The sequence below is a fragment of the Eutrigla gurnardus genome, assembly GCF_963514095.1.
Source record: "Eutrigla gurnardus genome assembly, chromosome: 9".
Classification (NCBI taxonomy): domain Eukaryota; kingdom Metazoa; phylum Chordata; class Actinopteri; order Perciformes; family Triglidae; genus Eutrigla; species Eutrigla gurnardus.
In genome coordinates, this window is record NC_139923.1 from 8,259,844 (window position 1) to 8,385,132 (window position 125,289).

The 125,289-nt window shown below is 41.2% G+C and overlaps 6 protein-coding genes across 13 annotated transcripts; 4 read left to right on the top strand and 2 right to left on the bottom strand.

Annotated features, from left to right (window-relative positions):
* Positions 1–8,825: 8,825 nt before the first annotated feature.
* On the top strand, positions 8,826–33,769 carry eif4g2b (eukaryotic translation initiation factor 4, gamma 2b; the record flags this gene model as incomplete). Its single annotated transcript, XM_084017886.1, has 21 exons — positions 8,826–8,878; positions 17,277–17,387; positions 18,543–18,608; positions 19,975–20,100; positions 21,407–21,509; positions 21,649–21,780; positions 21,909–21,975; positions 22,064–22,215; positions 22,406–22,516; positions 23,554–23,736; positions 24,096–24,237; positions 24,826–24,989; positions 25,087–25,200; positions 25,652–25,780; positions 27,259–27,363; positions 27,576–27,791; positions 28,891–29,149; positions 29,256–29,460; positions 31,750–31,958; positions 32,708–32,829; positions 32,965–33,769. 21 exons carry the CDS (start codon positions 8,826–8,828, stop codon positions 33,028–33,030), a joined length of 2,835 nt encoding a protein of 944 aa, XP_083874012.1. The 3' UTR covers positions 33,031–33,769.
* A 1,138-nt stretch (positions 33,770–34,907) lies between these two features.
* LOC311018819 (uncharacterized protein) lies at positions 34,908–42,936 on the bottom strand (the record flags this gene model as incomplete). Its single annotated transcript, XM_084017887.1, has 8 exons — positions 34,908–35,103; positions 35,256–35,323; positions 35,434–35,532; positions 35,765–35,978; positions 38,554–38,741; positions 40,363–40,563; positions 40,870–41,010; positions 42,670–42,936. 8 exons carry the CDS (start codon positions 42,934–42,936, stop codon positions 34,944–34,946), a joined length of 1,338 nt encoding a protein of 445 aa, XP_083874013.1. The 3' UTR covers positions 34,908–34,943.
* A 2,691-nt stretch (positions 42,937–45,627) lies between these two features.
* Positions 45,628–50,027, top strand: lyve1b (lymphatic vessel endothelial hyaluronic receptor 1b). Of its 2 annotated transcripts, XM_084018055.1 has the most exons (7): positions 45,628–45,742; positions 46,079–46,241; positions 47,642–47,781; positions 48,259–48,343; positions 48,380–48,678; positions 49,317–49,395; positions 49,822–50,027. In XM_084018055.1, the coding sequence occupies exons 1-7, from the start codon at positions 45,658–45,660 to the stop codon at positions 50,009–50,011; spliced, it is 1,041 nt and encodes a 346-aa protein (XP_083874181.1). In that variant the 5' UTR covers positions 45,628–45,657; the 3' UTR covers positions 50,012–50,027. The 2 variants fall into 2 exon arrangements, with proteins under 2 accessions (XP_083874181.1, XP_083874180.1); XM_084018054.1 differs by having other exon boundaries at positions 48,259–48,678.
* Positions 50,028–51,298: 1,271 nt separating this feature from the next.
* rlig1 (RNA 5'-phosphate and 3'-OH ligase 1) lies at positions 51,299–56,898 on the top strand. Of its 2 annotated transcripts, none has more exons than XM_084017806.1 (7): positions 51,299–51,498; positions 52,226–52,343; positions 52,552–52,647; positions 54,283–54,399; positions 54,945–55,142; positions 55,802–55,971; positions 56,058–56,898. In XM_084017806.1, exons 1-7 carry the CDS (start codon positions 51,409–51,411, stop codon positions 56,238–56,240), a joined length of 972 nt encoding a protein of 323 aa, XP_083873932.1. In that variant the 5' UTR covers positions 51,299–51,408; the 3' UTR covers positions 56,241–56,898. The 2 variants fall into 2 exon arrangements, with proteins under 2 accessions (XP_083873932.1, XP_083873933.1); XM_084017807.1 differs by having other exon boundaries at positions 52,229–52,343.
* A 140-nt stretch (positions 56,899–57,038) lies between these two features.
* Positions 57,039–93,323, bottom strand: cep290 (centrosomal protein 290). Of its 5 annotated transcripts, XM_084017799.1 has the most exons (50): positions 93,305–93,323; positions 91,998–92,067; positions 91,854–91,900; positions 91,194–91,328; positions 90,651–90,704; positions 89,086–89,232; positions 88,666–88,848; positions 88,330–88,419; positions 87,874–87,996; positions 87,706–87,726; positions 87,425–87,548; positions 86,173–86,345; positions 85,663–85,825; positions 85,459–85,559; positions 85,297–85,363; positions 84,520–84,629; positions 82,547–82,711; positions 81,394–81,543; positions 81,187–81,302; positions 80,996–81,098; positions 79,915–80,145; positions 78,644–78,817; positions 78,445–78,556; positions 77,798–78,003; positions 77,325–77,476; positions 76,359–76,470; positions 74,618–75,073; positions 74,315–74,479; positions 74,020–74,127; positions 73,816–73,950; positions 73,461–73,730; positions 73,023–73,130; positions 71,994–72,193; positions 69,218–69,431; positions 68,734–68,871; positions 67,166–67,381; positions 65,348–65,470; positions 65,130–65,272; positions 64,123–64,278; positions 63,140–63,263; positions 61,956–62,726; positions 61,509–61,643; positions 61,059–61,145; positions 60,726–60,890; positions 60,511–60,633; positions 59,883–60,052; positions 59,200–59,341; positions 58,938–59,011; positions 57,713–57,810; positions 57,039–57,447 (listed from the first exon to the last, which is right to left on the bottom strand). In XM_084017799.1, the coding sequence occupies exons 2-50, from the start codon at positions 92,020–92,022 to the stop codon at positions 57,206–57,208; spliced, it is 7,647 nt and encodes a 2,548-aa protein (XP_083873925.1). In that variant the 5' UTR covers positions 92,023–92,067; positions 93,305–93,323; the 3' UTR covers positions 57,039–57,205. The 5 variants fall into 5 exon arrangements, with proteins under 5 accessions (XP_083873925.1, XP_083873927.1, XP_083873924.1 ...); XM_084017801.1 differs by lacking the exon at positions 61,956–62,726 and having other exon boundaries at positions 67,166–67,387; XM_084017798.1 differs by lacking the exon at positions 93,305–93,323 and having other exon boundaries at positions 67,166–67,387; positions 91,998–92,281.
* A 17-nt stretch (positions 93,324–93,340) lies between these two features.
* On the top strand, positions 93,341–120,102 carry tmtc3 (transmembrane O-mannosyltransferase targeting cadherins 3). 2 transcript variants are annotated; one of them, XM_084017805.1, is made up of 15 exons: positions 93,341–93,482; positions 94,195–94,408; positions 97,338–97,556; positions 101,180–101,279; positions 102,263–102,378; positions 103,698–103,870; positions 106,885–107,137; positions 109,035–109,183; positions 109,933–110,053; positions 110,215–110,326; positions 114,210–114,313; positions 115,087–115,256; positions 115,676–115,902; positions 117,305–117,907; positions 118,673–120,102. In XM_084017805.1, the coding sequence occupies exons 2-15, from the start codon at positions 94,220–94,222 to the stop codon at positions 118,690–118,692; spliced, it is 2,556 nt and encodes an 851-aa protein (XP_083873931.1). In that variant the 5' UTR covers positions 93,341–93,482; positions 94,195–94,219; the 3' UTR covers positions 118,693–120,102. The 2 variants fall into 2 exon arrangements, with proteins under 2 accessions (XP_083873931.1, XP_083873930.1); XM_084017804.1 differs by having other exon boundaries at positions 117,305–120,102.
* The last annotated feature ends 5,187 nt before the right edge of the window (positions 120,103–125,289 follow it).

The following is a 125,289-nucleotide window of genomic DNA, read 5'->3' on the forward strand; positions in this document are numbered from 1 at the left end:
CCCATGGCACTGAATGATGATTCTACCATGGGTCCGTGGAAAATGGAGAGAGCCCCTCGAACCACATGGTTTAGGCCTGGGTACCTGCCAGTGTCCATCACTTTTGCCCACCAGTTCACCATGTTGTCACCATCGCTGTACAGGGGAAGGGTAGAATCCACATTGAATTTCACCACTTCCAGTGGCACGTCACACTGGGGTGGCACCAAGTGGCTGGCCCAGACAGCCGCTTCAGCAGTATTCCAGTCTCTGAGTGGCCTCTTACCAATGGGTCCAGAGCAGACAGTGCCTGTAGGGTCCTGCTGTTCAGTGGCAGCTTTTTCTGCATGTAGGCTGCTGTTGACATGTATGCAGTCTTCACTGTGTCGAGAAACTGCAGCACAATCGGATGACTTGGATTTTCTGCCTTGAGTTTCTCAGCCACCGGTCCGACATAAAACTCCCTGAGAGGCAGCATTTTGTCCCTGAACTCCATCTCCATGAGCTTCTTCGGTGTGGTGTGAAGATGCTCAGCCTTGACAAAGCATGCCATGAAGTTGGTGACCACTCCAAGCTGCTTGTCATGCAGTTTGTGGACAAGGGTTTGGCTACCCTGGAACACCATCACATACTCCTTGAGGATTGGAAGGACACCAAGGTAAGCGCTCAGCTGGAGGTTAGTGTTGAGACTCTCGAACCAGAGTTTCTTCACCACCCTCTCTTTTCTGTCCTTACCAACCTGTGTCATTCCTTTTTTGGAGAGATCCTGGTGGAAATAGTTGATCCTGGCCTTTGCCCGCTCACCAACACTATGGTCCTTGTAGATCTCCTGTAGGACTTCTTCGTAGAGGGTCTGGTCTGCCTTGCTAAGGAATCCATAGTAGAGCACCTTGTATGCCGGCAACATTCGGCGAGTGCTGATCCCCACATCATAAGCCGACAGCCACCGATGTGCCACAAACCGTTGTGGGTTCGTTCCCTGAATGCCCATAAACTCACAGATCTCAATCAGGTATTTCGACTGGTCTGAAGCCCACTGGTGGTCTGTGTGTAGGTCAGAAAAGAGCTGCTCTAGGTGGTGGCCGAAGGGGGCAGCAAACTGTTTGGCGGCATTATGGATGTGGTGGCAAGAATCTCCATCAACATCCAAGAGGTTTTGGCAGTGCGTCCCTCTGATTCTGGTCTCCAGCCCAGACTTGCTCCCACGCATGACATTACAGGAGTCCATCATCATACTGATGAGGTTGGCAAAGGGAATGTTATGGTCATTGAAAAAGGTCACCAAGGCCGTTTCCAAATATTGAGCCGTTCCCTTTAGGACTTCAATGGAGCCAAGGTGTTCAACAACCACATGCTTAAGCTCCTGATTAAAGTAGCACACAAGAATGGACAACACCTTCTTATTTGAGTTTGATGTGCTCTCATCTAAATTAATTGAGAATGGTGTTGATCTGATGCGCTCATACGTCCTCTCGGAGAAGGTGTGCCCCAGGCCCTGGACCATCTTGTATGAGGCAGCAGTCCGGGACAGCTTCATGCCCGTCAAAGCTGGTTTATCCCGAGCCAGTGTCTGGGCAAGCTCAACAATGACAGGAGCTACAGATAGGGGGAGGGAATGTTCTGCAATGGTTCCAAGAACCAGTGCCTGAAAAAAAAAAATTGTTAGTATTTTATATGATACCACTTGCAAAGCACATTCTTTATTAAAAAAATGATTTCCTTGTCTCCTTATCTAGGCTTAATGTAATGATCTATGACAACAACTAGCACATACTGGCTAACCAACACTCACTTCTGCATTTGCTACCCTTTCAAAGAGTGGTACTGACACCTTCACTCTTTCCCTCATCTGCTCAGGGCCTGGCATTGAGGAGCTCTGCTGTGATGGGCCAGGCATTGATGGTCCCTGCTGTGACTGGCCCTGAGTTGTTGACACTAATATGCTACGTGTGGTCATAATACCCACCACCTTTTGGGTATGTTTTTCTGTTTTACAGTGTGCCAAAAGGGCATGGGAGCCCTTGGTAGAATAATTTATCTCTTTGCAGCAGAGGCTGCATCGGGCATGGCCTGGTTTGTCAATTTTTTGGAAAAATTGAGAAAGTGGAAACACATATTCTACTCCCTTCACATTGCTCTTAGAGTCTAGCTTCAGCCAGGACCAGGACCATTTGCACCTTACTCCTGCCTCTAGTTGAGCCACAGTAATGGCATCCTCCTCCTCAGAATCTCTCATTCTGAAAACAAACTGAAGTGGGAGAGTGGTGAATTTGCTAGCTAGGCTTTCATACTTAGAACAACTAAAACGTGCTTTACATTGCAATAAACAGGCATATTATAAAACAGTTAAGGTATAAAAAGGCATTTTAAATATTGGCTAGCTAACTACGTTGGCAAGCCAAAAGAAAAAAAAATAACTTGACAAGGTAACCTGCATAATTACTTATTGTATTGTATATAATATACAGATTGCTTACCGTAAAACGAGAGCAGCTTCCTTAAGTGTTGTAACGTTGTCTCGCTGGACAGCCGGCATGAAGGACCGTTGTGAACAATTTTTTCTATATTTTTGCTAACGGGACGTAACGGTGCGTTTCAACGCGTAATTCCGCCTCGTCATCATTAAACAAAAGTCATTATGAAACGCAAAAAACAAATAATGATCAAATAAAATACATATTAATATGTATCTACTGATCTGTGCTTTAAATGTCATTTTTATATGATTACAATGATCCCAAACATTTTAATAATCAAAATCGCTGAATTTGACCATGTCTTGTTCATACAGAGAGGAGACTCGCGAGATGAGGCAGCGACAATCCCTCACACACTGGGTTGAGCGCATGCCTTTTGCTTTCTCATTGTTTGTCATCCCTGAAATATTCGTATTTTATTTTACAATTTATATTTGTATTTTATTATGTCGTTTGTATCCATAGAATAGGTAGTGTATTTCACGTATGTGTAGAAGCTATTTAGACATAAAACCACAGTGAAAAAGCATGGAAGGCATACCTAACCTCTGCCTCACTGAAGGGGGCTGGCGAGAGCCTGGAAAATGGACTTCCCTTCCAGTGAAGGTATAAATAATGGGAGACCAATGCCAGGGCTAAAAGGTTTGCTTCAAACGACGGAACATAAAATAACTCGATCGACTCCTCACATTGAAAGACAAACTGCTTTGAAAATATTTGGAACCTCAAGAATAGATTTGACTCTGGACGAACGGAATAAATATTAGCAAGGGGAGGTAGGGGGCTTCTCACCCCTCATTCGCTAACATTACATCGATATCAGAGTAAGCCTTTGCTCCGTTGATTTTCCATTATTTATTTTAGGTTTTTTTTTTTAATGTGAAGGTATGGTAGGTACATTTAACGTTGTTTTCTCGCTTAGATTTTTCAAAGGTTCCTGAGAAATAGACACTGTACTATCCAATAACACCGTTATTGTAACCAGCAAAAATGGTTGTGATTTGCGATGCGTATGTCAGCGAACTGTCTGACATTAGCACGTTAGCCTACGTTAGAAAGCCTGACGTTTTTGAAGCGTACCAACGTCACTCCTGTCTAGTACGGCATCTAGGCAGCTACAGACCCGAAGATGACATGATTACACGGGTTGGCCAAACGAACAAGCTTGGAATAAATATTTATGACAGCTTGCGTTCGCCGATTACTTGGACCCCCCCCCCCCCCCCGAAATATTTTTATTGCAGATCTCCATGAATCACACAAATGACCTTTTTCGGAACAAAAACGGCGAATTTCGCCGAAAGGTGACAAGTTTGCATCCCTGCTTTAGCAGGTGGGAGCGAAAGCACAACACGTCGGCTCGTCAACAAGACAGGTGCGAAGAGTCGCGTGTGGAAATATTTTGCATTCGAGGCGGATGAATCCGGAGCAATTCTTGATTCAAACAAGCCGACATGCAAAAAGTGCCTCAGAAGTTTTCAGACCAAAGGAGGAAGCACGTCAAACCTGGCTATAGGCCACTGCTGTTCTTTTTTTAATGTAAAATAGTTCACTATTGTTATTTATGACCATATTTATAAGCACAGTATTGTTTGTTTTTATACTGGATGGCTATAGGTCTGTTGGCAGCTGGTACTGCAATTTAAACCTTGTGCAAAAAGATCTTAAAGCACAGTGGTGTTAAATACTTGACAGTTTGAAGCAGTTTTCAATAAATTAGTGAATTTAAAAGTACATGGGTCCTGTTGTTTTTTTTTTTTAATTGTGGTATCGAATTAGTATTGAGAATCGTGGAAATTCACAGGTATTGGTATCGACTACTGAAATTCTGGTATCGTGACAACCCTAATATGGGGAGTTATTCTCTGAGAGGAAGGTGGCGATTTCTGTTTTAAGTTCATAAAAACGTGACAACACCTTACCCCGCAATAGCCAGCGGACTTCTGAGTGATACAACACTTGCATGTGCTCGGAGCCCAAATCTTTACACAGCATTGAGAAGCAGCGGCTGTTTTTTGCACTCCGTTTTATGTGGTTCACCACTTTGATGACATCTTTCATGGCCTCGTCGAGCACCGGCACCATATCCTTGGCCGCCAGCGCTTCACGGTGCAAAAAGCAGTGGTTCCACGTCACATTAGGTGCTCTCTCCAGAATTTGTTTCACCACACCGGAATGTTTCCCGGTCATGGCAGCAGCGCTCAAAAATACAAGTCCACAGTGTTGAAAATGTCCTCTGCCTTTGTAGTGGTAGGGAGATCTCTACTGCAGAGAAACTGTTCCTGCACATCACTGTCCCATACGTGCCTCACATAAACCAACAAAATAGCATGGTTAGCTATATCGGTGGATTCGTCCATCTGCAGGGCATAGTAGGGGCTTGCTTGGACGCGGGCTGTGGTCTGTTCTTTAATATTACCAGACATGTCCTGAATACGTCGCGCTACAGTATCATTGGACAGCGGTATGGTTTTCAGCCTGTCTGCCGCTGATTGACCCAGCACCTCTCTCACCATATCCATGGCTGCAGGTAAAATAAGCTCTTCGGCTATTGTGTGGGGTTTCTTCGCCTTCGCAATACGGTGAGCTACGTGGTAAGAGGCACGGAGAGCTTCCTCTTGTTTGGAGCAAGACGCTGTCAGACACTTCTGTGAAGTCCTCAGCTTCTGGAGTTGTCTTTGAAAAAACTCCACCGGCTTGTCTTTACATGCAGGATGTTTAGTATCCAAATGGCGCTTCAGTTTTGATGGTTTCATGCTCTCATTTGCAAGCACTTCACTACATATAACACACTGGGGTTTCTGTCCCTTATTATCCTCAATGAACGAAAATCCGCATTTTAAATACACCGGGTCATATTTACGCTTCGCCATCGCAACGCTTAACGATTCAAATGACAGTTACCTAGGCGGCTGCACGTGTCTGATGCGTGCCTTTCAAAATAAATATTTTTTCAAAATAAAAGACATGTCAAACATCAGATGCGCATTAAATATTATTTACTTTTTTTGACCAGCTGTCTGCGACCCATCCAGAACGGGTCTGCGACCCACTTTTGGGTCGGGACCCACCAGTTGAGAACGGATGGTTTAAAACACATGATGGTTTTTCTAAAGAATCACATTGAAACAAACTAAAACGAAACAAAACGACTTATTGTACCTTCTTCACATGGACACAAAGTCTCCTGTGTGAACGTTTTTTGACTCATCCACCAAGCCGTCTCTACCTGGCCTTCTATGGATGCATTTCATTTTCGATATGTCGCAAAGCAAACGTAATACACTGCAAAATATGTTTCTCAAGAAATGTAACTCTCAATCTTATTTCGCTGCATGGAAAGCCATTTTTAGGAGACAGGCCTGCCCAGCCAGAACAGACGCCATCAAAAGTGGTGGTTTGTTAACAAAAATGTGAATTAAAATGATTATAGTGTGTTTTGAATTTGCCATTTTAAGAGTTTTAAGTATATTTCGATGACTATAAGGAAAAATATTGTGAATCACAGGATTTGCCAGGATAATCATGAAATGAAATTTTCAAAACGACCCCTGCCGAGTGTTCAAACATAGACGTTTCCCTGATGTTGAATTATTAATCTTAAACTGCTGACCATATTATCTGCCGAGAGAATTCACCAGTTTGTTGCTGCTGTTAACATTCCTCCGGGGGCATGAATGTCTGAACAACATTTCATAGCAATCCATTTCATAGTTGTCAAGACAGTTCACAAAAAACGAGTCAAACTCAGGTGCACTAGAGTGAGGGGATCACCAAAACCCTGCTTCATTCTCTGTCCTTACAGTTTCACAGCAACCTGTTGGTAGTTGAGATATAAGTGGCAGACCATCGACCGTCTGCCCAACATTGCTTTCCCCAGAGCCACACAGCTAGCACGGCTAAAACAGTCCACCTTCAGATCTTCTAATGTAGCATATCATCAATCTGTGATCTTAGTGTTTCCCAGGAGTTATTTTTGGATGAATTGCTTGATCCTTTTATCCACTTTTATCCACTCAACCTGCCAAGCATACTTCCAGGTAGCCATTTCCCACGTCTCCCAGAATAACCTTCAGCAGACCTTAAATAATAATGCGGTGTTACGTTGTGTATGGAGTGGATAATAGCAGAGACACGTTTCCCCAGTAAACAACTAGGGGAACAAAATGTTACATGCTTTATGGTCTCGTGGCAACTCCTCCACGATGGTGGTTTTGTCTTTGAATGAAGATTGAATGAAGGCAACGTAATGTTTACCTTCCAATTTTCTGCTATTATCCTGCATTTACCGGCTGGAAATAACTTTTTTGAATGTGATCAGTCGGGGATCAGAGAACCACGCCACAAAACAACTAAATGAAGTGTACATTTCCCGTACCCGAATGTTTTAGTGTGGATTTTATTTTTTGCTGCTGGTCCCGGAGCCCATCGGCTGCACTGGGCATCTGTCAGGTGTGACTTTTATATAAACGCAGAGCTTGTGGAGCTGAAACCCTGCTGAGAGAACCCTTCCCTGGATAAATAGAGGCTCTAAAATGCGTGAGAAAGATCACACACACCTCAGAGGAGAGCCAAGGAGTGTTTGGTATTTCATATTTTCGATGTACTTTGAAGGTCGTGTATGAATGCGCGTAGCACTGGGTTAAAGGTGAACCTGATGGTGTAAATAGCGGGTGTGGGAAGGTGCAAAGCCTCCCCTTGTTGTCAAGATGTTTATGCCACTACAGATCATTAAAATACTCTGACCCAGCTTCAGTTCAGTGCCTGTCAGTAAATATTTGAGACAATTTGGCATACAGCAACAAGAAGTGATAAAGGGATTACAATACAATTCATAAGTTGCTCTTCTGTGCACAGAAAACACAATGTGTGATCAGTCGCGTTTGCACAGACAGACCTGTGTACTCAAGCTGGTTTCTAACAAAAAACTAGCAGACAAAAACTCCCCCATGTGGCTGTCTCTGAGCGCTAAATACGTCTTTGGAAAAGGTCACACTGGTTGTTTTTAAGCATCAGCCCATCTCACGGGTCTTTGAGAGTACCTGCTTCTTTCAAACAAAGTGTGTGACAGCTTTATTTGGCATTTAGACCAAAGAGATTACCCCACACGTCTCCTTTTACTATTCATGCATTAATTGCAGCAGGAATATTTCTTAAAAAAGAGTAGAAAAGAATGAAAGAACGATTGCTGCCATGCCTCAAAGTCATCGACATCGTCCTGCACAACATTATGTTTTCATTGTTTTTAATAGGACAGAATCTCCATAAAGAGAATTTATGTGACCTCAAGCAGTGCTGAGGTTTAGCATTATTTTCTGTTTCCCTTTGTTCTTGTGTCCATGATATTTGCAGCTCAAAACGTATGATCTGCCTGCATGCAGAAACCCGACGAACAGACCTGTGTTTACGTCCGCTGTCTGTACATCCGGCCTTTCAGTCAGCGTTTTCAACACCCAAAAGCTGAGCTTTTGGTTTCTAGAGTGGAAAAAAATCTGTCCTCATGTTTCAGCATGGACGAGGAAAACGGAGCTGTCGGGCTGACAAACTTGAGAGGAGTGCAACTTTCTCTGTAATAACTCATTTTAAATACACACAGTACAGGTGTCGGGTCATATTTTGATTTTAGCAGGAAATAAAAATTACAAAATGATTGGTTTTGGTTTTACGACATTTACTGAAATATTCAATATAATCTGATGACTAAAAAAATGACATTTACACCAGGACTTAAAATAAAAAGTGAAATATTGAGAGAAAACATTTTGAGTAAAATTTGTCAAATATATAATGAGGAAAAATCGTTTGGAGTTTTCATCGGCTACTATGTTGGATATGGACCTTTGTTCATTTATGACCCCCCGATTGTATAACCGATTTCTTTTCGTTCATTTTTCTGACAACTGACAGAAAAGCGCTAAATCAATACGTTTAGCTAAATTGTTTAACGTTTAACTTAAATGCAGCATGGAGAGCTGGAGGGGACTGAGAGGACGAACAGATTTAGGGATCTTCTAACTGACGGGTGTTCCAGTGTCAACGGTGATTTTTCTGACCTGAAAGTGTGGACGTATACTCTCAGATAACTTGAGCACAACCTTTTTGTTTCATTTCCCCCTGCAATGTATCATCACACAGCCAAGGTTTCTATCTCCAAACACCAGTTTGGATATGGAGGCAAAGTCCTGCAGCTAATTCAATCTGTAATCACTTTGCACTTTAAAAACACGAGCTGAGTGGTGAAGGCTGGTGCGAGGCCTGGCTGGTGGTTTGAAAGAAGGCCGGTGGACTGTTATTTAATAAAGGCGGCTAATTAGGTCAGAGATCTTTATCTTCATGAAGCAATAAGACGGATCAGTGCAGACTTGCAGCATGAATGTTAATCTGAGGGGAGGAGAACGACGAAAAGAGACAGATAACAAGAGGTAAGAGAGAACAACATGATAGTGTTGTCAAGGGTATGGCACACATGTATTTTATTTTATCTGCAGTGTTTGAAGCCACTGGTTATGATAGGGGAAGGTAATAGGAGTCAGAACCGAGACTGCATCCTAATGGAGGACCCGATGTCTTTTATTTCAACTGGAGGGATCATCCTGCCCTCTAGTGGGGGATGTAATGAAATGTTTGCACTCTCTTCTGTCTCACACAACATCCCAGTCCTACTAGTGCAGTTTGAATAGTCTTCTGTTTCCTTCGTCGGCCATGATGGAACCTCCCACTTCACCACATCACAAAGGTGCTCTGTTGGACTGAGATCTGGTGACTGTGGAGGCCATTTGAGTACAGTGAAGTCATTGTCATGTTCAAGGGACCAGTTTGATGATCTGAGCTTTGTGACGGAGCGTGAGAAGACGGGTATGCTACGGTTGTAAAGACGTGGACGTGGTCAGCAACAATACTCCGGTGGGCTGTAGTGTTCAAACAACGCTTAATTGGTACTACAGGGCCAAAGGTGTACCAAGAAAATACCCCCCACACCATTACACCACTACCAGGGACCAGTAAAGTTAGTTATGAGTTCATGCTATTGTGAACTACACACACACACACACACCAAAAGGCGTTTATATTTTACCATAGGCTATTGTATTGGGAAAATAGAATGGTCAAAGAGAAAGCTATCAGAATTAGCTACCATATCATACATCAATGTAAGTATTTATTGCTTTTTCAGAGAACCGTATTCTCGTTCAGATTAGAAAAGCCGCTGAAGCAGCAATTTACATGAAGTAGGCTACTTGTAATTCTGCCAATGGTTTCCCCTTTTGCTACATAAATTGTCCAATTAGCTCTCAGAAATCAAAGAGGCAGATCAGCAAGCCTCCTGGCCAAACCGCCTTTGGATGTGGTATGGCAGACCATGGATATTTTTTTGTAAGAAGGCAAATTGCAGATGATTCAGACCTCTGGCTTGGAGGAAATAAACAGTTTGGACAACCACTCCCATGATGTGATCCATTCTCAATGACTTGAAACACAATGCTTCCTGTTGCAAAATACTGTGAAATGTCCAGAGTTGTCCATTTGCTGCACTTTCTCTTTAATTTTTTGTCACCACAACACCTGCCTTTTTCCCGATCACTGATGGTGTTATGTAGCTCCGCTGACAGCAGAGCAAAGTCCACCCGGCCCTGTCCATCACCCCAAAGAGAGAGTTAAGAGATGGATTTCTTGTCAGGCTGATGTTGGCAAAATTGTCAGTGTGCTATTTCTGCCGCCTTCAACATGCATGCCATCACAATTGAATTTAATTGAATGACTTATCTGCAACTGCACGGTGATGTAGTGGGTAGCACTGTCGCCCTACAGCGAGAGGGTCTCGGGTTCGATTCCCGGGATGGGCTCGATGCAGTATGGGGATAGGTGCATCGATGACCGTTGGCCTGTAGGTGTGAGGTTGATTGTCTCTACTTTGACACCACACACCGACGGGCCTACGATGGTTGTCTGTCTCTACAGGATGAGTGGTAGACAATAGATGGATGGACTTATCTGCAAGTCTCACACTCACAAAGTCATCCAGTGGGCCAGATTGGACCCTTTGGTGAGCTGGTTCTGGCCCGCATGCCATATGTTTGATACTGTATGGCCATGTTAATGTATACAGTTAATTTTGATCTGAAAAATCAATTAACTGTACTAATTATACCATCCACAATAGTGACACCTTTGTCCTCATTTTGTGTGTGTGGTTAGGCTTAAGTACCTTAAACCTGCATTCTTTCTACTGGCCAGAAGGGGGCGACTCCTCTGGTTGTGCTAAAGAAGTCATATTGTACTACAGAAGTCTATGGGAAAATGACCCAACTTCTCACATGATTTATTATCTCAGTAAACATGGTAAACATGAGTTTATGGTTTCAATATCTAGTTTCGGGTCTTCTTCAATCCAGCATGATGTAAGTGCTTTTCAATTACAGTTTTTTTCAATCACTAACAAGCGCTTACCCATACTTCAGATACGTTTTCTAAACTCTTAACACAGACTCACACCTACAAAACACAATTGGCCAAATGGATAATTTTCTTCTCAAAAACACATTTTGTTAAATATATACTAACTCTTCATTTCAAAATAGAACACATCTTTCTCTGCACACACTTACTTTACCAAAACACTGGAAATCTGACTCAAAATGAAATTATTCTGTCAAAGAATAACACTTGTTTTTACTTCACAAGGTACATGCAGTCAATCAAAGTACACCAGGTTTCAAAATACTGGCTATTGTTGACATTACAAAAACTGCATAGACTTTTATGTTTCGGTTTTACAGGTATTTGCATGCAAAACATGCAATCCACCGTTTTTACACTACATTTCTTGGTTGGGAACTGTATGTCTACATGTAATGTTCACATTCAAAAGCATTCCAGTAAAAAGCAAATCAGTTTTTTTCCTTTACTTTTTTACTACAGGAGATACAGTAGAAATACTGTTTACAGTATGATAGAACAGAAAAAGTTTTACAGTATTGCTTACATTGAACAAAATATCCATGAAACACACAAGAGCATTCTGAACAAAAAAACAACAGCAAAAAGCCCAGATAAAACGTTTGTCTTTTTCTGTTTCCGAAAACATCACTCCTCAAAGTCCTCCTTTCACTGTATAGGTGTCAGTGTAATAGAAAAAATAGCCCCTGCCACTGAGTCTAAACCAGCCCAATTTAGCCAACATAAATCAGCTGTGTGTCAATTATTCAATTGTTTGTTTATTACAGTTTTTCTCAATTGCTAAAACACTAAACCCTATTGTCTGAACCAAATGCTCCGTTGCCTGAACCCGCTGATTGAATCAGTCACTCTTTTGGCAAAACCATAAGCACTTTTCTCCTGTTTAGACACAACTTGCCAACACATTTTCATTGTGATGCACCTGTGTTGCATAATGGTGAGCACAGGTGGCAAAAGTCAAACACAAGTAAAGCACAGGTGTCACTGGTTGAACACAACAACTCAAAATGTATCACACTTGTGGCTAACGATGTGAGGGAACATATATCCAGAGAGCACTGGTTTGTGAGGCACTACAATGGATAGAAATCTGAGAGGAGGAGTTTGTGTGAGAGGTGGTCGAGGTGGTCAGCGAAGACAAAGAACAGTAATATCTGATGAAATCAGAGCTACTGTGATTGACCATGTTCTTGTCCATGGTATGAGCATGAGGGAGGCCGGACAAAGGGTACAACCAAACATCAGTAGATTCACTGTGTCCACCATAATCCCAAGATTTAGAGAAGAAATTTAGAGATTTAGAGAAGAAATAACCTTTTTTGATGTTATAGTATGTAAATGTTGACAGCAATTACTGTATGACTATACTATATACTGTACCACAGTATACTGTAAGTAAATATGTGTTTCAGTACATCACTGTGCCAATGTAACTTTACTTGTATTATTACAATGTAATGGAGGGTTAGTCTAACTGTTTGTAGGCCTAGTATTCCATGTATATTTTTGTACTTTATGTTTACGTAGGCTTACTGTATACAAGTGCTAAATGCACAGGACTTCTGTTTGTTTTTGTACTGTAGCCTACAAGTGCTACGTGTAAATGCACAGGATTTCTGTTTTTGGTACTTGTATTTTTTATTATGTACAAGTGCTAAATAAACCGTTTTTTTGTTTTGCACAATGCATTTAGGCTACAGTGAACAATGAACATTTATTTCTACCGCTTCATGTCCTGAGCATTGTGTTTTCTATTTTTCTATGTAGTGTTTAGTGTCTGCTCTGTAGTGTTTTTAATTTTGATTGACTCGGGGCACGATTTGACAACATAGTTCAGTTTTGAGCACCGATTGAACAGTTTTGAGATGAGAGTTCAGTTTTGGGTACAGATTAAACTGTTTTGAGTTGAAAGTTTGGTTTTGCAAGAAGAGTCTGAGGTTTTGTGAATGTAGCTTGAAAATTGGGTTTTGTGTTCACAGTTTAGAGAAAAGGAGAGCAGCTTTCGAGAAATGTGTCTTAGCAATCGAGAAAAACTGTATCAGCTGAGATATATTGTTTTTGAACTGATATCATTGCAGAATCAGAGGTTTTAATACTGTATAAGGTTTGGAATATTGTTTTTGCTATTGTGGGATGTTGTGTGTTAACACTCGTAAATAATACAAAAACAATCCATAATTTTGTCGGGAGGTATAGCTTGTCTGTTAAGAAAATGTAAGCATTGTGGAAGTGTGTTCACTGACTGCATATTGTGTGAAAACGACATGAAATGTGTGAATGGTATGGCCACAGAAGACCGATGCTGTGCTTATTGTGTTTAGAGTTTTGAAAATGTGACAACTGGTTGGACAAACGCTTGTTAGCGACTGAAAAAAACTGTAACGTAATATTTCAGGGCTACATACTACAACACCTCCTGCTAATTTCACTGATTAGTGAACATGGCTGATGTAGATTTTGGTTTCTGTGAAACACAGCTGCCTGTTAGAATTTGCACCTCACTACAGTACTACACTTTGTCTTTAAGACTACAGCTGAAAGTAATTTCAAAGATCTACACCAAAAGACAGACGATTCAATTTTAAGTGGTAAATGTTAAGTATTGTGCTCTGGTGACTTCTTGTCCGTTTGTATTTTCTTGGCAACGGTGCTGCAGTAAAGATGAGGAGGTGGAGGGTTGATTAGCTGGAAGTGCCAGGGGGGAGTTTTGCCGTGTCTCGGGTGATGAAGGTGCCCAATTATTTTCCTAGCTGCATGGAGGAGAGGAGGCCATGACCCCACGCCCTACTCAGCAGGATCAGTGATGTGCTGCAGTTTGCCCCGGGCTTGGACTGATGCAGCTCCAAACCTGGCAGTTGTGGAGGAGGTAAAACTGAAGTCTGTTATTAGTATACAAGACTGCCAGTCTCAAGACTACTCGAGGCTGGACTGTGATTGGCATTGGACAACAGCAGAGGTAACAGCGTGGATGATATATGAGGTTCAAGCCTCCTGATTGCTGCATCCATCAGATGTTATAAGCCCACTATCATCAGGGAGTTGATTTTGTGCACTTTGACACACTCTTTGCATAATTTATGCCGAATATGGATTCTTCTGAATTACACATGAACTATTTTAGGGAAACGTAGGCTGGGTTTAATATTGTACAACATTGTTATGGCTTAGATTGAATACAATAATCGCTGAATATATGCTTAGTGTATACAGTATGTATTTGTGTTGTTTGGACAATGTTTTCATATCTACTTACTCAGAGATTAAGTGAAATGTATCTGTGCATATCACAAAATTAAAGTATATACTGTGAAAAAATTGGAATTGAAACTTCTGGTCCTTCACAGCATTCAGCCTCCACATGACGACGATATACAGTTTCCCATAAATTAAAACTAAGACAATCCGATAATATGATGCAAACAAGATCCAAAGGCAACATAAATGTTGAGATATTTAAAAGATGTATAATGCTCATTTATTATTTGTATTTGAAATTCCTGACCTTGTACAAATTAGCAATTTAATTGCCCGTATCTCCTTTACAGTTTTTCTCAATTGTTTACACACAAATAGTGGTACTTGAGACACAATGACCAGTGTTTCCCGCAGGATTTTTTTCAGCAGCGGTGGTGTGGTCCCCGAACCCTCTAGGGGGGTCCGGGGGCATGCCCCCCCCGGCCGAAATTTTTTTGTACCCTTTGCATTGGAATGCATGAATCTGGTGCACTTTGAGAGGAGAATATGCACTTAAATCCTATTCAAACAGTCCTGTGTATTACTGTAGATGGGATTATTGGTGTTGCAACTTTGCCTTTTGTGTCTTCATTTACAGATTTTTATATTTTTGTATAGTAATATTTAACAAAAAATGCCACAACGCAAATATAATTTGCACAATTTATTTACAGATTTTTGCCTAATGCTTAAACACTAAACATGGTTGCTATGCCCAAAGCATAACTGTTTTTTACATAAGACACTTTGTTCAAAAATGAAATCTCCTGCAACAATGGGCAAAACACATCTTTTTAAATTATAAACCTAACTAAAATTTGAAAAGAACACAGACTCACACACATAGGCCTACACACACACACACACACACACACACACACACACACACACACACAATACTAGAGGAAAAACGGCACGGAGGTTGCGGTTTATAGATACAATAAAATGATTGGGCTCAGAGGGTTTTTAACACTGGTGGTCATTGGCAACAGAGGCAGAGCCAGAGGAGTGAGAGTACGAGGAGGAGCCTAGCATGAATTTGCCATGCTAGGCGATATTTCCCCCGCTGCTTGGCCATCGCTTGCATTGCCTGTGATGTGGATGAGGTGCTGTGGCCAGACCGAAACAGAAGAGAGGATGCAGGATAGTTGTTTTTTTTTTTTTTGTAACTGTATACAGTAAATTCTTCTGGTTTTGTATGTAGACCACTGTATATGCAACTTTGTGTTGGTTGGGATGAACACTGTGTACATTACAGTATTCTTGTGGGAAAAATAATATATATAAAAACAATATTCTAAAATATTTTACAACACATTTATGTATGTACTGTCTGTAGTGAGTGTAACACTGAACAAAAAAAGGCCTAAGTCATTATGGTAAATGGAGAAGAAGTGTTCATCGTGTTTTACATTGAGCACATCAGTGTTCAACTGGTTCTTATAAATGTCTATTCATATGATAGTTTGTGTGTGTCATTTGAAAACAAAATACCATTTTGAGAAGAAATAACATTGTTTTGAATGTAAAGTTTCATTTTGCAGGAGAATTGAGGGGTTTTGTCCATTGTGTGTGTGTTTGTTGATTTGTGTGTAGAGTATGAGGCATGCGTTCAGAAAATGTGTGTAAACAATCGAGAAAAACTGTAATTTGAGCAAATAACACGTTTTTTTCTGCACTGCAGATGTTAAATGGTGTGTCAATCAAATGAAGGAGACGGTCTCTTTTGCTTGAAGACGCATCTGATTGGATGATACGTGTTACCAGACATGCCTTAATAACACATCTTTGTTGTGATTGGTCGCGACGGACACGGCAAAAAAAATAAATGACCAATGCGAATCGATGACTGTCCTGTTCCCATAAGGCAGCAGCAAGCTCTTCAGCTCTCTACCAGCTAAGCTAACGCAAACAAGCCAGGCAGCAAGTAGCGGATTGATGTTTGTGTTTGTGCGGACAAACTTTATGCCTTTAGCTCTCCCGATATCCGTCGCATACCCCGTTTTTCCTTTACAACTATCTTATTTCTTCTTTGGTTACCACACAACAATATAAAACTGAAGCTGCTTTGTTAAAGGTAAGGAAGGTTTTTTCTCCCTTGCAAAAAAAAAACAAAACCCGTACCGGTTCATCCAAAATGGCTTCTGCTAGCTAGCGAGCGGAAAACACTAACGTCTGACATAAGCTCGCTAAAGCTAACTGTGGAATATTAACGTTGGCTTTCAGAGCCGTTAGATAGCATAGCTTAACGATGGCTCAGCTGATTCAAGTAGAAAATGGCGTCTCCTAACGTAAGCCACTCTTAAATAGTCTTTGCAGTGGGAAATAAACGTAGCAGTGCATTTCTCAGATGTAACGGTGCGTGACGGGTGTCACATTACCACGCACGGGATTCGGACCAGGATCAATAAAACAAATACAAATAAATCCGTATAGTCTCAGCCATGATTGAATGCCTGCAAGCATAGTCGCCTGGACACATTAGCGGCTAACCAAGCAGCCCTGCCCCAATTCACTGCATTAATGGTGCAACGGTAACGTTAGCTCTGCTAAACGTACTCTGGACATCTCGGATTAGAAAGTCATTAAATAACGATGCAATGCAACCTAACTGCAACCTTCACTTATCTTCACACGTACACGACCAACAAAACCCTTTTTGTAAATCCTTTAAAAACAGCTGAACGCAAACGTGGTAAACATTCGACCGATGTCACGTATGGATTCAGCAAACCTAACTCGCGAATTAGAAATCGTTGGCAGGGGGGCGTTAGCCTGTTAGCTAACGCACCTTTTTTTTTTTTTTGCTTTAGCGGAGATTTCTACGTTTTGGCATTTATTGTCATTATGTCAGGCATGCTCATCTAATACTGATCTGTAGCATGTAATATATCGTCTATAATTCTCTTTATTATATTTGTCATCAGTGGCAAGGCTTTATAACAAAGATCTGGCTACTGCATAGTTTATCAAGCTAAGTTGGCTAACTGACATCCTTACATAATATTGGATAACTCCTTGTGCCTTCTTGAATCACGTTGTGGCTAATTATGTATCTCGTGAATATGCATTGTTTCCTCCCCCCCTCCCATGCAGTAACTGATTGCCCTCTCCTTTTCTCTTCCTCAGCACCGTTTCCCCCCCATCCCCTCCTATTATTCTTATTCTTTTGAGTATTCATCATTGTCAAGCCGCCAAAGTGGAGAGTGTGATTGCAGAAGGGGGTGCTTCTCGTTTCAGGTAAATAAAACTATTTTCTCTGCTGGTGTTTTTGGGGCAGGAACTTCTGGGCTTTTTAGAACAAAGCAGGATGTATGAAGGCTCAAAATGGCTGTCTTTGTGAAACCTTTTTTAAACAGGGACTTGGTAGACCTAATGAGCCAATGGAGCATTTATATCCGGTAGCTCAATATTGGTAGTGGGACTTGTACGGTTTACACTATAGAGAGTCACTGTCTACAGGATGTGTCGCACAGTAGATTAAATGTTAAACTGTCTAGATTGAGGCTACAAATCCTCCTTGGTAAAATCCCCCCCAAGTTCATTTTACAATTTGGGGGGGATTTGAGATTGCTGCTTTATGGTGTACCTTCTCAGTGGATACCAGAAACATCTACATCACAATGATATGTGGCAGTTTGGCAAATTGGCTGATGGTTAATGTTTCAAAAATGTCTTGAATACAACTTCACAAGACTTAGAGATGCCCTGATTATCCAAATAACCAGTCCCAGTCAAAAGCAGATATGCTCCATTGACATGCAGCTCAGTGCAATTTTGAAATTCTGAAAATTTGAGTATTAATAGACCACGATCAAAGCGCAGGAGCAGAGCAGTCATGTACTTTTCCACTGCACCTGCAACAGTGCATGTTGCCCTAGCGTTTGTGTCACGTAGTGTTTTGGACATTTAAATGACAATCTTTGTGGTTACTTCCTCTTTTTTGTTGTTGTATCTGTCACCGTTTCTGTCTCTCTTTCAAACTACAGTTGGACGATCGTTGGTTTCAATGAAGTGTATTTTACGATGATCACTGAGGTGAAATCACCGCTGTGTGACCGGAGTCTCGTGGCTTTTAGGAGAGCATATTAATTAAAAAAAATGTTTAAACTTTTTAATACATTTTATTGTCGCATAGCATTTTGCTGGAAACATGGCAACAATTAGCATGTCCATACATAGGTGTCATGTGTCTATTGAGCTAAAACGTAAGGAGATCTGTGAGGAAAAAGGGATAGAAACAGACATGATTTGTCAATCAATCGACTATATGTGAGGCTTGATCATAGGCAGTACAATTAATCTTGTTTGTCTTGAGGTGAACAAAGTGGCTCATTCCGTCCTTCAGTGTTGCATGTACCTAATGTGTTCCCTTCCTTGTGTTTGCTTCGCCAGTGCTTCTTCGGGGGGAGGAGGTGATAGGGGCGCACCTCAGCACTATCCCAAGACTGTCGGCAACAGGTTTGGAATTTTTTTAAAGTACACTTAATGTTTAGTGGTGCAACTGTTAGCACTATGCTGCTAACAGTTTTCCCCACTGCAGAAGAAGTGGACGAGACTACTTTGTTGATAAAAGGGCCTCAATTCCAGGAAACTAAGTTTTGAATACCCAGAAGTCCTGTAACATGATGTCAGTCAACTGCAGATGGCAGATGTCTGATTACAAACCGGGCAGTGTGGGATTGTTTTTACACTGAAGCAGAAAAGTGTTTAAAAGTCTATCTTTGGCAACACAGTTCCACGCTTGAAACTTTAAAGGTCCCATATTATGAAAAACAGGTTTTCTCTGGTCTCTACACCTATAAACTGGTCCTCCCTGAGCCTGTCAACTCCCAGAATGAGGAAAACAAGTGACTCCTGCATGGTCTCTGCAGCCCACCCACTGGTACAACGGCGCTCCTACAGGCTGTTCAGATTCAGCTCCCTTCGTAACATAATGACAGGAGTCATTTGCATAGACCGAACTCCTCTGCGCGATGATAGGATATATCTGAGGGGGGGCGTTTATCACTGAGGCGTTCATCAATTCGGTGTGTCCTGCGGTGAGACAGCAGTGAGATAGCGGTGTTTCACAATGTCGTCGCTCAGAGCTAGACACGCAGATTGCTCTGTTGTTGGTTGTACAAATCAACATAAGTGCTTAAACTGTCCCAGCTACAGAAGAACAGAAGAGACGGTGGTTGCGTTTCATATTAAATGACAATATGCTGGTTACGGTTTGTGCTGGCTTGTATGTGTGTGCTAACCACTTCACATCGGACTGCTTCAGAAACGAGGGAGATGGAGCTCATTAGCATTTAAAGGTGCAGACACAGAAACAGCCTGTTCTCAGCAGAGCTCATTTGAGCAACTTTTAGACAGCTGAAATTCAGGACCACGGACGGGTTTGGGGCAATGCATATCGAATACAGTAAAATATGCAACCTTTTAAGGTCAGATATTTTTGTGTTGTTGCTTGGTTATTTTCTACATCCATAGCTGGAATTTTGTTTTGAAGTTATTTTGAGATACCTTAACTGGTTATGAAACTCACCTTTTTAAATGCTACATGGCTTGTCAGCAACCACCTTTTAAAAGTTATATATTTAAATGAAATTCAAGGTGTCTGTATTGAAATTCTCAAACGATACCCAGCTCTAATTTTGATAGAGCTGCAGCATTGGTTGTATGATTGTGCAGTCACTTGTAAAATAAGGGAGGGATTAGGTCTTATTTTAGAACTATATTCCAAGGGCAGTGTATTTTTCTGTACCATCCATAATGTCACCAGATCCTGTGGTACTCACTTTCTCTTTCTCTCGCTCTCTCTGTGTGTGTACTTGTACAGCGAGTTCCTGGGGAAAACCCCAGGGCAAAGCGTTCAGAGATGGGTTCCTTCACGAAGCACTAGACGAGATGTCAACTCCAGCAACGAAAAAGAGCGACACGATGCAATCTTCAGGAAAGTGAGAGGGTAAGATTAAAGCCTGTACTACACGACTTAATCATCCAACCCAAGTCCAATTGATTTAACAGTTAGTGGTGGTTTGGCTTTTCAAATTCCATTCAGGATTGCCAGAAGAGCTCCCCTCATGTTACAGGACAGGTTTACTTAAAGGCAACATATCATAAAACAACTCACTTTTCCAGTCCTTTATCTTTGGGTATCTGTTCTGCCTACATACCCACAAAGGTACACTTGAGAAACTACCTTCGCATTGGTGAACCATATTTTTCTCGCAAGTCGGGAGGGGGCTTAAAGATATGGGGGCTTAAATAGAGTTCGGAAATTGAGCATATGTCCCCTTTAAATTAAACATCAATTTACTGTCAGAAAAACGAATGTCAGCTTCTCCTAAATGCTCACCTGAATGTGAGAATATGTCCCTTTTTAAATAAAACATCTATTTACTGTCAGAAAAAAATGTCAGCTTCTCCTAAATTCTCATTATTTTTGATGCATTCCTTCATGTAGTCCAACAGGGACAGTGTGTTTAACTGCATAGTTCTGCAGTCACTTAGATGGCGCTTTGCTAAAGGCACTGTTCCCATTGGTGTCAGGTGATGTTTACAAGTAGAAAACATGAAGCGATGACAGTGTCTCCTTCAGGAATGTAGACTAGCCTAGTGGCCACCAAAGGCAGCAGATGTTTGACTCTAAATTTTGGCACTATCATTAACTTTTCTAGCAGCTAGACAGCTTTTTATTTCACTTCAGACAAAATTATCCCAACAATGGAAAATTCACCACGATCAACTTATTGTGGGTGGTTATCATGATCGGCGATAAAATCCTATACATAACTGCTTGTCACTTCAAGAAGAATAGTGCTGTTCCACCTAAAATAACAGCCCACCTTAAGTGCTAAAGCTCTCCTTTTACTGCACTTTCATGATTTAAAATAAACGGAACAAAGCTTTAATTTCCATATTGTGTAAAAATCCCCCTTAATGTACAAAGACTTAAAATAAGATCTTCATCTGAATCCAGTGCATCCTCATTAAATGAGCAACAAGCAGAAAATGACTTTTCTACTCTGGACTGCAGCTGCAACAATCAGAAATGAGCTCGCCAAAAGTGAAACCAAGACGGGTTGATCTCCCCCTTATGGTTGGGGGTTTGTTAGAAAGTACTTGATTTGATATGCAGCACTTTTCTGTGAGCGGTGCATGCCTTCATGTACCAGGTCAGCTAGGCATGTTGTTTTGCTGAGTTACTCAACATATGGAAAACTATGAAAATGTCATGCCAACATCTGATTTTCATCATCTTCTACTAGCATACTCAACAAACTCACGCCTGAGAAGTTTGACAAGCTATGCCTTGAGCTCCTGAACGTGGGCGTAGACTCAAAACTCGTCCTTAAAGGAATCATCTTGCTGGTAAGAGTACATTTTTATACTTTCGGTCTCTGGAAATGGGAATGTATTTATCGATTCTTGGCAGGCTGCTGTGAAAAACCATACACGTTTTAATGTGCTCTCTGGTTTCTCCTTTCTCGCCTCCCTCGCTGTGGTTTAGATTGTGGACAAAGCCCTAGAAGAGCCGAAGTATAGCCCCATCTATGCTCAGCTATGTCTGCGCTTGGCAGAGGACGCACCAAACTTTGATGGCCCTTCATCTGAGATCCAAACATCCCAAAAGCAGAGCACAGTACGTGTGGCGATGCACATTTATCTCCCCAATCAAATATATTTTCATGCCTTGAGTGCATTTTTTCTCCTTTTTATATCACTACTGCCATACAAAATCAAACTCTATTCATCTATATACTATTTTAGACCTTCCGAAGACTGCTGATTTCCAAACTTCAAGATGAATTTGAAAACCGCGCCAGAAATGTTGAAAGTAAGTTCTCGAAAAAGAACCTGCACCGTCTGCTTACATTTAATCCGAGCATGTCCACGACCAACTTCTGTTTCTCCTCTCATTTCAGTCTATGACAAACATGACAACCCTCTTACTTCTGAGGAGGAGGAGCAGCGTTCCATTGCCAAGATCAAGATGCTTGGCAACATTAAATTCATCGGCGAACTTGGCAAACTCGACCTCATCCATGAATCTATCCTTCATAAGTGCATCAAAACAGTACGTGAACTCAGCCTCTCCTTCTTTGTGTGTATTTGAAATTCCTTTGGAAAAAGCACTTTTTTTACCCTTATTTAACACAGCACATAAAGTGTTGGAATCAAAATAAATACTGCATACCTTCATGAAACTGAAGTTGAGTATGTTGTGTGTCCCACCACTCCTGAATTCCTTCTCTCATTTTCTGAAGCTTCTGGAAAAGAAGAAGAGAGTTCAGCTCAAGGATATGGGGGAGGATCTGGAGTGCCTCTGTCAGATAATGAGAACAGTGGGGCCGAGACTCGACCATGAGAAAGCAAAGGTAACTACTCCAGCCTTTCATGGCACTGCGTGTGTGCATGTGGGACAATTATTGAAAAAATGTCTCCATAACATTGAAGTGAAGTGAAAGGCAAACCTGGAAGTGTCAAGTCATATGAATACAATTTCCAAGCCTGGAGAAGTATTGGGGAAAATAAATAACTCAAGATAATTTTAGAAACGTTATGGAAATGTACTTCACAATTCCCCATAATATAAATGTGATTCAGTTAAGGTCCATTGAGAAATCTCCTTTTTGGTCAAAATCTATTTTATCGTTCAGGCAGATCAGTTATGTCCCAGAAGGTTGCGTTGGGGAAGTGAGCTCCAACCTGAGTTGCAGCTTCTTCTAATTTTTTTATTTTATTTTTTTTATTATTATTAAAATAGTTGTGAATATAGTTAAAGTAAATTGTTGCACCCCAGTCATATACAACGAAATAAAATGGAAAATCAAATTCACATAATTTCCCAACGACAATTGTGGCTAGTAACTATGGAAACTGAATAGCTGATGAGCAAAAGAAAGTTAATATCAATCCCTGCCTACAGGACACACATGGACACAAGCCAGTGTTTCTGGTTCATTTTTCCAGACAGTCAGTTTGTCACTCATTTTAGTTGAGATCTACAGTGGAGAAATTTTGACATAGATTTTTATCATTTTTTATTTATGTATACACGGGTGTTTCAGAGAATGTATGGTCATGTAAATTTGCCACAAAAGTCATTGAATTGTATTTGTACAAATGCGTTTGAGCCAGTTACTCACGCATGCCAGTTACATTACTCACAGATGTAAAACCATGAAGCTTTAGTGAAAACGTAAACAAACAGATCAGGATGGTAAACACAAACCAGCCATTTTCCGTTCGGGATTTGGCTGTCTAGTTAGACTTTTGTGGTCCTGACTGGGTAGAGTGTGTCATGTTGGATCCTAAACTCACCGAAAGCCTCACTTGTAAATGTGAATCCTGCTGTCATACTGTACTTATAAGCTCTACCTGTCCTCACTCCCTGTCTCCATCCTTTCTGCAGTCTTTAATGGATCAGTATTTTGGCCGTATGCGATCCTTAATGAACAACAAGGAGTTGCCCGCCAGGATCCGCTTCCTGCTGCAAGACACAGTGGAACTGCGAGAAAACAACTGGGTCCCCCGCAAGGCTTTCATCGACAACGGACCAAAGATGATCCACCAGATCCGTCAGGATGCTGTGAAAGTGAGTCCATTGAAATAATGGTCCTCATTTCTTGGACGATTAATAGTTAATGTCCAACTATTGCCTGCTCAAAAGCAGAGGTTTAGGCAAGTTTGGGTTAAAGGGCTGCATAGGTATAGTTATGTTACATAGGTTGTAACATTATAACTATCTCCCTTTACGAACCGCTTGCACTTCAGCAGGCAACATATTGTCAGCAGGACATTGTCCTTATGATAAGATCTGCACAGGATCTAAGTTCCTGGTTTGCAGCTTAGTTATATCGAGTTAATGTTAGAAATTCAAATGCACTTCTGGGTTGGACTTGTTGTTGCTATGGGACAGTTAAATGACTTCAGCTCTGTGCTGTGTTCCTGTAGGATTTGGGTGTTTTCATCCCAGCACCTATGTCTCAGGGGATGAGGATGGATTTCTTCCTGGAAAGCCCCTTCATGCCCAACAGAATGAAACTTGACAGAGAGACTCTTGGGGGATTGGCCGATATGTTTGGGCAAATGCCAGGTATGGGCTCTATTAATTGATAGCCACATCTCATGTTATCATTTTTCTTTTTGCCATCTTACAGACATCATTGAGGCGTTAAACCCTCTGAACCCCAAGTTTATTTAAAAAATAAATAAATAAATCTCTCGTCACATTTTACTCACTGTGACCTCGTTTTTCACGGCAGTATATAAATCCTGCACCACTATGGAAAATGCACAGTCATGGTTAGAAGTAGAGAGAACTCAAAAATGCCTTTTGTGCAGTATAAGACTGTTATAATGCCATAAATCATAAAAAAAAGAATAATCCAATAAGTTGAATTTCTGTATCTTTCTCGTCAATATCAAAAGAAAAAATGAATATAGTAAATACTTAATAATCTTGAAATTTTCAAACCTGCCAGCTGGTTTTGGGGTTTGGATGGTTAAAATGTTTAATAACCCATTTTGATGTTGTTGTTGTGCACTACAAGTGATACAAAATGGCTTCACCTGTGTATTTGTTTATTTATATTTCATATAATAAGCCAGTGTATCTCATGCTTGAGCTCACTCCTCTGTGTAAAATATCTACAAACGTCATGTTTTTACTTTGTTTCCCCAGGCAGTGGGATTGGAACTGGCCCGGGGGTTATTCAGGATAGGTACTCGCCCACTATGGGACGCCATCGCACCAACCCGCTCTTCAATGGACACAGTGGCCACATCGCCCCTCAACCACAGTCACAGTTCGACGGGGGGCAAAAGTCTTTCGTTAAGTCCAACCAGGTAACCTGAACAGATTCAGAGTGATTGGTGTTTCTCTACAAATCCTGACTTTGAAGCTTAAGAAACTCATCCACTATGCCCTTGTGACTTTTTCAAGGTCCAGAACCAGCATTTCCTCAATCAGAACCAGAACCACATGGCCCAGCAGCAGGTCCAGTCCAAGGACATGCCTCCACGATTTGGCAAGAAAGGACAGCTCAATGCCGATGAGGTAACTAGTTAGTTGGTTGCGAAGTGTACTGAACTCAAAGCATTAAACATTTTAATAAAAACATAATCACCATGACGCTGCCAGCCAGAACGTTTGGTGAGATACTCCACAAGGATTAAACGATATAGATGTAGTCGGTGGCTGTACGGTGAAGTGCTGCCTGCCGGTTTTAAGTCTTCATGCCCAGTGATTATAAAACAGACGCGTTATTCTGAGGAACACAACCTGCTACTGGTCTTTTTCTACCCTGTACTCTGTCTTTGATCTCCATCTTTCTCATCTTTCCTCCTCTTCTTCTCCTCTTTTCTTCAAACTGGTAGCCGGTCCGCTGACTGCGATTATGAGATATGAGGGCATGGATGTAGCTCATGTGCAGATTTTTTTTTCTCCTAAGAACAAGACCAATTGTAATGTGTCCACTCTGTGTTCTTGACACTTCCTGGCCTCACAGATCAGCCTCAGGCCCGCTCAGTCATTCCTCCTCAACAAGAACCAGGTACCCAAGCTTCAGCCTCAGATCCCCACCATGATGCCTCCCAGTGCCCAGCCCCCCCGCACTCAAACCCCCCCTCTGGGACAGGTGAGAGACGACCCCTCTCAACATCACTACACTACATGAATGGTGTGCTACTCAGTATAACAGGTTACTTTTAAAAATCCATCTCAAATAATTGTTCAAATATAATAAAAAAAAAAAAGAATTAAAATGTTTTAAATTAATCTGTCAAAAGCCTGACATGCTAAGACAGAGGCAGGACTTAATGTGACTTTTTTCTCTCTCAAAAATAATTATAAAAAATATATATATTTACCAAAGGCCTCCTGCGTTCTTGTTAACATTTCAATATTGAAACATTTCTTTAACATGGCACTTAGCACAAGCTGATGAGACCAACAACTGCGTAGTGCAATGTACTGTTATGAATCTCAAATAAAACGGGTACATATTAAAGAGGGAGACATCACAACAGTTTGTTCTTCTGGTACTTCTTATATTTGTTATTGGCCTATTATTTATATTAATCAAAGGTATGGCATACGACTGAAGGATTCGGTCTAATGTGAATAAACACATTCATTTCCTATAGTATTCGCAATAAAAGTAATAATTTGTTAAGCGGTAACTTAACACGAGTCCTATTCGGCTGAAAAAACACAATCTGAAAGTACTAACAGAGAAACTAAACTTCCGACCAGAGTTTCAGTGAGAAGCTACAAAAGTCCTGAGAGCGGAACACAGAGCCTTTGAGATAGATAGATAGATAGATAGATAGATACTTTATTGATCCCGAAGGACATTCAAGCATCCAGTAGCAATAACATACATAGAACATACATTATACATTAAACATACATTAGAAACTATACAAAAGCTATATAAAATAGAAAGTGACTAGAAATAAAATGTTTTATTTTACACAACTATAAACTACATTACAACTATAAAGTGACCAAGTGTCCATTGTCTATTGTGCCTCCTGCCATCATTGAGAGCTGTTGTATAGTTTGATGGCCAGGGCGACGAAAGAGTTCTTAAGTCTGTTGGTGGAGCAGGATTGGGACAGCAGTCCACCACTGAACAAACGTCTTTGCTGCTCAGACATGATGAGTCTCTCACAGAGGGGGGGAGGGGGGGGGCTGTCCCGCTGTCACTCAGGAGCTGCTGCTGACGGAAGGGCATTAAGGACCGGAGTCGTGTCATCATTTAATGATGGCTTGTTAGCGCCGCTCACGTCTTGCATCTGCGATTGCCTGTTATATTACTTAAGAAAAAGAAAAACGTAAAGCCACCACTGGACTGGAGTATGGAACAAGAGTTTGTCTAGTTGTTTGGGACGAGGCGTCGCCGCAAATTATTCGTTTCAACGTATTAATGTAGTCTATTACGCCGACGAGTTGTCCCAGCCCTACTGTTTAGTTAATGGTAGCATGTTAAACTAACATTGGCCTGCATGCCGACACACTAAATCAAGCCTTTAAGCTGTAGGAACCCTGATGAAATGTTGTGGTTTCTTGGAGGCTCTGTATGTTTGCTGATCACATGACTTTTTGCCTCAGCCTCCACAGCTTGGCCTGAAGAACAACCCTCCACCCATCCAAGAGAAACCTCAGAAGATAAACAAGAAACCGCCTCCTGCCAAGGAGGAACTGCTTAAAATGACCGTAGGCAATTTAAAAAGTTGTAGATCTCTCTCTATAACTGCTGCAATTTATATAATTTTCTTATATTATATAATACAAATGTATTGGCTGCTTATATTTTAAAAGTAGCACGTCTGTGTTGTGATTGGTTGAAGGCAAAGCAGTTGAGAGCACAAATCCTTTTCACATTTAGTGATGAAACCTATTTCTATGTCCTTGAATCTCCACTTCAGGAAGCAATCATGACTGAGTACTTGAACAGTAAGAACCTGACGGAGGCTGTGAGCGGCGTGAGAGAGATGAAGGCTCCCAAGCACTTCCTGCCGGAGATGCTGAGCAAGATCGTCGTGTGTTCCCTGGACCGGCCTGATGAGGACAAAGAGCACGCCAGTACCCTGATCCACACGCTTCGCACTGAGGGCCTCATCACTGGAGAGAACTTCATGCAGGTAGACTCATCCAGCACTCCTTTTGATAGTCTAAGTAAACTGATGAAATGACAACGACACATTGTACTGCCATACGGTCCTGGTTACTGGTCTGCACTCGTAAGCATTGCCTTCATTAAATACCAACAGGAAATCTCAAAGGGGGGAAGAAACAAAACCGTCTCACCACCATACCAGACAGAATTGTCGGCTCGCTGCATTGGCCCCACTCTAATTGATTTCCATTTGATTATTTTGCGAACCAATCATTAGAGACCAAAGTATCCACCCGGATCTAATGTCTTTTGAAGTTGAGAGGTGATGTGTTGCCCTGACAACATACTTTCTGCCAGTGGAGTGGAGCGAGATGAGAAAGTAAAAATGATGTTTGGCATTATTGAGAAGACATGCCATGTATATCAAAGAGTCTCTTCTGGGAGGATGTGTGTAAAATGTTTTAGGTTACTTGTAAGGGTTGAATATTGAGTGTTTTGTGTAGATGTGGCAGTCAGACGTTCATGTGCGATACGCCAACAAATACACATGGAAAAAGAAGCTATGCCAAAGCCTCGCCATCTAAAAGTAAATAATAACATTTCTCACAGACATCAAAGCAGAGTGCTGCTCAGATGTCACACATCGAGAAAGGTGATCTCTCCTGCTGCGGAGCTGCACTGACTACGTTTGCATGTACCAAGATGCACTTGCTACCTCTGATTAATGAACATAATAAACACCCCAAGAGAAGGAGTTCAAGTACCTCAGTTCTTTTTTTTCTTTTCTTTTTTTCCCCCCTCTAACTTTCTCTTTTACACCAAACTAAGTAAACTTATTTTCCTTGTTAACTCACACATGTTGGTTAGATTTTCCACTCTTTCTACAAGCTACAAATCTGGAAATAAATCCTTAATTCACAGAGTAAGATGTAAAATGTTTCCCCGATACATGGATTTGATCCGTGTGGGTAGATTCAAATGTCTGGTCCCAGACAGAAATGTGTTTTTTTTGCATTATTATGAACTGGAAGTAGCTGTAATTAATGGGAACATTAGATACCGATTTAGGCCAGAAGGGGAACCCATCATTAGTCACGCTGTGGCATTTCCTCCCCTATGTGCAGGCTTTCCTCAACGTCCTGGACCAGTGCCCTAAGATCGAGCTGGACGTGCCCCTGGTGAAGTCCTACCTGGCCCAATTTGCGGCGCGGGCCATCATCGCGGAGCTGGTGAGCGTGGCGGAGTTGGCTCACCCCCTGGAGAATGGCACCCACTTCCCTCTCTTCCTGCTTTGCCTGCAACAGACAGCCAAGCTGCAGGACCGAGAGTGGCTCACCGACCTATTCCAGCAGAGCAAGGTCAACATGCAGAAGATGCTCCCAGGTACTTCAGTGACTTCTACGTACACAGCATCAAGTCCCACTCCTCTACCTAATCCCATTGTGATGCATTGCATTAAATCGAATCAAATAACTTGTTTTCTTGGCAGAAATCGATCAGAACAAGGACCGCATGCTGGAGATCCTGGAGGGAAAGGGCCTGAGCTTCCTGTTCCCGCTACTGAAGCTGGAGAAGGAGCTGCTGAAACAGATAAAGGCAGACCCCTCTCCACAGTCCATCTACAAGTGGATTAAAGACAACATCTCGCCCAAGCTTCACACTGATAAAGGCTTTGTCAACATCCTCATGACCAGGTACATGTGGTTTTGTCTGTCTAGTCTCAGGAGCTTAATTTAGGGTAACTATTATTTCTGTCTATTATTGATTCAGCCAATTCAATTAAATTTTATTTATAGTGTCAAATCACAACAGAAGTCATCTCAGGACACATTGAGCAGGACTAGAATACGCTCAAAATTTCAAGAGTCAACACAATTTCAAAGTCCCAACATCACCCAGGGGCGTTACAGCGACAGTGGCGAGAAAAAACTGCCTTAATAGGCTTTTAGGCAGAAATCTGGTGCAGCCCAGGCCCTTGGGTTCCAACTGCATTTGGTGTTGGTAGTATGGTAGTAGCATTAACAGTAGTGGTGGCATTAACAGAAGCCACCCACTATATTCTAAATTAGGTACGGGACAATATGAAAATGTCACTGCTATCCTGACCAAAATAATTGCGATTTTCATTATTATCCCAATAATCATGACTATATACAGGACTGTCTCAGAAAATTAGAATATTGTGATAAAGTTCTTTACTTTCTGTAATGCAATTAAAAAAACAAAAATGTCATACATTCTGGATTCATTACACATCAACTGAACTATTTCAAGCCTTTTATTATTTGAATATTGCTGATTTTGGCTTACAGCTTAAGAAAACTCAAAAATCCTATCTCAAAAAATTAGAATACTTCCTCAGACCAAGTAAAAAAATAATTTTATAACAGCAAAACTAAATCAAATATTTGAAAATGTCCATTGATGCACTCAGTACTTGGTTGGGAATCCTTTTGCACGGATTACTGCATCAATCCGGCGTGGCATGGAGGCAATCAGCCTGTGGCATTGCTGAGGTGTTATTGATGCCCAGGATGCTTCGATAGCGGCCTTCAGCTCATTTGCATTTGTAGGTCTGGTGTCTTTCATCTTCTTCTTAACTATACCCCACAAATTCTCGATGGGGTTCAGGTCAGGGGAATTAGCAGGCCAATCAAGGACAGTGATGCCATGGTCAGTGCACCAGTTACTGGTGGTTTTGGCACTGTGGGCAGGTGCCAGATCATGCTGGAAAATGAAATCCTCATCTCCATAGAGCTTTTCAGCAGATGGAAGCATGTAGTGCTCTAAAATCTCTTGGTACACAGTTGCATTTACTCTGGACTTGATGAAACACAGTGGACCAACACCAGCAGCTGACATGGCTCCCCAAACCATTGCTGACTGTGGGAACTTCACACTGGATTTCAAGCAACTTGGATTTTGCTCCTCTCCAGCCTTTCTCCAGACTCTGGCGCCTTGACTTCCAAATGAAATGCAAAACTTGCTTTCGTCTGAAAAGAGGACTTTGGACCACTCTGCAACTGTCCAGTGCTTCTTTTCCATAGCCCAAGTCAGACGCTTCTTCCGTTGTCTTGAGTTCAGAAGTGGCTTGACCATGGGAATACGGCTATTGTAGCCCATTTCCCGGACACGTCTGTGAACTGTGGCTTTTGATACCTGGACTCCAGCTTCAGCCCACTGTCTTTGAAGCTCCCCCAAATTCTGGAAGCGGCTCTTCTTCACAATTTTGTTAAGGCTGCGGTCATCTCTCTTGGTTGTGCAGCGTTTCCGGCCACATTTTTCCCTTCCAACAGACTTTTTGTGGATATGCTTTGAAACTGCACTCTGTGAACAGCCTGCTCTTTGAGAAATTTCTTTTTGTGTCTTACCCTCCTGATGGAGGGTATCAATGATGGTCCTCTGGACAGCAGTCAGATCAGCAGTCTTCCCCATACTTGTGATTTAGTTTACTGAACCAAGCTGAGTGTTTTTAAGGCTCAGGAAACCCTCGCAGGTGTTTCGAGTTAATTAGATGATTCAGGTGATTAGTTGAATAGCCTACTTGTATACTTTTTCATGATATTCTAATATTTTGAGATAGGATTTTTGAGTTTTCTTAAGCTGTAAGCCAAAATCAGCAATATTCAAATAATAAAAGGCTTGAAATAGTTCAGTTGATGTGTAATGAATCCAGAATGTATGACATTTTTGTTTTTTTAATTGCATTACAGAAAGTAAAGAACTTTATCACAATATTCTAATTTTCTGAGACAGTCCTGTATACTTTAAACACTTAAAATGGCACTAAAACATAATCACTGTAATCACTTTACCTCAACAGTTCAGGTTTTTTGTTTGTTAAACTCTAGAGGCTGAAGTCATGGTGGTGGTCTTTTATTCCTGCGAGGGTTTATACATTGAAAGAAATGCAAAACCATGTTCTTGTTGGATGAGAAAGTGTCCTTCATGTGATCGACCATCGTCTGCTGATCTTCCCCAAGTTTCCTCCAGTACATCTCCCAGGAGCTGTGCATGGCGGAGGGCGATGAGCAGCTGGCGGCCCCCTCCAAAGAGCAGCTGGAGCAGGAGAAGCAGCTGCTGCTGGCCTTCAAGCCCGTCATGCAGAAGTTCCTGCACGACCATACCGAGCTGCAGGTCAGCGCCCTCTACGCCTTGCAGGTGCACTGCAACACCAGCGCATTCCCTAAAGGTACGCCCAGATCCATATCAGTTAAGTTATTAAAAAATATATCGGTACATATGTCCATGTCAGTGCAGAAGTTTGTCCACCAGAGGGCGCTGACAACCAGCAGTGTACAACAATGGTTTTCTTTCAAACAACAAAAAAAATAATTAATTGGTGTAAACGATCCAAAATCCAAAGGTTGTGCTTTTACTTATTTTAGTGGCATTTAAAAAAAAAAAGATCAAATGATTAGGAAATAAAATATTGAATTGTATTTAAATACTTTGATTAAATGAATAATCTTGGCATTCATAGTTTTATGTATTATAAGCTGTTTCGAGCTAATGTTAGGAAGTTAAACGGCTCATAAGTGAGAGAGCAGATGAGCTGAGCTGCACAAATGGGAATAAATGATGTTGTAATAAGTCTCTGATTAAGTTAGATGTTCCAAATGTTTTTAATTTTGCTCCTCCACCATTTATTTTGGACTAACAAACAACAAATTGCAACCGAGGACGTTGTGTGCTTTTGGCTGTGACGTTACTGTAAAGAAAAAGATATCGACTGGTTTATCAGCATTGAATTTTTAATGCACACGTCGAAGCTGGCTCAAACTATGATTTACATGCACTCTATGAACTGTAGATTACCTTTTTGAAAGTGTTTTTTTTGGGGGGGGTCCAAAAGCAACAAATCATACTTTTATCATATGTCGCCCGTAGAACAATAATGAATCATTCTGTAATGCATTTTTTAAAATTCTTTCCCCACAGGCATGCTGCTGCGCTACTTTGTCAACTTTTACGACATGGAGATCATTGAAGAAGAAGCCTTCCTTGCATGGAAAGAAGACATCACCCAAGAATTCCCTGGAAAAGGAAAATCTTTATTCCAGGTACAGAAATGTCATCACAGTGGGTTTTTAGTTTCTGCAGTTATGGGATTGCTGTAAAAGAAATTGCCTTTTGATTTGTATGACTTAATACTCTCAGCTATTCATAAACACACATAATTTGTTTGTGTCCGTCAGGTCAACCAGTGGCTCACTTGGCTGGAGACTGCGGAGGAGGAGGAGTCGGAGGACGAAGCCGACTGAGAAACCAGGGAGCAGCGTTGGGTTGTCAAGCCTCCACCTGAAATTATTACACTCGCCTTTCCTTTTTATTTAACTCCATTCTTAATTTAACCACTACCATGTGGCACTTAGCTGTTTTTTGTCGTGTGAATATAACCTGCAAGCTTGTACCTGTTGGGTCTGTTGTGTTACCACCTGTACCGCCATGACGCGCCAGGAAGCCTCATGTGATCTGTTGCCTCATGGATGTTTGATTTAGTGTCCTGACCAGCTACATGAAGCCGGGAGTGGCTCAACCATGTTTGTTTTTTTGCTCTGACTGAATCTAGTCATTGTTTGGTTTTCACTGTATCGCATGCTTTTCTCCGTTTTTAGTGATTGGAACCTTCCACAGGGGCGACCTGCTTTCATAATGCGTAGGAATCCCCCCTCAGTAAATGGATTAGTGATCTAGCTAATGCTAGTTGAAAGCATAAGGTTATTAACTAAAGGTCGCGTCACTGACCTGCTCTGTAATCTACTGTAAAGGTCCAGCCTGGATTCTTTTCCATCACTCATGTCGTACTTAAAAACAGGCTGCAGAGTGAATATCAAAGTAAATATATATTCAGCTCTTTGTTTCGTAACGTTTAATGGGATGCCCACTAAAGTGAGAGCTAAGATAAGCTGGAAAATATGAATTAACGTGTGTTTAGTCAACATATGCTAACTAAAAATGTTTTTTGTTTTAAATAAAAGTGCTCTTCGTAGTCACTGATGAGCTACTCCCCTTTTTTTGTGATTCCCCTTCATCATCTTCCTTGTCTTTTATGACATGAGGTTGTAAAACTCCTGATCCTCCTGATGTTACAATAAGGTTGTAGTCGTTGGTGTGCCACCGTAACGTTTCAAAGATGCCTGTGTTTCTACCTCTTAGTTAGATGGGCTTTTGGTTTTGGTTTTGTTTTTCTGCTAGGATAATGAAATTTAAGGATAACCTATAGCCGATGCTGAAGTATTTGATTAAGTCCTGGCCTAATTGCACAATAAATATATTGAAGCAGACTTTTCATATGAGGCTTCACATGGTTTACAAGTATTAATATTCAAGCACGAAAGAACGCTTGTTTTTATTAATTAGATGGCTCATCTTTCTCTTTGAGACATGTACATGTTAAAAGGTGGGACTTTAAGTCCCGCCCACAATATCTTAAATTGAAAAAGTTAAAGCAAACTTTAAGAACTAAACAAGTAAGCAAAGTTATGAATTATAACCCCAGAATTATGCCGATAATACATGTTTGTGTACAGCAATGGATTCAGATCATATTGTAAGGTATTCAAAATGATTTTGCACCTATTGCTTTAAAGTCAATAAAGTCCAGTACATGAGCACCGAAACTAGGTTTCACTCTTATTTATTCTGCTTTTCTTCACATATTCAAACTCCCCATGAAATGCTTCACACTCACGAACACACTTGGCGGCACCGAGTCTGCTGGTTTCCTTTCAGCTGGTAGATTACAGCACCAAATCCTGACCACATCACTGTTGCTTTATTTGCTCCAAATGCGTTGATGGAAATGTCAACATTTGTTTTTTGGGAAATTTCAAAAGTCAATTAAACTTACGTTGACAATATTGAACAGAAACATGGCGACTATTTGCTCTTTCTGCACCGTTTTAGTACTGATCATGCTGTTCGCGCCGTTAGCTGCAAGCCGCCCGCTCAGCCATCGCCATGAGTTTATCACGGATACAAATACATACTGTACATGTCCATCTTAAGCTTTAAATTAGAGTCAGAATAGGAACTATTGAAAATAGAAATATAGATGCGTTCCCACTTCATGTCATCTCAGCATTCAACAATCATTTCCCTACTCTGGTTACTGATACAGCGATGTGGAACGTGCTGTCACCCTGCTTTGCGATGACGAAATGTTAATGGTGAACTATTCCTGGTCTGTAGGGATCCAGAAGTAGTCCACCACCTTCCGGCTTCTGCGTTGAGGGGCAGAGTCGGGTCTCTCTCCTCCGAAGGCGGGCAGCTCGTCGAAGTGACTCGGGCCCAGGTCCCTTCCTGCCAGGGGGGCAGAGACCCTCAACATGGTCCTGGGAAAGGATTAGGTAAAAATGACTTTAGAATTAAAATGCAGCAGCAAATCTGATTCTCCATTAACTTTTTTCTTACAGATTAGACCCATTATAATACTAAAAATGTTTTCTTGGATGACATTTTGGAGACACATGTGCCACAGCGTTACCTGGATGAACTCCTTTCAGGCTCTTCAGGACTCGAGTCAGCCGTGGAAATGTACACAGGGTCTCCCTCCTAAGCAAAATCATAAGATATAAGACCCGGTGGCTTTAACTTTTATTATTATTGTCACCATTTTTTTGCATCATAAGATAACTTCATGAACACGTCCGTCGTCAACTCACCGTAAAGTTTCTTGGGGCGCCGTCTTGATTTTTGAGAATTTTAACCCTCTGATCGCTTTCTGTCATGCAGAGGAAATAACTCTTGATGTTGGCCTGACACTGTTGGGGAAAACAGAAAATCGACCTTTTAACTTTTCATTAACCACAGAATAAGAGTCGCTTTGCACAGGCCACACTTGTAATTGTCCGTTCTTGTGTCGAGGAGAAGTCGTTGCAAGCAAATCACCACTCAACGCTTCACATTACATCACAGAGCCCTTCGGTCATGTTTGATCATTGGTCGAGAGGTGGGACGGACAGGAAGGACACGCTCTCCGGGATGCTTTCTTACTGCTTTGTTCTGCCTCAGAGCCTTCTGGTCCTCCTGACCTCTGACCCTGTCCGCCATCTCCTGGTGCTTCTCCCTCCAGCTGAGACATTCGGCCGTCCTCTCCCGCCTCTCCTTCTCAGCCAGACGCCTCTCGGCCTCGGCCTCCTGCTGGGCCTGGCTGGCCTTCTCGCCCTCCTCCTCCGCCACCGTCGCTCTGCGCCTCCAAGTTGCCTCGCTGTGAACACGAGACTGAAGTTACATCCCAATCCATCTTTCTTCCTTTTCAGCTCCCACTGGACTGCAGATAAACACCTCTGATCCCGTTTACTGTAACTATACGTTTTAATGTCCTCTTGTTCTGTTCCAGTCTTGTGATGTATATTTTGTGTAAACTCATCTCATGTTTTTGAAGCGGCATGTAAGACACTTACACTCGCTTCTTTGAAGTGAACATCAGTCATTTCACTTTCACCCGGATATGATAACAAGCGAAATATCAGTCAGTCTATGAAAGCAATACGATCTTAAAGATGGGAATGTTAACCTCTGGTGTATCTGTGCACCCAGCCAGGAGTTTGGATTAATGGGTCTGCGGTAGCTGAGCACATCTGGATTTAGGAATTATGCATCATTTTTTGACGAATCGCCTGAGTTCACTTCACCTTTGAGAGACCACCTACACTCATGCTGAAGGTGACGGTGAATGAAAGGGATATGATGGTGTGTTTGAAAGCCAGTTATTTGTGAAAATTGTCTGAAAATTGTCAAAGTCCCCTTTTCTTCCCTGACTTTTATTATGAATCGTTATTATTACTATTTCTTCTTCACTTCCATCTTCTCCTCTGCTTTTTTAATTGCCTCCATCAGTCAAGCTGGCATGGTCCTTCTGCTTTCTCATATACTATATACAGGGTCGCACATGAAGTTGGATCCCAGACATTCCTGATTATGCTCAACGATCTGTTGTGAAAGCTGATCATTGTTCCAGACTGTACCATGACAGCCATCATTCAAATAGAATGATGATGACTGACTTTTAATTATGTTTCCAGTGAAGCTACAAACTGAATTAATTCTGGTACATTCTGAAAGTTTAATTAACTCAGAACATAAAACAAAAATGCTCCAGAAACGCGACAGTACCCTCTGTAGCGCAGGCTGAGATGGAAACTAAACTTTGGTGTTTTGTGTCTGATGGTGAGGAATGTTTGGATATGCAGCAGTTCTTCTTCTGATGTTGCAATTTATGCTCCTGGTTTATCCTGTCTGTCTTTTGTGCTCATTGAAATAGTGGAGGTTAAACGGAGCCCAGGTACTTGTACTGTTGATGTATAATGCAGCGCTGGGTGGTTTCAAAGACTCGTGACGCTGTTAATGCCATTTCTTCTGGTGGTGATTTACCATCCAGGGACGTATGTTTGCTTTTATGTGCAGATTTATTGCTTCCTATAGGCGGAGTATGTTCCCACTTTTTTCTTTGCTGATAAAGGGGCTACAATCAGGTTTGACCTTCAACCTTCTGTTCCTGTTGTTATATGGTGACTGAACCTGAAACATCTGCCTTGACATAGTTACAGCTTCCCTTCTTAAAGAGGCACTCACGCTGTCGGCCAGATAGTCTCCCATCAGGTCTCAGCAGTTTAGACGCATTGACTGATTAGAATTGAAATGCAAATTATTTCATTACCTCCTCTTATGTAGAACAGTTACAGACTGAAACTGGCGTATTCTGATGATCTCGCGGGAAGGCGTTTTCATGACGTGCGTTCTCATTCCCATCTGGTCACAGACGGATGAGAGTCGCCATTTTAAACGTGACGTTGTGAATTCAAACTTGATTATATTTTTGTTATATTTTGCGTTACTAGTTGAGTAGTCGACGTAAATAAGTCCAACGGTGGATTTCTGGTTTCACACAGGTCATGAACTCTGGCCTCCTGGATGAAGGTCATGCCTTTGTGTTGACCCCGTCCACCTTGACCCCACCCGTACGCAGACTTTCTGGATCCACGTCACCTGACTTTCGGAGCACTTGCTCGAAGCGTGAAAAGCAACAGATGCGAAACAATAATGCACAAAATTGTGAATTATTCATACGCTATTTGGTGGGACAATTTTTTTTTAAGTTTCATTATTATCTACACCAGAAGAATCATATGATTGTATGTGTGAGTGAGTGAGCGAGGACCTCTGTCTGTCCACGGCTAATCTCGCATTCTATACTACATCATATTTAGGGTTCCCAGCTATGTGGCACGCTCAAGTACTCACACATTCGCAAAACTTTTGTTTGCCCATTTTGACGGCTAGCTGACTCCTCACAATACCTCTGCTTAGCCGCTGCTAAGCATATATCGTTTGTAAAATAAAAATACAATTCTAAATAAACGCTTCAAGTTGCGGGTTACAGCCGTATGGAGCCTAAGCTCAAGAATTAGAGAGGTGCTGTTAAATAAACTTAGGAAAATCAAAAAGCGTCAGAGCTGTATGTGGGGTTTTTATCATCTTATCTGGGATCAAGGGACTAACTAGAATTTCTTTGTCCCACAAAATGTCCAATTTAAAATGTTGTTTCCTTGCTTTGGACAAACAATTTGTGGACAGTGAAAATGTGATTTTTCTTCACTTTTTTTCCTTCAATTCTCTGTGACCCAAGAGAAGAGTGAAGAAAGAAAAAAGGACTAACACGTTAAGAACAAATTGTGCATGAGTATAAATAACAGGAATGTTCAAAATTCTTGCCCAGTGCAGCTTTAATGACCCAAAACAACCTTTGAGCACAGAGCCAGGTTCCCATGAAACATACCCACCTCTCTTTGATTTGGGCGTTTTCCTCCGTGACCTGCCTCAGCTTGTGTCGGAGGTCGTCCCGGTCTCCCTCCAGGCTCCTGGTCTCCCGTAGCAGGGCCTGGTTCTCCCCGGAGACCCGGTCCAGCTTCAGCTTGGACTCAAAGTAGCTCTTTTCTGTTTGTGCCAGTGAAAGCTGCAGATCAGTGTGCTGCAGAGAGACGGGGCAGAAATGACTGTCATAGGTCATAATTGAATGGATTTCCAGTCCACCGGTAATGTTATCTCCTGTTTATGTCCCGGCTGGTTGGCGGATATTAATTCTGGTGACACAGAGAGGAAAATCCATCGGAAAGAAAATATATTACATTATTAGATTTGTTCCCAACCCAAGAAGCGTGTCTTAAAAAGAAGAGGATCACAAAGATACTATTTCATTTTAGAATAGGTAAAGTGATTTCCTGAGAGAGCTGGGCAAGGCTCCTCAAACAGCAGGAAGTAGTGTATTTATTGGGGAATATTCAGCAGTGGATTAACACGTTTGGTGCTCCAGTCCTTCCTTTTAATTTGGGTCACCATGAGTTCTTCCATAGTCTTTTATATAACATATCTGTGATACACATTTAAGCCACACGGGGAGCCATAATGTTCGTATTGTTCTAATATGTGTAGCCCATTATAATATTGAATCTAATATGAAAGACTAGCATACTTTCTATTTGTTAAATGGATGCGAGGCAGCAAACGAGACACTCTTAACACCCCCTAAATGCATTTATTGGGTCATTTATAAATTATAGATTTCCAATAACACATACATGACACGGAGTTGCGATTTCATCAAACACATATCTCTTTGAAATGCCAGGTTAACCTGTTCCAGATAATATAAGGTGATACAGAAATGGCAGTTAAGATGATCAAGAAGATTTAGTTTGAATACAAATTTGCTCTTTACACAATCCATGTGTCTGTTGGGAACAATCCATGTGTTTGTTGGGAACTGGGTCAAAACGTGGGTCCCTGGTGGCAACGTTTGGGAAACGATTTGCTCTAGCTAGTATTTATATCAGCAAGACAACTATGCGGAACTGAAGACTTTGCCCAATATCAACATCAAGTAACATTATACTGACAGGCTGTTCTCATACACTCATACACTGTTCATACCTATGAAAAGTAACAAACTTGTATAGAAGCCATGTAATCTGTTTGTATGTATTAAACATATAGTGAGCCTCGAGCCAACAGGCCTGCGTACGGAGGACTTTCACCCAGGAGGCCACCGTTTGTGTTTGAAACCCAGAGTCACATTGACATAAGTACCGCCATAGTTATCTGCTATCTTTCTGTCTATCCTAAACCTAGCCAAGAAGTTTTGTTGCATAAACATAAAAAAATATAAGAAAATAACTTCTCCGTTAGATATACAAAATTGTGTAAGAGGACGCGATGCTTTGTGGCTCAGTGATGTGTTTTTTAGTGTTTGAACAAAGATGAGCTCAATGACACAATAAGATGCATCAGGCTTCAGACAGTGGCTTGATTATTATAAATACATATTATGGTTAAAGTTAACTAGAATTAAATGTTTTATCATACAAACAAAAAAGTTTTAAAAAAATATGTAAATGACATTATCCCTAATGACTTTGATGGTTATTTTCACATAATCACAGGCACACATGCTTTACTTGCTAATGCTAACTGCTATAATTTGGGATCTTGTTACTCTGATGTATCCATTACATTCTGTACTTTAGTTACACTAATTGCAGACTCTCATCATCTCTGTTTGAGTGTGCAGCTCAGCTGACGATGGCCGAGTCTACCTCTTTTTTGAGCCGCTGCAGTTCCTCGCCCAGGCAGCTCCGGTCGGCCTCCGCCGCCCCCTTGTCCCGCTGACACCCGAGGGCCCGGGCCTCGGCTAGGGCCCGGCTCTTCTCTGCCTCCCTCCTGGACTCGTCCGCCTCATCGGCAGCTCGTGAGCACAACGTCGCCCTCTGCTGACTCTGATACAGCTTTTGCTTTAGCTGACGGAGAGAGGTGGATGTAGTGACTTGGTCAGGAAACAGCAGAGTGAATGTTTCTGGATGTAATTGGACTCTCATGAGTGGATGTAGGTGAATGGTACTCCTGTATACCTTCATGTAGGATCACATCATACCAGACTAAATATGACTTCCCAAGCCGAGATTATCCTCCGCTAAGACACTGGCATTTACCAGGCAGGGAAGAGAGGTCAGGATATTTCAGCTTCTAATGTTGGTGTGTGGGTGTTTTCTAAAGACCGATACCTTCTTCTTTTTTCTCTGTGATCACCGTTTAAAAGTATGTACCTCTTTGACTTGAGCCTGCAGCTCCTGGTTCAGGTTCCTGAGGTTCCTCATGGTCAGCTCATTCTCTGTGCGCATCATGATCCGCTCCATGTGGATCTCATTGGACAAGTACTTGTTCTCTTTTCTCAGATCTTCACATTCCTGCAGAAAGTTCACACATGGTGCTACGACGGCAAGAAACTCCTCATTCATGACCATCAATGAACATTTCTTATGTTCGTTCTTAACATCCACTCTTGAAAAAAAAAATTCAGTTTAATGTTAGTGTTTCATGAACATCTAAACTGGTAAGCTATATTCAATAAGATGAGCTTCAATGTTCATTCTTGACCTTAAATAGCAGTTTATGTAATTAAGGCAGCTGAGAAATGTCAGCTCAGGTCAATTTAGAGCTTTTGATTATATTGTATGGCCTTCACCAGCAAACATAATGCTCACACACACACACACACACACACACACACACACACACACACACACACACACACACACACACACACACACAAACACACACACACTAATGGATACTGGCCAAACAAAATTTGTTGATGAAGATCATGTGATAGGATTGAAAGCCCCAGATTAGATGGACTTTATGCTGAGATTGTTTTCTCACCTTCCTAAGTGACATCAGTAGATATAAATTAATGACTTGTAACTCAAAAACTTTTTTGGCTTTTGCTCAAATTTGGCTGCATTTTCCAAAATATGTTCTTCATGATAAGCTTTCAGCACCGAGGCAACCACATACATCACAGAACAAATAAAAAGTGAGTGTGATGCTTTATGTCACCGACACCATGGGCCACGTTAACGGAGAAAGCGATACAATGTCGCAATCGACCAACTGGTCCTGTTGATATACGCTGTATGTGTTTGAGGTTGAAAGTCACAGCTGCGTTCTTTATCAGTTCTTTGACGATCGTTGGTTCACAGGGTTTATCAGACTGTTTCTAGCAACATGTGGGTCGAGGGAAGAGTGTGCAGCGATGCGTGCACAGAACGATACCAAATGCCATTAGTGTCTAACCAGAAGTGCATAAAGCAGAAAGTGCAATGTAAAACACAACAACAACAGCAGTGTAGACAGGATTAGAGCCTGTTTATACTGTTGATCAACATGATGTAATCTGTGTGAAAGCACTTGTAAATTTAGCAGTAAAAATCCATTGTTTTGATCTTGGTTGAGTGTGTGTAAAAGAAGTTCAAGCATTTTAAATGTGTGTTAATTGTATGCATTTCTAAAGCTTACACAGACGGCTGTGGCGCTAACTGTGTTTAGGAAACTTGTTTAATGTACTGAAAAAATTGTCAAAGCGATCATAAAAAAAAACTGTAAGTAGGATGGGGGGGGATCAAAAATTGAAATCAGTTTTCACATGGCCCTCATTTTTTGTTATTAAAACAAGACGCGTCATAAAAAAGTACATTCTTAGAAATGTTGTAAGAGTTTCATGCATGGTGAAATCAGGCCACAATTGCTTCACACAGGTTCCAGGCCAAAGATGACATGTCATAGCAAAGCATAGTGCAACTATCCCAATTCAATGCTTTTGATCACATTCTTTTCCATTTACTAAGATGTGAAGACTGTAATTGACTGAAACAAAGGTCTCTATGTCATTTCTAACAGTATTCCTTTAGCTCTAGTTGTACTCACTTGTTTCCTTTCACCCGTCTATACTAAATCTCTTTGGGTCTGTGGTATTTAATATCCCTGTTCTCACTTTGTTATTCCTGTAACATTAAAAGGAGTTTGGTTGTAATAATTCCACAGTTCTCCACTAAAACACTCCTTACCTTCCTCTTTCTAACCAGCTCTCCCTGCAGATGGTTGATCTGGAGGAAGGAGCCACCGGAGCTGATGGCGCTGAGCGGCCTGACCGCCCGTACAGGCCTTCTGGTGGGCCTGGAGAGACCCGGGACCATCTCTGCTGTACTGGTCCCGAGCCGACCGGCCCTGTTCACGTTACTGCTGCTCACAGAGCAAGACTTGTACAGGCTGTCGTCCAACGAGGACATCCCAGCCGCCTGCAGGTCGCTGTGGGATTTGGCTCTGAGTGACATTTCAAAAGTGCAGCTTTGTTGCAAAAGTCCCTGGACTGTAGTTGTGATGACACCCCCGAGGCTGTCGGGCTCACGGTTTGTGTTCAGAATGGGATGTGAAGGAAGTTCTCCGTTTCACGTCAAGCTCACTGGGGTTGAACCCATCACTTCATTATTCATAAGGTAACACGATAGGACAAACCTGCATGTTGACACACAGTCGCTCTGTGTTTCACTAGCATAGTTAAATTACAGTTTTTTAAATCTTCACATTGTGGTAACACATTTAAAGTCAGATACAAGATTCAGGATCAAATGTGTGAGAGATGTTTCTTAGCTGCTTCGCTATTTGAGTATAGAAAGCCAAAGGTGCCATTACATAGTCGTTTGACTTGGACACGGAGGAGGACCTCCTGTCAATGTTAGTTATTATAGTCTGAGCATTGGTAAACATAGCTTTCTATAAGTACATCTTTGAAGATATTATCTTGATTACAAACAAATAAAATACACATGAGAAAGATTCATGGCCTTTACGGCCTTCCATAGAAACAGCACTTTTGCACCTAATAGAAAAGAACCGCCTCCCCAGTCTGGTACCAGGTCCTCCCAGACCAGGTTCGGTTTCTCATGTGAAAACATCTATAAGTCAACAATGACTTATGTGTCACGGAACCGTACTCAAGTAATGCCACTTCTCTTTCTAAACCTATCCCAGTAGTTTTGTTGCCTAAACAACGCAAGTGCACTCATAGCTTGTGTAGCTGGATATTCTTAGAAAAACATATTCAAAGTACTATATAACATATATTGTATATCCATTCATCATGAAGATAAGGGACAGGTTGACACATGCCACTGTAGCGCACTGAAAAGAGTGGAGTCCACCAAGAATAGTCACCAAGTGGTCTTTGTCAATCAGTTAAAATAATAAAATAAGAATTATACATGAAGTAGGAATCATTTGCAAATGTCTTGCCTTTTAAAGTGCCAAACACATGTTGTGAATTAATTTCACCTGAGTAAATGTGACACATAATGTAATCAAAAGTGATTACTGATGCATTTAAATAGGAATAAACAATGTATGAAAACAAAATATTCCAACTTTATTGGCAACATAACATATATATTTTGTTTATTATAATAAAATATGAAATAAAATATGTGTGTGTGTTAATTAATTAAACATTTAATATGTATGTATATTTACAAAAGAACCATTTAGGAGTTTGAAAGTTATGTCTGAGAACAGTTCAGTGTGTGTAAATAGTTTTCAGTGACCTGGGAATATATTTTCAGTTACAATCTGCTTTTGTCTCTTGTGAGGACGACTGACTGTAATGATGCTGCATGAAGGCAGTTGTCACACTGAATGATGCGTTTCTGGATAAATGGAGACGTGGGCTCCTCCTGATCGGGAAGTGTGACCATTCAGCTGCTCCTCAGCAGCCTGAGGCAGAGAGGGAAGCTGCGTTATTCACACGGCATCCACTGAGTCATGGAAGTAGGACATGCTGAACCGCTTTAGACATCCTCGCTGTAAGCATGTGACTGTAAATACACCGGGCCTACAGAGAAGATCCCTCCTCATGCTGACAGGCCTCTTGCTCTCCCACGGTCTGGTTTCCAGATGACCCACCGATGACAGACGCACGCAAGCTTTTCGTCCAGAGGATGCTTCTTTGAGTCCCTGCAATATAACGTCACATATTACGCATTATTATCTGATAACAATGAGATTTGATTTCAGTATCTAGTATTAAAGTTTTGACACCCATGTAGATGTACATTGCTTCTCTGCCCACACAATATATTTTATACAAAGTTCTTAAAACCCTGCAGATATGTTATGAAGCAGCTATTAAGATAACACACATGAGTTTATGAGCTTTGGGGGTGCTGGTAGGATTTGTTTCCCCTTGTTAGCAGTCTGTATGCTTGGCTACACTAACTGGTGGCTGGGTGTAGCTTCAGATTCAACCAGCAGAGAATGAGACTGTCCATCTTCTCATCTAACACATGTTTTCTAAAAATGTCAGACTGTTCCTTTAAAAGGAGAACAGAGTAGCAGAGGAAGATGCTTGAACATTAGAGATCTAGAGGCCGATGTTGCAAAGAGAGAGAAGAGATAGAAACAATGGTGGAGAAGAAAAGAAACGAGGAAAGAAAACACAGAAACAATGTGGAGGAAGTTCCCTTTCCGACCAGCCTGTCAGGGAAAACATCACTCTGGAAGATAGATGCTGGCAAAGCAGAAACCGCTGAAAACATAAAAAAACAAGAAAAAAAACAAGTGTATCTCTTCATCTAGTATTTGGCTGAGAAGGCCGGTTGGTTAATGTAGTATGAAGCAGCCAACAGTCGGCTCTATAATCTCCTTATTTTCTGTCATTTATTAATCTCAGAACAGCAGTTAGATCTAATGTGTCCTGTCACGCTGCTTTAATATTTCCTGGAAATCCTCGATCTGTTTACACTTCTAACTCGTTTTGCATTGAATGTGTTGTATATGGCACATATCCGTCTTTTGATACCCACAACAATGTTTTGGATCAAAATCACGAGGGTCAAGGACTGTGGATGTGTGTTATCTCATAAAGGGGCATCAAACAGATTTGACCTCCGCTTCCTGTTTCCTCGTCTCATCCACATCACGTTTGTCCTGAGTTCTTTTTCCCTTTGCATTCGCTTTATTCTGGGCTTCACCTTCAGCTGCTTCACTTATGTTTAATAGGAAACATGGCAGGATTTCATTCTTTTACTGGGTTCCTACTTTTGTCTTTTGCAGCCTTTTTGCTGCCGTCCCACTCCAATCTGATTAAAGGTAAGTTGTTTTGTTGCTGATGCAGAGCGACCACATTTATATGCTGCAAATTTTTGTATTTATTTTAATTGTACTTGTTTTGAAGATTTTTCATGCATGACCTTTTATGGTGAAAGGAATATTTTCAGGACACTTTGGTTCTGGCTTCTGCACTTTTCTTGGTTACTTTTCCTGTAAACGAAGCTCTTCATAAGATGTGATGTTTTAAATTTACACTTTTTCTTGATTAAACCTCAGTCCAGAACTGTTGTTTGTAACAGAACTCCTGATAAGCTCTCATGTGCTTTTTAAACATTTACCTATTGACTTTTTTTTCCCACAAAAACGTCCCTATAGTTCCTCGAAGTCCCAGAGCTGCTGGAGTCTTCATGCTTCTTGAAGGAGGAAAATACACCTTCAATTTCACTGCTGCCAGAGCTGCCTGTCTATTTTGGAACGTCTCCATGGCAACCAGAGCCCAGGTGGAGCGAGCACAGCAACGCGGACTGGAGACATGCAAGTAGGCTGAAAGCATGCGGTGACTGTTCTGGTAGAATACCTGCTCACCCATATTCAGTGTTAAAAGATTTCCCCAACACTTTAATATTAATAATATTTATGCTATAAATGTTATTAAACCAAGAGAATCGTATCATACAGTCCCACCAATACCGGCTGATATCTGATATGAAAAAAGAAAGTCACTGACTCTGTTTACATGCAGAAATTATTTCAGTTTTTCCCTAATTCTGAAAATGTTCCTGCAAAGCGATTTACTTGGCTGGCTAATAAGAAATATATTCCATTCATTTTCCTGTTTGCATGCAGCCATGCAAACTACAATTAACACACACTTCCCCCATGACGTGTCCTACGGCTACGCCCTTTAAATATCTTAAATTTCCTTCCTTTTCCAGCGGGACTAGATGCCGCTGCCCTCGTTTTCACTTTACAAGCTGCTTTTTACGGCTTTGCACGAGAACATGTGGCTGTGTTCCAAATATTCCAAAAATGTCATATAGATTTCCAAAGAAAGCTCCTAAAACCAAATAAAATTGGCATATCCTACATGTCTTGAGGCCTCAACACACGCGTGACCAATAAACAATGCGGAAATGCAAAATACTTGGCTGCAAATATAACGGCAGCGATTGAGTTCTGCAGTACTTTTTCAATAAAATATTTAAATTGATTTATGCAGAGTCTGAAAACCCAGAGATGAGTCAGCATTTTTGCTCCAGATGCCTGAAATAAAGTCTGCGTTTGGTGCAACGTTTTGTTCTACGACATAAAATACATCAGTTAAAACCCCCAAATTTTGAAGCTTTTATGGCAACATGAGGCTATAAAACCACTAGATCCCCTTTACAGCCTCGTCAAGTTTATTTTCTACAATAATCCAAAGTCCAATGGGAAAACCCCATTAGCTTTTTGTCAAATGGAAACAGTGTGATGCTAACTGCAGCATCAAGTCTCTTTATCACTATCCATATAAATCAGCCTAATTATTCTGAATACCAGCACTGCCTACGTCACCCACAATGCAACTCGACAACTGTTCAGTCCGAGATTTGGGTGTGGTATGCTAGTAGCAGTTACCTTAGCCTAGTTACTATATGCTAATCTCACTTACTTGGAACTCCACCCGCCAGATTTTTGTTTTGTTGTTTTTTTATTCTCTAACTTGTAGTCTTGTAGATTTCTTGCAGCTCCCTCCAAAGCACAACTCAGTTCCACACATGCAGTCATACTGCCCAAGACCTGCAAACATACGTTGACAGTGTAAAACGTGTAAAGTGATGATCCACAGAGATGCTTTTCACAAACCAAGCTTAACACTAAAAGACAAAAAAAAAACAATGTAATGCAATCCATTCATTTATTTATAGGTTATTTGCATTTTATTTACAAATTGAACAGATTTGGCTGGATAGCTGAACAGATCGCAGTTGTCCCACGACTTACACCGGACGAAAAATGTGGAAAGGCCAAGACCGGCGTGGTGAAGTGGTATGCAAGGGCAGCTCAACCGTTTGGAGTCTTCTGCTTCAATGCATCAGGTAGCCTACTCTTTATATCCTGTACTGCATTCTGGGTATACTGCAGAACCCACGCAGCATCCATGCATGCTATTGCTTTATTGGTCAGGAAGATGATGGGGGTGCAGCAGTCTGATCTGTCTGAGGGGTGAGGGCAAACTAATACAAATAAAAAGGGCACCAGCTGCATGAGGTTTTCTAGGGTGCCACATATGGTGCATTTTCTCCACTAAAGGGCACACATTATTGCGCTGCATCTTGTTTTCTCCACTGGACGGGCAACGTAGAGAGCCCTTTATTATCACTGGAGGCTCCCCGAATAATGTATCACAACATTTATCTCTGTTCTGTGTTTTTATTGTGTCTATTTCAATATTTATTGTTTCCTGTGGTGTACCACAAAGCACCGTTCTGGGGACCTTAACATTTTCTAAATCTAATTCTGTGACTGAATGCCTGCAATGTAAATGTAGACAGTTTGTTGCTCACCACTTGCAGATTTAGAGGAAACACCAAACAGAACAACAGCCAGCCCACAAAGCCCCACGCTGCCGACCACACTGCCGACCACGCTGATGACCACGCTGCCCACCAAACTGCCGACCATGCTGATGACCATGCTGACGAGGCCAGCCCGGACCTCCATGCCCGCCAATCCCCCGCTCGGATCCACAACGAAGTCTTCACCTTCAAGAAAGTCAATAACAACAAAAGTTCCTGAGCAGACATCTTTCACAACACGTTCAGCTACGATTCCCACCTCCACCACCCCTCAGCTGTCCTCCACCCATATTCCGACTTCTCTTTCTCACCGTGTCAATTTGACTTTTTCTACTTCTGCTCTCGCCTCCAGTCTCTCTGTTTCCTCTGAGTCAGTGACATCACGGCCAACGAGCTCTGAAAAACCTTCTCTGGGAGGTCAGTGCTCATCTTTGACTTTTAGATCGATGTTTGTTTGTGGTTGTGACAAGAGGAAAATGATCTGATTATTTTGCCTTTCTATCGGGACATTAAATTATATATCACCAAGATAATTTTTTTTGTTTGGCTTAAAAAGCCATTTTATTGTCTTGGTAATTTTTTTCTTTTTTCAACAGATGTTTTCCCTATTTTACCATAAATAAAATCTATCCTCTATCCAAATGAAAAAATAATGCAATAATGACATTTTGACCACTAGGGAGCAGACAAAACCCCAACAAGCCGATAGATGCACAAATGCAAGCGTTAACCTTTAGGATCTAGAATTGAAATACTTTCATATAAAATCAGATACAGGCCATTAACGATTAATAAACACACATTTTGAGTCACTGTAAAAACAGAAATGAATAAATTAATTTAAAAAAGTGAAGAAAAATGAAACAAAACATAAAATATTGATAGAGTGTATTAAAACAGTGTTTTAGATTATACTGATGGATTGATTGAGATTGATTTGAGGTAGGTGGAACTACTGTTGTCAACTAGCATGATTAGTTGTGTAGTGTGTATTGTTTGTCTATATTTCATGCTCAAACCAATCATTTCTCAAACCGTTTATGTATTTTTTCCAGATGTACCAACAGCACTCATCGTCCTCGGCGTCGTCTTTCTGCTCCTCACAGCAGCGGGCATCGTCTGGTATTGCAAACTGTGAGTCTGTCTGTTGTCCGATGTTAAAACACTGTGTGAAGCAGCTTCCCCCCTCGACGAAACATGCACCATAATGACAACGGGCTATTTGAAGAATAAAGTCAACAAAAATGATTTGATTTAATCTCAGTGGAGATGTATTCTCGTTGATACAGACGGACTAAAGGCAACTCAAGCGCTGCTATCTTTATTCTTTGACTCTGAGACGGCCATTTTCTTGGAACCTCATTAAAGGCAGAGTAGGTCATTTGGAAAAAACACAGTAACTTTAACATTGAACACAACTCCGAACCGAAAAGGTCCCGCCTGACTTTTCTGATTGCAATGGGTTTTTACACTCCTGCCGTGGCCACAGATGACATTTTTTAAAATGAGCATTGCTATCTATATTTTATGAGGATTTTCTTCTCTCCTTTCTGGAAAAAGGAACGCTTTCACCTTCAGGTCTCAGGTGCAGCAGAAGGACGACATAGAGACCGAGATGTGGAAGCAAAGTGACAGTGAGGTGGACCTGCGCAGTCAACATGAAGGAGAAGAAGAAGAATCAGACAGGAAGTACTCCAGTGAAATCACACTGTGCGTGAATCCAGACATCAAAACAAACTCTTCAGAGTAGCTGATAGATTTCTCTGGGGGATTCTAAAGTTTGCTGAATGAAGTGTTCCCTGTTACATTTTGGTAAATAGATGCTTTTATTGGTTAATTGTACTTTTCAACATGATTGTAACTATGCACATTATATTTTGTGGCATTTTTCTCCAAACTTACTGTTTCTGAGGTTGAAAAGCATCAATTATTCAGTTGTTGTGTGTGTTTGTGTGCATGAGCATGAGATGTGCCCCAAAAGATCTTTGTAATTTTTGAATAAATAGTTAGTTTTTCATCAAAATTGTTGCAGCAGCATAATTCTCTATTTCCAGTGTCTTATTATCAGTGTTGGAATGATAGAGGAACGAGTCGTAAAAAAACACGAAAATGAGTCCGTCCTCTCAAAGTCGATTTTTGGCCAAATGTCTTAAAAAAAGTCTGTGGTTAAACTCTTTAACCTAACATTGTCTTTAAACACAGGCTATACATTAATTCAACAGGGAAACACAACCTCCATGGTCAATCTACTAAATGAATACAGTGTATGTAACAGGCTTAACTTAACTTTAAGCTCACAGGACTCTGATAAAAAAAAATGTAATTGCTATTTCATTGAAATCAATTTATTGGGACAGAAATTATAACATTGTAGGGATGACAAATACAAACAAAAACAATACAAGCAGTGATGGGATAAGGAAAATAAATGGGCAAAAAAACCACCTCTCTCACAGGAGAAATGTACATAAAGGGAAAGGAATTTATATTAAGTAGGGACCACAGAAGAAGAATGAAGGAGGAGGTTCAATGTCCTCCCAGTCATAAATAATGAATGGAAAACAGATACTTTTGTGTCATGAAATCAATCAGAGAACAAGAGACAACGGTACTTATGACAGCATATACGTATATTTCTCATCTGACACTTGCTACACTGAATAAGTGAGCTTCCCAAAATGTATCAAATAAATTACTACATTGAACAAATCTGACATTCCTGGATACAACTCAAGAATGTATGTGAAACAAAACAAATTGTGTATATTTTCCATAGTTCCACTTAATTTACTGGATTATTAGAGAAGGATTTTATGTGCAATAACTGTATGAACCTGGTTGACATCCAGATATTTAAATTAGAATACAACGTTGCTGTATTAAAACAACAACAACCAAACACAAAAAAGCTGTTTATAAAGAGATATATCGCCATCCACACAGCATGTTAGCGCTAATGAGTCATTGAACTGTTTGCGGAGCTATTTTTAAAAAACACAGCAAAGATGAAGCGCGTCACGTGACCAGAAATCTCCCCCACATCCATGCTAACACGATGCTAGCGAAGCACCGCGGGACTCTGTGCTCTGCGCGGCGCTAAACGCCCCCGGAGCCGGGAGCTGCGTCGACATCAGCGGACACACGACCATGAAACGTCCGGGCTCCGTTCAGCAGAAGTTACCGTGTGTGTTTGTGACGGAGGTGAAGCAGGAACCGTCCAGGAAACGAGACTGTCAGGTGAGAGCAGCCCGCTGACACGGCAGCCATTGATGTGTAAACAGTACGGCAGTGCTGCTGATGCTGATGATGCTAGCTGATGCTAACTGCTAGCATGGAGCTACAACCAGGCTGGGCTTTGACGCTGAGCAGCAAAGACGCGTTTTACTGCGCTGCTAGTGGTATCCAGGTTGAGGCGTTAGCCTCTGTCATCAGTAATGAAGAAGCATGTGGTGACCCCCATCCACCCCCTCACCTACCCACCCACCAACTCACCCACCTTTGGGTACCTCAAGGTGTCAGGCAGTGGAGGAATCGGGATACTCCTTCAATCCCTCAGAAAAGTTTACATCTGCAGTTACTCCATTAGGGTTAAAAAGGAAAGGAAAGTAGTCAAATAAGTATAAAAATAATCACCACTATTCTTAAATGTATGTACAATGTGTGTATATAAAACCACTGGCCCATTTGTGTATCTGCTCTTGTCGTAGTAGTATGTGGTATTGAGGTAGTAGTAATATACACTATAGTGCACATAAGTATTATTGCACATAAATTAAGTTTGACTTATACCGTACTGTATATTGCACTTAACCTACATTAAGTGCACTTAATGATTATTATTTTATGTCCCACAAGTTTGATGAAAATGAGGTTTTTCAGATGAATGCATATTGTATTAACGTGACATGAATGTGTACAAGGATAACGCACAGATACAAATGGTCAAATATCTTCCTCTCCTCAGCAGTTCCAGGTTGTTGCCACAGAACAGGTGAACCCCGTTGCTTTGGAGGCCAACGTCGATTGTGCTCTCGCCACAGAAAAACTAGACGGCACCTGCTGTTATGTTACGCTTTACAAAGGTGAGTATCTCTACCACCAAATATGTTATTTTAACCTCGACAGATGTGAGGATGCGTTGCCCTTTCTGCTTCATAGAGACCATGTTGCAAGTTGAATATATATTGATCAAAAAATAAATGAATGCCTTACTAGCGTTTGTGATAGTCCTATTTCTATAAAAAGGAGGAGGTTCATTTTGCTGAATGATGGTTTAACTCTTTCCTGTAGGGCGACCTCAACTCTGGGCTCGACTAGACAGGAAACCCAACAAACAGGCAGAGAAGAGGTTCAAAAAGCACCAGCACACTCGCCAGAGCTGTAAAGGTAATTAAGCTTCACTGACCCAAGTATATCTTTACTTTACTTTCCAGGGTTCCCACGGCTCAGTGGATTTCTGGAATTTCAGGAAAGTCGGGGGATTTGATAATGTTTTGGGCCAAGTCATGAATATCAGGAGATTTTGGAAATGGCATGTTTAAATTTGAATTGCCATTTATCAAAATGTAACATTTCCCATGCTGTATTTTTCTTTACCGGGTTATTTCGTTGGGTTTCTCCTATTTCATGGAGTGTTGTTATGGTTACTTGGTCTTTCAACGCCAAGTTACCACTCAATAAGAAATAACACAAAAAATATGCTCCGTTCAAGCAGTGACTTACAGTTTTGTACTTAAAGCTCACAAAAAACTGGGTTTAAAAGACTGCAGCTGTTTTTTGTTGCTTAACACAAATGCTGTTTTTACCTTCATTATACAGTAGGCAGTGTTTCCCCTAGAATTTTTTTCAGGCCCGGTGGTACCCACCGAAAAAACCCTAAACAGACGAGACGCGTGGGATGGTGTATTGGTGCAGTTGGATTAAGTCAGGTGGCACAGCAAGCAGTCTGCAATTCTGCAATTATTATATTTGCATTCAACATTTTTGTTCAACCAGAGTGTATTCAAGGTTTTCAAGGATTCAAGGAGAGAGTGACTTATTAAGGTGCCGGTTGATGGAAATGATCAGGGTCCAGAAGAATATGGCTGGAAAATGATGAGCATCACATTAATAGCTACAGATACTGTAAAACACTACAACGACATATGAGTGCATATATTGTCTTATTTTATCAAGTAAAATATAAGTTATAGGTTTACTCAACAGCAGTTAACTCAAAGTTCCACATCTTATCAAAAACAATCCTCCCCCCCGGGGAGGGGGGGCAAACGGGCTATGGCCGGTTGTACATACGTCATCACGTCCTAATACTACACACACATGGCGTGATGTTATTTTTAAGGAGCGCCGTCTCTGCTTATATTTCTCGACAACACTCGACCTGCATCGGCGCATGTGCGCACGAGCGGATCTGTGCGAGCAGACAGCGCGAGCGCAGCGGGTTTTGGACGGAGACACACAGCGGCATTTTTATTATGTAAAAATAAATAATAATGTAATGTAATAAAATAAATATTATGGACCCTATGGACCGGTTCCGCTCACACCACGAGTCTGAAGAGTGCAACAGCTTATCAAAATACAGTGTCAACGTTCCGTGTTTTCAAAGTAGAAAGCGACATCGTGGTGGTTTAACGAGGCGGAACGGCATCAGAACAACATCAAGCGCGTAAAGTACACGAAGAAAAAAGTAGCGGGAGCGCGCGGCGAGGATTGTTGCGGCCGCGCGTCTTGCGGAGCAAGTCTGCTGTGCTGCGCGGAGGCGCTCCTAGTGTAAATGATTATTGATTTATGAATGAATTGATAGGTGGCTTATTTTTGGTATATTGATTTTTTTTTTTGGCCTGGCGGCAGGTCTCCTTGGCCTGGCAAGCCGCCAGGCCTGTACAATGGTAGGGGAAACACTGGTAGGTCCTGGAAATTCAGTTTGTTAGTCAGGGAAAGGTCAGGTCGACCACGTTTTCGGTGCAGTACTTTCCCACATCACATGTTGGACAATAAGTTTTGTTGTTGTCTTCTCAGGTTTCACCTGGAATGTAGAGGAAGATTTCAAGACGGTGCCAGAGACGTGGATCCCAGCGCACAGAGTCAAATACCACAATGGCCATGTGGTGCCCGATGAGCACGGACACATTCCAGGTCCTGAAGTTTAACCATCACCACACATCAATAAAAATAAAGCTCACCTTTGATAGTAATAATCAGTGTCACTGCAGATGTGCCAGTGTTTATTTTTCATCAAACAAATTAACCCCACCTTGCAGCCCAGAACAGAACAAGTTGGTACAGTAAACGGATGAACTAATAGTAATTGCAATCTGCATAAAACACCAGTTAATAACTGGGTTTTTATTAAGTACCTACAGTAAAATGACAAAATCCTATCATAGGCTTGTTGTGAAATAGGTTCAAAATGATCAAATTTAATTAGACATTTATTTTTAAGTACAGTTTAGTTGTTCATATTTTTTGGGGGATTTTGCATTATAGCATTTCCCAAATGTTTTGGTAAGTTTTATGCACGTTTCTATTACTAAGGGTTTGAAAAAAACAAAACTGAAAAAGGAACACCTACTCAAACCAACGGATAAAGGACTAGTGAAATTCTCCGGTCCTGCCCTTGTGGAGAGGTTTTCTTTTCCCATGCCTGCAGAAGTAGTGATTTGTTCCTTGTGAATGTTCAGGCTGGGTTCCAGTGGAGAAAGACAACAAACAGTACTGCTGGCACTCCTCCGTGGTGGACTCTGACGTCAGGGCGGCTCTTCTTCTCAGGCCCTGTGCTGACGACAAAGACATGCTAGAAATTGCAGCAGTCCCTTTGGCCGAACTCCTGGAACAAACACTGGAACTTATTGGAACCAACGTCAACGGAAACCCTTATGGTAATGTGATACAGCATAATCCTTTTAATGTTCATTTAAAACAACACAAATTGTTAAAAATGATTGTGCTTGGGCAGTTCGTTCATAGTACAATATTTTGTCACAAAAACAGTCATAGTACAGTATAGTATAGTTTGTAAAAAAGAAAAAAAATCCATAGTGTAGGTCATAGTATAGTGTGTAAAAAAAGTCAAAGTATAGTGTGTAAAAAAAGTCAAAGTATAATATGTAAAAAAAAAAAGTAATAGTAGTGTGTAAAAAAAAAAAAAAAAAAAAGTCATAGTAGTGTAAAAAAAAAAAAAAAAAAAAGTCATAGTATAGTGTAAAAAAAGTCATAGTAGTGTGTAATTAAAAAAAAAAAAAAAAAAATCATAGTATAGTATGTTTATAAAAAAAAAAAAAAAGTCATAAAAATGACTTTCAAAGAAAATGAGGACCCACTTGTAACATCGCTTCACAGCTCTACTAGCAGTCAACTCTACAGGGCAGAAGACTCTTTATTATTGCCTTGCAACAATGTCGGTGGTGTTTGTTTCCGTACAGCATGATGGAGTTCCATGGCACAGAAAGAAGAAAACCAGCGAATACAAACACACTGCTTGATTATTTAACGGAGACATTTAGTGGAATCTGACACAGCAGACGTTTTGTCCCCACAGCTCTGGGAAATAAGAAGCAGCCTGTCCACTGCCTGGTGTCACACGGGAGTGTTCTCATCAGAAACCCTCCACCGGTGGACTTCCAGCAGCTGTGCACCTGGTTCCAGGAGAGACCCGAGGGCCGCGTTGAGGGCATCGTCTGGCACTGCAACGACGGCACACTCGTCAAGGTAGGAAAACGTCACATATAAGAGTTGAAGACGACATGCATTTAGTAAATCTATGACACGCCTTTAATTGGCTGTTTTGTTTGCAGGTTCATCGTCATCACCTGGGATTGAGGTGGCCGGACGGGGAAACCTGCCTGGGTGACAGGCCGGTGGTCATCCGTGTGGACCGGACGGTCGATGAATACACCAGCAAGGACTTGTTCACATTCTTCTCCAGTCTAAATGGACACCGTTTCAGTCGGCTGCTGGACGTCCAGTTTGACTTGTAAACACAGTTGGACACAATGAAACTTTCCTTTTTGTTTGAAGCCCCTGCTGTGAAGGTGTGTTCACACCAAACGTGCGGCACAATTGCATATAAAGTCAATGCAAAGATGTGAAAACACACAAATTCGTGCTGGGCGGTGATAGTGAGGCGTTTTTTTGTTTTATTCGCCCAAAAAGAAATATTTAAAACATATTGTAGCGTCTGTGGTCCCCCAGAGGTCGACGATGGAACCTCACATTAGTCCAGAAACCAGGCCTGGCTATGTGGAGAAACCAGAGACCGTTTGTGGTACAAACAAGGTCGCTGCCATATTTATGTCGAGGATGGAGCAGCTACAGTGTTAGCATAGCTTAGCACCCATCAATAAAGCCTGCATCCATTCATAAAACCAGCATTTTAAAAGTTATTTGCTTATATTTTAATTTGCTTAGTTTGGTGTGAATGCACCTCAAGGAATAGCTGCCAACTAGTTTTGCCACTAATTCCATGTGACCTTTGCTTTGCAGAAACGTGTACAGCTTGAGTGTAAAAGTGAATGACCAACCGGACATTTGGACTTGAGTTGGTCATCGTGTTCCATTAACGTACTGTATGTTACAGCGCGTTATTGAGCTCTTTATCATTGCTAAATGAAGAATAAAGGAGGTTGTAAATATTTATATTCTGCCTTTTATTTAACAGTCTGACAAAAGCTGCTTTTTTGACAAATATACAAACGTAGTGAGTTATATGATCAAACCAAGAACCAAGTATGAACACTCTATTGATGGCCCATATAAAAGAGATATGGCCTGGTATTATTCAGTATACACATGGAAAAAAAAAAGTTCTAAGAGATAATTGTTGGATTGTTATGGTCCCTGAAATGTCTCCATTTCTACGGATTCCTAGAAATCTAAATGGAAGAGAAGCTGTAAAGTTCCGGTGTGGTTTAAACAGTGCCATTAAAAGGCAAAGTAACCTGCGTTAACTGGACACACTGGACAGTTCAACTTTTACACCAAACTGATCACACACCACCTTCAGCTGTTCTTCCAGCTGAAGGTTCTTCTTGACCTCTAAATTGTAGTTATATTTTAAGTCTTCAATCTCTTCAAAAAAGGTCGGGTCAAAGTTCTCCAGTTCTTTCTTCAGCTTTTTAACCTCAGTTTGAAGTTTGGTTTTCTCCGTTTCAGCTGCCTGCAGAAGGTGTTTGAGCTTCGTGTTGTCTGAGAATACATGAGAGAGACAAATAAACGCATTATTTTTTATCATAACAATTTAAATCACATGCATAGGATGTTCTTCAGGCTAGGAGCCAGGAAACATATAGCTCATCTATATAGTTTGTCTCTTCTATAACAAGAGACATTCTCAAACTAAAGCATGGTTTATAGGAAGTAAACAGTGATAAAATATTAAAGCAGAATTACCATAAAATTAAAATCTCACAGCTTCATTTGCAAGAAATAATAGTGTGTTAAGAAGTCTCACCTAGTTGAGAAGAAGATGCTTCTCCATATTGCTCACTGTTTTTCTTCAGCCTGTGTTTCAGTTCTGTGTTCTCCTTCTCCAACTCAGTGTTAACTAATCTTAAAACAAGATAAATAAAAAAAAGATTGTGAAAAACAACATTCCAGTGTCACAGGATGGGAAATTATTATTATCCGTCAACCAAGTGCATGTGAAAATATTATAGTATAATATGTCAAAGTCGTAAAAAAAAACCCCCAAACACTTCATATTATAGTATGTTGAAAAAAAGTGGTATAGTATCTTGACAAAAGTCATAAAAAAGTTATAGAATGTAAAAAAAAGATACATATTTTAAGGACATACTATTCTATGACATTTTAAGGACATGCTATGCTATGACATTTTAAGGACATACTATACTATGACATTTTAAGGACATACTATACTATGACATTTTAAGGACATGCTATGCTATGACATTTTAAGGACATGCTATGCTATGACATTTTAAGGACATGCTATGCTATGACATTTTAAGGACATGCTATGCTATGACATTTTAAGGACATACTATACTATGACATTTTAAGGACATGCTATGACTACTTCAATCCTTCAAAGACACATGAAACTGAGTGAATGATAAATAATGCCATGAGAACCTCTTGCTCTGGTTCACATCACCTGAGTTGAATATATTCGCTCAAATGTCTGCCATTGCTCAAAACACATGGAGGAACTCACGAATATTGCATGTGTTTTATATATTCCCAAAATGGGAAAATGGCTCAATCTGTTGGAAAAAGAGTACAAACTACAATTTTGAAGTCTTGACTTCAGAATGAAAATCTAAAACGTGAGATTGCATGATTTTATGCTGTAATGGCAGTGGGATCAACAAGTGTAGTTTTTCCTGGTTTCAGTGGGATATTTTTCTCCTAAATTGCTGAGTCAGATTTATGTTTACAAATCTAAAACTTCATAAAAAATATAAATTTCTCCAAATACTCCTATACACCACTCTCTTACATCCATATCTACACACCCACATCATGTTGTTGCATACATGTACTCCACTGGCCTGCTATGATCTGTAATACGACAGAGGAGGAATTTCCTCTGTGTTCCTTTCTTTAATTTTTTATGATGCTTCTATTTGCCACTTCATGACGATTACAGTAATATATATGTTTAACCATGCTATCCAGCCCCAACCTTACTACATTATGACTCATAAACAAACCTTGTTGCCTGGACCTCCTTGGCGAGTCCTGCTCCGGTCTTTGCAGCCGTAGGAAAGCGTTTTAACATTTCAACCTAAGAAATTAGAAACGCAATATTAAGATACATTCATACAGCAGTTTTTCAAAATATTGATTCCTTTTTTTTGTCACAATCACAAGTTATAGAATAAGAGCTAAAGCTGGGGTTTTGGGTTAGCAAAAAGTGGGAAATGAGATGTACCTGACTGCTGTTATTCAAATAAAAGGTGATATCGCCTGTACCTGGTCTTCAAGTTGCCGAGAGCTCATCTGAGCCTTCTCCTCACACTCTTTGGCCTCCTTCAGCTGTTGTTTGAGTTCAGACAGGCTGGAGGTCTTCTGGGAGAGCTCCTTCTCCAGCTCCTTCATCTTGTTCTCAAACATTCTGTGGACAGGCGACACAAACACTGGATCACAACCTGGAGATTGTTCTTCATGAGTGCCTGTCATACTTCTTGATTCTATTTCTGATTGCTGCTTTATGACAACAATTGAAGCAACGGCCCACCTACTTCACTTAAACGGAAGCTGACTAGAATTGGCCCTCTGCTGTCGCTGCTACAGCGCTTGGGATTGCCTGCATGAAATCGGCTCTGAACACGGAGATGTCTGAGCCGGCGGCGAGCAGCTAACAGTGCTAATTAGGCTCACAACAGCAACAGTGCTGATGGGCTAATAGTTTTTACCTGTGGGGGGAACGTAGTCCCGCCGCTGTGGGTCAGGGGATGCCGATATCGGCGATATCACACATAGCTTCCATCACATGATGGGTTTCGAATGAAGTACTCTGAGATTTAATGTATTTCCCCACATAATAAGTGGGAGATTTGTCTTGGGCACTTCACCCATGCTGCAGCCATTAAAAACAACATATACAACATGATACGAATACAGGAGAATAAATGGTAAAAAGACAGTTTGCTGACCTTGTTACCACAGACGTCTTCCAGGTCTTACTGTTTGCTCCCTCTGTGATCGGCTTGGACAGAGCCGCCTGCAGCCGCTGCTTGGTTTCTTCCAGCTCTGCCTCGAGCTTCTCGTTGGTCACTTCTAGACTCACTCTGGTCACTCGCAGCCTCTCAGCAGCTTCTACTTCCTGTCACAATAACAGCGTGCATATGCAGGTTATTAGACATTAAAAATCCTTTATTATAAGACAACAAGTGCTGGCATTAAAGTAAAACTCGATATTAAATATTAGTGGAGTAAATGACTCTCTTCAACATGCCCATATAAAGGACTTCCAGGGCAAACATCTCAATAAATCCTTCTTACTACCATTAACATTGAAAACAGGATGTGAAAGACACCGCACACAATTTGCCCAATAACTTCTATTTTTTAAACTAATGTTAGACACGTCAAAGACGAATTTCTATCGCTTTGGGACTCATAGTTTAGGATATTAAATGAAAATTTTGAATGTATTTTCTGAATATAACGAAATACTATCAGTTTTTACATACCGGTATGAAAAACAAATGACAATGTTTTCCTTTAGACACTTTGAATATTTTTATACTATTGTGGAAGTACGTAAACACGAGTACTCACCCTTTTGATCTCCTTGCGTAGACGTTCATTTTCCATGACTATTTTCTCCAGTCCTTTGGTTTTAGACTCAAGTTTGGCACTAAACTCAGCTTCACTTTGACTCTTCAGTTTCTCAAAGTCAACCTTGGAAAAAAAAACAATATTTAATGTCAACTTTAGTAACAAATACACATTAACAGACTTGTCTGACAGCATGAACTGTATATGGCAACAACCTTTAGTTTCTGGTTTCCGTGCTCCAAGGCAGCGACCTTCTCTTGATTTGCAGGTGCATTTGATTTCTTCAGCGTCTCATTTTCCCTCTGCAGACGCTCCACCACCTTCTTCATCAACCCGATGACCTTCTCCAGTTCAGGGACTGTTTTACCACTGTGACCGGCCTGATGTGGAACACAATAGAAATCACTTTTCTGAACGACACAACATCTTAGTTACTGCTTTCCAATTCTCTGTCTTTGCTAATTATTTTCTTTTTAGATTTTAATATTCACCTAATATACATATACATGTTTCATTTAATTTCTTGTCATTTCTGAGGAAAAACATACTCCACGTATATGTGCCAGCTTCTTGTCCACCTCGGCCTTTTCTTTTTTCAGCACGCTGCACATCTCCTTAAGGTCTGCAACTTGGTCCTGCGAAAAAACAATGAGAAAATAAACTACTCTAAAATACTCTTTGCCAAAATCTATATTTTTACCCCGCGACCCTGAACAGGGTAAGTGGATACAGATAATGTATGGAGTTAAATGTCTAAATATGAAGCTTCAGCCTGCTGCTGAGGGCAAAGACGAAAACCAGTGGGAGACTGACTGACTCGGTCCAGAAGTGATCCAATCTGCCAAACCAACACAAATTAAAACTTCATATCTTTTTTTTATTAAGAGAAGCCACTTTATGCCAAGCCAATCATCTCATGCTCCACCCTCATCTTTACTGTACAGACATGAGAGTGATATCCATCTTCTCATCCATCTCTTAGCAAGACCACGTCTCACCTTGAGTCTCGGTAAGTCTGTGCTGGTCTGCTCCAGCTTCAGGCGCAGCTCCAGGTTCTCGGAGTCCAGTTGGAGGTTTTCTTTTTGGAGGTCCCTGTCTCTCTGTGAGGGGGTGCCCGTGCCGCGTCCTGACGTCTACAGGAAGTAAAAGACACAAAATCAGTCAGGTGAAATGAGTGGTATAATATATATATATATGTATATACTGTATATATATATATATATATATGTGGAGGAAAAAGGGAATCTTCCAAAATAAAAGCTCAAAGGGGGTGTATCAGAACAGCTTTATCAAATTAAGTCTCGTCTTGGTGCTTGACAGACATGGCAGAGAACAACACACTAACACCACTTGCTACTAACGCTTAAGAAAGTTGTGCTCACATCTAACGCAACGCTATAACAACGCTACCACTTCATCTGGGGGTCTACAGAGGCCTGGAGTACCTTCAGATGTCTATGAGGTCTGCTTTCTCGTTTTTGGACACCGTGATCCCATTTCCTACGGATAAACCTCTCTGGCTGTTTGATCAGTACGGAGCTAGAGTCCACATGTGGTTCTGCGGAGCAGGACTGTTCAGAATTATGTTCTTCTTCTATGACCTTCTTTGTAGTCTCAACTGCTTCATATCTCAGCTTTGCTTGTTCCTCAGCCTCCTCTGGCTTTTCCTCTCCCGTTCTCAAATCATCATCATCAGTGTGATTGTGTTCTTCAACATCCTTTACAGTTTCAGCACCGGTTGATGTCGTGGCTGCCTCAGATGTCATAACTGATCCAAGTCTTAGTGGTGGATCCTCAGGCTCGGACTCAATCCCTTTGGTGGTCTGTGTTTCTTGCTTTTCATCAACCACATCGACTTCAGAATCAAATGGGATGTCTGCTTCCGTTTCTGTTCCATCCTCTTTAACGCACTTGGCGTCAACAGCCTCGTCTCTGCTTTGGTCTGCTGATGTGTTTTCTGCAGCATCGGGACTCATCTGCTCTTGTTCATTACAAACATGTTCTGCTCCATCAAAGCTGGTTTGGGTTTTTCTAGCGGTCTGGCTTTGCTTTGCCCTCCTCTGTTGGCCAGCACATTCTTCAACAGCCTCGGGGCTTAAGGAGCAGCTGGACAATTCTGCGGGAGGACGTGTTGCATTCCCTTCGCATGACCAGTCGGCAACATCAAAAGTCACAGTACAAATCCCTACCGCAGCACAGGAGGAGGAGCTTTTTGCCTTCATAGGTAATTCATCCGATTACATCCAGCGAAGGTGATAGAGAAAACAAGAAAGTAAAGTGTGATGAAGAGAGAGATAAAAGAATCTCTGACACCAAAAAATCGAACAAAGACACATCACACAGGGAGTTGAAAATGTGTTGTTGTTGTTGTTGTGACAAAAATGTGCAAAAGGGGATGTCTTCAATGAATACATAAAAATTTAATTTAAAATGATATAAAACATATGTTTTAAAGCTGAAATCAAAGTTTCAAATGTTTGAATGGATAAACATCTTAGATGATGATCAAATCCATCAAACTAAATTAAACTCCAGCATTATATGTATTAGCATGTATTCATGTTACCATGTGAATTATGAGGATATTTCAGACATCCGTTACCATCATCACATTTTGAGGAGCACTCACAGAAGGTCTTGACGGAGGCTCTTTGGATATCTGGCTCTCTACGGAGTGGAGTCTCTCTTCCAGGTAGCGGTTCCTCAGGGTCAGATTCTCTATGGTGTCGTCTCGAGGTAAAGCCTGGTGCTGTCTGCAAGTTCAGGGTTGGTATTTACATCAAGAGCTTTGGGATGAGTACAGACTAGATAGTGACACAGCAGGAGGTTGATACTAGTGGTCAATGTTGGCAGTTTACCCCTCTTAACAAAACGGTAGCACATTAAGTTTACTATTATTTTAATAGTAACGGAGTATGTTGAAGCCAAGAATGGTCGTGCATGTCACAATCTTTTTAATGCCGTAATCACAACTTAATTATTTAGTTATTTTGTCAAGATAACAAAGCTTGTCAAAATGGGTTAATTCTGGAGATTCTCGGGAAGAACGAGGGCACATATCTTGAATTTCAAAAAATTAATTTATCACGGGATATTTATTAACTCAAACATTAGTGTCACTTGATTTCAGCCTTCAAGATCATGACCGCCGGAGAGGATTCCCATTAAGGTTCTCATGTGGAACCATGTGGGCAGGACTCATCTAGTGTCACTGGCAGTGGGCCAGGTTCCATTCTGACCCGCGGCCCTTTGCTGTCATCCTCCAGCTGCTTTAAAACATGCAATGAAAGCCCTAAAATAATCATGTTTAAAATGAAACAACTGACAAGGACTGTTCTGAATGTAATCTCTAACAGAGAGACACACTTTCTGCCTGTTAGACTTTGACTGAAGTGCAGTCTGACTTCATTTAAATGAAGTATGCATCTTGAGTACTAAGAGGAAACCATGATAAAGCTTATATACTGTATATTAAAATGGAAATTATATTCCAAATAGGCAACAATATACAAGAATACCAAGTGTACTTCTAATATTTAAAAAACAAAATCGTTGTTCAAATGGCCTTATTTTAGTGTCTAATTTTGTCTTATTCTTAACAGCGCTGCTTACTTTATGGTGAGGATCTCTGTCTCCAGGTCGGAGTTCTTCTTCTTCAGCTCCTCCATCTCCTTCTCCATTTCAGCGCATTGCACTCCCACCACCTGGTCCACCGTCACACCGCGTCCCTTCACCTTTTTCTGCAGAGCGCTCCTCTCTTTTTCCAGTCTGCATGCACAATTAAACACAGAATGGAAACAGGAGCGCAGAGATATTAAAAAAAGGCACAATCTGGAACAAAACATGTTTCCTCTCTGTTCATGAACTTTTTAGAATTAGAGAGTGGTCGTAACTTTCCATCGTCAGTTGGAATTCTGTGACCACATTTATCATTTATACAGCAAACAGTAATGTCCAATAACTTCCAAATGGTGCAATGTCATCATGATTAGATAGTCTGTTCTATATAATACTGCAACCAGGCTGTTCATATCTTATGATCAGTTCCATCCATCCATTGTCTACCACTTATCCTGTATATTCAGGGTCGTGGGGGGGCTGGAGCCGATCCCAGCTGTCAGTGGGTGAAGGCAGGGTACACCCTGGACAGGTCACCAGTCTATCACAGGGTCGACATGTAGAGACAAACAACCATTCACACTCACATTCACACCTACGGGACATTTAGAGTCATCAATGAACCTATCCCCATCCTGCATGTCTTTGGACTGTGGGAGGAAGCCGGAGAACCCGGAGCGAACCCACGCTTACACGGGGAGAACCTGCAAACTCCACACAGAAGGAACCCGGGCCGACCCGGGAATCGAACCCGGGACCCTCTCGCTGTGAGGAAACAGTGCTGCCCACTACACCACCGTGCAGCCCATCTTATGATCAATCAATAATGAAAACAATAAATACTGGCAGCCGTGATTACAATGATCATCATTATTTAATGGTTACAGACATCCTGCTAATTGGAGATTTAAGTTGCAGTCATTCTATCACTCATCCAAACAGCAAGATAAAAGTGGAACTTCCCAGTATACAGTTATACTACTACTAAGCTACATACTGACCTGCCATAGAGGTGTTTAAGAGTGATGAGCTGTTTTGACAGGGCTTCATTCTCTCCTTCCTTCTCCTTCAGTGCGTTATTCACCTTCTCCATCTTGGCCTGCCATCTCTTACCCTCCTCCCAACGCACAACGTCCCCTTTGGTCTGGCAGAACAAAGCAAGACCATCAAGTGAACGTGCAATCGAATGGTAATGTTAACCACAGAATAGACGCCCAACCTTTTCATGATCATCCTGAACATTTTTAATGTCCGCTCTTTTCTCCAAGTCGGACTCGAGTCTCCCGATCTTCTTCTGCAGATGCTCTATGGTCGACCCGCTCCCATCTGGCTTTGATTGGCTCTAATCGGCAAAGAGAAAGACATTTACATAGCACCTCACTTTTCCTGCAACAATCTACAATGGTGGAATGATAATGGCCCTAAAAGGATTTCCATTCCTTTAGAATGGGAACCCATAGCAAAAGTTAAGAGAAATGCTGATTCCTACAGAAATTTAGGAGATCAGATTTTTTTTATATCTTCCTATAACAGAATACATTCCTGATCTGAAGGCTGTTTTCTTTCCTTGGTCAGACCGTCTATCTCACCTAAACTTGAGACATCTGAAGTCAGTACATCAGAGAACCACGTCTGCTGTGTTAACAAACACATCGTATATCATGCCTCACAACTCACTATCTGCATATATTTCATGTGGAAATGATTAATATGTTTCAAACACAGACGGTCTTTCTCCGGTCAAAGTAAAGAGGTGACCACACCTTTATTTAATGAATAGGTAATTAATGATTAATGATTCTGATTATCTCGTAAGTAGAGACATTTTCTGCATAAGAGTCTGATTTGAAACATGATTTTTTCTTATTGTCTGTGTGTGTTTGGATGGACCTGAATGTGATCTGTGTCCCACAGTGATGGGAACTGGAACGATCAAAGTTTGACACTCTTTACATTTACTTTTTGACCTAACAGACACATTATGCACAAGCACAATCATTTCAGAAAATCTTCTACTAATTGGCAAACTTAATAGAGTAAATTGATGTTGTATTATGATTATGATTTCATCACCAGAAATACAGGTGTGTGTTCACTTCTTTAACTTTACCTGAGGAAGATCATCTATAATTGAATTATTATAAGTGCTGGCGTTTTTTATTTTTCAAATTTCTTAATAACTCGCCACTCAAATAATCTTTTGATGAAATATTTTTGCACGCTTTACCAAGTAGTGATTCTGACTACTTCTACTTGTGTACTTGTTTTTCCAAAGTAACAGTAATTCTACTTGATTATAGTTTTTGGCTGCTCTACCCATCTCTGATCATAGACAAACAAAAAGGCCGTTCTTTCCACTTCAGTCATGACGATTGGAAGGCTCTGACCGTGTCGTTACCCCTGGCAACCTGTCCCGTCCTTAATTTCTAGTTCCTCTTCTCCTTGTGGGAAACTTATCTATAGTGGCGCCACAGGGCAGAAAGCTTGGGTGACCACTGTGAGTATGCGTGAGACGCAAGGCTGAGATGTGATTTACAATCTGTAAAACCACCGGCAGAGCCGCGTGCCTCCTCGTAGGTCTCATGAGCTGAACAAAGCAGGTCATGCAGTTGATAAATGTCTATTAATACACGGTCTGGGAGAATAAAGGCCTCATCATGCGGTTTGAGGACTCCTTCAGTCATTCTGTCTTGGTGTTTCTGGAATGAGTCCCAGGACTCCAACTCTAAAAACACATGTTTGCTGGCCCCGGGCCACAAGAATAGCTGAATAATTAAATTCTGATATCCACTGAAGAAGTTTATCTTAAATCTCAGAAGATTCTATTTCTGATGCATTCCTCAATTTATTATAATTGGATTTTCTGATTTGTCTTACCTTTTGTCCACATGATGTTCTACTGACAGAGGCTGCATCATGTGGCTGTTGTTGCATGTATTACGTCAGCAACAGCAACAACAGTAAGGTCCAGTTCAAGTCAAACCGAGCTGCATGCTTCCTAATCAGTAGCTTTGTGTGTTATTCCACCGACGCTAACCTGAAGGGTGCTGCTGAGCCTCTTGACCTGCTGCTTGAGCTCCTGGATTTCCTGCTCTCTCCCCTCTGTTTCTGCCTGCAGACGTCTCTGGGTTTTCAAACTCCTCTGGAGGTCCTGGTTCAGGCGGTCCACTTCCTCTTTCAGGGTGTTCTCCCGGCCTCTGGCTGCTTTGGCAAACTCCTTTGCAGCCTGAAGTTTTTCATTAAGTTCTTGCACCTGCACCTTTGTCAGAGGAGGGATTTTCTGATGTAAGCGATAGTTTTGAACTGACAATAAATCCCATAAAAAGCTCAAAATCAATGCCTCGAACAATTATTGTCTGTGTTTCATCGAGGCCTCTTGTTGTCTAAAAACCAACGTCGTCAACCAATCAATGATCAATCAATTCCTGACACCAAACACAGCCAATATAGTCTATTTTGACACCTGCTTCCATTAATCCTCACTAGTGCACCAGATGTATATTAGCCTGCGGGTGAAAATAGTCCCCTACAAATGCAGTGATGCTAGTGACTGTTACTTTACCTGTTTTGGTAACACATAGACAGAGTGCCACAGGGAAGTATAAATGTACATTTATGGAATTTGTTGGCAATAACGATTAAAATCTTTTAATGTTACCATGACTTCTTGCTTATTCATGTCCTCAGTTACACCTGAAGAATATCAGAATCAGAATGTCCGATAATGCGATGTATCATTTCAAATGTTTTTGCTGTAACCTTGTAATGTATTCATGTCCACCGAGTTATGCTACTCAGATTGATTAGCATTCATTTTCCACTTGATGAGAATGAATCATGATAACTTTTTAAACCTATTGATTTTACATCTATGACTGAGCCTCCAATTAGGTATATGGTTTAATAATGAAAGGAATAAGGGCCAGTTGGAGTCAATGAGATGTCAAATACGCTGTCTGTATAGGGAAGCTAGCACATGTCATGTGTTTAAGGGGGCCCCAACTAAGATTTTACATGCCCATTATCGAGTGATAATCGAATCATTTAACTAATTGATCTCCCTTCATTCAAGCTGTATGTACCCACAGAAAAAAATGGGATATGAAAGAGAAAGGTGACGATCTCAAATGTGTCGAGTGGGATGTTCAGTGGCGCTATGCAATGCAATGAAATTAGCCTGCTTGCTTTTCCTGATGCAGCGATCCTCAGACAGAAGGTGAAAGACAAGGAGGCAAAGGGTCAGTCAACGAGAGAGAGAGAGAGAGAGAGAGAGAGAGAGAGAGAGAGAGAGAGAGAGAGAGAGAGAGAGATGCTATAAACACCTGCACCACAAACAGCCGTTATATTTATAGTTCTGATCGTGCTATGTTCTTATGCAAGAGCCCTGATTAATAAATGATTGTGTTGTTGTTATCCAGTCTTTGGCTTAATGGTGATTTATTCATATCATGGTTAATTCTAATTTTATGGAAGTGTAACCAAACTATTTTCCTCATGAAGCTTTTTTGGTGTACGTTCATTAACTCAAAAGCTGCGCAAAAATGTCTGTGATGAAATATAAAATGCATTTAAAACAAGTGTGTTACTATGAGAAAAGGGACCCACCTTTAGCTCTTTGGTGTGTCTGTCAACCAATGTCTGCACATTGAGACTCTCCTCTTTTTGTGCAACGCTGGTAATGACCTGCTGCTCTGCCAGAGACGTCATCTCTCCTCGCAGCTGCAGCAGAGCCCTGCTGAGAGCCTGAACACCCCGGGAGACAAGAGATGCCAGCTCTGATAAATACGAGCGTGTCCGAGTCAGACATTTAATGCACCATCATCCATTTCTTCATGGACTACTTCCTCTCTCCTCTTGTATTGCTCTCAACTTGACAAACAACATTGTTTTTCTGCATGTGATGAAAAATTGCAGAATCCTTTTATTCATGCTGAAACTGATTTCCAGAGTAATTGTTTTTCTTGTGATGCAGCTTAAAGTCTGACAAGCAGTATTCATTCAAGTGTCCGTACCATTGTGGATTTATTTTAGCAAGTCCACCAGACTAACCAAAAACAGTACAAGTGAACGTATGTGATGAAATACCAACCTTGAGCTGTTTCTCTTTCTGGGTGAGCTGTGCCTTCAGTTGTTCCACCAGGGTTTTCACGGTGTTGCTGGGGGAGCGGACGTTGGCCTCCTTCTGGGCTGCCAGCTCTGTTTGGAGGTAATGCATCTCCTTCTCCATCAGGGCCATCTGGCTCGTCTGATCCTCGATCTCACCAGTCAGATTTTTCACCTGAGTAGCATGACACTCCTCCAGCCTGCAAGAAATCCCCTCTGTCATATTTTCCTTATACTAATTAATAATTAAAGTCAGGGCTGCACGTGGTGTAGTGGGTAGCATTGTCGCCTCACAGCCAGAGGGTTTGATTCCCGGGTCAGGTTTGGGTTCCTTCTGTGTGGAGTTTGCATGTTCTCCCTGTGTAAGCATGGGTTCTCTCCGACTGGTTACCTGTCTGTCTCTACATGTAAGCCCTGTGATAGACTGGTTACCTGTCTGTCTCTACATGTCGGCCTTGTGATAGACTGGTTACCTGTCTGTCTCTACATGTCGGCCCTGTGATAGACTGGTTACCTGTCTGTCTCTACATGTCAGCCCTGTGATAGACTGGTTACCTGTCTGTCTCTACATGTCTCCCTGTGATAGACTGGTTACCTGCCTGTCTCTACATGTAATCCCTGTGATAGACTGGTTACCTGTCTGTCTCTACATGTCAGCCCTGGGATAGACTGGTTACCTGTCTGTCTCTACATGTCTCCCTGTGATAGACTGGTTACCTGTCTGTCTCTACATGTCGGCCCTGTGATAGACTGGTTACCTGTCTGTCTCTACATGTCAGCCCTGTGATAGACTGGTTACCTGTCTGTCTCTACATGTCGGCCCTGTGATAGACTGGTTACCTGTCTGTCTCTACATGTCGGCCCTGTGATAGACTGGTTACCTGTCTGTCTCTACATGTCAGCCCTGTGATAGACTGGTTACCTGTCTGTCTCTACATGTCAGCCCTGTGATAGACTGGTTACCTGTCTGTCTCTACATGTCGGCCCTGTGATAGACTGGTTACCTGTCTGTCTCTACATGTCAGCCCTGTGATAGACTGGTTACCTGTCTGTCTCCACATGTCTCCCTGTGATAGACTGGTTACCTGTCTGTCTCTACATGTCTCCCTGTGATAGACTGGTTACCTGTCTGTCTCTACATGTCGGCCCTGTGATAGACTGGTTACCTGTCTGTCTCTACATGTCTCCCTGTGATAGACTGGTTACCTGTCTGTCTCTACATGTCAGCCCTGTGATAGACTGGTTACCTGTCTGTCTCTACATGTCGGCCCTGTGATAGACTGGTTACCTGTCTGTCTCTACATGTCTCCCTGTGATAGACTGGTTACCTGTCTGTCTCTACATGTCAGCCCTGTGATAGACTGGTTACCTGTCTGTCTCTACATGTCGGCCCTGTGATAGACTGGTTACCTGTCTGCCTCTACATGTCAGCCCTGTGATAGACTGGTTACCTGTCTGTCTCTACATGTCAGCCCTGTGATAGACTGGTTACCTGTCAACTGGGATCGGATCCAGCCCCCCCGCCACCCTGAATACAGGATAAGCGGTTGATGATGGATGGATGTCTTTCTTCTGTGATATACCCCCCTTGTCATATCTGTCTTAATGTTCAACCGTAGGTTAATTGATGACTCTAAATTGTCAGCTGGGAATGGTTGTCTGTCTCTACACGTCAGCCCTGCATGGACTGTGTGAACCATAACTTTGCTTGTCATGATTAGATGATAAGAGTAATACAAATCACAAAAACTCCCTCATGCATGCTTTGGATAGATTGACATCAGGACAGCTGCAACATGTAAGCAGATCGCTATAAAAGGTTCATCACGTTCTTACAGGGGAGACAACATTCCTGCTTATGTGCAATACTGTTACCTTCATACACACAGATGTTTCAGCAGGTCGCTTTTTATACTAGATTTCTTTGGATTAGTTCTTGTGACCCAATGCAATACTGAACTCATGAACTTCTTCAAACTTTCAACCTGTTTCCCCTTAAATCACTTTACGGTTGTTAAAATCCTCTTATGTTGCAGCCTGTTCCATCTCTTCACTACAGGGGGCTGAAACCTAATCTACAGGATGCTATTGTACATGATTTAAGACTGTAACGCTGTGACCTGGCACTGAACCTCAATAATTGTCCCAGTACTTCATGTGCTGCACATTACTATTGGGCTTTCACACATAAGTTGTAATCCTGGATGAGCTCCAAATTAGTCAAGTGCTTAAAATGACATTAGTGCGAGTGCATTTTCACACTTGAGTCAACGTGAATGTGAGATTATCCTCACTTAATCTGGGGTTCAAACTAATCTGACTAAAATCAAAGGAGTCTCCGTCATGACACGTGTTATGTTTTAGACCCAAGGAGATACAGAGTGTGAAGTATGGATGAACGCCTCTGGGGAAAGCTGTGAGCAGCTTTACAAGATGCCAAGCAATCAGTTACTGAAGGGGAACGGGGCCTGCACCGGTTCATCAAAACACGCAGTCAATCATGGCAAAGTTGAAAAAACTATGCAATGATGTCTAATCAAGTCTCAACATGTGTTCCAAGGATGTTAGTATTTAATAAGTACAGTTAACACTGTAGATGTGGTTTGGCCTGAAATGAAATGTTGAAAGCCTTCATGTTCGCTGCTGCTGATATCTACATCAACCGTTGATATCACTCTCTCACACACTAAGCTAAGGAAAACACGGAGGATTCTGATTCAGTTAATCTACACTGGATCTTACATAATAAAAGGGATAATTACTTTGACATCTCATCGGCATGTTTCTTCGCCAGCGTTTCCATGGCGATCGTCTGTCGCTCCAGCTCAGCAGTGACAAGCTTCTGCTTCTCTGTGACAGAGGAGTGCAAGAGGTCCTGTTCAGCCACGGTCTGCTCCAACTCAGCCAGGCGCTCCAGATGTTTGGAGGTTGGCACCTTGATAGTCGGCTTCTTCATCAACTCCTGGACAAAGGACGGAGGGGAGCATTCAGAGCATTTCTATGATTGAGGGATTGCTTCCACGTGGTTGCCGGGCTCATGTTGCCAAGATCACACTGAATGCCGTTACTGTGAAAACACAGTGGGTCGTGACGGCATTATCAGCTGCATGACAACAGTTCAGAGTGGCAGCAACTAGCAAGCCAGCGGGGCCAGACTACGTAAACTTCATTCTCTGCTCCGAAAAACATTAATCCTCTATATCCTTACACAGCGAATCGTTTGTAATAATATTTATTTAACCTTTAATGAAAACAATTAACACTACTTCAAACAAAGTAGAACTCCAAATTTAAAATAGTCCTCAAAGACTTTAAAAAAAAATTTAAATCTAAATTTCACTCAAATATCTAATGTTGTCCCATGGAGCAACCATGTAACAAGCTACGGCTTGCTGAATCAGTTACTTCTTTTAAATCACTTCTTAAAACACACTTTTATAGACTTGCTTTCATGTGATGTTGTCTTTTTAATTTAGATTTTATTTTTTAGTTTGTATTTGTGTCTTATTGTCTTTCTACTGTCTTTTAAACCCATTGTTTCCATTGTTCTTTCGATGTGTATGGATTTTTATGTGCTCTGATTTGCTCCGTCAAAAGCACATTGTACATTTCTGTTTTTAAAGGTGCTATATAAAAAAACATATGTTATATGCTTAAAAAAAATAATATGGGATTCAGTGTAGGAGACATTTCTGGATATTAATGTGAATCTGATGTCGTGGACTCGATCAAAAGCTATTTAGTCAGGGAAAGAAAACAGCTAACGAAGGGGGAAGTGGATACATCCGTACCATGGCGGTCTGTTTGAAGCGGTCCAGGGATTTGTCCGCGGACAAATCCAACTTCTGATGCAACACTCTCAGCTCCTCCTGGTGTCTCTTTATCATCTCCTCCTGATCCTGGGATCAACAAGGTGTAGTTTAATAAACAAACCTGCTCGCTTACAAAAAGTTTACCTTCTAAAAACATGAAAACCAGGTTTCTGAATAGAACAGACAAAAGTACCATTTTTACTACGTAGCAGTAGATAATGGGCAGAATGTTTGTGTGGAGACTGCTCATAATTATTTATTCTAAGTGCTGTGTTTTGGGGGTTTTCCACCCATTCATGACATCAGTCTACAACTAATCATTGAAAATAAAAAAAGTTGCACACAAATTAGCTAATATTTTCAAAAAGCACATTTGGAATAATACAAGAGACTTGTTGCATCCTTGTATCATCGTACCTGTCTGGCTTCAGCCAACTGGTTGATGCGTTTCTTTATCATGTCCTCTTTTTTGTCAAGTCGGCCCTGAAGGTCTTTGATGGTCCGGTGAGCTAGCTTGAGGGCCGGCTGAATGTCCAAAGGGCCCTCTTCTTGCGTGGCAAGGTCAGCGATGAGGCGTTCTCTGTTGGCCGAAGCTGGGAGCCGGAGACGCAGCTCATTGATCACTTTGTCCCTGGTCACGATGTTCTGTTCTGCCCTCCACAGAGCAGCTTCTTTCTCTTTCAGCTTCTGCAAATGGAGGATTTAGAATCCAAACGAAATGCTATGCATCTGATCTTTTAGAAATACTGAGTGTGTAAACAATGACTATTACCTCATCCAGACTTTTGCAGGTGGCCTGTGTATCCAGGATGATGCGGACATGCTCTCTGATTTTACCCAAAGCAAACTCTAACTGATGCGCCAGAGGTAGACTCGGGTCTGGTAGGGATCCTGTACTGACGTCATGCTGCAAATGACCAAAAATAGTTTTATTTCCTGTTCCTTTGAAATGTTTCCTCTGTAAAAGGTAGTTTACCTTTTCTGAACCGCTGACAATTTCGTTCTGGTCCTTCTCGTACTGGTCCAGTTGGCGCTCCAGCTCCACCTCTCGCTGATCATATGCAAGCTGCCGTTCTTCTTGAAGCTGGACATGGCAAAGACAAGAGTTTTCTGCATTACCTTGAACGCTGTAATACTACTACACACTTCTGTACTGAACAGCTTCTTAACATGGCGACTTGTGAGCTTTCCCAGCTGCTCTTATTTTTGTGTCTGCATATTAGAAAATCTTTTAGCGTTTGTACACAAAGTTCCAAAAGTGTTTCTCTCACCATGTTTAGCTGTACAACGTCCTCCTCCATGGAGTGTATGGTTTGCTCCTGCTCTTCCACCAGGTTCTTCAGGTACCGGATCTCCTCCTTCTGGACCACCAGCTCCCTGCCTTTCCGCAGCTCCTGCAGACGGGCTTCCTCCATCTTCTTGTGCCACTCAGTTACCTGTTGCAAGTGTTACAGTGGAGTGGTTTTCAGCAATTGCAGACTGGTTGAGTGCTCTAACAAATATGATCACATGACTAAGAATGTGTTTTTCTACACATGTGATAAAATTTAGATCATTCAATCAACCAGAATGACCTTCTGGGCCCCTTTCACATCCTTCAGCGTCGAGATGAGCTCCTCCAGACCTCGAAGTCTCAGCTCCAGTTCTTCTGCCCTTCCCTCTGCTTTCCTGCTCTCCTCCGTAGCCTTCCTCTTCTCCTCCTGGGCTTTTGCTCTGTCCTCCTGGAGGCTCACCATGGCCACAGAGAACTTCTCCTGCTGGGGAAGAGGCAGCGCTCCGGCAAACTGCCTGCGTAGCGACTGGATCGTCTGCCGCAGGTGCTTGGAGCGGTTTCTGCCCTCCTGGCGGGCGAGGAACAGCGAGTGCTCCCTGGCATCCAGCTGCTGCTCAGCACGCAGCTTGTAGGCCTCCAGCTGTCGGATGCTAGAGGAGGCCATCTCCAGCTTGGCCAAAGAGTCTGACTCACTGAGCTGCAGAGCCACGATGTGCTGGTGGAGCTTCGCGATCAGGGCCTTCTCATCTGACTGTGACTGAGGGAAAGAGATAACTCCATTTCACTCAACTTATAATCAGTTTCTGTTTAGATTCATACATTTCAATATGCTTTACATTTCCGATATTGAAAGGCGAAGCTGTGATACGATTGTTTTTAACCAGGATTTAACTTAAAATTGTCGACACAATTTTAAGTTAAATCCTGGTTAAAACAACAAAACAACTATGGTGGACGACAGAAGAATTATTTCTCTGGTGAAGAACCCAATTTCCCAAACAACACCTAAAAAGGCCTTTACAGTTCTGGAAGAACATCCCATGGACAGATGAGACCAAGATCAACGTGTACCATAGTGATGGGAAGAGAAAAGTGTGGAGAAGGAAAGGAACTGCTCATGATCCAAAACGCGTGTCATGGCGTGGGTATGTATGGCTGCCAATGGAACTAATTCCCTTGAATTTATTGATGATGTAACTGCCTGACAAAAGCATCAGAATGAATTCTGAAGTGTTTGGAGCAATAATATCTGCTCATATTCAGCCAAATGCTTCAGAACTCATTGGACGGTGCTTCACAGTCCAGATGGACAATGACCCAAAGCATACTGCAAAAGCAACCAAAGAGTTATTTTAAGGCAAATAAGTGGAATGTTAGGCAATGGCCAAGTCAATCACCTGACCTGAATCCGATTGAGCATGCATTTCACTTACTGAAGACCAAACTGAAGGGAACATTCCCCAAAAACAAGCAGGAAATGAAGACTGTTGCAGTAAAGGCCTGGCAGAGCATCACCAGGGATGAAACCCAGCGTCTGATGATGTCTATGCTCCAGACTTCAGGCTGTAATTGACTGCAAAGGATTTGCAACCAAATATTAAACATAGAAAGTTTGATTTATGATTGTTTAGTTTGTCCCATTACTTTTGGTCCCTAAAAAAGTGGGAATCACATATAGAAACTGTTGTAATTCCCACAACGTTCACCTGGTTTGGATGTAAATACCCTCAAATTAAAGCTGAAAGTCTGCAGTTAAAGCAGTTGTTTCATTTCAAATCCAGTGTAGTAGTGTATAGAGCCAAAAAAGAAGAGAATTGTGTCTGTTCTAATATATATGGACCTGACTGTACCACAAACAATGAATATTAAGTCACCTATGATTGATAACTGGTTGTAAACTGATGATAACAAGTTGAAATCAGACAGTCAGCCTTATCAAAGTGTCTCTTTGATAAGGCTCTTTTAATGTCGTGAACAGTAAAAGATACTGATTAACCCTACCTCAGTTCAAATTCAGTTTCATGAAATGTAAACACAATTACCTGGTAGTCCAGTATTTGTCTCTTCAAAGCTTCTACTTCCTTCTCTTTGGACTGTTGTCTGGCCTGAAGAGCAGACGCCTGCATCATGGCCACATCTGACACCTCTTTAAGTCTGTAACCAAAAAAATAATAAACACATTACATTCTTTAATTTTATATTTTAATGTCTTAAAATCGCCTTCAGTTCAGCTACATTCTGATAAAACTGGTGTGACCAAATTCCCTTTACCTCTCATCTCAAGATAATGGAAATGTGTTCTATAGCAACCCTGAGTGCTAATCCCATAAAAGGCCAAAAAAGGGTGCATTTGAATATTTCTTAACTAACAATCTTGAAGTTGCATAAAATGTATCCCCAGTAGTCTCAGCATTCCAGTCATACCCAGTGAGCCCAATTGTTTTCCTGTGTGAGGATGTTTCCATAGCAGCCAATTCATATCGTGAGACCATTTTTTGAAACTTGACGTCATTGCATGAAAGGACCAGTTGTGACCTCTTGATCACAGCCCCACAACGTTGTAAAACCAAAGACTAGAGGGCATCAGAGGATGCATGACTTCCCGAACAATATTGGAAATCAGGGTTTTTTTGAGCAGTTTACACAACAGTGCTTAACAGAATGGTCTTGGTGCCTTACTGTGCTATTTTGAAGGGATTTATCATTTCAACTGTACGACAAATGGTATCATTCCAAACATGGTTGCAACCATCATATAACATAATCATAATGTTCAAAGCTCTTATACACTGTGAACTATCAACATGTGAATAGGTGCCTAACCAAAACACAATGTTCATTAGATTTATGACTAGAAACTTGACACAGTGCTGATCTGTATAACAAATTAATCCTCAGGTTCCACAGGAATATACTGCCAAAAAAAACCCCATATATATATATATATATATATATATATATATCATGATAGGAGCATAAATTATCAATCTGGGGTCTGTCAAACATACTTGGAAACCTCGATGCGAAGCTCTGCCTCTGCCTTCTCCAACTCTGCGATCGTGGCTCTGTCAGCATCGCTCACCGCCTTGCTGACGCTGTCTGCCAGCTCGTCTCTCAGCTCTCGCTCCACCCTCTGGGCCTCCACGTTCATCTTGGTCAACTGAAGAAGACCAGAGGCAACACAGCTTTATAAGTCGTTAAATGTTTCAAATAAAGATGATTTAAAATCTTTAAATACAATCTATGTGGAAAATGCTCTAAACTGGTGATAATCTGGCGCAGAGGGAGTTGTATTGCTGTTAGGGGTCATGAACCTAAATATTGAGAAATAGAGATATAACCACAGGCTCTGGGTCTGCTAAGTGAGCCGTTTACACTCATCAAAGTTAATATAGTATCAGTCACATCGACCCCCTGAGCAACTGCGAGTTGGAAAAGCGTGACAGATGATGCCGACCTGTTGTTTTCATTGGCCTCGTACCTCTGTAAACTTGGACTCCAGTTCCACGTTGCGTTCTTCCACCTGCCTGAGGGAATTCCTTACGTGTTCATACATTTTGTGGGAATGCTCAGCTCTCTGCCTCTCGTTCAGCTCCTTCATCTCCAGAGTGGTGATGCGTCTGGCAACAGATACTGTCTCTTTGTTAGCCAGCGCCTTGTCCGCTTTATCCATGTTATTTTCACTTCCTGATATGAAGGAAAAAGGACAATTTGATATTAAGGATGGGAACTCTCAAGTTTAATTATGGTTTATCAATACACATCATGCACAAGGTTTTATAGTATTTACTTTGTAGGTTAAGCCCAAGTTAAATAAACTATAATTATACTACTGATTATTTGCAGATTATTTTTACACGTTTTTTTGGTTGCAGTTCTTCAGGCCAAAATGTTTATTGGTGATGATGACACTTCCTCACCATCCTTATTGTTAAGACAGGCATGTGATTACACTGCACAAATAGAGCTTAGGTCAAATGAATTGACCAAAATTAGGGTAAATGTGTCTCTCTGTAGCCTAAAGTTTATGGCATTACAACACATTTAAGAATCATAGGTGAGTCTACTGGCTGTCAGTTTAGAGAATTTTGTGAATTATGAAAATGATCAGCCTCATCCTTAGTTTACCAATTGCACCGATGTTGTCCCATGCTTGCTCTAAAGTATTCAGTTTCTCCTTTGTGATTTCCAGTTCTTTATTCATGGCTGAGATTTGCTCCCGAAACGTCTCATTCTCACTCTGAAAGACAGGAACAAAGATGAAAAACACGTTCAATCGGCGGTTAAGAGCCAAAATATAATCAAAGGTCTGTTAACGTTTTAATACCTCCAAATGTTGGAGGTTGGTGGTTCTCTGTATCAGGCGGCTGTCCCTCTGAAGCAGGTCTCTGTATTTGACTGTTAGCTCTGTGTACTGTTTGTTAGCCCTCTCCAGGTCAGATGATGGCACACTGTCATCCAACGCCTTCTGCAGTGCTGCTATCTTATATGCTGCTATTTCCTAAGGGGAAAAAAACAGTCCTATCAAAAGGCTAATTACACACCAAACTCTTTCTTGTGATTTTGAAAAAGGAAATGATTAACACCGATTTACTTTTATAAAAGGGAATTGGTGATCCATTTCTCAGTCTAATCACAATTGTCTGCTGTGTTTATGATTTAATAACATGATGATGTATAATGTAAGGAGGAAAAGTAGTCTAAATGGTCACAAATCAATTTGTGCGTTTCATCTACATTCAACAAAAAATACGATTTACAAATGTGTACAATGATTTGTGTGTAATTCTGGGTATTCACAATATGTACACAAATACCATGCAATTTAAACATGTTTAAAACTGTTATACAAATGTTCCAATCTGAATAAATATCCAATATGTTGATCGTTTTAACTCTATGATCATTTTTGCCTTGAAAAAGCCCCTGGTAGATACAAATGTTTAATCTGTGAGGTTAAAAATCTCTACCTAAAATATTAATATTGTAGACTGTAATGCGCGCATCTGTGAAGAATTTCACACATGTTCAAATTGCTTGGTCTTTGTGTGCGGATTGGAACACGTATTTGTGAGTATCCAAAATTGTGCACAGTTTTCTGATCACATTCATGAATCTTATTGTTCATTTGCATATCATATAAATACATACAGTGAGCATTTTGAGACAAATTTCAATCTGTAATAATCTTTATAAATTCCTTAAATAAAAATGTATTTAATCTGTGAAACAATGGGAGGAAATAAGTTAATGTTGAAAAAGAAAAAGTTGCTCCAATACTCACAGTGGCCACAAGAGGTTATGTGCAACACATCCCCAGATTCTGAACAGGACTCAAAACATTCATGCTTTCTAACACACAATATATTGTGTTTAGAGTGCAAGGGTACAATTTTAAAAAGACCAACAATTAACCTGCCAAGTTTTGTTTACCACCGTTTCACAGATAAAAAAAAAGGCAAAATCTTAAGTCATACAAACAGCAGAAAAAACACCACACCATTCTAAAATGGATCATTTTCCTCTAAGGGCTCCTGTGCCTTTTATTTTCCTAATGTAACAACCAGATATTAGAATTTGAAGGTTTTGATTCTCGACCTTGTATCTCTGCAGGCAGCCTATCCTCTGGGTGGCATTGGTGTGCATGTGGCTGCTCTCATCCCTCAGCTTGCCGTTCTCCTTGCGGAGGTGTTGTTCTTGCTCCAGCAGGGTGATGTAGCGCCGCGTCAGCTTCTTCTCATTAACCTTCAGCACCGTCAACATGCGCGACGCTTCACTCAGCTGTCTCCTGATTTCCTCTGGGTCCTTCTGAAGGGTGTCCAGCAGCTCCTGGTGAGTCAATGGATAAGTTGCTCTCATAAAATCAATCTAAGGGACCACCCAAAGGTGCATTAAGCAAAGTAGCAAAGTAAAGCAAACAATATAATCCATTCCATTTTGACCTTAGTATTCTTTCTCCCATATTGTTGACTCATCCATTTGCATTTCCCACTCCCATTTCTTTCATAAAAAACTCCCAAAACAAAACACTGACATATGTTGGATCGTATGCCAACATGTGCAGACACTAAAGTTTACAGGTTAACAACCTGGTCCTTGGGGCAACCAGACCCTTCCAAGTCTCTCAAGGGTCTCGCTCATATTTTAAACTAGAGGACAGAGGGAGTGGCCTTCCTCCTTCACGTTTATTAGATCAGAAGAAGGGACACAGCAACAGGGAGTTTTGGCAAAATTTGTTTTGGTACAACTAATTTCATATTGTAGGTTAACAAGATTACAGCATCTTAACACATTAGTGAGTGTGTGAGTGAGTGTGTGTGTGTGTGTGTGTGTGTGTGTGTGTGTGTGTGTGTGTGTGTGTGTGTGTGTGTGTGAGTGAGTGAGTGAGTGTGAGTGAGTGAGTGAGTGAGTGAGTGTGTGTGTGTGTGAGTGAGTGAGTGAGTGAGTGAGTGAGTGAGTGAGTGAGTGAGTGAGTGAGTGTGTGTGTGAGTGAGTGAGTGAGTGTGAGTGAGTGAGTGAGTGAGTGAGTGAGTGTGTGTGTGTGTGTGAGTGAGTGAGTGAGTGAGTGAGTGTGTGTGTGTGTGTGAGTGAGTGAGTGAGTGAGTGAGTGAGTGAGTGAGTGAGTGAGTGAGAGAGAAGTAAATTGCTTATAACCTAATAAAACATTAGTCTCACTTACGTTGAATTCTTGGATTTTAACAGCGTCCACCTGCTTTTGCTCCTCTAGCTTGCTCTTCATCTCTGTAAATGTCTCTTTCTCCTTTTGCCACTCTGCCTTCTCACTGAGCAAAAACACAAGAAAAAACCTTTTTTTGCAGTCAAGATTAGAAAACAGCTGTAACCCGCGAGAAACATTCTTATTAAACCAACCTTAGGTATTCTTTATAGAGGAGTCCCTGTTGGTGGCTAATTACAGAAAACCTCTCTTTGTATTCCTCCAGTGTTCCTGTGAGTTTCTGGCCTTTTTCCTCCTTGTTTTTGAGCTCCTAATCAATATAAAATGTATAGTTGAGACATGTTTTTGTTACAGCTTTCACAGCTTTTCCATGCGTGTCTTAAGAAGACAAGGAAACTGACCTGAAGAAGCCGGACAGCATACTCATTCAGTGAACTGATGACCTCGGTGCTGGTGGGCCCCAGGCCCTCGGGGAGTGGCAGGGGTCGCAAGACCGCTCCCTGGTTTCCTGACTTTCTTAAGAGCTCCAATTCACCTTCCAGCTGGCTCACCTGGCAAGCACAGATAAAGAAAAGCAGTGCACTCAAACCTTTGTTCATCTGTCCATCAAAACACTTCCTAACATCACATATAATGTCTGAGTCTTACTCTATTATTATAAAATATTATTATTTTCGAACGATAGGAAAGCATCAATCCCGTCGTTTGCCAGGAACAACAGGCATTTTAAGGAGATTACGATCAGATGACTCACTTCAATGCCAGTCATTTGTCAATAACTATGATGTGAAACATGGTCCAACAAAATAGACAAATGAATAAGCAGAGAAGTTAAACAAGAGCACAAGGAACCAGGCAATGGAATAAAAACTTAAACAATCCCAGACAGGATACATAAAAGAACAAAAGGGATGAAACAGAATAAGACTGGATAACTTGAGTTATGACAAAGGAAATACTTTGACATGAAAGAAATCAAACATTTCCTGGCTGTGCCCCGGGACATGCTGTTTCTTTTTAACATGATTAATCAGACGTCACATTCGGTTAAATGTTGAAACTGAGCACAAAAACAAAAGTTGAGACACATTTTTTTTTTATCCTATCTTGTGATATGAAACAGAAGCAACACAACAAATAGAGGACACTGATTGATTGTAAAAAAAAAAATCCAGTCATTGCAATTTCTCTGAGGTGAGCATGCCGGCCATCACCACAGTCTCTGAAAATCTTCATCATGTACATAAATATGTTTACTTTCACAAAGGACATTTATTCTATTGATCTAGAAAAGAAAGTTGCGACACGCAGCTGTATACATTTGGAGTTGGTCTTGAAATAACAGAATTGAATAACTGCTCAACTTTTGATTACTTTGATAAATTATATTTGAATCTTCAGCCAGATAAATCTGACAAGCTGAATAATACTACATTGTGTTCTTGCCAAAAGGAAGGGATGTCGCCAAAAGGAGACTAGATAGAAATGTTAATGTGTCAGAAATCAGTCAACAGTATTGCCTCGTAATCTTGGCATAAAACAACATGAGTGTACCTTTTCTTTGGCTCTGGCAAGCTGACTGTAGCTGCTAGTCGCTTCCTCCCGAGCCAATCTCAACTCCTGCCTCAGTTCTTCGTTTCTCCCCACCAGTTGATGGATTTGGGACTCGAGGTGCAGGTCTGACTCGGACGGCCCACTCCTGTCGCTGACATCTGTAGCCTGTGGTATGGAGGATGAGCAGAGATATTATTTATCATCCTATCTATGAAGTAGAAAAGATAATTTGTGTTAGTTAGAGATAGTCAGTCTATGAATCAGTGCAGTGAGTCCAACAACATCACATTCATTTGACTTTAACGAACAATTGCTGTACATAAAATACATGCGCTCCCCCCAAAAAGCTCACTGCTGACAGTAACTTTAACACATAAAGAAACGCTGCAGACACTAAACCGGCTGCCATGTCATTGCTCGGGGCATCTCTGCACTGATAATGGACGTCCAACAAAACGGCTTGTTTATGGCACTGACAAGCTCAGACTGTTATAAGTGTCTGAAAACAAGGAAAGGAAAGGAAAATAATGTTTCCCTTTACCTTTTGCTCAGTTTTAATATTGTGTCACGTGACTTGTTGCCAGAGGACAATGGTTTCACTGCATTTGTTTATGAGCCCTCTGCTTTATCAACGGTCAAAAAAAAAACCTAGAAGGGAGTAAAGTATGACGTGAACTGCTGGACCCGAGGGAGTACTTAGCAAGTCCGACATTCCCCATAAATTACCGTATATGGCTACAGACCATTGATTTGCAGGCGATGCTGCTGTGGTTGGACTCATAACTGGAGGAGTCAAGTCATGAGTGATGAGGCGCTGATGCTGGCAGAGCAGCGCTCTCCGAAAACAAGATGGGGGCTTAGCACCAAAAAAACTTAATTAGTCACCGACTTCAGGAGGCACAAAGCTGACTACATCACCGTAGACTGTAAATAAGAAATGGACGTCATGGTGACTTCACCCTGACTGAATCTGGATCCATCTGACTTCTGGTGAGAAGTTAGATAAATGTGAGTTTTAAAGTAATTTCAGTAGCTAATTGCATTGGTAGCATGGTAGGGAGGCCGAAGTAGCAACACCACCGTGGTTGCAACGCCATAGTAGCACCCTGTCAATCCCAAGGTAGCCCCCTAAAACCCTGCTTTCTGGTCTGTTTGACTCTAAATGGGCCATAATTGACTAAATGAACATCATGCTGGATTGAAGAAGACTTGAAACTAGATATTGAGACCATAATCTCATGTTTACAATGTTGACTGAGATAATTAATCAAGAGAGAAGTAGGGTCATTTTCTCATAGACTTCTATACAATCAGACTTCTTTTGCAACCAGAGCAGGAGCCACCTGATGGCCACCAGAGAGAATACAAGATTAAGGCACTCATTTTCAGAACATCCCATAGTCTGTAAACACAACAGTGGAGGTAAAGAAGCCCCAGCAGCAACTTCAGAGGTTGCTGATGTCCTTCCACCATTGAGAGTGTGCTGGCTTTCTGCATTACTGTGTGGTACGCCGACTGCTCAGCAGTAGACAGAGAGCTCTGCACAGGGTCATGAAGACAGCGGAGAAATCATCCAGCTCTCTGTGGCTCTCCAGAGCCAGGAACAAAATTAAGGACCATGTTACATTACATTTAGGTTATACTACTTTAACCCAAATGTCAATCCAGAAGCGTTTTAACTGCTATACGAACAATTCTGTTCCACTGTATGTATAGTGTCATATCATAACAAAAGGACACTTTTCACATAGAGCAGGAATAAAGCATGCTCATGATCTTTTTTAAAAGTAACGTATTTCAAAGTCCCAACATCACCTCGGAGCAAAGCATTACAGTCTGTTTTCAAGCACAGAGAATAATGGCTCTTCCTGGTATAGGATTTTACACTTTGGGAGACGATATAGTCGATAGATGGTATATTGTGCAATAAATTCATGATATGATGAGGTGTCATGCAAGATTCATGAGCTTACTTTGCATTGGGTCTCCCCATCAGTGATAGCGCTGCTTTGTTGAACCGGTAGCTGTACAGTTCCGCTGGGCCTGACGTCCTCCTCCAGCAGCAAGCTTGGCGGTGGGATCCCTACTGACACAGCCGATTGTAACTCAGACTTTAGGAACAGCACAGCACATTCATTTTCGTATGACAATAAAAAAATTAAAAAAAACGCTAAACATCCTACTCTTGCTATCTCTCTAGAGTTGTTGCATTGGCTGGATTCAATTACTGCTTCCTCCCCAATACGACGATATGAGTGTAAGGTTGTTTGCTGACTTCACTCACTGTCAACAGCTTTCATAGTAACATTTGATGTAAATTATGGTCCATTAAGAGTCAAATGGACCATAGAGCAGGGTATGGTTTGGTGTGTTTGACAGTTAATAAGATGACTTTAACACTTAGCTGTAAAGTCGACCTTGACTTATGAAGCTAACTTTGTAAACAGTTTCGCACCAGAATCCAGATGGATCCAGATCCTTTGACTGTGGAGGGAAAATGTCATCTAACCTGTCAACTTCACAAACAGATGTGCACATTGATTCCACTGACATTGTCCCTGAATAAGAGGACAATAGATGGATGGATGGGAGGGAGGGAGGTAGCACATACAGAACCACAGGGCAACCTTTTTTTTCACCAAAAGGTGATGTCTGTTCGGCAGCCTGGCAACCAATTTAAGAAGTTAGTGCTGAGTTGCCTTGACATGACAGAAGATGTTAACACACTAATTGGAGTCGTTCTGCATTACCTCTTTCCTTCAGCATGCGTCTGATTTGTTGCTTTAGCTCCAATCTCTCTTCTTCAAGTCGTTCAATCTGGAGGGAATATTAAGCAGTGAGGTGAGAGGTGCTCAGAAGACACACTGGTTATAAAAGCATGGGTCATAACTTTTGTAATCCCACTTGTTTACCTCTTTGGCGAGGACTTGGTTTTCTGCTTTGTACTGGCGTTGTCTGCGATCTTTGGCTCGCCTGAACTCTGTTAGATCCACTTCCTGCTTTGGTTCCAGACCTTGAGAGTCACAAAAAAGACTAAATTAATTTCACCTCTCCGGGTCAGTGAGTGTCAAAATAGAAAGAGAGAGGGAAATAGACAAGATTTCAAATGAACTGACCTAGTTTCTCTCGGAAATGCTCGTTCTCGTCCGTAAGCTCATTGATCCTCAGGTCAAGCTGGTTGATTTCTTTGGTCATGGCCTCTGCCTCAATATCTCTCATTCTAATTTGATTTTCACACCCTTTGATCTCTGCAATGGCTGCTTTCAGACCATAAGTGCCCTGTTATACAGAAGGAGAGCCGTGATTACTCGTCCATCAAAAAGCAATTCTTCTTCCTGGTTCCTTTTTTAACTCGTACGCTTTTTGAGAAAATCAGGATGTGATTGGACATGGTGGAAGACAAACACTTAGCTTGTAAACCCAAAAAGCATGTTGATCACACCATAGTCACATAGTCATTTCAATGTCTATTAAAAAGTGACAATGGACAAGGAATAAAAAAAACTAAAAAAAACCAGAAGCTTTGCTTCTGGGGTTTTAGCACTAAATTAATTTGATTTGGATTCTTTGAAGTAAGCCAACAGTCAGAAAATAGGAAGGATTGAGAGGGGTGTTTGTAGACTTACAGACTCATACTGACTCAAGCGGTTTGAAGCCTCAATGAGTGCTTTGTCTTTTTCTTCAGCATCGGCTTCTGCAAGCTTTACCATCCGCACTGCGTCCGCTGCTCTCTTCTCTGCAGATTCCAGCTTGTACTTCAGCTCCTCCACATTTCTCTGCTGCGTGGTCGATGGTCGACCTTGAAAAAGAGAGGCTAATTATTTCTGCAACTGCAGACAAAAGTGACCATCCGGCGAACGCACGATATAGTGATTAACTTTCCTGTGTGTGTGTGTGTGTTTGTGTGTGTTTGTGTGTGTGTGTATTGAGAGCGACAAAAATCCGGAAGCAAATATCCTGTATGTGTTCACACTTACTTGGCCAATAAAACTGATTCTGATTCTGACTCATGTGAACTTCAACAGGCACCGAGCAACAACATTCATCTGGAGCTCCGTTTTGGCCTCTACCAACTAAACACCTAAAACTTAACATAAACTTTATGTCATCACATACAAGTGTTAAAGTAACTTGTGGTTTAGTGTCTCACTCAAGGACACATTGACATGAAAACTGCTGCCTGTTAATTTCCAAGTCATTTGTTCAATGAATTAAGTCTAAAAAATGTTTACCATTCAAAAATACCAGTAGGACAAGTTGACATCTTAAAATTGCTTGTTCAATCTAACCAACTGGCAAAACCCAAACTATATTCACTTTATAGTGAGAATCTGAAACAAAGTATTTGCATTAGTTTTCTGAGGCACAGTTTAAGTATGTGAAAGTGATTCAAACTAATCCAATGTATATTGTTGCCAATATTTCTGCATTGCATTAATAAATTACTCTATTTGCTTGTGGTGCTTTCTCTTGGACATGCAGTGGCGTGATCAGCCGTGAAACTGCATGCATCATAAATGAAAGCAAAATACAAGAGACTCTCACACTGAGCCGGAATGAAACCAGAGTAGATTAGGTTAATAAGATAAATAATCCGTCTCATACTGCGTTTCGAGGCAGAGAGAGGATTGTTGGGGGCGGCTGATCTTGTTGTGTTGCTATGCAAGAAAGCTTAAACACCAGCGTGACCGTTTATGTAAATTGAGTCGGTTAAACAATGCCCTGATTGGTCCGATACTGAACTTTGAGAACTCTGATTGGGACATGTGTTGTAGCAGTCAAAACTCACATGAGTGTTAAGATCATTTTGGACAGAACATGGCATGAACGTGTTTTGTCTGAAGGTGAGTTCGGTATGTTAAGCAGTGATCCACCCACCTCTGTCTTTCTTCGTGGTTGTCTTTAGCTCCTGGATGAGCAGGGTGTGCTTCTCCATCTCCCCCGTATACTGCTCCACTTGCTCACTCATTATCCTGAGTTGATTATCTCTCTCTTGGACGGCCTTTAAGACATTCACCAGCAGTTTAAAATTAGAAAAATCTACTTATCTCTAGACCGAGCGGAGCTGTTCCACACTAAATTATCTGTCTGATGACGGTCATTAAGGACATTTATGAAGTGGGGCTGAGGTTGAGAGGAACAGAATGGATGGAACTTACACTGCATAGCTCATATATGACCTTGACAAGAGCAGCATTAGGGAGATGGAAGGACACACAGGTTGATAAGACGGAAAGCAGAAAGTAGGAAACGCATGGCAGATAGATGGAAGAAGATGAATCCCCCAAAATCAAAGTGAAAAAGGAATAATGTCCACCGTGACAGACCTGCTGCAAGGCAATGATGTTGCCTTTGTCCAAGTCCAACTGGGCTGAACGCAGCTTTTCCCTCAGGTCGCGTATCATCTGCTGGTAAACCAAAATGTCATCGTTCTTCGCAGAGAGCACTGTCTGTGTGTTAGAAACAGATCATGTCAGTCCAACACGGGGCTCATAATGGCCCTGTATAATAGTTTCACAAAGAGCCAAACTCAACAACGATGATGATAAAGAAGCACCATGATATGCATATATTCTTTTAGCCAGAGGAACTAACGAGCACGAGGAAGTAGTCCAATGACGTCGAGGTAAAGGCAGCTTTGTTTGAAACAACGTAGGCACAGTCCTAGTCTTAGTAGTTTACTGTGTGACTGTGATCTTTGAATGGATATTGCATAGACGAGTACTTGATAATTTCACTACATAGCTTGTTTTTTAATGTCATTGACCCTGATTAACCCTCACCTTCCACTCCTCCACTTTGGCATTGACCGATGCCATAATTGGGTCATCTTCATCAGTCATCCTTTGAATCTTATCCGTTAGCTCTCTGACCTGTACAATAAACACACAACCCATAGTGAAAACATACCTGTGAATGTACTGTATGATTATAGCTTCAACACTCTTCAACATGCAAGTTAACATTGCAGTGAAATGATAAATGGTGTCAGATAACCCATTTCAGCATTAAAAATATATATAGCTGTCTGTGGTTTGAGATATATACTGGGAGTGTGTATATATATCGAACCACAGACAGTTTAAAGGTGGGAACAGAACTCAGAAAAAAAAAAAAACCTGCAGCTTTGCATGATTCCTCTCATTCCTGAGCTGGTCCATAATGGAGTCCGTCTGCTGCACAACAATCTTCATCTTGTTGTACTCGTCCGTCATCTTCTCCATCTCCCTCACCGAGTCCTCCAGACTCTTCTGCATCTGCTCATTCTGGGTCTTCAGGTGGGAGTTTTCATCCTCCGCCCGCTAACGGAGACAACATTATAAAATTATTTTTTTTTGTGGACATGCTACACATCAGCTGTGCAGGTAATAAAACCCATGAAAAACATCAAAATAAGTGGTAAAAAGTGTAATTAATTATTGAAAACAAAATGTTTCCGGCAGTACAGAGACGCTGTCCTTGGCCATGGTTCTACATTTCTCAAGCACTAAACAATGGTATAATTCCCATGCTTTCCAAGAACATAGATTTCTAAGTACCTGAAGGTCTTCCAAACACTGGTAAAGCTGCCTGTTGGTCAATTTGAGCTTCCTCTGGGTCTCAGCGTTCTGGTCTCTGGATAAGGCCGTATCCTTCTTGTCCAACTCTCCACAATAGAAGTCCACTTCCTGCTGGAGTTGCTCATTCTGTTGTGGTGCAGGAAGGACAGCATTAGTTGCAGAATAATTACTAGATCCAAATCCTCTGTGGTCATAAATTAATCTAAAGATACTAAATGTGATAATAGACAACTGATATGTCTTGTGCTTGTATCTGAAACCGTTAGTTGGGCAGTGGATAACTCGATCACCAGAAAATGAATATGTAGCAATATTGATAATCTCATACTTTCAAAATGTTCTCAGGCAGAAAACATCTGGCTCCAACTTCTGAAATGTTTTGTTTTTGATAATAAACAGAATATGTGGGGGTTTTGGACTATTCATTTAATGAAACAACATTTTTAAGATATCGCCCTGGGCCCTGGGAACTTGTGAGGCTGGTTTAATGGTTTATTAGTGGTTCAGAAGTCTGGAATCTGAAATATTGATGCCTTCCGTCTTTACTGTTAACAGCGAGAAAAAAATATTATAATTCAGAGACCAAATATATTAATTATATTTGCAATCCCCAAAGAAGAACTAATTCATTGAAACTTACATTTAGTCAATGTCCCCCACTGTAACGTGCCAGGGAGAATACTGTTGGAAGCATTTCTCCCCTCAAATGCCCTTCGATGTTGAATTTGTTTTCCAGTCCAGAAAAGTACAGTCCATCATTATTGTACCACATGTTTTATGTGCTCGTTTTTCTTTTCTGATGCCAAGCTTCCAGTTTCATTGATCAATAACTGGTGATTTCTTCGATTCTTATTCAGCTGTTGCTCAGAGGGATCTTTGTCTCTTTCCGCATGTTCAACTGCCACTCTGGTTACAGTGTTTTGTTCTCCATGTACAAAACATTACTTTTTCATGAAAATTACTATTTGTCTAATAACTAATGTCTAAATATCTATTTGTAGAGACAGTCTTAATCAAAAAGCTTTAAATTCAATTCAGCGATCTGTCACAAATCTTCAATTCCAAATCTTTGAATTGCAGTGTATAAACTTTGTGTGTGTGTGTGTGTGTGTATGTGTATGTATATATATATATATATATATATATATATATATATATATATATATATATATATATAGTGACCATCTTAAGAGATCTCCATATACAGTATACACTTGTACCTTTATACCTAACACCACAAAACTGATACTTCCCACTTTATATATGTAATATTTTTAACAACTGAAACCTAATATTACTTCACTACCTATATTTCTTACCTTCTCTTTAGTCTTTTTGATCTTTGCCAATGGAAAAGAGCAAGATCAAAAGAATGAAAGAGTGAAAAGAGAAATTATGAATTTTGAAAAGGCAAATGATGGCAGAGCACGTGAGACTACATACGTTTTCATTTATGTAAGAATGTCTGATGGACCGACTGAAGAAGTGATGAATGAAACAGCCTCTATGATCTTTGTGGTGATGAAACACCAACTGCCACATACCTCTCTTTTTAGCTTCTTGGCTTCGTCCTCAGCCTCCTCTGCTCGCTGAAGCAACTAGAAAAAACAAAGCTTGGAATGTTCAAAATGAAGAAACATAGTTCAAATTCGCCCACACCAGATGTCCAACAGACATAAGTTACATGCTCTAGAGTAGGAACCTGTGTATTTGGCTGTATGTGACTAGAAGCAGGACATTACCAATATGATTAGTGCAGTCAAATTGTTTCTCTTGAAATTAACCTATACATTTAACAATCTTTTTTATTGAAATTGATTTATTACTTGATCATACTTAAATATAAATATGTGCAGTTCAATAACACCCATGGGCACCATCTGTTTCCATGAATAATATCAAGGGACAAAACTAATCCAATAACACATACATAAAAAGGCCATCCACCTAATGTTAGACATTGTGTCAAACTGATTAGTTAGACCAATTTTGAACTAATGAGCTAATATGTGTAGATCCTCCGAGAACTGAATATTGAATCCATAGTCCCATGCTATGCATGGGCATTGTGGGTAACGTGCTCATACCTCCTCACTGGTTTTCTTCTGCTTGCCCATGTCTTTCTTGAACTGGATCAGCTCGTTCTCTCTCTGCTCCAGGGTGGTTTCAAGCTCCTGAATCTCATGTCTCAGAAAGCGGGTGTCCGGCCCTTTGCTGCAGTGCTAAGCCGTATGAAACAAGACAAACAAACACCCAAACAACCCCCACCAAGAAAACTCTTAGTCTCCCATCACATCCATCTGTTCCCAAAACTACTATATAAATACACTCTCATTACATGGATTACATTTCTCGTTGCATACCTGTGTACATTTGAATTACATACAAACCTTAAAAGATGAACATAATCAAGTCGAAACTAGAAGTAATGGCTGTGAGCATGCAAGGAATTAGCTGTAATCTTCTTAGGTGCTGTCATTCTGTGGTCACCACAACCAATCTCTTTGTAGCCGGGATTATGATGGCTAAAAGACGTGGCACTGTTGCCAGAAGTAAAACCCTATGATCATGAATGGGGTTAATTTCCAAATGTATATACAGAAACAGTGACATTCATCCTAGTGATAAAAAAGAACACTGCACTGAACACAGTTAAATAAGTAGCGTACAAAATGTGACATACAGTGTGAGAGTATGCACAGATACGGTGTATAGAAATGCAGAGCAGATGCTGAAGAGTAAATTACCTTGGGCTCTTGTTCCATCCTGGACAACTTGGGGAGGCGTTCTTTTTCTACAGTGCAGATGATAAGAAACAACAATGTCAACAACGCTCTTTGCAAGCAAAAACTTGAAACATTTTGACCACCAAACTTTATCTTTGTACTAACCCATTTTATCATGCTTTTCATCCATTTCATCGACAAAGGTATTGGAAATAGAAACTTTGAGATTTTTAATCTATCAGGCAGCAGAAGAGAAGACAATTACGTCACAAGACCTTGATCATTTTAATTGCCAACAAAATAGCATGAACAAATAATAAAACAATAACATGAACTAAAGTTAATGGGTCTAAAATAAATATACATGTTTACGGAGATCAGAATATATGGTCTTTAATAGGGAAACACTCTGAGGACATGAATAATATTATCTGGAGCTTTATCCTTCACCTCCTAATTTGAACTCACAATAACAGAGGTGGAACAAAATTAAATAATGAAAACAAAAATAATAATATACACGTTTTCCTTGGATTCATCGAAGTCCAGGTGTTAGCACTCACTTCACATTTGCATTAATTTCAGTGTATAATTTATGCAGATGTGAGTCCACTTTGCAACATAGAGATAGCCATATTAACAGGGGCAACAGCAGGGGGGACAGTCAAAGCAAACTATCTGCTCTACATTTTGCTGACAAAGCCACTGAGTAAGGAGCTATACCGTTAATACCCCGAACAATAATCTCAGCAGGACAGTAATCTTTCTTTATGCAAGTAGCCATGGTTCTCAACTTCCACCCAAGACACACACACACACACACACGCACACACACACCTCGCTAACATTAGCTAGCTAAATGATAACTAGCTACACAATGTTATATGGCTAGCTAGTTGTAGTCAACAAGCTATGGCTAAACATTGCTGCCCTCCTCGAAATTAGCATTATTTCAAACACTAATGCTTCACTTAAATGAGTTAAGATAAGCACATTGACGATGACGTTGCATTTGGTGATGCTTGTTGACATTAAATCAACGTTACTCCACACATTGCTACAAGAAACCAGGGAAATCAAGCAACTACACCCGTGTTCACGAATCAGCAATACATAAGTTAACTGTTTAAACCAATTGTGTCTAATGATTTAACGTCGCTTACTAAGTTGAATTAAATATGATATAAATGGGTGAGTTAAAACGACAGTAAACAGCCATCCTGAGGTTTCCATTATACGATGCTGTGGCTGCTAGGTTACCGCTGACAACACCAGCAGTAGCAACCAAGCTAATTAAGCTAGTCGACAAGTGGATAAAACCAGTTAAAACCAAGATGATGGATCGTTGCCAAGCGGTAAGGGTTATGACGGATACGTAGTTACAACAAAGCACTAATAAGTCCAACACCAACTTGTTATTGGTCGCGCACAATTGGATTTGTTAAAAAAAGGCACTGTTGGCTAACGTTTACCTTGCGCGGTCACCTCTGCACCGGAAGTGATTGCGCTGACGCTCTGAGGCTAACGTTAGCCTTCACGGGTGGAATGCCGCTTCCTGAATCTTTCGATCCGTATGTGTGTGACTATTAAACCATTCCACGTTTTTTTCACAACACCTCTGCAGTCACCAACTCCCCGTTTATAGACACGGTATGTAGGCCATTCCAAAGGAGACCTGAAAATACGTCCGCGACCACCTTATCCGTCTGCTATCAGCCGCTTTAGCATTAGCTAGCTGTTTTATTGCAAGCTAACGTTATGCTGCAGCAGCCAGTCTGAAATTGTTAGAGCATGCTATTTGATGTTTTTTTTTGTGCTTTAATATATCTGCGATGCAGCGATACCAATGTTTATTATATTTCTTTGATTAACGCGTGTCCGTAGCTATTTGCAGAGTGTAATATTAGCTAGCGAATGTTTTAATTGCTTTTAAGGTTCATGTTTTATTGCTTTTGCTTTCCATGCCGACAGCTAATACTGTACCGGTTTCTAGATTATTTGATTTTTCAGCATGTGGCTTAATATTCACACCTGTACTTTTACTTGCATGGTCATCTGCCAGATTATAGACTGGGATAGAGATCCCATAAAACAGGGTGGGACACTATAAGGGTGGTAAGTGGGACCACGATAGATGTTAAGCCACCATATCTGTGATTGTGTAACAGTAAAATAACAATAAAACATGGTACTTGCTGTAGAGGTTTTATAAACTTGCCTACCAAGTCATTTGGAGAGCTGCACTCTTAGTGTGATTGAGTCGTTTCCTTACTGCACTTACATTTTCAAAGCAATCAATCTGCACAGGTGTTTTACAGGTGTCAGCTAACTTTAAGGTATGTCCCTTTGTTTTCCCATATAGTGATCAATGACGGCTTTGGTCAGCCATGGCTGTAGTGTCATGGAAGGAGATTTTACTTTTGACTGGGCTGGTGGTGGGATGCTACTGGAACAGTCTGTCGTGCGGCTTTGTGTTTGATGATGTCTCTGCAATCCTCGACAACAAGGATCTACGGCCGGCAACCCCTCTCCACAATTTGTTCCTCAATGACTTCTGGGGCACGCCTATGTCTGAGGTAAGTCATGGTCCATGACACACCTCTGTGTAGGGATGGGACCATATAGGATTTTAAAACACCCACAATAAGTTGATCGTGCTGAATATAATTTTTTGGTCCGAATAACAATTCATCAGTGACCCCAATCAATTACAAAATACATTTAATTTTAAATTTAATTTAACATAATAAATGTACAACACCGCATGACAGAAATCCTCAGCTAAGCAGCAGTAGTAAGACCAGGGCTGTGGTCGAATACTCAAAAATGAGGTCCTAACTATTCCTAACGCCTTTTCCTTGACCTCTGGGTGAAACGTCACAGGGTTAAGGAAAGTTGGGAGGAGAACTCAAAGGATTTAGGAAAAGACGACCGTGGTACCCAACCGGTCTTTCACTAAGCTATATCATTATAATGCTGCTGATGATTGACAGCTGATGACCAACACAGGTGATTGACATGGGATTGCGGTTGAGAAACTACAATAATGGACAACAAAAAGCACATCGTCCACTTCTCCCCATGTTGTTGATTTTATAAACAGCTTGTTCACTGACCGGCTTCAGTTCAGCAGCTCCTCCCTCCTGTTTGACCCCCGTTGCTTTTTTTACATTTCATTTGTAACATGATTGAAATCAATAAAAATACCATTAAGTTATTATCACTGTCCACACACATTTAGCAACACAATTCCAATTACTATATGTCTGCATGGAAGTCATGTTAAATATGCAAATAAGCATTTTGTTTGTTTTCATGAACGGCCGAGGTGTGCGGCACTTTAAATGTTGCTCTCACAAGGAATTGGGGGTCGGCGTGATCTCCTTTCCTTTCGTAAAGGAAGATCCGTTGTATCTGATGTTAAAGGAGATCTGAAAGGAAGCATTGGAGCTCCTTTCCTTCAAATTTAGAGAATCCAAACAGCTCTTATCATGGCGGCTTCTTGTTTACTTCCGGGTCACTTGTTCAGTTAGCAACCTTCCTAGGAAAGGACATTACGCCGACCCCGAGGTCAAGGAAAAGGCGTGAGGAATAGGAGTTAGGACCTAATTTTTTGACTATTCGACCACAGCCCAGCAGTAGGCTCGTTCGAGATTAGCCAGGCCAGCGCAGAAGCGATCGCCGCACAATGCATGCCGGTTAGTTTTGTGTCCGACTTGATCCCGGCTTGCTCTGACATCATGCACAATGATTATCTCAAGAGATCAAGGCGGCCGCAGTTGTTAGAGCCAGGCGCCGCAGTTGCTGTCAACCGACTGCAAGCCCCGGGGCATTATGGGAGACGCCTGGCTGTCGCCTCATCTACGAACTCATTGGCTCTTAGTTTTAACAACAAACAGCACATTTAGCAGAAAACGCATATTTCCTGTGTGAGTCTAATATTTAACGCTAGCTTGTGGGCCATTAGTCTCACGTTGTGCTTTTAGAGTTGAGTCTGTTAACAAACATCTCATGTGGTTGATAATATTAATACTAATCATAATAACAACAATAAAAGAGGTTATTTATATAGCCCTTATCAAAACGAGCAATTACCCTACAGTGTGACTGAAGCGCAGTTTTTAGGCTCCGCCTGCTCTCGTCTACTTTCCAGGCGAGGCACAGTTCATCTCGAGCGAGTGTCTGCACCAGAGGCCTCTCCTCCTCCTGCAGGCACTGGTGCTTTAATGACTTCCTTCCCAGGCCAGCTGCACCTCATTCAGCTCACCTGTGCAGAGACACTGGAGGGGAAAACGGGACAAGAACACAGGGAACACATACAGCCATAACACATTACATGAGTGAATTTAAAAAAAGATAAGCTGTCTATCATGGTAAAGAAGTGAGAAATAGAGCTTTTATTTAAAAAAAAAATAGGTCTGCAGGAATTGTCAGAAAGACGAGACTTGCACAGTGTTGCTCATGGTTACATTTAATTTATGCATTTTATAATACATTTTATTTTACTTTTATGATCTTCACACACAAAAAAGGGCGTGTTCCATATGTGATGCAACTAGGTCTGGGATGATATAAGACTATATTATGGGTCGTGTCTTCAATATTTGGTTAATTTTTTCATTTTGTTGGGAAAATATTTTATTCATAAGCAAAAGTTTTCAACCTCCAAGCCAACCTTTCCTCATTTTTTGATTGAATTTAACTCACTATATAAATCCCTAGCCCTGGTTAAAAATAAAAAGAATATACAATTTTTAGATAACTATGAAAAGATATTTGATGTACCCTCTGGCAATTAATGAAACTTAAGACTGCAAAGATTATTACATACCGTACATTTATGTTGACATAATTATACTATATTAGATACAGATATTTATTTATTTAATTTGTTTTATTTATTATGATTATACTAACTTATCTGAGATCTCAGGAACGTATTTTGTAATTGTATCCTATTTATTGATTTTTTGTTTTTGTATCCGTGAAACAGCTCTTATGAATTGTGTTATGTGTTAATGTTTGACATAATCTGTAAACTGAATATGTAAATAAAGTTAAAAAAAAAAAAAAAAATAACTCATAATTCATCATTTTATTTAAGATTATTTCATTGTCATAATTTTGAAGCAAGAAAAATATTTGTTTAGCAAAATGTAAGGTGTACTAGTGTGTTTATGTGCCATTTTAAGAGTTTTAAGCAAAGTTTGATGATTATTGGGATGATACATTTTTCCAGGATAATCATGACATGAAATTCGCATCATCCATGCCTACCTCAGTATGGGCTTATTTTTCATTTACACTTTATTGATAAAAGCTTACATGGCAAGTGTCAAGCATTTAAGTTCAGCCGTTTTACTTATATCAATTCATTAATTTAAGTAATAAATCCATAACCTCCTCGGTTAATTTGAAGAATCACATATAAGTTTCATTAAACATTTGTCAGACTTCAAGCTCTCTCAGTTTCTCAACTGATATCTTATGTTTGCTGAATTACAGGAGCGGAGCCACAAATCCTACCGACCCTTGACCGTACTCACCTTCCGACTGAACTACCTCTTCAGTGAGCTGAGTGCAGACTCCTACCATCTGCTCAATGTGGTCTTACACTGCGTAGTGTGCGTGCTGTTCCTGCGAGTGTGCCGGTTGTTCCTGGACAACACATCCAGCTTGGTGGCAGCGTTGCTGTTTGCTGTGCACCCCATCCACACAGAAGCCGTAAGTGTACATTTACTCGGTCGAGGCATTGTATGGAAGTATTGCACTGTGCTGTTAAAGTCACCTGTGATATTGTTGTTTTTCTTTTGTTAGAGGTATCTTTGTTTCTTCCAGCTCTTTCAAGTGTCGGTATGGTGGAAGTATTGTACAGTGTTTTGCTCTCCATATACAAACATTTCATCCAAAATAACATCTATTTGTAAAGATGACTTTCTTCAACAGAAAAGTGTGAAATGATTAAAACATATAAAATAGTCCTCTCAGTCATTAGTCAGCGTTTTGTGGCAGGCGATCCCAAACTTATACTTACAAACAGAAAAGACGGTGACTATCACTGTGATCCACTGGACTTTTGTTGAAAATTTAAAGACGTTTCTTTGCTTATTTAAAATGTCCACTGAAGTTGAATCTTTACTTATTTAACAAGTTGTACTTCCTGTTGACATAACCAGCAGGGGATCAATTTAAAGTGTTAAGTAACAGGCTAATAGTTATTTAGGTTAGATTAGGTCAACACAAGTTACTGCAACTGTCATTTAAACCCCTTCTGTTTATATCATCACGACTATGCAAAGTATTGTGCTGCATTTTTTAGGAATGAGTAATAGTTTTAAGATGAAGCTTCCTTTTGAAATTGAAAGGTAGTTGTTACAGACCACCAAGGTTATTAAACTCGAACAGGAACCAAAAACCTTTTTGCTTATTGTTTATCATTTGAACTCGATCTGGTTCTCTTCTATAGGGCCTGTCTGAAAAGCCTCTTCCCCAATTAGGGCTTGTAATTGATCCTATTCAACATAGCTGAACTGATGACCAGACGGGGTCTGACCAGAGTTGAAAAACAAAGGAAACATTCTGCTTCTCGGGGAGCAGTGCTACTGTTACACAGCATGCACCACTGCCCAGTCATCCTCCTAGTCTCTTCTAATCTATGCAGGGTCTCTCAGAATTCTTGAATGGAAATCATTTGCCTCACAAATGAGCCCTTAGAGTTTGTCCGGCAAATGCTTTTCATGTTATCGTGGTCTGGAATCTGTCTCTGAACGGACTCATTTGTTTTGTAGTTATGCTCCAAGCACTGAAGGTCCCTTCATGATAAGTGCGGACAAAGAGTCCCTGTGTGTCTCCATGTCTTTTTGGTTACCTGTCTTTTTGAATGGAGACTTTTGGTTTTCTAAGTATTTTCCAGCTATCTTTCAATAAAAAATGAACTGAAATTCACAATATTCTGTTAAGGATCTTATGAGGAAGTACGCGGAAAGCTCTCCACCCCCAAACTCTGTACAGAGAAAATGAACAGACAGCCTTTCAGTCGTTCTGGTTGAGAGGCTGACGGGGAGATTTCACATCCGTCTGTAAGCAGATGTATTGAATACTCCTTGCAATTCTTCCATAGTTTTCCTTGTTTGTTGTGTATCTATATTGCCCTGATTTTCTGTTTTATATATTATCAGCAAATAGTAACTTATTAGGGCCAACTTTCCAATTGACAGCATACAGTAGCTCTCAATTATTTTACTTTATTTAACAACAGTGTGTGTAATCAAACTGAAACCCCAATCTTTGTGGCAAAATTACCTCTGCATAATACATGTGCGAGCGAAAGCAGTAGTGCTGTCTGATAAAGTGTAGGTCAGTGATCCTGTTTGTGCAGCTTTTTAAATGTTTTATTTACAGTTTATATATGCTCATCAATGGTTAGTCAGGGTTATTTCCTCCAATTGATAAATAGGTCAGGCAGAGAACCATGAACAATTTTTTTTAATCAATTTTGTTAAAACTCCTTATACAACAGACTTCTTTTGTGAAGTGATTCGTTTTTGTGGCTCATGTGTTATTTTGAGATAAATCTATTTCTAAGAACTCAAGCCTTTATTTATGGCTGAAGAATGTTTCTTCCTCCGCATGAGGGCAGTCATCATTTACACAAATGACAGGCGTTAATGTTAAAGAGGCCTGCCTTATCTGGTGGGAAGACTTACCTGACAAGACCTGTTTTCACAACAGGATTCAAGTGCCAATTGTAGACATGTGTGTTTCAAAGAGATCGGAGCAGAGCTCCATTCTTTGTTTTTCTTTAGAGCTGTATTTGAGGATTTGTCTGCAGTGTCCTTTGATTCCTATGGAGAATTGGTCATGTGCTGGTGGGAAACTCTGACACCTGAGTGCCTGTGGCAAAACAAAGTTAAGGTTGCTTTATTGCTTTCCAAGTAAATTTGTCTTGGTTTTCTGGAAAATTGCTGCATAAAAAAAAAAAAACATCACAACAAAACTAATTAAATAGCAAACACATGCAAACATTAACCTGAAATTTTAAAAAGGCCAGATAGTTTGTAGTAAAGCCAAGAACTCTACCAACTTGCATCACAAAGCATACAGACCGGCGTGCATAGATTACAGGCAAACACACGATCAGTAACAACCCACAGTTATCAGAGGGACTCCCTGGCCTCTTTTTCTGTCCTCCAGGAGTTGCCAATTGATCAGATTTCCCTGAGAGAGTGGTAAATGATTGTTTATAACGAGTGTGCTTACACAAAAAGGAACAATAGAACTTTAAACAGTTAAGGTATAATCAGCTTGTTTGGAAACCTGAAAAGTGCTTAGGCACGGTTCCTAACTGCGTGAAATGACCCAGAGCAATTTCTCCAAATGCTGAGGAAAAGTACCTCATCATTGCGCTACGATTAATTGATATTACAGGAGACATTGTAGTCTTGCCAAGTCGAGAATTCGCTGTTGTATTATTATTATTATTATTATTATTATTATTATTATTATTACTATTACGTAGCTTGGTGAAGTACAATTGTTATTTCCTAAATACTTCTATTATATACTTCCTAATACTACTTCTTCTACTCATCTTTCTTTTACCTCTTTTACCATCTTTACATTTTCCAGGAAAAAACATATTTTTTTGGAGGCAGTAATAGAATATAAAATAATAATATTAATAAACAACAGAGTTTCAATAGGGCCTTCGCGGCCCCACGTTGATGCCGCTCGGGCCCTAATATAAGAGTCTACCCACTGAGCTCACCATCAATGTGCTCCCCCCCAAATATATTTTACAGCGTGTCATTAATCAAGCGTCTTCTGATTAGAAAAGCAATGTTTTCAATCTATGTGATTAAACGTGAAAAAATGATTTGTCTGCACCTCAATGAGACTTAAAATGAGCAGATCGGTACAGATGGCTGCACGGTGGTGTAGTGGGTAGCACTGTCGCCTCACAGCAAGAGGGTCCTGGGTTCGATTCCCGGGTCGGCCCGGGTCCCTTCTGTGTGGAGTTTGCATGTTCTCCCCGTGTAAGCGTGGGTTCTCTCCGGGTTCTCCGGCTTCCTCCCACAGTCCAAAGACATGCAGGATGGGGATAGGTTCATTGATGACTCTAAATGTCCCGTAGGTATGAATGTGAGCGTGAATGGTTGTTTGTCTCTACATGTCGGCCCTGTGATAGACTGGCGTCCTGTCCAGGGTGTACCCTGCCTTCGCCCAATGACAGCTGGGATCGGCTCCAGCCCCCCCGTGACCCTGAATACAGGATAAGTGGTAGACAATGGATGGATGGAGATCGGTACAGATGGGCAGCAGTACTGACTTTCACATTTGATCATCAGGTCACAGGTGTGGTTGGCAGAGCTGAACTTCTTTCATCAATCTTTCTCCTGGCTGCGTTCCTGGCCTACACCAAATCCACAGGTGCAGACCACTCAATTGGTAAGTCTGCACAAACATGCATGACAGAGGCAGGATACTGAACCCAAAGTTCTCCCTTGTATGACGCAAGTTATTCAGCGACCTGGAAGGCCTGTGGCAATGTTAGATACTCCTCATTCATTAATAAGCATTTAGACCACAGTTAAATGTTTGTGTGACTAAAGAGGCTTGTGGCAACAAGAATAGTTGGGTTGGGATCAAATTCCTGCCTACTGGGAATTCAGAAGCTCAGGGCCACTGGTCAACTCACAGTGTTGTTAATGGAAATATACCTGTTTCTTGAGGTCTACTGTGGTTACGTTCATATTTCTTCCATTGTTGAAATTCTAATGCAGGTTGATACTTTTGTCGGTGGTTCTCCACACGCTGGAACCTTTCACACAGTTACAGGGTGGGGTTAGTCGTCATCAAGTGCCGCTGTGTGAATTTGTTTCTTTAATTTCACCCGCGGGGAAATCTCTTTGATGCATTGGTGCCTTTTAATTTCTTTTGCGTGTGCAACATGCAGTAACTGTTCATAATAAAGGCTTTCCAACAATTAATTGGATTCTTGGTGAATCACTCCAGTTCTGTGTCGGCCCTTTGTTTATATTTGAATGTAAACAGAAACCATGACAGCAAGTGTGTATCATGCGTTATTATTATGCGTGTATCAACATTTTTGAGAATAAGGTTATTAAATAATCTAACCAAGTCATGTACTGAGTAGTACCACACTTTGGTCTTGTCCACCTCACTGACAAAACCCAAAAGATGGAACCATTATTTTCACCCTGGCTTTTGGGCCTAGGAAGTACAAATACTTGATTGAAACAGACAATCTCGATGAACATGTCAAGTTGGGAAAACTTGACATGTTCATCTAGATTGTCTGTCTGTTTCACGAATATCTGTACTGACAATGTGCTCATATATAATGTACTACGAACCACTGTGGTTGTCTCTTATTTGTGTGAATAACACAATGTTCTTTCTTGTTTCAGTTTGGGCTCCCATCGCTCTGACAGTTGCTCTCGTGGCCGCAGCAACGCTATGTAAGGAGCAGGGAATCACCGTCGTCGGGATCTGCTGCGTCCACGAAGTGTTCGTTGCACAAGGGGTAAATAAGGCTGCGTCTCCAAGACTCACTCACACCTGCTGCTTCAAAGCATGGCTGGCCATAGTTAGTATGAAGCATGAATAAAGTGTTATAATAAGCAGTTGTCACCTGGGTGAGACAAGGTGCAATACAAGGTTCTTAACAAGAAATAAAAATGCAATATGATACTAATAAAACATAACATGCATTATACATCGCCAACATAGCATACATAATGGTAAGTACATTCCATAGATGCATACATGAAGAAAACGCTCTTGAAGCTTCTTTTAAAAGGTGTTCATGGATTGTGACGTCCAGAGGCAAGGACCATACAGACTAAATGCTGCCTTTGTCCTTGACCCGGGTCTGACTAAACGATCAGTGTCAGAGGATCCGAGAGGTCTGGATGGATTATACACTGAAAGCATTTCATAAGTCCTGCACCTCTGTAGAAACTATTAAGGCTAGAATTTTGGCGAACGTAAAAATGTATTTTGTGGTATAGCACAGTTATAATGCCATAAATCATAAAAAAAGAAATCAGTTTAATGATAATGATAATTTATTTTGCGTTTAGTTGAGTCGAAGCTTCACTGAGTGTTTGTCACGTGACGGTTGGTGTGAACCCGTTGGTCCTCTGGTGGCGCTGCTTCCATGTGCTCATTGTTTACAGGCTGATAAGCAACTTGAGATGCAAGACGACGCAAACCACCGGCTTGTTTCACAAGGTTTTCAACCTCATCTCTGTGTTCTGCCTCTTTTCCTTGCATTCAACCAAAGCCTGCTCGAACGTGATTGTTCTGAACTATGGACTACAAATAGAAACCTGAATGCTTCAGACACCAAACATCTTGCCTCATTTCCTACATATGAATGCAGAATCTGTTCATAGAGATGTGTTTTAAAAAAAAGTAATTCATGGCTTTGTGCTGAAGAGTGCAGTATTTAATTTCCTTTTTTCCCCTTTTTTTACAATATCTGGTCAGTGCAAACAGTTTATTTGGTTAAAAATGTTATTTATATAGTGATTTTCATGAAATAATTTAAGTGTTGATTTGATCATGATTCATTGAAAATCCTATGATGACTTGACTGTTTGATTCTGGTTATGACAAATGGTGTATTTTTAGCAAAGAAAACATGCTTGTCAAGTCCACCAGCAGGCGGTTCAGATTAATGTTATGGCAAAATGGATTTGAAAATATTTGACATTAAAACCTAAATGATTGGTAATTTAAAAAAAATTAAATTTAAATCTGAAAGTGTAGGCAGCCTTTACACTAAAAGTTGAGTTAAGCCCTCCTTCCTGTGTGTTTCTCCTGTTCCTGTTCTCTCAGTTTACCTTGCCCATGCTGTTGGACACACTTCGGGGAGTCCTGCAGGGTAAAGACTGTTTCCCGTATGCTCTCCTGCAAACTCTGCTGAAGCTCATAGTCCTCGTCATCAGCACCCTGTTGCTCGTCATCGTCAGGGTCCAAGTCATCCAGTCCCAGCTTCCTGTCTTCACCAGGTAGGCAGTATTATCCCATCCAAATGCTACTTAAAATGCATTTTAACGCTATTTCTCCTCGTTTTTATTGGTGTATCAGGAAGTGATATTACAAATCAAATACACACTGAATATTTTTTACTGTAATTGTTATCACCACGAACAGCGTGATGTGATTAGTTTTGGAACATTTCGATTTGTTTTGCTTTGAAGTTAAAAAGTTGGCCAGTTTTTAAAGAAAAGTCTTTATCTGCAGCTGCTTCATCTTCTGCTACATCTTGCACAAAAGGAGAAGACATTTGAAGGCTGTAAAGGGCAGCGGAATTCTGTCAAAGTCATGCTTTAAATGTAATTGGATTGCAGTATTATATAAACACATTACGCTAGTCTGCTTCTTTATTTACTTCAGATTATGTAATAGTTTACATAATGTCTTATATTCGATTAAAGTAGAAAATCTTCCCATGGCTTCTGGCCTCCCGCTGCTGATGGATGTAATTTTACCAGCCTGCATCTATTTTGTAGTGCACATAGTTGTGCATGAAGACTAAAATACTGTATACGTTTTCACTCATGTGTAGCTCTAATTCCCCGATCACAACTGTTGAAAGCAGTAAGTCGGGAGGAGTTCAAAGGCCTCAGTCACAACAACATGAAACATCTAAAAATAATTCCTGTAATCCTCTTACATGACAATGAATTTAAATAGAGGAGAGCTAGTGTGTTTTTATCTTTTTGGTCTTTAAATACATTCCACTAAGTGATCAGCATCATGGCATCATGTGATGAGATTGTTATTGGACCTGCATTTATACGCTACACGTACGTTACGCTACACGTACGCTACGCTACATTACGTATGTTACACTACATGTAGGTTACGCAACATGTAAGTTACGCTACATGTACATTGCACTACACGTACACTGCGTTACACGTACGCTACACTACATGTACACTACACGTACACTACACTACACGTACACTACACAAAATGTACACTAATGTACACTACGCGCTACGCTACATGTACACTACACTACATGTACATTAAGCTACATGTACGCTATATTACACTACGCTACGTTACACGTACGCTACAAGTACACTACGTTACACGTACGCTACACTGCATGTATGCTACACTACACGTACGCTACACTACATGTATGCTACACTACATCTACGCTACACTACGGCATACACTGCATTTATTTCTTTCCTCTGGAAACAACCATGCTTCCTGCTGGGGATCACTAAAGGTGCATCTTACCCTTTATGATTGAATTGACCAGTGAGAACCCTTTGTCACTGGCCAAATGTTAATCGGTTTATTGGATTAAATGTTGATTGAGTCTAAACTCGTTTAAATGTCCCGGTTTCCACACAGACTAAAACATGATGGCATTTGATTGCAAAGATAACATTCCGGACAATTAGCCGAGATGTGCTAATCCTCTAGCCGCTATCTTCAACATGTCTCCAGGTTGTCTGGGCGAATTTTCTGTGTTCAAGTCATAACAATACTATTGAGATTACCACCACCCCAAGCTGTGTTTAGTTCCTAAAGAAGTGGTTTGCTGGAACAAGTTCCCACTACCTGCTTTACCAGAGAAGTTTAGATAGAAATGCAGGCTGGGGGTGCTGACATCCAACACCAAAGAGAGATACCGGTAGATCTTTCTGTTAAGATGTGCAGACAAAACACGTTCATTGCACAATAAACAGTCTTCATTCACGTTTTAGGATGGTGTCCATCTCAAGATCAAATGTTTCATTTCATTCTCCTTCTCATTTCTAAATATTTATTGCCATTGCTTTTATAGTAATTTATTTTTGCCTTGCTAGTTTGTTGATAAGTTAGTTTAGTAGTTTAGCTTGTCTGTCTATCTGACACTGGTGTTGAGTGAGATACAGCAGCTAATGGCCAGAAAAGTCATGACATTTCAGAATAGGATATTCATTGTACCATGTCATTGTTTGCTAACGACGCCTTCGTCCAGATTTTCTGCTTGAGCAGTAACTTGATCCATGACAGTGCAAAATTATTTTGAAACGTTCTATTGACAACATATTGTTCACCACATATTGTTCACCACACACCACTGACATTTTCTTTAGTTCTACATTCAGATTACACAATGTAATGGCAGATTGCTATGTCATTTACTACGTACATACATTCATGCGCTCCAGAGGATAATGCCTTTCCCCTCTAGACATTCTTCGAACTTCCCTCCATTTAAGTGGAACTTTCCACACATCATCTCATTCAAAAGGAGACTGTCAATTATATCTGCTTAGCACATTCTCAAGGGAATAATAGGCCCTCTCCTTTTGGATTTCCTTTCCTTTAGCATTACTAAAGTGAAAAACTGGACTGGATTAGCCCCACACCCATGCGCAGAACTGAGATGGCATCTCCCTGCCGCTATTGCTGGGATTATGGTTGCTATGGGGGTCATCGGGCTCACCGTGAATCACAATCAGAAAAGATTTATTGCCAAATACGTTTTCACATATAAGGAATTTGTCTTGGTTTCCAGTGCGCACGATATTTACAAACAATAAACAGTAAACAGTCAACAATAAACAATAGGCAAGTACTGCAGTCAAAGAACATTAGTCAAGGTAAAAAATCAAAATTAGACAATTTCCAAAAATAAAATAAAAATAGACTTACATATGCATACATACCGGTATGCATATGCACCGTAGTAATACTACTACTACTACTACTACTAATAATAATAATAATAATAATAATAATAAATAGGGCTGCAGGGGGTCCAGGAACAGAGACAGAGATTACAAAGAAATCCTGTACCAAAATAATATAAAAATATAACATATTGGTAAAATGCATGAATGAATGAAGACTATGAAGCATTCATTTTATTTATGTTTAATTAAATTATCTTTAGCATTTTCCTTGCAGTCTCAACTCTTTCTCTCTCATAAATATCATGCCAGTATTAACTACCCCATGCTTTATGAGTCGGATGAACTTTTCTCCTCTGTGCCCTCTCTCGTAGATTTGATAACCCAGCAGCAGTCAGCCCGACTCCCACAAGACAGCTGACTTTCAACTACTTGCTTCCCTTGAACGCATGGCTTCTGCTGAATCCTTCCGAGCTCTGCTGCGACTGGACTATGGGCACCATTCCTCTGGTGGAGTCCCTCCTGGACCTTCGAAACCTGGCCACCCTGGTGTTCTACACTTTTCTTGGCCTGCTAGCTTACCACAGCCTGCGCTACAGAACCAGCTCTGCCAGGACTGTCATCATGGTGAGGAATCTTTATACCCGACAGCAGCATTGCTACACAAAACCAAGGTCACATGGCATCATCCATACTGCAATTTGATACCATCGGATGAACAGTTAAAAAAAAGTATTTAAAAAAACTAAAAGATGAGAGAAACTCAGAGTGGCTGGTCCACTTTAAAGGTCTGTCCACATTAAGTGAGTCTGGAACAAAGTTGTCACTAACTTAGGGGCTAGTTCACTTTAATCAGCAGTTCCCAATCAAAACAGGAACTTGGCTTTGAGGAGTTAGCGATAAAGTTGAAAAAAATTCTCCCTTTAATCTACTTTGATTAAAGGGAGAATTTTTTTCAACCTTATCGCTACCTATCAAATTGTGGACTTTTTCATGGAACTTAAACATGGCAGGTTGAGATGTAAAAGTCTACAAATGCAACAGCTCCTTTTGTCCCAGAGAGATTAGGGGTAAGAAACCACAAGTAAAGTGGTTCCTTGTGTTCACCAGCCACATCCATTTTCTTTTTTTTTTTACAGAAACTGCAGTCAATTACACTCTATCCCAGTTATTTGAGTTCTGAATCAGAGCTTTTTTAGCAGATGCTGAAATTGATTGTTACATGCTAGACTCGTTTGATTACCATAGTCTGCATTTTAGTGCTGTTGGGTTCTCATCTTTGTTCTTCACAGTCTGGTTTTTATCAATGACGCAATTCCTATGCATGATTGTTGAATCACTAGCAGACAAATCAGGATTAAAGAACATGCATCATTAACAAATGTAACAAGTTTTTTGTTTGTACTTAGCAAACCGAGGAAATGAAATCACAAAAATAGTCAGCGTCTGTCAACACGAGATGAAGAGACACATAAGCACTTGAGTGAATAATGATGGCTCACTGTTGCTCACTGAAACAAATTAGCATCCGTTTTGCAACAGGCCCATGGCTCTCTTAGTTGTGGGTCAGTAAACTTCCTCACAGTATTGCTCTTAGCTTCGGTTTCAGGGGGCCACAAATCAACACAAAATAAATTAGTTATGACCTTTTCGGTGTTTACTCCGGTTTGCTAAGAGCATTTGGAATATGTTGCATAACAATATCATACCACGTCAACCTACTTGGCTTCATTCAACTCTACACACACATTGTGAGCTTGTGAACAAGTTAAAAATTATTTTCTAAATTGTCAGCGTCTTGGTTTACACAAAGTAAATGCTCGATCATTTCTACGGCGATGAGCAACAATGAAAGTCCTCCATGCAAAGTATTTTTTGGTACTATGTTTATTATGCTTGAGTTAATGCAGGAGTACAGATACTTAATATGTGACACACAAAAAAAGCTCAAATCTTTCCAAAACCAACAAACAAAAACCAAATGTGCCACCTCCGTGTGCTTTGACAAGACATCGTTATCACACTCAGGATTTCATACTGACGGATGGACACTCCATCAAATACCTGGCGTTTTGCCATTTATAGGGGAATCGACAAGTACAAGAGTCGTTCTGCTTTTTAAGTCATTACAATTGAAAATGAAGAAGAATGTGTTTGAACAAGTTGGTTTTGTCCCCTGAAGCCATCCCTTCTGCTGAGGAGCCATAATCAGCCACCTGCTTGTGTTGGGGTGGAAGGAAACGGAACCATCACGCTGCTCCAAATATATATTTAGAAATACAAGCAATCAAATATGCACGAACATCTTTTAAAAAATGCCAATTATAATTTCTCAGAGCTCACCATCATGAAATTGAAGATTTTCCAAATAGTTGAAAGTTAATTGTTTGCCAATCACATCGAATTAAATGTTTCCAATATTGCAGGTTTTAAGCGATATCTCTTAATGTTACGATGTTATTACACGTTCTTTGAATGCGATGGCTCTGAGGGACTCGCATAATCATTGATCTTTCTCCTTCAGGCCCTGTCTTTGATCGTCCTGCCTTTTGTTCCCGCCTCCAACCTCTTCTTCCCCGTGGGTTTTGTTGTGGCTGAGAGGGTGCTTTATGTGCCCAGTATGGGTTTCTGTGTTCTCGTTGCACACGGATTCAAGATGATCTCTCATAAAGGGTGAGTGCTCGTCTTAAATGATGTCCCCGTCTTGAATATAATAATTATACTGCGTCTGTTGTGCATAAATGAGTCACACCCTTGTGCCTCATGGGAAAGGTAATAACTCAACACAAATTCTGTTGTTGCGAGTAGAGCAGTTCCATGACCAGCTTCAGAAATGCACACATGTCTACGCTGATCTGATATCACGTCGACATATCTATATGAGCTCCTTCACGCTACACAGGAACAACAACCACTCCCTACCCGATCCGTACATCCTGTCCCATCGGTACTGTACATGTGCAAACTAGTACTACACACCTTGTAAAGCCTACGTTTTTTTCCCTTTTTAACAGTGGGACATTGTGACACGACAACTCTGTGTTGAAATCAGCAGCTGGAGAGTGTTAACATTAGCTGATAGCAGCCGCTGGGCACCACAGTACTGCTTGGCTAAGTAATGACGCGAACAGCTAATGTTAACAGAGGTTTCATTGAGTTACATAATGATGCATAAATGTGCTGTTCAAATACATATTTTTTTAATGGAGATGTTTTTACAGCAATAATAAATAACCATTAGAGGGAATTATGGCCTGTTTAACACCTCAATACGAGCTCTTATTACCTCGTAACTAAGAGGCAACTGTTGCTATTAAGTTATGGTTTACTTTTCAAAACAAGTTACTTAATGCTGATATAAAAAGTCATAGTCATTCTGTAACCAAATAAATATAATTTAAATTCTTTGTTTCCCTTCGCAGGCAGTTGAAGAAGATTTCCTGGTTGATCATTGCGGTGCTTTTAACCACACATGCAGTGAAAACCTTCAACAGGAATTGGGACTGGGAGTCAGAATATACCCTCTTCACCTCTGCCCTGAAGGTAAGCTGGAAACAGTGTATCCAGGCCGCTTTCCAATGGGAAAACAAATCTTTAAATCACCTCGTGATGAAAGCTCTTCCACTTTTCTTATGATTGTCATGGATCAGTCCTTTACATAACAAACTTGTTATCACCTTTTCTTAAATTGTCTGTCAATTCAGGTCAACAAGAATAACGCCAAGTTGTGGAACAACGTCGGCCACGCTCTAGAGAACCAAAACAACTATGCAATGGCCCTGCGCTATTTCCTCCAGGCCACACGCGTCCAGCCAGGCAAGAAACGTCAATTATGATGACAATATTTTGACATCTGTGACTGAAATGAAATGGAGTGTGGTGTGTGTGTGTGTGTGTGTGTGTCTGTCTGTGTCTGTCTGTCTCTCTTTCTCTCTCTCTCGCTGTGTGTGTGTGTGTGTGTGTGTGTGTGTGTGTGTGTGTGTGTGTGTGTGTGTGTGTGTGTGTGTGTGTGTGTGTGTGTGTGTGTGTGTTTGTGTGTGTGTGTGTCTCTGTCTCTCTTTCTCTCTCTCGCTGTGTGTGTGTGTGTGTGTGTCTCTGTCTCTCTTTCTCTCTCTCTCGCTGTGTGTGTGTGTGTGTGTGTGTGTGTCTCTGTCTCTCTTTCTCTCTCTCTCGCTGTGTGTGTGTGTGTGTGTGTGTGTGTGTGTGTGTGTGTGTGTGTGTGTGTGTGCACCTGTAAAGTGCCTTGAGTGGTCCAAAAGACCATGTGTGATAGAAATGCAGGTTAAAACCAGGATGAGCAGCTGCGACTAAGTGAAGCCAGGTGAAATGAATCCTGGGAAGTACACATGCGGTTTTCTCGAATAGCCCCGAGATCAATCACTGATGCAGATCCCAAATTCACCATGACGACGACACGTCTGCCATACTTTTGACAAACTGAGCGTGAGCTTTTGATGGAGGCGTATGAGGAGGTCAAGCTCCTCCGTAAAAAGAAGCACTGTGGCTTCATGAACCAGATGATGTTATCTTGTTACTGTAACGCTTTAAGCGGGAGCTCAAATACTATATGAAACGACTTTGACAGCTACGGTGGCTGGGAAGGAACATACAAGGCAAACTCGCACTTTACAACAGCGCCCCCAGTGGTTATCAATACATTACACCCATAATCGCAGAGAGGGAGTGAGGGGGGGTCACAGTCCGCTGGTCTTAAACTAATGTGCAGTGGAAAGCGCTGCTGAACAATATGAACAGCTTCATGATCACAATTGTAACTGTGACGACAATCTGTAGGATTTAATAGAAATGTATGAATATAGGCTGAATGAATGTAAAATAATGGTCACAGTGTTTAAATAATGACAGCAGGTTACATGTCAATGTCAATTTATTTATATACATTTACATTTAGGGCATTTAGCAGATGCTTTTGTCCAAAGCGACTTAAAATAAGTACATTTGTCAAAAGAAAGAAACCACAACATATCATTGCCGATAAAGTAAAAGCTAAAAAATAGAAACAAGCGACATTTGTTTGATTTCAGCGATGGTGGTACCAGCCGGCCAGCTGAAGTAGAGGAGCGAAGTGCTCGCTTCGGGGCATGAGGTTTGACCAGTGTTTGGAGGTAGATGGGTGCCGTTCCATTGATGTCCCTGAAGGCCAGTGTCATCGTCTTGAATTGGATGCGTGCTGCAACAGGGAGCCAGTGGAGGTCACGGAGGAGGGGGGTCACATGGGAGAATTTGGGTAGATTGAAGACAAGGCGTGCTGCAGCGTTCTGGATACGCTGCAATGGTTTAGTCATTGAGGCCGGGAGTCCGGCCAGGAGAGAGTTGCAGTAGTCAAGGCGGGAGATGACCAGTGTTTGGACCAGGAGTTGCGTTGCATCCTTTGTGAGGAAAGTCTGAATCCTGCGGATGTTGTAGAGGGCAAATCTGCAGGATCGGGCCACAGCAGTGATGTTGGGGGTGCAGGATAGTTGGTCATCGAGGATTACACCCAGGTTCCTCGCAGTTGACGACGGCAATACTGTGATGCCCTCGACAGTGACCGACAGGTCCATGCGAGGGCAGTCTTTCCCTGGGATGAAGAGGAGTTCGGTTTTGAAGCACATTTACACGGCTTAGCCGCACCAAAGTGCTTCACAATAAAGTGCAATAATCAAGGAATAAACAAAAAAAAAGGCACAGAAAAAAAGGGCTACGGATAAAATACGTTTAAAAGATGCAATAAAAGAGAACATTTAAAAAGTGTCCAGAGGCACTATACACCGGCACATAAAGGATGGATGCTACATGTAACGTGCAGTGGGATAACTTTAATGAACATGTTTTTTTCTGGATCACGGATAACTTCTGGGAAATCCTGGCTTAATCCCATATCTAGGTTTTGTGTCAGGCCATGGTGCTCAGCAGGAAACCGGTGTATTGCCTGCTCTGGGTAGGGAATGAGTCCTTACCCCAAGTGAAGGAGTTCAAGTACCTCGGGCTCTTGTTCGCGAGTGAGGGGACAATGGCCGGAGATTCGGAGCAGCGGGGGCGGTATTGCATTCGCTGTACCGCTCCGTTATGGCGAAAACAGAGCTGAGCCGGAAGACAAAGCTCTCGATCTACCGATCAATCTTCGTTCCTACCCTCACCTATGGTCATGACGGATGGGTCATGACCGAAAGAAGTAGATCGCGGGTACAAGTGGCCGAAATGAGTTTCCTCAGGAGGGTGGCTGGCGTCTCCCTTAGAGATAGGGTGAGAAGCTCAGTCATCCGTGAGGGACTCGGACTAGCAAAGGAGCCGCTGCTCCTTTGCATTGAAGGAGACAGCTGAGGTGGTTCGGGCATCTGGTAAGAATGCCCCCTGGGAGGTGTTTCAGGCGCGACCAGCTGGGAGGAGGCCACGGGAAGACCCAGGACTAGGTGGAGAGATTATATCTCCACACTGGCCTGGGAAAGCCTCGGGATCCCCCAGTCACAGTTGGCTGATGCGGCCCGGGAAAGGGAAGTTTGGGGTCGCCTGTTAAAGGTGCTGCCCCCGCGACCCGACACCGGATAACCGGTAGACGATGAGAGATGAGTGCTTTTTCATCCAGGTCTGGTTGTTTTTGCCGCTGTGTGCTACTATCGGTAACACTTACAGTGACAAAGGTGAGGTCATTCACAGAAACAGCATCTAGTAAGGGAATTGAATGTTGAATATTCAAATATATAATTGAATATTTGCTTAACACTACTACACATAGTGCTCCTATGTTTTATTTGTGATAGTTCAGGTGGTGTGTGTGAGTGTCTGTGCGTGTCTGTATGTGTGTCTGTGTCAGCTTGTGTTAGTGTTGCCTAGTGTTACCTAGTGTTAACCTTATATAACCAGGTAGGAGACTGCAGTTAGTTCCAGAATTTCCCCAGCGCTGACCAGTAGAATGGAGTCAACAAATGAAAAGGAAAAGAAGATTAAAACTGGTTGTGAACAGCTGCAGAGTCCCGCTGTGAGCTGGTGTCTGTATCCGCACGACTCCTTTTTTTAAAAATAAACGAGGGAGGGAAAAGAAATGCGACTCTAATTACCAACCAAAAACCAAAAGAGCAGATGAAATTGGATTCACCATCTTCTCTGAATCTATTCGAGCGTCCCAATAATTCTCAGTAATGTGAAATGGGCAGAACGCAACTTAACAACCCTAAAATTTGGCTCAACTCCCAATTTCATTCCAAGTCATGGGGCTGTTTCTTCTGGATTGTCATTTCATTTTACAGGAACGGAGTCGTTCCATAACTCCCTCATTCCCGGAGAACTCATGACTGCCCCTCACAAAAATACATCTGATGTTATAGTCGACGCATTAGATGTGCAGTTCGAGGACGTCCAGCCTCTCCCAGCATTTCTGTTTTGCTTCATAGTTTTCTTGGAAGCCCATTGTCAGCTGAGACATCAACACTTCCCCGGTTCACCACCCAAGAGTGTTTCCCCAAGATGAACAATGTACACATGTAACACATTAACCCGATGAGGATTTCCTGCTATGCTAATCACAGAGGATCAGTTCTGCTTGTCCCGAGTGACCCTTTCAACACTTCAGTTTTCCTACTGGTTTCCAGATTTACCAGGTTTACTTCGCTTCGTTTGAAAAACAATGTTTCTCTATTGGTTTTCTTTCTCATTAGTTCAGCATATAGTTGATTTACTTCTCTTATACATGTTTCTGCAGATGACATTGGTGCTCATATGAATGTTGGAAGAACCTACAAGAACCTGAACAAGTCTAGAGAGGCAGAAGACGCCTACATGGTTGCCAAATCCCTGATGCCACAGGTACCTTATCATCATGTCACATGGAGAGCAGGTCGCAATGAGCTCAAACAAAACAACCTCAGGCTGCACCTCCTCTTGGATTCTCCATTCATATGTTATATGCATCAAACGCACCTCTGTGGCAGATCACATGATCCATAACAACTAACGGCTTTTGAGCAAAACACCTATCCAGTGTATAATGCAGCTGACATTTGATTATGTTCAAGAACTTTCAGCTTTGCTTACTTGTGCTATAACTACATAATACAGTATATTGGTGAGTCTTTCATTTATTTTGGGTTACAACACAGGCTCACCAGCTTGCACACGATCAAAGACCATGATTGATTTGTGTTTTAGTCGCCTACTTTTTGAATGAGAATTAAAATGTTTAATTATTGAGAAGATATCTGATAACTGTTTCATACCTCTCATACCTCACATGTCCCCTCTTCATTCAGTAGGCCTTAGTGCAAGTAAAGGGCATTTTTTCTAGATCTGCTTTAATGTGTGACTAACGCTGTTTGCCAGTTGCTTATCTGTGTTGATTCTATTTTAACTGTATTTTAACTGTCAAGCGACTGAGTACTAAGAAAAGTTCCCTATAAAAAAAAATATTATTATTATGAATACTATGATCAAACGTCCTCATCAGTCACCAATTGGAACATATGAAGCCGATTTCAACAACACCTAAAAATACAGTCTACATTACAGTCTAGTCTCTTTTTGATTGACTTAAACACGTTGCAGTTGACTGTCCAACCATTGACCTCTGTTGACCTCATCAGGTGATTCCCGGGAAGAAGTATGCGACACGCGTGGCCCCCAACCATCTCAACGTTTACATAAACCTGGCCAATCTGATCCGGGCCAACGAGTCGAGGCTGGAGGAGGCCGACCAGCTCTACCGCCAAGCCATCAGCATGAGACCAGACTTCAAACAAGCCTACATCAGCAGGCAACTTTTTTATTTCCTACCCATCTGATCAAATCCATCTGTGCTTATTGTGTGGTTTTATTATGATCTACTGTGTTTAGTTAGTAATTATTGGGACGGTGACACATTTATTGTTGTTTTTGGATTTCTTCTCAAGCACACCGCATAACCATTTTCACAAGATTTGACCTCACCCACAGTACTGACATTGATAGCGGACAACTCTTAAATATGGTGCAATATGTTGTCATCTGCAAACAAGCTGGACAAAAAATGCTGCTTGCATTCCTTATTTGACTTTTTTGGTATTTAGGGGAAACGTGGATAAAAATAGGAATAAACACATATTGAACATTTGACAGGTTTTATTGTAAATCCCCCATCATGTAAAAGATAAAACGACCACAATTTGACTTTTACATTTCTTGTATTTGCCTCAGAGGCGAGCTGCTGCTGAAGATGAACAAGCTGACAGAGGCCCGCGACGCCTACCTGCGAGCCCTGGACCTGGACCGCACCAACGCCGACCTGTGGTACAACCTGGCCATCGTCAACATCGAGATGAAGGACCCGCCGGAGGCCCTGAAGAACTTCAACCACGCCCTGGAGCTCAACCCACGCCACAAGCTGGCGCTCTTCAACTCGGCACTTCTCATGCAGGAATCTGGTGAGTGGAGTCTGCCAGCTCTGCAGCGGGGAAGTGAGTAGTATAAATCTTATCTGGCTGTAACGAAAGCGGGACTCCACCTGCTAATGGAAAGCATTACTTTGGTCCTTTTTTTTTTCTTTTCTTTTTTTTTTCTAAAAAGGTCAGCTGGTCCAAACAAAGGAAATAACCTGCTTTTAACTTCAGGGTGTAACAGGTTTTAAAAACGTGTCCCGAAACTTGCAGTGATATGTGTGCGCACTGGGAGAGAGTCCCGGGCCAAGTTTCTTTTAGGTCATGCTTCATCAACACCTTGACAATAAAAACATTTAATAACCAGTTATATTGACTGCAAGCTCCACTGGAGGTTGATGAGGTGAACGTTAGGTGTTCCAACCATGTTTCTTTGCTTTTTGTAACTCTTGAATACTTTGCCGAGGCGATAAACATCACAGAGATTATGTAGGGTGGTTCACACAAAGAGGTGAGTCATTAAGGCAGCAATATTTCTTGGCGACATTTCCCTGTTCGCTCACCTCAGTGTGACCCGTCAACCTTTGATGTGTCAGCACGGTTGGAAAGGCTTTGAATGGGAGTCTCATAGTTTGTTTGTTCCAGTATTTAATCTACTCTTAATACGGATTCATGAGATGTATTTATTTTTTCTTCTAAATTGCAAAGTAGTGTTACACAACACGCCCCATGTTTGCACAACTCACAGTTTCCTCCATTCTGCAGTTTATTTTTTTAATGGATGTATCACGTTCTGTTCCGTTGCATTTGTGTAAACACGTTTTTCTTGAATCCTCTATGGGGGGTGGTAACCTTTCCATCGGGTGCTGTCGCCTGTATGAGGTTATAGGGACGAAAAAACAATGTTGAAGATTTTAGAAGATGATAAACGACACATTCAGAGCATTACATATACAAACAATGTAGTTTTCCAAAGCATTCTTCAGTAGCTCTTTATTTGTAGTCCACTGTTTATACTTCGCCATCACTCAGAAGTTCAACAAAGGGTGACATGACAAGAAGCTGCAGCGCTGCAAACTGTGCGACCCCCCGTGGCAAGTAACCCCATCAGAAATCAGTCGCAGAGCTTCACATGTCACAGATTCTTTTCCTCATTCCTCACATTCCCATTTTCTCTACCTTTGTGTTCCCTTTCTCAGCCGCACCTCTATGAAGTTGCGGATCTCGAAACGAGAAGTTAAAATTCCTCAACTGAAATATGACTCATGTTATGAGTTGTATTATTTTTGGACAAATCTGTTCCTTATAACCTGTTTTGTTTTCAACAACCCTGTTTTCAGACCTTGAATGTAACATTGGTTTATAACATGAACCGTAATCTGGACTTTAAATGTCTGTAATTTAGGACTAGAAGTCCACTATAAAATAATGTCTGTGCTTTCTGTGGCAGGTGATCCAAAGTTCTGGCCCGAGGCCAACCGTCGCTTCCTGACCTACGTGGAGGAGGAGCCCGAAGACGCCAACGGTTACTTCAACCTTGGCATGCTCGCCATGGATGCCAATGAGAACGCCGCCGCCGAGCGTTGGATGCGTAAAGCCATCGGTCTGCAGGCGGGCTTCCGCAGCGCCCTGTTCAACCTGGCGTTGCTCTACTCTCAGTCCAAGCGCGAGGTGGACGCGCTGCCGGCGTTGGACGAGCTGCTGCATCACCACCCGGAGCACATCAAGGGCCTCATCCTGAAGGGCGACATCCTCATGAACCACAAGAAGGACACGCGTGGCGCCAAGGCCTGCTTTGAGCGCATCTTGCGCATGGACCCCACCAACGTGCAAGGTAAGCACAACCTGTGCGTGGTCTACTTCGAGGAGCGTGACCTGCCGCGCGCCGCCCGCTGCCTAGAGGAAACGCTGGCCCTGGCGCCCAACGAGGAGTACGTGCGACGCCATTTGAGCATCGTACGAAGTAAGATGGCTGCCATGAGCGCGGCGGGGCAACCACTCACGTCAGCACCAGGAGCCACCGAGGCAGCTAATGAAGAGAATCCTGCGAGGGGTAAGGATGGGGTGGAGGAGGAAGGGAGGAGTGCTGATGCTGTTGGAAAGGGGACTCTGGGTGAGAAGAATGTCCGGAAATCCTCTCCAGAGAGCCTTGGAGGTGTGGGCGTGGACCAATCAGGGTCCTTGGACAGTAGCCAGTCTGACAAGCGGACTACGGGTAAGTCCACTAAAGAGATTAGCGATATAGAGCAAAAAAGGGCAGCTGCCTTGAAGAGACTAGAGGAGATTGAGCGCATATTAAGTGGTGATTGACGCTGTTCTAACTTATAGCTGGACTACTTTTTTAGAGCGCTTTAATGCTCCGGGATCAGACTGCATTTCCCTCCTATGTACTCCTAATCGACCTTTATTGTATTCCTTTCACTAACTCACTTGTTGGCCGGCTGCTCAGCATGGCCCTGTTGATTTAACACTAATCATGTAAAGAAGGGAAATATTGATCTGCACATGATCTCATGTAACAATAAGCACAAAGGTAATTTGGGATAATCTATTTAAAGCTTATGGCAAGTGTGTGTGTGTGTGTGTGTGTGTGCGCGCGCGCGCGCGTGTGTGTGTGTGTGTGTGTGTGTGTGTGCTTCATCTGAATGTGATTTTGCATATTATAGATCTGCAGTATAAACATTTGTTTTTCCATGTGTAGTCATTGTTTATCACTGGATTCTTTTCTCACTAAAGATGTGACTCATTTCTGTGTTATTGTTTTTAGAAACAAAATGATTGTATCACGGACAATTAAAGGAAATGATGTGTTCCCCAGATTTCCTCAAGGCAGGATGATATTTTGGGCCTGAAAATATCCCTCCCCACCACATCCACACCAGGCTTGTGATCGTTTCAGCAGCAACGTCCTCTAATCTTTATTGATCTCACTCGGCACTTCCTGCCACTACATCATCGGCCCCCTGTGCTCACAGCTGCCTTCACCTCACAATTTCATTGTGATCCCCTCTAAAGACTATTTTCTCACCGTCTTTGTCACATCCCCCTCTCCAATCTCCACAGCTGTCTCGCCACATTAAAGCAAAATGTTTTTTTCATCTCCGTGTTAGTAATCTGCCCCGCTCACAACGCTCTGACCTGGCAACACCCATTTTATGTGACTGTCAACAATGACGCATGCTCATTCTCTCCGTCAGGCTTCATCATGTGTTCCTTATTTCCAAGTTCCTTCCAGTTTACAGGGGGAATTTTCATAACACTTTTTGTTGTGGTTGTTGTTGTAGAAAACAGATCCCCACATTCATCCCGCTCCACGGCAATAACGTTGCTTCAGCTTCCTGGCTCCAAAAATAACACTGGGATGTTCCACATTTTTTTAAGTTTTTGTAGTAGCCTTTATATTCACTTTCTCCAGAATTCACACATGTGATCACTTTTGTGAATACAAGACAAATAACTCTGCATCTCTCTGTAGTTCCAGCAGCCATTTCAGGCTACTGTGGGCCAAGTACACAAAATACCCTATCAGTTCAGAAATGCTCAGACGTGTCGTTTTCTAAGGAGCGTCATGAAACGCATCACCTGATGAATTAAAATATTCAAGTAACCCGACTATTACAAAACACTTTTGTCACTGCACAAACGTTTTACAGTGTAGGAGCCCAGGCAGGTCAACAATGTTCAATTCATTGTGCTCAATGCAAAGCAAATAAAGAGAGGAGTTGTCATCCTTGTGAGATGATTTAAACATCATCACCACAAGGTTTCCCTGTTTTTCTTCACTGTGCAATAATGTGCTTCAGTACGATTTATCCGTGAAAAAGTAGAAACGCAGGAAAGAAGAGCGATGGCTGTCGGCGGTACTCAGGAGCCTTGCTATGCATCGACCTTGTTCGGCCCCTGGGGTCCTATGTCCTTGTTTCCAGTATTATTTATTATGTTTGTATGCACTGCAACATGCTGTAGATGATCTCTTTGCCCCTCACAGTATGCTTTAAATCCCTGGTGCTTTATGTTTGTTAATTTGTCATAGTCACCTGTCATAGACATTTCTCACATTCAAACAGCCGTGCCATGTCGGTGTTAAACATACAACATATTCAAACTGCTTGTCGGTACACCTTTGAACGAGAACATGTTCTGTTTCGCCTCGAGTGGCTGATTTTTGTACGATTTTTGTTTTTTATGCAATAACCCTGGTGGGGGTGGTGGGGTCTAGGTTATTAAATAAAGTGAGATGACAACTCATTGCTGTGCTACTGTGTCTCTCTGTGCACCGGACGCGCTGTGCTCTGCACAGTGTCATGGTCGGTGCCAATCCAATTTTAAATCACAAATTGAATTTTAAAATTCAAATCCAATGTACCAAAAGTATGTTGTTGTTAGTCTCTCTGACCGATTACGTTTTTCCATGTAATTTACAAATACACGCCATCTAATGCGGCCATCTTGGCGTGATAGGACTTCCTGGACCGATGCTGTGAAGAAATGTACAGTAAATGTGTTATGTTGGTGAAAGGCGGAGATGTATTGCTCTATCAGGACATTTTTATAAGGGTCAGTTCACCCTTTCCTCTTTTAGTATCTAGTTATCTGCTCCAATACAACGAAGGTGGACAGAATGAAGTTTGTGGTGCTTGCAAAAGCAGCTCCATCACTCTGGCTAATCCACAGCAGCACGGTCTGTTCTTCCAGTAGTCCGTAGTTATAAAAGCTGCATTGTTGTTATTGGAGTGTAACAGGGACACTCTAATTGGTAATTGCTTTGGACCGGTGTGGGAGCGAAGCATCACAGGAAACCGAGGCCTTGCCGAGCCTTCAAGGCCGATGCGTCATGCGTAGCAACTGTCGAGCTATCCGCCACAATGTGCTCTTTGATGCAGAGCGATGTGCTGTCGGACTGAACGCTCTGCTTCGAGGCGCCTGGTGTCTCGCGTATCTGCTGTGAGCTTGTCATCCCGCCTCTGTGGACGCAGACGCAGAATGTGAAATGTTGAGTTTGTAAAAGGTGGAACTTTCTCCTTCCCAAGATGCATTTCAAAGCAGATGATTCTGCATCGTGAGTTTGGTCTTTCTTATTTCTCTCCTGACCTCTGACCTCTGTTTCACCCCATACACACGAGGGCTGCACAATATCAGAGAGGTCTGACATTTAGTTAATTTATTTATTTTGAACTCCTTGGCAAGTAATCATATAAACAATGATAACATTTTTTTAAATAATAACAAAAACAAACAAAATATAATTTACACAGACTTCAAACTAATTCTTCGAGTTTGAAAAGGAGTAGGATGAAGAAAAAGCTTATCAGGTCCAACCCCTGATGCTCACTAAAAATGACGTGGCTTGGATCTGCTCTATAACAACTATATATGTAACCATACTATTATCATCCTATAGATTTTTTTTTTCTTCTCTCAATTTTGTATTTTCACTTTACATATTTAAACTTTATCTACAGTATGCATGCGCTCTAAACAGATGAAAATAATAGGGTATATAGTTAAAACACCACTACTTGTACTCAAAAGTTAATTACAGAGGAAGAACCAAGATAGTGACAGACCATAATAGGCTGTTTTAACCTTTAGACTGGGCAATAATCCTGAATGAGGAAGTTGTCAATGATTTCTATGGTGTAACACTAATAAACCAGCCAGTCAGATGAAACGGTTCAGACTTAATCATACAGCTCACTAAAATAACCTAATTAGTAAAAGATTAACACAATTCTGTTTTTGTTCTTCTTCATATTTTACGAGCACAGTGAGTGACGTTCATCCAGGACTCATCCCTGATGAGGAGCCACGTGTTCACCATCCCTCGCATCATTTCATAAAGTGGCCGAGAAAGAACAAATATTAATAATGTTTCCTATCACCACAGGTCTAAGACACACCTAGCAAGAGGCCTATCTCAGAGGGGGGAACACAATGAGAAAACTCGGTTATTGTATTCTGGCAGACGTTCAGTGTTATTTCAGTATTCAGGAAGTCCACGCTGAGCATGAAGGACTAGAAGGACTCCACCTAATCCCATTAGTTATAACAGGTTCAAGGATTTCCTGCTGCTATAATCTTAATTTTGTTCACAAGTTGCCATGGTTACTGAAGGTGGATAATAACTAGTAGCCCATAAAACCACAATAATGATGCGTACAGAAGTCACATCAATCCTTTTGAATTTGAGGTCCAGTATTTTTCTGATCGGGCATCTGGCAATTATCTTGTTATGTTTGTTTGTTTTTAAGGGAATGTGATTCAATGAAATATGTTGGTTTTTTTTAAGGAATTTAAAAAGATAGCGATAAATCAACTTGAATAAATCAATAAAAAAAACAATTAGTTGGGTGCGGCCATACTTATTAGATAAAACATGTTTTTAGTCAGAATTTGGGGAAAGTAAATGTACAATAATAACCAATATAACAATCCACAGGGATTTGTGGGGTATTGGTATCTATTAGCATCTCAGTAGGATTTATGGAGACGATTGCCCAACTCTATAAGTATAACAAGCAAAGACATGCCCCAAGGTTCCTCCATCAATTGGTGTAATTAGCGTTGTTTTTACAGCTGATCCTCCGGGACTCCAGAAGCCGAAGGGCCACCCGTCCTTGCAGATAAAAGAATAAAGCAATGCCTGGGAGGCCTCAACAGCCTTTCACATCCTGGAATTGCCAGTTATGATTGTCATTGTCAATATCTCCTTAGGCAAAAACTCTGTATCCCCCCCTAATAGTAGTTAAATATTAGGGATATGCGATGCCAAGGGCATTGAACAGCACATGATTTCTGGGCATTGAGCCAAGTCTGGATTTCATGTGTAGTAAGAGGGCAGAGCCGCAGCTGAGATCTGGATCCTCCTGGATCAGAGATTAGAGATTTAGACTATGGAACCGTCAGACCGATTAATCAGGCATCAGATGATACCAATTTCCTCAAAATTGCATAAATGAAGAGGCTACAACAAAATGACACATCAGCGTTCAGCCTTCTCAGTGTGGCTGTCGTGGGTAAAAGTTGGCCATGAAACAAATGTGAGTTTACAAATGTTTGCTCTCTCAGAAACGAGATGCCGCTGACAAATGCTGTCGTTAAGTTTCTAAAGGGTTGAATTTATGGCATTCATGGAGTTGATATATTTTATTATTTGCAGTAAGTGCAGTGCAGACAGAGTAGGGTTGGCAAATAATTTCTATTTTCACATTGTCCAATCATAGTTACTTGTGATCACCCATTGCCATGGGAGATATCATCTTTAAGATTGATTAATATTTTTTTATTTCAAACCTATCAAAATTAAGACAGACAGTGTCATACAGAAAACAACACATTACACAAGAAGGCATTTAGATATATGAATAACTTTTTTTTAACATGTCCGAAAAGGAGTGGGAAACAAGTTTACACTTAATTAATCCCACCCCTTCTCTATAATCCATATCCTCTGTCATATGTATATTTTATTTTATGTTTTTAGTGAATTCTTCATCATTAGATTGTTGGGAAGCTTCCTGCAATTCATAAACGATTGTGAACATCTCATTTAAAGAACTTAATGGGGCTGCATCGATATCCGCGTCAATGCCATATTAGGAGGTGCACCGCGCTGTTTGTCAACAAGCAAACAAAACAAAAAAACACCCAGATCTCTGCACAGAGCACACACACATCACATCATCATCTTGTCCCGACCACGTGCATTCGAGTAAATGAAAATGACACTTAAGTGGCCGTTTCGCTCGCAATCTCAAGGAATCCTCATGACCGGCACATTCAATTAACTTTTATTTATAGTATCAAATCAAACCCCGGGACACATTTTGAATATGATTGCTGCTGCCGCTAATTTCACGTTTGTCAAAATAGAGATGCGGATAATCAGGAGTTGGCGAGTTATTGTACCGAGTTAGTTGGGAGATCTGGTGGTGGAGAGCTCCCAGCTTGTCCGGGGGGGAAAGGGACGGCGAAGAGAAGCTACATAGCTTTATATATTTATTATCTCTTTATTATCACAGTCTAAATAATATAACTGCATCAAATATTTTCATTCATAACATAAAACACTATGTGTCCATCTCCTCTTCCCATCTCAAGATATGTATGGTATGTGATATGATAGTTGTGAATTTAGTGATACAGACCTCCCTGAAAGTGAATTCATGATATCTTTGTCGTTCTTTGACGGCTTCCTTGATCTACCGGTTGATCTAAGAGTGCAGCGTTCTGTTGACCATGAAAACACAAAGACTGAACAAGAAGGTTCTCTTGGTGGACCGGGATCTGGTCCAGGAAAGTGTCAGAGCAATCAAATTAGCTCTCAGATCTCAGAGCTCCCCGGAAAGTATTCAGGGCCAAGATTAATAATGTTTTATGGGTTTAAATTGGTTATATGGCGTAGTTTTACAGGCAAGAACTCGTGAGGAGACAATGGTGGGATTGCTCTCCCTCACCGCCCAGACAGCAGGCTGGAAGATGGTAAACAAGAAGAATGCATCCAACATCCGGGACAAGACAACATCAAATATGTCATGTCATTGTTGTGCAGGAGATGTGTGCTGCAGAATCCACACTAATCAGGAAGGATCTCACTAGAGATTTTTATTAAAAAAAACAAAGAGCCATGTGATTGACCGTGCTGCTTCCTGGTGAAGTGGACTTGGGCTGCGGTCAAGTAGTCTTTTTCTCTTAGGAAGGTTCCTAACTGAAGAAGTGTCCTCTCGCCTCGGAGGAACGGGGCGACTGCCAAGCAGGGAAGACTGCCGAGACTGGGATGGGGATCTGCAGCTCTCTCTCTATACAACCAGTGAGTTATTGAAGCACAACATTATTTATGGATTTAACTAAAATCCCCTCACTTTTTGTGAATAGATATATTGCAGAAAGAAATATTGCAATGTCAGGCGCCCCGGTATGAATTAAACAAAAAGTCCCGCTAGCAACCGCTCTGACCCTCGATTTGACAGCCAGCGTCTTATTACTAAATGTATCGCACAGCCAGCTCCCGCCACCAGAGGAATTCATTGCTGTGGGAGACATGGCATCTTCTGCTCTTTCTGCATCACCTTGGGCTGCTGACACACACCATCCACCCACATAATGTACGTGACACACACACACACACACACATTTGCACTAACTGCTGGCTGATTGTTTGCTTTTATCTCAATATTTTAGGAATGTAAGCCTGCCCTGCAGTATGGAGGGTTGTTGAGGCACACCCTGCTGGGGGGAGGGGGTGACACCTGATCCTCTCAGGAGAAAAAGGCTAAAGGCTATTTCCCCCCATTTCCCGGGGCAGTGGACGGGTTTGAATTACTCACGGTCCGTAGTCACTTCATTCCATTTTTTGGCATGATTGATCGATATTTGGGGGAAGGGGACGGCTTCAAAAGGATTCAAGACTGACTCTCAGACTGACAAGTGAAGACT

Bases quoted from the DNA above. Each gene is read 5' to 3' on its own strand.
- lyve1b (XM_084018054.1), top strand. From the start codon at position 45,658: ATGGCAGGATTTCATTCTTTTACTGGGTTCCTACTTTTGTCTTTTGCA. The intron at 48,679-49,316 runs GTCAGTGCTCAT...TATTTTTTCCAG, and splicing joins TGAAAAACCTTCTCTGGGAG to ATGTACCAACAGCACTCATC. The intron at 49,396-49,821 runs GTGAGTCTGTCT...TTCTGGAAAAAG, and splicing joins ATCGTCTGGTATTGCAAACT to GAACGCTTTCACCTTCAGGT.
- rlig1 (XM_084017806.1), top strand. From the start codon at position 51,409: ATGAAACGTCCGGGCTCCGTTCAGCAGAAGTTACCGTGTGTGTTTGTG. The intron at 52,344-52,551 runs GTGAGTATCTCT...TCTTTCCTGTAG, and splicing joins TTATGTTACGCTTTACAAAG to GGCGACCTCAACTCTGGGCT. The intron at 52,648-54,282 runs GTAATTAAGCTT...TTGTCTTCTCAG, and splicing joins CACTCGCCAGAGCTGTAAAG to GTTTCACCTGGAATGTAGAG.
- cep290 (XM_084017798.1), bottom strand. From the start codon at position 92,022: ATGGATGAAAAGCATGATAAAATGG. The intron at 88,420-88,665 runs GTTTTTTTTTTT...TTTATTGTACAG, and splicing joins GGAATCATGCAAAGCTGCAG to GTCAGAGAGCTAACGGATAA. The intron at 60,634-60,725 runs GTTGTTGCCATA...TTTTTTTCCAAG, and splicing joins ACGGAAACCAGAAACTAAAG to GTTGACTTTGAGAAACTGAA.
- tmtc3 (XM_084017804.1), top strand. From the start codon at position 94,220: ATGGCTGTAGTGTCATGGAAGGAGATTTTACTTTTGACTGGGCTGGTG. The intron at 97,557-101,179 runs GTAAGTGTACAT...TTTGATCATCAG, and splicing joins ACCCCATCCACACAGAAGCC to GTCACAGGTGTGGTTGGCAG. The intron at 115,903-117,304 runs GTGAGTGGAGTC...TTTCTGTGGCAG, and splicing joins ACTTCTCATGCAGGAATCTG to GTGATCCAAAGTTCTGGCCC.